At 41.3% G+C, this 144179-nt stretch overlaps 1 protein-coding gene across 1 annotated transcript; it reads right to left on the reverse strand.

Moving 5' to 3' along the window:
* Positions 1 to 11078: 11078 nt before the first annotated feature.
* LDLRAD3 (low density lipoprotein receptor class A domain containing 3) lies at positions 11079 to 119255 on the reverse strand. Its single transcript, XM_053980926.1, has 6 exons — positions 119171 to 119255; positions 85123 to 85269; positions 66340 to 66465; positions 63737 to 63871; positions 15652 to 15988; positions 11079 to 14027 (listed from the first exon to the last, which is right to left on the reverse strand). Exons 1-6 carry the CDS (start codon positions 119202 to 119204, stop codon positions 13766 to 13768), a joined length of 1041 nt encoding a protein of 346 aa, XP_053836901.1. The 5' UTR covers positions 119205 to 119255; the 3' UTR covers positions 11079 to 13765.
* Positions 119256 to 144179: the final 24924 nt, after the last annotated feature.

Below are 144179 nucleotides of genomic sequence, written 5' to 3' on the forward strand. Positions count from 1 at the left end.
TATTCTAACAGGAGCCAATGGGGATAACAGAACAACTGAACTTTCTGGAACTGGGGAGAGTACCAAGCATTGATGAACAGCTCAACTGGGGTGGAGGGCAGCAGTTGATTGGCAACCTTTTCTAGACTGTTGCTGCCTCCCAAGGGAGAGCGGGAACCCCTCCCACAGGACATCATAATTTCTTCCCACTGGGTTCCCCTGCATTTTACAATATGTCTGCATGAGAGGAATCTGCTCTTGCTTAAGTTACATATTTACTATTCACTAAATCTAGTAAAAGGCACAAAGTGATGCTAAAGTTTGTCTCTGAGACTGAGCAGCTACCACTGTTGTTTTGGAGTAGCAGCAAGTCAGGCCATCAGGGTACCCACAGCTCCTTCTTGTTTCTCCTGAGGGATATGATTGTCACAATTTTAATAATCAGACAGAAGGAAGCTAGAGGGAATCAGAGAACTTGCCATACAGCAAGGGAAGTTGCGAGATGATGCTCAAAGACTGCAAAACTGCTGTTTGATGATTATGGAGAGACTGAAGGCTGTTTTCTCTTCCTCCTCCTCTCAGGGTGCAACTGCAGGTACAGGAGAAACAAGGAAGCATTTTGTTCACAGCAAAAAAATCACAGCCAAGCAAACAAAACTGATTTCTACTTCCTTCAAGTTGGAAGAGAGAAACTTTTGGCTGTGTGTTAATGAGGCTGCTGTGGAGACTTGGGTCAACAGAAGAGCACAATTAATTTTTACTGAAAGTATTGGAACATCAGACACTGAAATATCAAAGCTTTGGAGATGTGTGCTGCTTGGAAATTGATTTACTCGTCCCCTCCATCTAGTCAGTGCAGATGAGGTAGGGGTTACTCTGCAGTTAAATGTACCCCATTCCTTTTCTCCCAGCTTTGGTAGCTGGGCCCAAAAGAAGGTGCCACCTTCCCTCTTCCCATCCTAAGGGACTTCATCTTAGTTTGAATGAATCACTTCCAACTTCCCTAAGTGTACCATCTAGGTAACTTCTTCCAGTGCCATGGTAAAGACCAACAAAGCAGGCTGCAATGGACTAGGACAAAGAAAACAGGTGTAAAGGGGAGACACTCCATTGCTTCAGAACCAGAAGCCTTTGGGAAGAGCAGAAATAAAAATCAGTTTAGGGTTTTCCCTCAGCCTGCAGTCTTGGGGCAAATTTCATTACCTTTTTTACTTTGAGCTTGAAATAAGTAAATTATTTGGTTCTGTCATTCCCTCTCCTCACAGCAGCTTATAAAGCCTAAGTCATAGTGTTTGCAAAGCAGTCACCAATTCCCAGAGAGAAAGTACCAATGAAAGGCCAGCAAGCAGCCTCAGCCAGTGCTGTCATGAAGCACAAGGAGTTCAGACACAGGGCAGAGGAAGCACAAAGAGGGGAGTGATGAAGCAACCAGCCCAAGGGCCATCTTCCCCAGCCCCTTCCCCGACCGAGGGATGCTCAGCTTGCCATGATACAGTTTAATATTCAGAAGGTCACAGTTTCAACTTTTGCCTCAGGCCTTCCAGGCTCCTTGGCATAGCATTTCAAATTGCATTAGTTTAGGAGAGAGGCAAACAAAAAAAAGTTAGTTTTCTTCCAGGCATTGCTTAAAATAGAAAGCAAACAAATGTCATTGCTGACATGCACAGCCCTGCAGACAGCAGTGAGATGCACAGACACAGACAGATGCCTGTGACTGGCCTCTGTGCTTGATTAAGACTACAATTATTTAACTATCAGCCCAACATTTTTTGCACAGAAAATGTTTTTTCATATCAGATTATGGAAGATAATTAAACAGCTTTCCATTCACATGCTGGGCCATTTGGTGAACTATATGAATACTGTGGTGGTTTGCCCTCAGTTTTCCACCACTTTCTTTTCTATAGTCTCCTACGTAATTTGTTCTGTCTGGCTGTTTCAAAGCACATCCTTATGATGTCCTTTTACTCTATTCAAATCACCATCTGTTTGTTTCATTAGCAGTCTCATTTGGGGGGTGGGGGTGTGTTGAAGAGGTCATTCAACATTTCAAAATTAAAAGCCTAGAACTAATATTCTTCAACTAGAAAATGACAAAGTGCTTCTCTTTGGCATTTTCCAGAAGCTTGTCTAAAAGCAACCCAGTGCCAATTTCTTGATATTTTCCCCTTTTCTTTTACCTTAACTGAGAATCACTGCTTTACTTGCAGACTAAGGACTAAATGCTTCACACAGTTCAAGGAGAGGTTGCTAAATAATCAGGCTAATACTCCACAGGTCCACTTATTTATCTGAGCACACAGCTCTCAGCAAAGAAATGTGATGTTACTGGACACAATCCCAGCCCCCCAGAACCACCAGCTCCTTCTACCCTGCTTTCAGCGGGGTCAAATCCAGCTGGGAGCGCTCTAGGGCTGCAGTTCATGGGCCAGCACCAAGTTTGATTGACGAGAGGGCTGCCACACAGCTTATCTAGAAAAATGCACAACACCGAAACATAAGCAGGCATAAAGAGGGAAGCGTTTGTCACCCACAGTGCCAGTGTCACATGAGAGACAAAGGATCATTTTTCATGTCTCTACCAGGGAGTGCAAGCTTGTTGGGACATGATGGCAACTCATTGATCTTGGCAAAAATATGAGTAATTTCTTGCTGAACCAGAGAGGGTGCAACAAATTCAACTTCATGTCTTCATGCCCGCCTTGTTCCGTAGCACAGGATGAAAAACAAGCCCTGCCAGAGAAGGAAAAGGAGACTATTGCATTGTATTTGATTATATTGCCTTGTGTTTGATTTTTGGGTGATGCAGGTAGGCTTCAGGGGGAAAAGGAAGACCAGGCAGTCTAGAAACATGAAGGGCCACACAGTGATTTGTTTATTCACTGAGTCATTAACACAACAGTAACCATCTAAGATGTTTTATTGGTTTGGAACCTGGTTTTGAAAGGTTCTTCTTTAAGTTGTGACTCCTAGACTCACCAGAGTACAGCTGAAGCTATTAATTTCCTGCTGGAAAAAACAAGACACTTGAAAACCACAAACACATCATAACTAATTCACTGCTCATCTTTCTGAATGCAGAGTACTGCTTACAGAGAAGTACACTACCCCTTGCATGGGCTGCTGGCTGAAAATATGGCTGTATTAGGATGAGTGGTGCATCAGAGGCCAGGCATGTCTTGAATTACCAAACCATCACCAGAGTGCTGCTAGGGAGAGGCTTTCCCAACCTGCCACTTCAGAAGAAGGCTGCTTAGCTGCTTCTTCCCACTGGCTGCCTAAAGACAGTGAGCAGAGACCTAAGAAGTTGGTCAAGCCATAATAGTGCAGCCGGATCTCCCTGCTGGCAAGCTTTGGGACAAAATTATCAGGACTAGTTTCAGCAATAGTGTGACCAGCTAGACTGTCCCCCTGTACTGGGCACTGGTGAGGCCAAACTTCAAGTGCTATGTCCAGTTCTGGGACCCTCACTGCAACAAAGATATTGAGATGGTGGAGTGTGTCCAGAGAAGAGCAACAGGAAAGGGTCTGGAGCACAAGTCCTGTGAGGAGCAGCTGAGGGAGCTGGGATTGTTTAACCTGGGGGAAAGGAGGGTCAAGGGGGACCTTATCACTCTACAACTGCCTGAAAGGAGATTGTAGCCAGGTGGAGGTTGGCCTCCCCTCCCAGCTAACACATGACATGGATGAGAGGAAATGGCCTCAAGTTGAGCCAGGGAGGTTTAGATTGGATATTAGGCAAATGTTGGGCTGTGAAAATATCCCAAAGCTCAGAGGTTACTTTAATTCCTTGAATTCAACAGCAGGGCACTGTAAAGCAGTCATGTAAGCTGAAGAGAAAGCAAGGGCAGAAGGCAGCTTTCAGACAGAGCATGCACAGGAGAACCAGACCTTCACTAAATGGACATGTAATACCAAGCTGACAGAAGAGATGCAATCACAGACACAAATAAAATCCAAAATTCTTCAGGGCATCTTAATAAACTCTCAGACTGAACAGAGATAAAGGTAGACATTCTCTAGCATTTTCCTAACAGTACATGGTGGTGAGGGGAAGCCTCCCCACAGTCTCAGGGATCCTCCATAGGTGACTGATGGTGTGAAGTCAGACACTCACCAAAGAGTACAGCACAAACCTGTTTCCAGATGACAGTTCATCCTCCTATACCCTCTTCCCCTTCGCTTTCAGACCTGTCACAGTCCATGTGGTAAAAATGATCTGTGCTGCTTCTGTTAAAGGAGATAATTGAATCCCATAATGTGCTTTAAGGGCTTTCAGACAGAGTTAGTCCTGGGGCTGCCACAGAGGTTCAGCTACTGTCCTCAGTCACTGTAAGAGGGCTGAAGTCCAAAGCCCTTGTATTGAGCATATCTAGCAATCGAAGATCTCTCCTCACATGGATCCCAGAACCACTGGCTGCAGGTGATTGCAGAATGCCAGATCACACTGCATCCACTGAAATAAGTGCCTGTTACTTCAAAGGAATGTGAAACCCTGGGGTGTGCCTGTGCAGGCATATCCTGTGCACTAAGAGGTAATGAAAGCCCCTGGAGCTGCTGGTGCTACCTGCCCACCATGCAGCAGGATTAACCTCTGCTTACAATGGGGTTATAACGCTCATTACCCAGGAGCTGAAGGGAGGCTCACCCTGACACAGTCGTATTGCCTTCAACTCTCACCTGACCTGGGATTTCACCAGGCATGTGGCATATACGCCCCCAGGGAAAAAACCAAGAGCAGGGGCTGCCCTGTTGGGACTAGCAGGCAGCAATGCTATTAGCACTCCAACTCCCTGTCTGCCTTTTCCTCCCCAGCCAGAACATCATCCTCTTAGGGTTTTGCATTTGGTCCTCTATCTTGGTGTCACATCACACCTTCCCTTTACAGCCCAGAACAGTTCAAAGCCCATCCTGCTGAGTGCAGCAAGTGCTTCCCTAGGCTGCACCTGGCCTGTGCTGGGAACAGCTCCTCTGCTTACTTCATCAGATTAACACAAAACATGCTATCAGCACATTGGCAGGCTTTTAATATCTTTCCTGGCAGGTTTTAATGGCCTCAGGTCTTCTAAGGCATTTCATTCATCTGGTGACTGTCAGGCTGCAAGAGCACCAGGGTGCTCTCCCCCCACACCCCCTTCCTCAAAGCAGAGATAAGAGCACAGCTATTTTAAAAGCAGGAGGTGAGATGAAAGCACTCACTTTAGTTAGGATGCTGCTGGCATTCCATAATTAATTTCACCTAAATTTTCAAAGGAAAAAAAAAACCATCCAAAAATCATTCTGAATCACTCTCGCCCACGTTAGCCATCTTGTTCTCGATATCAGTATCAAGAAAAAAAGCGGGGACTTCTTTTATTTTTTTAATAATATTACCCTTCAAAGCACTATCTTGAGCTAATTTTTCAAATGCCTGCATGAAAGGCAGCCAGGTCACAGTCTTCTCTCTGCAGTTCGTTCTGTCTCTTTGGGCTACCTATAAACTCGGGGTCAAAATTACATTTCTCCCTCCCACCTCCTCCCCCTCCTTTTCCCAGTTCCATAAAGCAGAAAATGTTGGTGCCAGCCACCTGACAAAGTGTTCCTTCAGGGCCTGTACTACCTGTGGCCCTCCCCTCCACACACTGTAATTCCAGTGTGCATCTTTAAACCAGCATTATTTACAGCAACCCATTTCCAGTATATTCCCCAGCTCCCTTCTGGAGTCCACATATTCATTAAGCTACAAGCTTCCTTTGTGGAAACCTACAGAAATATCTACTCTAGGTTAAGACCTAGCCTGGAATCCTGTTCTAGAGCAAAAATCCTCCACCACGTGAAATAGAGTTTCAATAAGTCTACAGAAGTAACAGAGCTAACAAATACCTAGAAGATAGAAGCAAATAAGGAATTCAAACATTTGTTCATGTTTTCTGATGACGTGAATTTTCACAAAGAGAAAAAGAACTTAAAACAGTTACCTGCACATCCAGACTTACCTCTTTTTTTTTTTTTTTTTCTCCATAAATCTGCAAAAAATCTTCTGTTAAATGGAATGGATTTAAAAGATTTCAAATACATGGATAAGACAACACTATCCAGTGGTCAGGAAGCTAGATCTTGGAAGATGCATGTTCTGTTATTTCTGAAACTCATTTTGATGTCTCTCCCTGTCTCAGCTGTCCCTACTTAAACAGTTCAAATCTTCCTCCCATCTCTGCAATGGATAAAAAGGGAGAGAGAGTGGTTAGTTGCTTGAGAAACATGATGTAACCAAAGCAGCCAAACAATTTCCATGCAGCTTCCTGAAGGAAGCTGACAATTGGTCTAGAATGATTTTCACGTGTTTCAGGTATGAGATACTAGAGAGACTAACTCATGCTATCAAACCTGAAACAACCATTGGTTTTTCCTGTGGGTGCTGCACTTGCAGCTTCACTCAGGGTCACAGTGCAGGAATTTCTAACCCTGACCTGCAGCCAGCTCCTAGACTGGCCTTGCTGATGAAGATCTGCTGCATCTCTCAGGTTTGCTGCCTTTTTTTTTTTTTTTTTATCCTGTAGAAGCTCAGGTACGATTTTATTTTATGTAACTCATGTCTTAACCAGCGTATCTAACATGACACCTTGCAAGTGGACATGTAAGCCAGCTCCTTTATTTCTGAAGCAAAGCACTCTCCAAATCCACTTCGGGTAATTCATTGGTTCTGCTAACTCCTCTGCTCTGCACAGATTGCCAAGGGAGAACAATAAACACAGCCAACAGATGCATGGAGAATTTTTGCTCTTGACTATGCATCATATTTGAGTAAACAGAAATTAGCAAAAGAACAGTCAAGTTATCAACTATACTTCCTTAGTCTGCAAATTCACTTATTGTGCAGTACTTAAATATTTCTTATTCAGGTACAAGAGCTGGAACACATAAGAAATCTCCAAAGCATATACATATACAATATATACATATACATATACAATATAATACGTATACATTAAACAGCCAACCTTATTGTCCTCCCTTTGCCCCACATCTCTGTGAGATAGTGCTACTTTGGATGCAGCGTTGGGCAAGAAGCAATTGGAGCATTTTCTGAAATAACTCTGTCAACAACAAATGAGAAGAAAAATCTACTCTGTCAAACACAACATTGTACTTCTTCATCACTGTGCCACCACAGGACCCACCTGCATCTGTCAAGGAAATAGTAGGTGTTGTAAATAAATGTAAGAGGCTCAGATTCATTCAGTCAAAATGATGCTGCCAGGGTGCTCCTGGAGAAGTGAGAGGTTTGGGTAAAGCTGAGATGTTACTCCCATTGCTCCTGCACAGGTGAAGGTTATTGTAATTTTGTGTGCTGAAAGTGGTTTAAATCTGAAGGCATTACAGGCTGTGGTATCAAATAATGAGAGATGAAAGGTTTTACCTCAGGGTAACTGATAGGAATTAACCTTAGGTAAGAACAGAGTAGGAGGAAAAAAAAGAAAACCCACCTTTACAGTGGCTGTTGGGAAGCATATAGGAAGTGATGCTCCCAAATCAATTCTCAGTGAATGGGGGTCTTCTGCATGGTATCCAGCATCAAAGCAACTGCACCTTCTGAAACACTTTGTCCCCATTCCCATAGAAATGCTAAGGGTCAGATCAGCCCCAAAACTGCTCTACGTCTTCTTCTCCAGTGGTCCCCACAATAAGGCGGTAAGGAATACTACTGGGATTTTGGAGAGTAGAGAATCATGTGTCAGTTTATCTATTCACAGTATGTTTGGCAGATAAACAGAAAAGTTAATTCCCTAGAGAGATCCATCCAGTACTTTTCCAAAGTGCTTTATGCAATATGCATACCCTCAACTTTGCTTTGAAAACCAAAGAGCTGTGAATTTACACATGAAGATGTCTTTGCTTCAATTAATAACAATACATCATTTTGGACTACAGCTCCCCAAACAGTGAAAAGCTGCTTAGTTCTCTCTCCAACAGATAATTGAGGCTGACTGAATAACAGACTGCTTGCAAACCAGCAAGAAAAGATGTTGCACTCAGAAATCACTGCTGCCTATTTAATTTTTAAGGTGTAAAAAATAGGATCTTTAAACAAATCAAAGCAGAGAGAATGAAAAAGATTAATTAGGGAGCTTAGCTGGAGACTGTAGTATTTATCATCAACATTTCTCAAGCACAGCTTTTGCTGGGGTGTGACTGATTGAGCCAGCCTTGAGACCGCAGCATTCCCTCTCCTGCAGAGAGCCCACTGTGGCAGCCTCAACAGCTCCATCTCCCTCGTGCTGCTGGTGTGAATTCTGGATCCACAGCTATTTTGGGGCATCTTGCCAGCACCAAACAAATATTTCCATCTGAGAATCTGAGTCAGGGCATGTGATTTAATTAATGAGGATAACAATAAAACCGGCATGCCTCTGTGAAGTTAGCAAGTGGAGAAGAATCATGGAAGTGGAATCTATCAACTTCTGTATACTTACAGAGATTCAACTATTTAGACGTAACATTTGAATTAGTTCTCCTTAGTCTGGGAAAATAACTTTTTAACATCAGGGTACTTCTTACAGTAATCCTTTGAGTGAGAGGACTTTGACAAGAAGTGGGTCTGGACTTTGATGGTTCCCCTGACAGTGGTGATGCCTGCACAAGGCATCTGTCAGGGGCAGAGTCCCGACCCGGGACCACAGCCAGACACGCTGCCTCCCCAGAGCATCTCCACTTGAATGTGCTGGCATGTGGATCACAGACCTGGAGATAAACGGGAACATTGTGCTGGGCACATGAGTGGTGGGGAAGTGGCAGGCAGAAAGAGGGAGGTAGAGGCTAATGCTGACAGCCCCTGAGCTCTGCTGCTAAATCCATATACAGCAGCCAGCACAGAGCACCAACCTCTGCTGCGGCCTCTAGAGCTTTGCAACAAAGCAGACAACAAAACTGGTTCTGATGCCTCATCTTTGATAGCACAAACAGGACAGCAAAATGAGAAATTATGATATTAAGCAATTTTCATTTGTATAAATATGGATCAGTAGATTTTTTTACACACAGGTACATGTGATTTCCAATATCACTTTGTTTAAAAACTATACTTAAAACCCACAAAGGATTAACAAAACTTAACATGGAATGTAAAAGAAATTGTAAGAAGCCTCATGTAGGAGGCTATAAAACTAGAACAACTGAGACTCTATGAGACAGGGGACATGCTCACTTGTGAACACTATTAAAACACCAATTTTATTCAGGAATACAGAATACATTTTTGAAGATTTCCAGTTTACAAAAGTTTAAGACAAGGTTGGTTTTCAACATACAACCTCTTTTAAAGCATTTAGGTAATTTCTCCATTTCAAGTTGACAAAACCCCTCAGATCAGGAAAAAAGACAAATGAAGGCCACAGTCCTGTACTGGGATACATTCAGGCAGGATCCAGCATAGTACTGAAATTCTTCCTGCAGTCCATATTTTAGTCCATGGCTGTAATATAACCTTTTGTTAATAAAAAAAATACTGCAGATCTAGTAAGAACTACAAGAAAAGCCCTTGTCTTACCATTTATGCCATATAATGCCAGTTCCAGGCATTATATGCAAAGTAGCTTCCAATAAGCAACAGTTAAAATCAGTACTTGTCATTTGATCACCGCATTAAAAATACAGCATTAAATTTTTTCTTCATTTATACAATTTTAAATGTTCATTAAAAATCACAATCAGTGTCCCTCCATCCTTTTCATCATTAATAGTTTTCCTTATCTATTAAAACCATTTGTCTTTGCTACGATGTCTAAAAGGAAAGAGCACAAGATTAACAAGCTGCAGCATTAATTAAAGTGAGAGTCATCTCTTTCCTCCACTCAGTTTCTAAATCTATCACAAGGGCCCTATTAGCTGTATCAAAGTGAAGTGGTGTAAATAAAAGTGATTTGGCTTAAAAGTAGAGGAAGAAGGAATGCAGTTATTTATATATTGCACAGTCAGTGTTTTTGTGTATGTCACTGCAGACAAGAGCCAAGAAAATTATTCACAGGCTCTCTTTTAAAAGCATCAGTGCCAGTTTTCCATTTCCAATACCAGAGAGGCAAATGGTAATTTGCCTTACAAGGAACTTCAGATTACTATCAAGTAGAATCACTATTGGCTTCATTTTAAATATACAGCACACTGATTTCAGCAGAGGTTACAGCTGAAGCTCCTGAATTTTATTTATTGTATTTGTTTGTATTTAAATGACCTTCTTTCTGACATGCCTTCACTTACTTCAAGTAGTCATTTCTTCAAACTCTTTTGTTCAAATACATTAATAGCTGCACTGAGAACTACTCAATACAATGGTCACCATTCAGTACAGATGTGGAAACAGAATTTGGCTCTTGAAAAGAACTTTAACTGATTTTACTTTTGTAAAAATAAGTCTTTGAAATAACATCAATTTGTTGAAATATTAAGTAGAAAGGAAAGCTCTTGGATGACTAACATCAAACTAAAAGGTTAAGAACAATTGCGATGATCAATTCCAATTTTACCTGCTACCGTAAAGAAACCCTACCACATGGTATTGGATGAACATTTAACTTCAGCCTTACAAGCTGCAGGATTTTCAATTAAATATTTAATTTCATCAGCACAATTCCCAAAGATTCCACTGAATAATGCAGTGTAATGCTGTATTAACACACAAGAAATTATACATCATAAACAACTTCTGTGTGATACTACAGCAATTTCCAAAGAAATACGTGTAGCAAACCTGTTCTACTACCAGAAAATTAGAGTAAGATGAGCCACCCCAAGTTTTAGCACACCTTTTTGGAAAAAGATACTGAATTGCTGTAGTCCTTAAAGTTCAGTGGTCCCCATAAGTAACAACAAAGAGGAAGACAAGACTTGATGCTCTTTCTGGATTTCTAGACAACCATATGTAACAACACCCAGAAATGCAGGTAATAGCTTTTCCAATTGACATTCAAACAGAAAGGCACAATCTCCTTTTAAGTTGTGTTCTCAAAAACTAGAGGATTCCTATACAAAGATAAATACACCCTTAGCTGGAAGGGAAAACATCACACCATTAAGAATGTTTTTTCTTTTTTTTTTTTTTTTTTTTTTTTTTTTTTTTTTTTTTTTTTTTGTTAAAGTCCAAATGGATTATCTTAATGCAAAAGTTACATGAATATATACATCCTGAAAGAGTATTTAATATATGTATGTACATATATGACAGTGACTGACACAGAAAACAGAAGAAACAGGCTATATTTACTATTTTCCTATATCTTAGTAATGTGAGGCAACATTTTTCAGATGCCATAGGCACACGGTATTTGGGCTGCACACCCTCTGGTGTCTTAGAATACACATGGTGAAATGCAATCCCCCGTGGAAGGCTTGTTTGAGGGGTAGTGGACACAAAGATTTAGTTTCACTAATACAGCTTTAGGTAACTTTAAAATTAAAAAGATACCTAATTACAATGAAACTACTGCAAACTCTTCAATGGTGTGTTTTCAAGACTAATACAAAGTTTCTAAAACTGCAACAGAAAACCAGTAAGGTTAATTCTCATACAGCATAACACAGCTCTTTTACAGAGGCCAAGCAGAACCTTATTGAAAGGCAAGAGAGACAGCAGGGTCCAGTGATCACAGGAGATGTCCCTGCACCCACCTGTACTATTAACTCAGTCACATACCTGAGCCTGATCTACCTGTAAAATAAAGAATAGCTGTCTGCTCTGTGCAAAGACAACAGTCTGCCTATGACCTTGGTCAGTCACTAATAAAGCTAAATCCTGCTTTGTGCAGGACAGCATAATTACATTGCTTGAGTTCTCAGCAAGGATGAAATCTGAGCCACTCCTGTACATTACTTTGCAAGGACCTAGGAGCATCTTGACCAATGCACTTCACCACAGGCTGCCTAAGCCTGTAATGAAAGCTGCCCTTAATCTGCTTCCAAAGTCAGCCTAGCCCATCAGCATTAGAATTCTCCAGGATTCCCCACCATGTCCTCAGTCCTGGAATGACCTGCGCTTGTAAATCTCTCTGATCTGTGCCTCTTGCATATTGTGGCAACAGACTCCAAAGCTGGAAATGGAAAAAAAAAAAACCCAAAAAACAACAACACCCTAACCCCTTCCCTAAAAATTCAGGTGTATTTATGAGAACTGAGACTGATTTTGAGTTGTTGCCTTACTTGCACTCCAAATTCTTGGGCTCTGAGCATGTAACCTTTGGGCAAAAGACTCAACCTTACAAAGATGGGGAGGAAGAAAGCAGAAGGTGTGGGCAGTCAGCTTCCTTCCCTTCCTTTAAACAGAAAGGTCTGTTTAATGACACTCTTCCTTTTCACATAGAAAGAGTGGGAAATGTGGGATAGACAAACATAAATAATTTTTCAAATTTCCCCCCAGACAAGAGGAAGACACTGCACTTTTCTGTATACTGAGCACAAGTACAGCACTGCAGTGGCATTTAAATTCACAGCTTCTTCCCTCTTGCCTCTCTAAATACCTTTAACCTCAGAGGTGCTTTCACATGGTGATTCAACAAGGTGCACTGAAACACATTTGACAGGAGACCATTACAAGACTTATGACAGAACAGACATAAATAATTCTGCTGCAGAAGCTAGAATTTCAACCAAATGAATGTGAATAATACAAACTCTGTGAAAACCAATGAGTTTATCAAAACCAAAACTTTGACATTAGAGTTCTTGTGGTGTAGTAGAACTAAACCCAAGTGATACACTATGTACATACCTACACACAATATTACACGTGTATCCATGCATGTACACACATACGCTGCAGATGGGATGCCAAGCCCACACCTTTCACTGCATGACCTGCTTTCAGGTATTTTATAAATATAACAACTACTCACTGACATTAAAGCTTTCTGTGCTGGGTGTTTGCCTCAGAGCAGTTTTGGTGCTGAAAATTTTGCTGGAACAATTTGGGGGTTTGTTTTGTTGTTTAGTTGTGGGGTTTTTTTTAAAAGGGAATACATGGAGTAATGTTATGCCACACAGGAAAAGTCTTGCTCTGTTGTTTTGAGAAGCTTTGGTGCCTCTGTACTCAGCCTTGACATTTGACAGGTAAGCCAACCTTTGTGGTGTTGCTGAGACAACCCATGCAAATTTGGCCTAGATACTGGCATCTGGGAAAAAAAAAAACCTTGCTTAGTTAAGAGTTGTTGGATCCTCACAAGCTTAAGCCTCCTTCACAGTGAGAATGTTCCAGGCCACACAGAGATGGGTCAAATAGGAGATTTTATGCAATTTGGGCACTGCCAGGAGGTTGGCATTGGCACCAGACCTCCAAGCAGCTTGAGTGCCTCTCATGTGCTTCAGTGACCACCAGTTGGCACCAGACTGAAGAAGAAATAGCTCCCACGTTGAAAGGCAGTCTGCCATGTGGAAGGCAGTCTGAAAACAAGAGTCCTTCTGGCAGAACTCTCGTGTGCAACTTCTGTAAATATTATACACAGACATATATACATTCATATACAGTAAGCAGTCCAATAAATACACCACATGAGTTCTTTTGACAAAGCACTGATGCTTCCCTTACTTGTCTGAACCAGAACTTGCTCACAGAAATACTGTGGAGAGTGGATGTGACTCTAGGTTTATCTCTCCTTGCTCTGCCTTTGATGAGCCCAAAATGCTGAATTCAAATATTAACTCAGTGTGAATTCAAAGTAAGTCATTGTTCAGGCACATGTCCCCCTGAAACCTATTAACCACAGCAGAATAACCCACACAGACACAAGTAAATGCCTTCTGGCCATCCCAACTACTGGAGCAGTTACACTTCTCTTTCAGCAGTGTGGCTGACCAGAGGATCACTCTGATCTACTGTCCTCTCCAGCAGAGTTCTGTGCCCATCCATGCTGCCATGGACATCTCTTGTCCAGCTGTTGGATGTACCCACAGGACTTTCTGCCACAGGGGTGTCTGTGCTGGATAAGCTTCCCGAGCGAGAGCGGTAAGGAGGAAGGTCTGGCTGATTAGGGGATTCCGATTCAGAACAATAAGGTGGTGGAGGAAGGTCAAACCAAGGTGGTCTGCTGTAAGACACACAACAGAGTAAGAAGTTACTGAAAACTCGGACAGAAGATAGTACATAGTATTCCATAGTACATAGTATTCCAATGATGAAAAAAACAAACAGTATTTCTTAGCTTTTCAATTATGATGTATCAAGAGATCTCAGACCTGCTCACATTATTCAGGTAATTTCAAAATATCCACACCACCACTGGGAAGCAAGGTTTCTGGCCAAGGTGCAACATAGTAATTACAACCTGTTTAACAATCCACATGTTGAATTAGATGGCTATGGACTTCCAACAAAGCTGGCTCAAAGACAGCTGTGCAAAAGGTAAAAAACTTTTCTGTTTAACATTTACACCAGAGAAAACACTAAAAGAAGTAATATTAAGTGGTGGATTTACACCTAGAGATGATGATGTGAGCAGAAGAAAACTTCAAGGAAACCTCCACTAAGTGACAGACATTAGTGGCTTACAGTCTAGAAATAAATAAACTGAATTCTCCACACTGTCAGATCAGTTTGGCTGTCATGAGATCACATGCAGAGCAACTGTTAAGTAGGCACAGGCAAGATGAGCACTGCATTCAGGAAAACTGTTCTGATAGCAAGCAAGTAAGGGTTGAGCAGATTGATAACAGGCACTGGGAGCAATTAGCTCCAAAACTGCTGATGGTTTTATCAGCTCAGGTGAGAAGTGATTACAATCTGAACACCTGCTCATTTAGTTGTCCTTAATAATGAAAAGATATCATTATTATGAAAGTCAACATTAAGACAAGGGTCCTGCAGCCAAAAGCAGTAGAGAACAGGAATTCACAATTATTCTTAAATCCCACAATTCGTACTGTAAATATCAACAACGTGATAGTCAACAATCTGAATTGCTGAAGTTTGTACCATATCCTTTTTAGGTACAGGGGATGTCTGCTTACAAGTTTTGTTTGGAAAGACTTTACAGACAGAGGTTAAAATGAAGGTTAATCATCTACAAATAAAACCAGTGTCATAACTACATAACCACAAAAGCATCACATACAAGCCACACCCACACGGAACTTCAAAGCATTTTCAGCTACTTAAATTAGGAAGAGTCCTTTCCATTCCAAAGTTCTGTTCTTTTCTTCTCTTGGTAAAAGGTAAAGCAGTGCAGAGCAGAAGAATGATACAGTGTCTTTATACAAGAATTGAAGAACGCTCTCACCTTTATATACTTATCATAAATGAACAGGGCTGTATTTTTTCACTGCTATGACCTACAATTTACCTGGGCTTTTTTGGTGAAACTCTAAATTCAGTTTTCACATTTTGATTCCAAACTGGCACAGGTTATCATTACTAGACAAGTGATACATTCTCCTGCTATTCTTAAAATCTTACTACCAATATGTGCTAAGAGATTTGAGTTTGCCTCAAATCCCTTTTAATACCAGTAACAGTAAACAGACCTGAGAACCATGAATTTTTCATACACAGAATGAGCTCAGATTTACTGAAATTTGATCCTGTGCAGGCAACTGAAGTGCAGCACTGGACTTCTGTCAAAAGCAGCAGAAAGTGCGGAGCAGCAGCACAGACTACCAGAGCTGCATCCAGCAGAGGGATGCTTTGGTGAGCCCAGAATCAGCTCCTGTACATACCTTTGGTCGAGCACGGCCTCTGAATAGGATGGCGGGGAGTCCAGCTCCACTGGCCACTGGCTGGCCATGTACTGGATGCCGTTGTTGACGTTGTAGGTGATGCTGCAGTGGTGCGGGTGGTCAAGCACCACCAGGCGAGACAGCAGCACGGGGTGCTGCAGGCGATGCACTGGCAGCGTCATCAGATTGTTGCGCTTGCGCTGGTGGTGCAGCACCAAGGCAAGGAAGGCCACCACAAGGACAAAAATGACAGAGCTGCCAATGATGGCGTAGGTAATACTCGGGTAGTAAAGCAGCTGATTTTCGGAGGTCACGTAATCTTGGCCGCTGCCTGCCTCTGCAAGACAAAAGGAAAAGGAAGCCTCAGATGGGTTTCAATACAAAACTGCTTTTGGCCTATGCTGTGTTTTCTGCTAACACGCTGTGTGACAAAAGAAAGTTTCCCTTTTTCCTTCAGATTCTGAAAAATTAGCTTATTAAAAGCACATGCATGCAAACTGGAGATTGGCAGGTATCCCTCAGTCCATTCCCATCCACAGCAGTGCCAGAAAGTAAACTATAGGGAAAGACAAGCTGAGAAAGAGGAAAATACACACTGTAGTAGCATGAGCATTATCATGGGAGTATCTCCCCACCCTTACCTAACAGTCACAGCTTTTGTTTCCAGAGGCGAGATATCCAGTTCCAAGCCATAACCACAATATCTCAGCTGCATCTGGCAAAGCTCACTAGAATCAGAGATGTAGAAGGCACAACACTTTTTTTTTTTTTTGACTATATATTCCACTGACACCATTTAAGCCCCATGTCCACAAGGTCTTGCAGCCATTGAGCAATTTATTTTTGGACAGGAATTTCTCTTTCTGTGCAGCCTGTAATTCCTTATAGCCTCAAACAGGCTATTCTGACATCCATCCACCTCAAGAAAAATATGAGGCTCAGTAAAAAACAAACCAAACCAAACAAACAGAACCTCAAATCCACACAATTAAAAGAGCATGATCCATCCAAATTCTTTATTTCCTACTACAGAAGGCTGGCACGGTAAGTCTTGGCATACGATTTTCCTTTCTTTTCCTCATCAAGCAAAACTGTTTTTCAGTCATTCAGAACTGCAACAGAGCCACCAACATATTTCTCTAACAACAGATAATGAAATATACACTGACTGTGCCCAGCATAATGGAAGACCTTTACTCAAGCACCCATTGTTTTAATCCAAGATGCTTTAGGTATCTCTCTCAATATTTGATTTTGGTAGTTCACTTCCATGGTTAAACACCAAACCACAATTTCTAGCATCACTAAAAATAGTTTCTGCATTTGTCAGTCAGATAAAATGGCTAATCCTTTAAACATCTCCATTTTAAAGCATAGATACTTTCATAAGAAGAGATGAGATGGGAAAAAAAAGACTCTAACAGAACAAAGAAAACATTATTTCTTCATTATGAGAGTAGTGAGGCACTGAAACAGGTTGCTCAGAGAAGCTGTAGATGCCCCATCTCTGCCCTAGAAGTGTTCAAGGCCAGGCTGGATGGGGCTTTGAGCATCCTGGTCTAGTGGAAAGTGTCCCTGCTCACAGCAGGGAGGTTGGAATGAGATGATCTTTATGGTTCATTCCAACCCAAGCCATTCTGTGACTATTGGTCCTGCCACCAGCTATGAAAACTACCACTCAGAGCTGCTTCACTGATGATGCCTCTACAACCACAGACCAGAGCTTTGCAAGCCAGCTGCAAGCCAGACTTTTCCTGATACTTAGCGTAACACCTCAGGTAGGATCTTTGCTAACTTTATTTCCCTGTGCAACTGTGCTAGAGAAAGCAGAAATCACTGTTTCCAGTCAACATTTGGTCTCTGGCTCACTCAGCAAAGTGAACCAAGTCTGCATGAGGAATGTAAATGAGAACAGAAGGAAGGAAAGGAACTGACATGCATTAGTAATTTTAATTACAGCTCATCACATATTACTCTGGCTCCTTTAATACACTCCCTAAATTCAACAACTGAGAAATGAATTCATGTCATGCATCACAAACAAGGGCCAGCACAGGGAATATAATGACAAGCAGATCACTTTTATGCAAGCATCAAGAAGTTTATTTGCAAGGACTGACCTGTGGATGAACACTAATACCTACAACAGGTGGAAGGAAGGTAAATCTATTATGACAGCCCAGTAAAATACCACAAGACTCTCATTCAACTTGGGTCACTGGTTACACTGCATTGGCATAAGGCTGAAAACCAGATGCCTTTGCAGACCTGATGAGACCTAATTAGTTACCATGGAGTCATTCTGCAGCAGCACAGTCTCTTCTCTGTATAATCTCCATTTTACTAAAAGGGGAGAAAAATGAGAAGTGAATTATCCATCAACTCTTTCCCCAAACTTTTAAAGTTATCCACCTGTTTAGGATAACATCTAGGTCCTACAAGAGCCAGTTCCACAAATACAAACAAGTTAACTATACTGCTGAAGAAAAACTCCTTTGTCAAAAGTCAGATGGGATCTGATAACCTTCAGAATAGTGTGAAACAAAACATCTCTTACCTAGTTTTACAATCCTTTTCATACGACAACCATAGACATATTTTGCAGAGATTTGGGATAACTTTGCAGTTAACATGCTGTTTTGAAGATTTGTGATTACTGTGGCATCATTTATTTACCAGTAACTCTATTCCTTTTCAAGTGTTTAGATCTGTTTCTCATATTCCTATTTAGTTCATTGTCTTTCTGAAGCCCAGAGCAATCTAAGGGCATGCCTAGGGATCTGTGTAGAGGTGTCTGAACCAGAAGCAGAGCTACTAGGGTGCTGTTTTGAACAGTCTTGTCTGGTACAACCCTTGAACCAGCCAACACAGCAATATTGCATTTAAAATTGGAATGAGCATCTCTGTCATTTCAGCTAATTCTAGCCCATGTGTCTCTAACATGAAGCAGCACACAGGAGTACAGATATATCCTGTGAAGAGGAAAGAATCGGGTTCATTTGTCAAGTGCTCTTTCTTTCACCCCAGGCAGTGTTGAGGATTTGCATAGAGGCACCCTCCCCATACAAAGAATCCAGCTCCCTAAACATGCAGAGTCTTTATGTCTATCAAGGAAAAGACTGTACCTGAGATGGAGTTCTAACTAGGAAGCTTCAGCTACCATTGAAACTAAGTCTTTTTTCACCACAATAACATTATTCTTGCCTTATAGGTGGGTTTTCTGGGCCAAGAAGATATAATCTTAAGGTCTCTTAGCAATCCACACTCAAAAGTGAAGTCCAGTGGCATTTCACTTTGGCTGTGATATAATTTATTCCACAAAAGACCAACCTGTACCTAATCTCTCTTGCTATCAAGGCAAATTAATCCAAGTCTGCAAAAGATGGAACCTGAGCTTCTCAACACTGCATGGCTCGCAGTCCTAGAGAGGTGAACTGCCCTTAATGGTCTTCCAAAGTAATGCTTTGACAAGAAAATTGCTCTATGGCACAGCTAAAACAAAACATAGTAGAGAACTATGAGACAGTTTTGCATATAGGAGACTTTTAAATCAAGTTTTTGCTTTGTCTTCCTATACAGCTGATCATGTTGAAATAAGCAACTTTTTAGAATGCCTTGATAACATTCTGGTTTTTTTGTAGAGCCTGGTGAATATTCAGAGGTTTGGAAGGGAATGAGGGGTACTGAGCTGAGACTGCCTGATGAATCTCTATCCATTTTGCACTCAATGTAAAAGGGAGAAAGTGAGATATAGAGAACACCTGAAAACTGTCTCTTGGACATGCACGACTACTTACGGAAACAAAATCCATGACTCTTTAGCTCTGCTCTAATAACTTTCAGCAAATGTTTACACATCACAAAAGTCATTTAACTGAATTTCTTGGTAATTCAGTTATCTCCCAGGAGAAGCAGGCACTATATCCAGGTAGGTTTAAAAAGTTGTCTGCTCTGCTACTAAGTGCAAATGCATGAAAAAGAGTGAGTAGGCAAACAAATTTCATTTAGATTCATGGAGTATTTACTATTTCATGTCTTTTTTTTTTCCCCTTAAGAAGATCAGTTTTCTATCATGCCACATACAAACAGTTTATCAATGCCACTTATGCCTATTAAACCCCGGTATCTGGGAAATACCGAATTCACAGATTAGAGATTTTTGGAGTGTAAAAAGCCTTGTGAATAATTTAGGAAAATACTGATAAAGGAAACTTAGCAGGTTGTGCTTAGAGGTCTATTTTACTGACTGTGAACAAATTTGCTGTCTCAAAGTTTAAAAAAAATCTGAGAGTAACTGCATTAAGTCTGCCAGACATAGGGATGAGAGGCTATTATTTTATCTTTCACAATCCTCTGCTCAAGCCTGGCTTTTCACAGTTCATTGGAGAAAAAGCTTTTGAAATACATAATCTGAGCAGACATCTGTAGCCTTAATGAGCACGAGTCACCGACCATCTCCAACAAAGATGCTACTGTAACAACACATTTAAATTCCAACTGGTTAAAGTGCAGAGCTGCAGCTTGGAAGGTTAAAGACAACAAAAATCAAATGCAGGCAGAGCCTCTGCACATTATTTATTTTCTGTGTTTGGAGTTCTTACGGCATCCAGCTAAGTCTCCCAAAACTCTTATTAAATTTTTCATTCTTGATGATTTTATGTGCCACTAAAACAAGTCTTTCATAGATCTTGTGCACTGAACTCAGAGTGTTCTTTATTCTAGTGATGTTTTTCTAATTGACTTATCTTTTTTCCCTGTTGCCCTTCTCAGTGTTACAAACAAGATCTCCCTCAGACAACACAGCACCTTGACCTCATGAAGCCTCCTGCTAGGTTACCACTGTTCCCCTCCTGAACAGCTTTACAGTTCCCATAGACACCAGAGACAAGGATTTGTTTTCAACTGCATTCAAAGCATGTTTTTGCCTTGCTATGGCTTTCTCTGTTTCAGGCACAGAAGAGAGACTCACTAATGGAGGTGTTGCACATACTAAGCAGGCCTTATCTATGGGAATTGGCCAGAGGAATACAATATGATTACATTTTTGCTCAACAGCTACTCGGTAAATAGCTAAGATTGCTGGGAAGGCACCAGGATGAAGCTCCTTCCAGGTATGTCTATAACAGTAATGGCTTCACAGACAAAGACAGACAATGGGCATCTGCACAGATGTTGTGGCTTCAAATGGCACCAAGGTTTAACTCCCTGCTAATCACAAGTGTCCCTAATGCCCACAGACCAGAACCACAGCAAACAGAATAGCCTTTGATCTAAGAAGCTGGAACAAAGGGTGGATCTATTCCCAGCTCTTGAAGTTGCCCATGAGGTGATTTTCACCACCTCTGCCTGGCTCCTTGCCCAGCTAGCCTCACCTGGAAACTGGATAGCGATGTTCCCACATTCCCAGGACATTCTCCAAAGCTCTTTCATACTGACAAGAACTACATTTTCCTGAAAAGTCCAAGTGTTTCAAACATCAATCAGAAGCCTTAAATACCACTGGATGCTCCGTCTTTACCTATTCTTTCAGATGACTGGAAAAACAGTCATGACCTTGCCTGCACAAACACAGTAGGATCTCTTGATATGAAGAACTTGTTAGCTGTACACAGACATATATTATATTTACATCACTACTGGCATTAATGTAACAACTTGAGCTCTGAGCAATGAAACAAAATTTCTCTGTATAATGCACTTTAGAGGCTCTGAGCAAAACAACAGTTATTGGTCCCAAGAATGTAAAACTAAGTGTAAGATTTGGAACTATATATAGTTATAAAAGTAGCTAGCAAGACACAGATAAACCTAAGGAGAGTAGCAGTCAGCAGAATTAGAAGCAGTGCCAGCATGTCTCATTCAGTGCACCAGAATGGGTGCATTACCAGTGCCTTCCTCCCCAGACTTAAATTCTCATCCTGACCACGCTCTACAAGAGCTGTGCTTTCAAGTCTTTGCAGCTGCTCTAAATGAGCCGCTGAGTCAGCCTGAAGATCAAGAGCCTCAGCTCTCACATGCCATCCTTTTTTATCTTCTGCAGGGCAGGATAATTACTCCATGAACTTCACACACACATAGATAAAAGAAAAGCAGCAAACTGAGCAAATAAGTGGAGAACTAAGAAATACTTAACAGTAGTCATAGCAACCAAAGTTCTAAAATAACTTGGCAGCAATGTAAAAACCTGCAAAGCCAAAACTTGCCATAAAGCACAGAAACAAAAGGTCCAGACTTGGCAGCTGGAGGGAGACCAAGGAGGAAATTAAAGTGTTACTCAAAAGTAATTTAGGATTACTCCAGCATTGATCTATGCAGCAGTTCCTGGACACATGATAGGATAGTGGTGTACTTTGATTAAATCATAGCCACTACAAAAAACAGGTCCAAATCACAGGTAAAACATAAAAAGGAAGAACTTTGTCCTGTTAGTCTCCTCCTTCTAGTTTGTAAATGTAGGGTCACTATCAAGAAGGATACCACAAAAGTAGTTACTATGGAGTTCTTATAACATTTTATGAGAGGAAGAGTCTGCAGCACTGAAAGCTTTAGGGGCTTGTGCTACTATTGGCCCCTCCCAAGCACTAAATTAAACATGTTCTGCAGAAGGAAAATCTCTAACTGCACCCACCAGAAGGCTCTTTGGTGGACCAAGTTTATAAAATAAATCAATAATCTGCTTCCAAGAAAGAAAAACAGTATTATCTTCATAGCAAAAACATGCTCTGGTGCTCTTGCTGAGACACATGACAACTACACACCACCCAAGCTCTAGTGCCATTACAAGAAAGGTGCCTAAGTTGGAGATAATAGCCACTGATCCTAAAGCATAGCCTGTTCCTTCCTCCAATCTCCCAAGAGATATTCCAGTCTCACACAGTATTCCCCAACTGCATAAATGTCCAGGTTTGGGGTCTTCGGTTGCTGTGTAATCTCTTGTGTACCATTAGTGAGTAGTACAGGATAGTCTTGAAAGTTAAAACAGTATAATGTTTTAATGGAGAAGTTAACAGAACTTTGAAATTCAACCAGCAAGACCCAAGCATACTCATTCTCCAATATCTAAGGAATAATGGACATACACTAAAACAGAATAAGTTCCACCTCATCATGAGAAATAATTCCTTTACATTGAGGGCAGCAGAGCACTGGAACTGGCTGTCTGAGGAAATCATGGCATCTCCCTCTCTGGAGACATTCAAGAGGTCCCTTCCAAGCCTAGTGATTCTTTGATTCTGTAACATCAGCTTCATCTTCACTTCTTTAACTATTTATACTATTTTCTACCAAATAACCTTGGCATCACTGGCAAATGTATGTGCAAATGCACTGTCCTGTCTTCTGCAAAGGTTAATTGGAGCTCTGAGCCAGGTAAGAGACTGGACATTGTATCAGCTTCCTGCCAGTGCAAAGGCATGCCCTACCTTGATTAATTTTGAAAGGTCATCAGTACAATTCCAAGTCAAAAGTATGACGGAAAACAGGTTTGGCAAAGGCCATGGGTGGCTTTGCTTTTCCTATTCCCTAAGTGTTTAGAATCCAAATTGCCAGGACATACTCCACTAGCATTCCTTGGAATCATGTGAATATCTAGGAGGCAGAAAAACCCCAACAAATAAAAACAAAAAGTAAACTAATTAAAATCTGTCGATTAAATGCTTGTGTTTTTATCATCTGTCAACTCTGAAAAGAAATTACACCCATTGCAAAACTGTTACAAATTTATCTTGAGTGATCTACATGCCTGAAAAAAAAGCATGTTGTTTCAAGAGAATGTCTGGAAAAAGCTGAATGTGGGATGCTGTGCAGGACAGCTGAATTGCATTTTTATAGTGTTTATTCTGGAGGCTGGCAAGAAGAGACACACAGTGCTCAGCTAGAATGTGCCCATTAACTTTTTCCTGGGTGCTGATTAGCGCTATGAACAGCTGGAGCATAAGAAGGATAATAAGGCTTGAAGAAATGCAGTGCAGGATTTATGGAGCCTGCAGTCAGGTATACATGGCAAGAAATACTACTTAAATGTGATTTAAATCTATTGTAGAGTAAGTTTATAATCAGTCTATAAATTTAGTCTAATCATTCACGAACTGTATTTTAATGGCTCTGATTTTTGGAAAAGCGTCAGTACAACATGCATGTCCTGCTTTACATATTAATATTGTCAATCCTACTTATTTCCCAGAATCATGAAGAATAGATGTTGCCAGATACACAGTACACATAGCTTCACTTGTTCAAGAAGCTACTAACAATCTAGAAACCATGAGCAGGTTGTGATCCTGAGTAAAAAAAGAAACAAATCCGCAGAGACAAACAGTACCTTCCAGGTCACCTAATCCCTTTCTATCACCCATTCATTCATACCTACTCAATGCCCCTTCAATGACTGCCTCCAGGATGCCACAGAAGAAACCAGCAGCAAATCCACTCCAGCAAGAGCCCGTAGGACACCCTCTGGCTCTAGGAATCAAGAGGAGACTGGAGAGGAAAGCAAGACTACAGCAACTGAGCAATGTGGGTAGACACTCAGTCCAAACCAAGATAAGCTCAGTGCTTGGTTCTGACAAACAATGCACCTGTATGAAGTTACATTATGAGATGCTTTCCCTGTTAAAATTATCCTGACTTTGCATTACATTTGTTTGACATACAAACTAATGTTTCCTTTCAGCCACAAGCTTTTGAAACTCAAGGAACTCTTGCCAAACAGTGGCCTCGGTACCTTCACTGTGTTCAGGTTCCACCTTCAGGAAGGTCTTAACAAACATTGTACCTGGCTGCAAATCAAATTCTAAATATTTCCTTAAATATTATCTGTTACATACAACAGGAAAAAAAAAAAGAGGAGCAAAATACAAAAGCAGAGAAGACAGCAATTGGCTGTGAAAGTAGCTATTGCACAGCCCTTTTTGGCCTTTCTGATCACAAGACTCAGACTGTCAAATGCCAGAGAAAGAGAGAGGGAGGAAGAAAGAACAGAGAAGCAAATGAGGCAAAGAGAAGAAAAAGAAAAAAGCTGCATTTGAAAGCTAGTGTACACAAATGGGACACTAACAAGCAACTGGAAGGCATTAACACCAGGAAGAAGATAAACATGTGCTTTTCACCCTCTGATAAAAATCTCACTTGATCAGAGAAGATGACACTGAAAATAGGGAGTGGGAGGGAAACATTCAAAGGCTGTGGCTCATTAGAAAATTGAAAGCTTTTCAGGGGGGTCCAAAAGGCTTTGCTCTGAACCTGAAACTATTCAGTAATTACCTGAATGACAGAGGATGCTTATTCAGCTTGCTGTTAAGCAACAGCAACCCTGCTAGATGAGATGAAAATTAAAAATTATTTTAAAATAAAACAAAGGTGAATCAGAGCCTGATGGAGAAAAACATGAAGTATCAGTTGCCTACATAGACACTACCAAGAAGGGATTGTTTAGGCTGAGGAAAATATTGCAGAGAAGCTTTTAATATTTTTAAATACAGAAGTTTGAAATTAATGACAATCAAAACCATGTCTGCTCTAACAGTGTAAGTGCAGGGTTTTCAAACACTGCAGGGAAGTGTCCCAAATGACTAATGTGAGAAATCACAGCTTTATTTCACACATCTAATTGATTAGAGCTGTCACCTCTGCCAGTGAATAAACAGTAGCAGCACCATGTGCCTCCATGCCTATAGATTTCCAGTTACACTGACCACTCTGATGGTTTTACCATGGGATCATCATTCGTGTATGTCCTCAGGAGAGTTTCTCAAAGTTTTCCTGACTTACATAAAAAAAAATCCTATAAATTTTAAGTATGGGCAGTCCAAGTTGAATTTGAACCACTTACCTCCAAAGGCAAAGCACCACAGTAACTTACTACCTACAAGTGTAGCTCTGGTGTGAGGTGCAACTTGGAAAAGTGGCAAGGAGAATGCAGCACTGGAACAGATCCCCTCGAGCTAGCAATGGTCTAGCTGTGCTTTGGGAATATCCTGAGAACTCCAATAGTCCTTCATGTATACACTGGCCTGCAGTCAGAAATAACAACAGTTTAACCCTGCCAATCAAATAACCCAAAACACCCCATAAAACCTAAATTTGGGTTATTTCTCCTGAGCGGACAAACCTGTGTTTGTTTCACCAAACCTGTCTTCAGATAAACAGAAAATAGACAAAAATCAGCTCCTAACAATGAGGATGGAGGTCCTCTTGTAAAGAATTTTATATCACTTGTTAAATGATCCCATTATTTTCCCAAGTTCAGTGGGAGTTCATACTTCATTGACAAATCAATAAATTCTTTAAGCCTTAGAAGCTAACCATGCATTCAGAAGGGAAGAAGGAGCTCATCTCCTCCTCTGGAGTGCAGAGGACACTTGGATACCTTTACCCCATGGATGGACTTAGCGTAACATTTCAGACAGTAAATCAAGACATTACAGTACCTGGGACTTAACCCAGAATTGTTTTTTTAAATATGCATTATAAAAATTTTGGTCTCACTTCAGCAAGTTTTCATATAAATAAATTAAGCAAAAAATATCTTTAATTACAGAACAGAGAAAATTGCTGCACTTGATGAAAGGCTGTTTATTCAGCACTGACAAATGCAGCCTAATGAATGTGAGAGTGCCAGATTTTATTCTTGCTGAAGATGTAGTCTTGCTTTTTGTTTCCAGAGGGATTGTGGAAACATTTATTTTCCCTTTGACCCTGGCTGACTGACTAAACTAGTCATACTGAATTGTACAATTCTTGATATGAAAAGCATGTGTACAATGCAAGAAAGAAAAATGTATTTTAAAATTTGTATTAAGAGGCAAGAATCATAATTATTAATCACTTTGTCAAGATAATTACTGTATGCAAGGGCAAATAAAGAGATTTTTGGTGGCATACTTATAGTTCTTGTTCTCCTTGAAAAGACTGGAGGCAAATAATAATGATTAGTACAGCTTAGCATAGTTTAAAAGGCACTGAATTAGCTAATGTGTCACATGAGAACGAACCTTTATTGACAGAAACTTCAGCTAATGCATAGCTGTGGTAAAGAAGGTTAATAGAAAACTGGCTTATCACAAGGAAAGGATATTAACTGTATTATGGCATGATTCTGCAAAACCCCAATGAAACCATGTTTGAACACTGGCAGTCTATTTTGGCCAGCTTAGTTGAAGACAGAATTAGGTTGATGGAGAGTGCAGCATGAGAAACAAAGATGATGAATGGGGGAAACAGAGCTTAAATATTAAGAGAGAAAAAAAGCATGCTTTATTTAGTATTGAGAAAATATTATTAAGAGGAGATATGACTGAGGTATTTATAATAGCCACTGGTTATAAAAAATAAGCTCAGTGACTAATTCTTAGATTACTGGACAGATCAGAACTAAAGGTGAAGAAGGGTAAAATGGAAAAGATGAAAGACAAATTTAATGAAACACTTCTCAGAAAGAAGAGAAAATAGGTAAAATTATGCTTCATGACTAAATTTAAACAAACGCTGGGGGACTGTGTGGGCTGGGTAAAAGCTTGTAGGGAGCATAATTTGTAATAGCTGAGACATGTTTCCATTTACACACACACAAAAGCATCTGCTGCAATTTTAAAAATCATTCTTAACAAAGGTTAAGAGTTTATCTAATTTGAAAGAGGAAGAAACAAAACCATTTGCTACTACTCCTTTATAGTACAGATGCAAATGGCCAAATATAGTATTTTTATAGTACTATTTCTTTAAGTATTTAAAGACAAATCACATAAATGTTACAGCAATCCAACAAGATAGGTAAACCTATTCCTTACCTAAAAAGCAAGACTTAAATTAATAAAACTATTCGCTTCAAGTTGCAGAGCTAAAGATTGTCAGCCAGGATCAGAAACTGGGAGTTCTCAGCTTCCATCAGCCATACCCTCCTCTCCAAACACAAAGAGACTTTAATGAATTATTTACTTTTTCTTTACTATCAAAGAGGAGGCAGCTTTATTGCTTTACTCCTAAGGTGCACTTAATTATCCTTGAGCAACCCAGTCCTGTCCTCCCCAGCACTCTGTGGTATTTTAACAAGCTGTCTACATACAGTGTTCACACCTTAAAGATGGAGGCTGATTTAATATGCTTGTATCTCAGCTTAAAAACTTGTCTAAACACAAATTAGGAAAGAAAATTAAAAAAACCCCAACCAAATCACACTGGATTCTGGTCTAAGTGGAACATACCAAGTACCTAAAAAATACTGAATAAAAATGCAAAACAAACCACAGACACACACTGGTCTGCACGACTCATTGCTCCCTTTACAAATAGCTTCAATTTTTCAGCTAATTTTGTTCCTGTAGATAAGCACTCCATAGACAAAGACCTCTGGATGCTGAAGGCCTGACTGATCCTAACATTACTCTGTTTAGCAGTCACTCTTACCTTGTGCTTGATGGTTCCTCTTTATCATGCTCACCTGTGCAATTCTACATCCTTCTCTTTGAACATTTTAAATACACAAACAACAAATTGTGCAATTTGCTTTCATTGGGCTTTTCACAAAAGTTTCAAGAGCTGTAGAATTGGAACATAGTGGTTACCTGTGATTGATAAAGTGACAGATGACCTGGGGTACCTCTACCTAGGAAATGTAAATCCTAAAATGCAATTTTCACACTCTGGGGTGTAACTACCCATCCTTGGGAGTGTCACTGCAGCTTTGAAGGGATTAAAACAAAGAGCAGTCTCCATAACTAAGCCAGCTAAAAGTTTAATTAAATACAATTGCTTGCTGTGCTTCCCTTCCCCAAACAGCCTCATACATATTTATCACTGTAATTACAGCAGTAAAAAACCTCCACAACTAATTATGCCATGCTTCTCATCTTCTATATGCCTGGAATTTTTTACATAATTACTACTGAAATTAATTGCAAGTTAGTTAATTTTGCACTTTGTCCTTTCAACCTTAATTGAAAATTAAAATTTTTCAAACCAGTCATTCTTGAAAGCGTGGTGCTTTTACCTCAGATGGTACCATAGCCAAAATGTTATTTTAATGGCTTTTAGTAATACAGCATAGGGGAGTAGTGTAAATGTTATCATTTAAAATAAGAGAGTGTTGCTCTAATGCATATATACCATATGCTTGCTAGTGCTACACTTTCCAGAGAATATTGCCCAGTGCCACTTGGCCTCTCATGCAGTGCTTTAGCATGCCACCCCTTGAGACAGAGACTGCTATCAGCCACAGTCAGCTTAGATCAAGCTCAAACCTGTAATTTTATTTGACTATGGTTTAAGCATTGTGCCTAATATTTCAAGGGTGACTAATGATTTTGCATGCCCAGTTCTACAATTGATTTTGAAAAAGTAATGAACATTTCCTCCCTTAAGAGGTAGGGGAAGAGGGGAAGAGCCAACATTTGACTTGCTCTAGAAAAATAATTGCCTGAAAAATTTTGACTTAGCCCAGGAATCACACCGTGTCCTCATTTTCTAGGGTAGTCTCTGTAATCAATTGTGACCTATTGATTTGGGAGTGCTTTTAAGAAAGGACACTATACAATACAAAATCTTCCTATCACCTAAAGAAGTATCCAAATGCCATGCTGTGACAACAGACAGAAGATGCAGAACCCCTGGATGGGGATCCCAGCAATTTCCAAAACACAACTGGTACTCAAAGAGGACCAGTGACACATCTCAGCAAACCAGAGGACATTTCAGGGGTCCATACCATATAGCCCCATGTAACTCATTCTACTGTTTTTATTATTTCACTATTATTTTCATTTAAACCTATGTCCTTAGGATCTTATAATGGTGGCAATTTTAGTGGGTTTTGCCCATTAAAATAATTAATTATTGTTTTAAACAAAACAAAGTCTATATTTAAATCACCTTTTCAATCTTAACTTCAAAGCTTCAATCTTGCTGTGATTATTTTTTCCATCTGTCAAGAAATCTTGCAAATTTCTAATAAGATAGAAGATTTTCAAAAGCACAAGACAACTTTGCTAGGAGAGCACTTGTTCCTTACTCCTTCACTATAGTTTCCATAAGCCAATGACTCAATAGGTAATTTTTCTCTTAAAATCTTGTTTTCAATTTCTGTAGATTAGTTCAGTATCTTGTTGCAACAAAAATCAGGGTGGTTGGTGAGTAATTAAGAAGGTAATTAATAAGAAAAAGCATTAACAGTCAAGAGCCCAAGAATGCCAAGAAAGCTCTTTCAGCAATGTCATAAAGACCATGACAAGTGATTCCTTACCAGTAAAGCAAATGAATGCAGTATTTGTTCTGTCTTGAAAGACTAAGAGCTGCCTGTGAGTAGCTGTGAACCTGTGAGCCACATGTGTATTATTAACTCGGAAGTTCTGAACAAACTAGACTGGTACAGTGTCAGAAAGCAATAATTTCTGTTTTATAGATAATTTGCAATTTAATGAGGAAAAATCCCTGCTTGTTTCCTATGTCCAGCAAAACAAAAATTCACTTGTGCATTTTCATAGACTGACTATAATTAAATGCTTCTACCCATATAAAATTGCAAAGCTCTTTGTAAACCAGTCTCGCATTTTCTTAACCAAAGAAACTTCATTGTGCTAATGGCTACCAAGTGTTACACAGATGTATACACAAAAATACAACAAATGATTTGGTGTGAAATTAATGATTTTTTCTACTCTGCACCTTTATCTGATGAAAGTCTTCTATGCCCTTATTTGAACCTCAGAAAACACAGTTCAAAAATTTCATGCTAGTTCAGATGTTCTAAGGATTTCTCAGTGCATACCTACATGCTACACTAAGAAGCATTTTTAAAACCCAAAAAGAACAAGAAAAAAAAAAGATCCCGTCAGCATTACAAATGTTGACAGTCATTTATTTCAACTACCCCACCACAATACTTCTGCTTTAATTAAACATTAAATCAGTCAAGTAGGCATGAAGATTTAATTATTGCTGTGGTTTAAAATGTGCTTATTTTCCCTTGAAGCCAGTGAAGGTTAGCAGGATGACCTCAGTATAATGGAAAATCCTCAGTCTGGCAGGATGCTGGACACAAATTTGTCCCTTATGGCACAGTTTAAATATCTTTCTCAGTAATACAATGCTCACAAAGAAGTACTGGTTTTACAAGTTTAATCCAAACATACCTGAGGTCTACGGCAACTGAATATTTGATGGAAATAAATCAACCCATTTTAGGGAAACAGCCTATTCAGCATTAACTTTGTCAGCTCAGTAAGAGTGGACCTGATGCAGAAGTCCCCAAACATCTTCATGTTTGATTGATACTTTTCTCCTCTGACTCATCACTGTGACCATTTCACTCAGCCCCCTTGGTACAGGAGTCAGGGTCAGGTCACTTCAAGTGACATGGTCAGAGCTCTCATAGGGGACAATGGGTAGTACAGGAAAGGGGAAAGAAAAGAGGTGTCTTTCAGGCCACATGGTATCAGTTCAAAGCATTTCCCATCAGACATGAGAGTGAGGATTGTCACTTTGAGCAGAGCCTCTTCCTCTTCACACCGGGGCTTGTAAGAGACCAAGAACACACCCACCATGATGATGGTAAGAATTCTGCTCTCTCCTGAGATATGTCCTACAGGGACTTCTGGGATAGCTGTCAGCAATCTGAAACCCACCCACTGACTTCCAGACCTCTATGAAGGAAAATTTGTGTATGTCTTCATCCTTTTTCTGCATTAAGATTTTTGACCAAGAATCTCAAAGGCTCTATGACAGATACAGAGAATGATTCTGGTTCTGGGCAAAACCCAAGCAATGAAAGCAATTACCTGCTTAGTGATAGACCTGAGTAGCTGAAAACAGGGCAAAGCTGTTTAGTAGGAAGCAGCTACAGATGTTTGTATTTATTAAAAAAACCAAATATGCAGTGAAAAGCAACTGGCAGCTGAGAAGGTACATTGTAATACAGTCATCTTGCATTTAAAAATTGCAGATGTTCCTGAGTATCTCTGCAACCCTACTCTAATACCCTGTCTAGACAAAAACACCACAGAATGTATAACATATGACACTTTCTATATCCTCTGAGGGGATTAAGCAATAAATCAGGTTTTCAGATTCAGAAAAATTGCATTCTTTGGAAAGTGACTTGCCAAATTTCAGTAAAGGAAAAGTTTTCTGCCCTTGGGAATAAACCCATGATGCTGTAAGGATGAGTACCAAGAGATCACGTCCAGGAAAATAACTGAACCAGTTTTGAAGTAATAGGACCTGTAGAGATCAAGGAGAAAACAATGACATTCTATGCTGCACACCCTCTTTTTAACGCTGCATCTTACACAAACACTCCAAACTTGACACTCATTGTACAGAACAAATATTATGCATGTTCTTCATTGCATGCTAATTCTGCAACAAAACTGCAGCATTATGACATTCAACACAAAATCAGTATTCTTCTATTCTCCTTCTTCACTAGCATCTGATAACAAAGGCAACTGGTGCTGTGTGATTCTTTCATCTCGCCCAAGTTACTGAACCTAGCCTTTAGGTTGTGGCCTAACAATTACAGAGTTCACCCAGGAAACAGGAGATGCCAAGTCCATCTCTTCTGCAAGGACTGGTTTTGCTTTTCTACACAGTGCAACACATAAATACATGAACCCTACTTATGGAGCATGGAACACAGAGCTGCCTCCTCCCACGCCTCTTTTGGATCATCCTTCCTCTTTCTCTCCCTTACCCATCCAAGGACTCTCCAATTCTCTCCTACAAAGCAATAAAATGTCATAAAAAGAGTGTTTCCATCCATATACCCTGAAGCTATAGAGTTCAAGGTTCTCTCTTAAGGTGTTTTGCTCATAAATTTTTTAGGATGGGGGCAGTAAGGTGTTCCATTCTCCAACAAAGATTTAACTAACTATGATAGGGGATGAAAGGGAAAATCAGCTTATCCTGGGTATTTCTGAGGTAAGTGAATGCAAATGCTATATTTCTGGTGGAAATTAATCCTATTTGTGCATGTGAGCCCTCCACCTTGGAAGTCTTTGATAAATGAACTCCATCTGAGAGCATCTCAGTCAGATACAAGTGTGAAACAAAAGCCAAACTGCTTTGCTCCACCCAAATGGAAGCAGATACAAAACACTCCAGCTGCATTAATCTAGGTCCCTCTTAGGACTAACTTCTTGCTAAACAGTGGCACAGATCTTTCAAAACCACATCCTTCTCATGCCATTTTCTCCACCATTACCATCAGCGTACAGCAGACAGATTAGCAACAAACTTTCTATGTCTTTGGCATAGTTTCTTTATTGAAACTCTAATGTAATTATTCTTTTGTTTACTAGTTGCTTGTTGTTTCACTGCTAACAGGATATAGAGCATTTCACTCAATTAACTGTACATCCTTATTTAACAATCCTTTATACTGCATTGCTTTTAAATAAGGGACCGAGTGAAAAATCTGCTGCATTACATCATACAAGGCAAACACTTTCTTAAATAAAGAAAAATTCCTTTCATTTGAAGCCTACAGACCAATTTCATTGGTGCTATTTACTTATACTTGGTGAATGCATGCCACAAAGCATAAGCATTTGCATGGCAATACATACTCTGTGATAAACATCTTAAATACTTAAAGCAAATTCCTTCTTTTCCAGCACAGGAAAGCTCCTATCCATCCTATACCTGTATTTTTAACACTTCAAGGGGTAACTTAAATAAATCCTAACTCAGACTGAATTGTATGGAAATAGCCCAAGGCTCTGACTTTCTCCTGTAACTAACGACACCTTATGAAACACATAGTACATGCTCTTAACTATTTTTCTTGATACCCTATAGTAAACCAAGTATCCTGGAATTTTCCTTTCACCCCTTCATGCTGACAAACTCCTGATCATTAAAATATCAGAAAAAGATGCAAGCAAGTGCTTTCATCTGTCTAGAAGAATAGATTGAACTAGGTTGAAAATCAAGAAACAAATAGTGTATCAAGAAGATACAGACCTCCACTATTCAAGCCAAAACATGTTCATGGATGAAGTCTGCTGTTCATTACCAAAAGCTTTTTGGCAGGAAGAAAGCATGCCAGGAACCTGTTCTCCAGTAATAGCTGTACATGTATATGAAAAAAGAACACATCTGTTAAGACTGCATTAATGTTCACTTTTGATTGTTCTGGACAAACACTTAACAATTAACCTGCACTGCTGACTAAAAAAAATTAACTTTCTACCCCTTCTAGTTTATATAGATGCTTTCTCCTCAGGAAGAAAACCACATTATTCTGTAGTACCCCAAAATGTGAGTGCCAGTTTACTGTTCTGCCTCATGGTTATACTGTGCATTTAAATCATACACCATTTAAGATAAGATAATATGAAATTTATGACCCTGTCAGTTTTTAAAAGCTAATGATATGTGCTACTTAAAGCAAACAGCAAGCCCAGTGGGAGGCATTACAATTAATACAGTTTGTTCAAAGAAAAACAAATGCAATTCAGCCAGCTGCACTGCAACCTCAATGCAAGGAACAATAAAGCAAGAGTGTGAAAAAATCAGACAGTATTGGGGCTCAACAAAAACCAGTAAGAATATAAGTCAACTGCATCAATATCAGGCAGAAAGATTTGAGTTTGTAACATCTATTTAATAACTATAAAATTTCACCATCTGTTCCGATTTCAGGTTTATCCTTCCTAGCAGGGATTACAAGGCAATTTTGAAATGCTCTCTCCTAAGGGGAACTCTTCAATTGTACTTATAAATTATGAGAGCTTGCAAATTCAAGCACAGAGAAAAAGCACAGTAGAAAACAGGGGAAAGAACAAAGAAAAGTTTGCACAGCAGAATAGGCCATAGGAATTTCTCCCCAGTCCCTGAAATCACACCCACACCAATCAGTGGCATCCCATTAGCCACCAATCTGATATTGATTTTAATCTCATTTACACCAGATTAATTGCTACAATACCAGATGACTTACTACTCATTTTAAATGGAGTATGTTATACTCAGATTAGGTCCTTAACATTTTGACAATCTTAATATTGATTCCCCCACAGCATCTAGTCTTGCAGAATTCCTCTCAGTAATATCTAGAAAGCCATTACTTAAAAAAAAAAAAAAAAAAAAATTAAAGCAATACCACCAACAAAATTTCAAGACTGGCTATCAAGCACTCACAACAAATTTGATCAGTACTTGGTAACATTTTCATGCCCCAATATTAGTATGGTACTTCCAAGCACTTCCTGAGGCTTGAAACAACAGAGACATTTCATTTTTCACAGTGACGCAAATATAAATTTTTTAATGTGCTGTGCTGCTCAAGTTAGACAGCCTTCATCTGAGTGAGAAACCAGTCTTGTGGGCTGCAGGTTAGCCAACAGCTTCCAGCTAGGACACGTGAACAGGTATCCTTGGTAGAAATCTGCCTAGACAATGGTAGGGACACACCCTCCTCCCCTCCTGCTGAGCCCAAGTGATCCAAGAGCTGTCAGCTGAATGTTGAAGTTGCGGTGTACATAAATGTATGGCTGAGTTTAAATTACCGTGTCAGTAGCACCGTATTGCTGGGCAGGTCTTCATACACATAAACCTGCACAGCTTCATTTTCCTTCATCGCTGGGCTTCATTTATGGCCAACAGCCGTTTCTATCTTTAAATGATTAATACTTCATTTTGAAAGACAAGGAAAATAGTCAACCAGGTATTCTCTACAATACTATAAAATTCACCTGGCCTGTGAAAGGAGTAACTGCAAAAGGGGTAACACCAAGAACCTTCCTCTTAGCACATTTCCCCTTAAAGCACAAGGTATGCATTTCTTTTAATTGCATTAGAAGGACATGGGTGGATAATGACATGCACTGCAGATCTACTTAGAAAGAAAATTACTCAAAATTTGATATTAATGAACTTTTAAATAAATGAATTTTTTCTTGTGCTGATTTTTCTCCTTCCCCTCCCCCAAACCTCTACAGATGTAAAAAAAAAAACCTACATCTAATTTATACAAGTCCCAGCATTTATCTTGGTATAAAACTTGTAATAATATACTGTTTTTCAAGCAAAAGGGCAATTCTGAGACCACACAATCCAGAGGAACTCAGGATGGCATCCCTCAGCACCCAACTAGGTAAAGTGAAAAAACACTGTCACCACCAGCATCCGATCTCCTCCTCAGAGCTGATTATTGCATTGCTCTAATTTTTGCTTAGCTCAGTATCAGAGATGTGCATGTGATATATGCATCATACTTGTTTGGAAAACAGAAAACTGTTTTATTGCTCATTGATTACTATAGATTTTAATAACTGTTCCAGCCTCTGTTCTTCTTACTGCTTTCATACTCTTTAAGGGAACGATGTTTTTGTCTCACACAACATACTGACCCCATTTGCTGGTTTTCAGTTTGACTGGTCATTTCTTTGAACTGATGATTTAAAGTGCTAGACACTGTATTTCTACCATATTTATTTGTGAAAGAATTAATGATATCTTTTAAATTTGGGTAACCTGAGGACTGTTTCACTTAGCTATGCAGAGAAACTGAACCGAAGCAGCTGAATGAGCAGCACTGAACACAGAATTCACATCAATGAACTGCATAACCCACATAGTATTTTACGTGATGTGGGGTTTACATTAATTCTCTTCAGGATGTACAGAATCATATAAAATCCACAACTGTCTTCAGAATGGTAAATGATTTTAAATTTTAATGGCTTACAAGGATCCTTTCAGACTCCATTTCTGAAGATGCCAAAACAAAACAGTGTCTTCTCACATACCGATTATAAGCAATTCACAAACAAGAGCTGTTCCTTGTCAAGCTGAGGGGGCACAGGAGTGTGCCAGGTTTGGACTGTCAATAAATTAAGAAGCAATGAGTCTCTCCCTAGCACCTGCACAGCACTTGTGTCACCCCCCAAACTCCATGGGTCTTGTATGTTGTAATTTCAGGGGAATGGAGGCCACTATATACACAGACTGTGTGAGCATGATTATTATGAAGATGCCAACAAAAACTACTTTCCAAGTAGAACACCAGATACTTCTTCCTGCGGTTAATTAGTAACAGCAAAAATTCTCCCCCACCTCTGCAATAGAAAAAAAGGCCTCAGTGCCTTCCCCGTCCTCATATTTATTTCATGTTTGGGCCTTCATCACTGATCTGCAACAAAAATCCCTTTCTCTATTTCCTTGAAGAGCAGATCTGAATGAGCATAAACTTATCTTTTGAGGAAGCACACTCTGGAAACACTTTTAATTGCATTGTTTTAGTGAGAAGGTATTAACCTCTTCCTGATAATTAGTGGATTTAATTAATAAGGACTGTCTTTCAAAGAACTAAAATCTGACTTTCTAATGCACACCAAGCCTAATGGAAAAAAAAGTGACAAAATCAGAAGCAGGAATAACATACCTGGACTCATTAAAAATATATGTCAAGACTACAAAAAGGCTATCCAAGCCCTTTATTTTCTCAAGAGACAAAAATTACCTGTGTAAGCAAAAACAACCCCAATAAAAAACCCCAAAACAAAACAGATAATAAGAGACAAATTACAAACTTTGATTTATCATTATTTACTTACACAGACAAAGCAAAAGACTGACTTAATCATATTCTGATGTTCTGATACTTCCATTTAATCACTGGACTAAGTTCAAATGGAAATGTAAAAATATGAAAAGGGATAAAAACATTTGATAGAGAGATTTAGAGGCCAGAGTATTTTGAGATCATAATGTAAATGCTTATTTTGCAAAAAGCTTCTTGTCACCACATCATTTTTTATACAACTCTAAAGTGTTCTAATAGGAATTCCTAGGTGAAATGGATCTTCAGTATTAAACTCTTCTTGCTGCCTAAGAGGATTAACAAGGCATAAAGGAGTCACGCTAAAAAACAAAGACTAATGTCTACAATCAGACTGTATTGACCCGAAGGGGAACTACATTTTTCCTGTTGCACTTCAAATTGCTGATTGATACAAGCATTTTCCACATTGAAAAACACCCATTTCAGCCATGCAGAGGTAACACAGCAGTTCTGCTGGCAGTCAGCGTAATGAAGTATTAAAAGCTTTTTTGGGAAACTCCACATACAGGAGCTCCACATTGCCTGAAGTGAAATAATCTACTGGGAGAAATGTGATTTGAATTGAACTGCAAACATACAGCAGGATCCAATCAAGATCACCCTATTCCAAAAAACCTTGTTGGAGGTGCCCTGGGAAACTGCATGAATTAAGTCCCAACCTTTCCAAGGGCATGTCCAAAGGAGAAATGGATTCCCATCTTCTTCCTGAACAAGTGAAGTTGTGAACTTGTGACAGTATGTTTCTGTCCTGCTGGATATAAAAGACAAGATACTAATGGTTACTGTCTTTTTACAAGGGCATGTAGTGACAGGACAAAGGGGTGGCTCTAAACTGAGAGCAGATTCAGATTACGTATTAGGTAGAAATTCTTTATATAGTGAGGGAGGTGAGGCACTGGAAGAGGTTGCCCAGACAAGTCATGGATGCACCATCCTGTCCTTTCCAATATTTTTCCAATAGAAAGTGTCCCTACGCCTGGCAGAGAGCTTGAAACTAGATGATCTTTAAAGTCCCAACCCAAACTGGTGTTAATGATTCTATGATTAAGTAAGCAATCAACAGATAGTTTACATAAATCTCTAACTATACCCTTTGAAGATAAAGGAAGTGCTATTGCTATCTTAAAAATTTGGGGAAAAAATTATCACAACAGAAACTTGCTGTAAGTCACATAGTAGGATCACAGATGATCAAGGAACTAAATTCATTCTCTCAATTCTTTGATTAGATGGCCCAATTGTCATGGATGCCTTGTTTCATCTTTATGATCTCTGGTGATGATTACAGTGGGTCAGGAAGCCTTTAGATCATTCCTATATTTCTCCTCTAGCTAAAAGCAGAGTAGGAATAGAAAGAAAGTATTTTTTAAAATAAAAACTATATCTTCCTTGATTTGCAAAACCAGTGGCCAACAATGCAAATCCTCTTAATAAGACTGAGAAGGATCAAGAGCAAGGAATACCTTCACATATTCAGCAAGTAAGCATTATGAATTGCACTGTCAAATGCGTGATTAAATGTCCAACTCCCTCCAGCAGCTCTCTTCCTTCTCTAGAGGTTGCATTCAAAAAGCTAAGCTCCACAAATATACCTAGAAAATCCTTCCCTAGGAATATGCTCTGTTATAGAGGAATCATTAGAATCATTACAATATCAATAAAACAGCAGATTAAGTCCACAAGACTTATCAGCAATACCCTGCTCCCGAGTCTGTCATTGCAGCCACGGCTACACCAGCACAAGTAGCTGGGATGTTCTCATTTTTGGTCTGGAGTACAAATAACAATAAATCCTGAAGCCACAATGGACTTGAAGATTCAGGATAAAGAAATGACATTAAAACATCCTTCTTTACATCTCTGAAGATTAAGACAGCTCCTGCTTTTAGGTGAAATCTATTCAGCATAAGATGGCAGTAAATGAAGCACGTAGTATCTGCTCACAGATGGGGCTTCAGTACCTTTCCTAGATTAGCAACTTTCTGCTGAGCCACTGCATCCCCAGCACAAGCCTGAAATCAAAAACACCTGGGCCATAATACAAAGTGCTACTTTGAGTTAAGAAATTTCTTAAAAACAAGTGCCTGCATCTGAAAACATTGTGCTGGACAGGCATCATCATCAGTCTTTCTTCAGCTGACCTAAACTCAATGCTAGAGTTAACAACAGAAATATTGGCCAAATTTGTACCTCTGAGTGACAGAACAGCAAACATTCCCAGGATTAACAATTCTGGAAGCATGGTCTCAAACCAATCCTATCCTCTGATACAAGGCAGTTTGAAGGAAGACAATATTGATCATCAATGCCTTATCCATGGGCATACATTTTAATTCTTTGGGGTTGAAAAATAGGGTGTGTGTTTGTATGAGTGATTTAGGTTTGTTCAATTTTACAGTTACTGGCTACATTTAGAAATTCTGCTGTAGTTCAGGGGCAACATTATTCCCATGGATCAGGGAACAAAAGAAATGGAGGGCAGAGAAACAGAGTTATAAGGTTTGCATAGACAGTTACAACAAAGAAGGCAAAGCATTTATAGTACAAAAGGATGCAAACACAAAAAGCTTAATGTTAACCTGATATGATGCCAAAGAAATAAAACAGAGTGAAAAGAAAATATTTGACAGTACATTCTCTGGATCATTAACTATGTCTAAAAATATCCTTGGTCAGCAGCTTTCCTTGACACAAGCAATCTGTTCAGAAAGGCAAGTCAGCCTCCCGCTATCAATAAAAAATAATTGATCAATAAAAAAATCCACAGGATACAGTAAGATCTTCTCTTGGCAAGTTAAATAACCAGTGCTTTGAACATCTGACTAAGCATGGTAGTGAGGAACTAACAATTAAAGCAGCAGAAAGCTGTGGAAGTACATGAGGGAGAAGTGCAGAGGACAGAAGTTGGAAATACCAGTGCTCAAGCTGCACATCAAAATGCCACTCATAAGCACTTGATTTACACAGCTGATCTGAAAACTCATGTAAATAAATATTTCCTTTGGAAAAAATATCTGTGGGAGGGGTTCCTGCTCTCCCTTGGGAGGCAGCAACAGTTTAGAAATCAGCTGCTGCTCTCCACCCCAGAAGAGCTGTCCATCAATGTTTAGCATACTCCCCAGTTCCAGAAAGTTCAGTTATTCTGTTACCCCCATTGGCTCCTGTTAGAATACCACTCCTCCTCTGTACCCTGATTAGTTCTCTGTATGTCACCCCACTCTGTCTCCCCCCTTTACCCGTTGCCCGTTGGCTGTTCTGTACCCTAACCACTCCTACTCCTTTGCCGTTAATGCCCAGCCCCGCCTTTCCTCGGGGCTTCCGGAGTTCGCTCCCTTCTGGAGAGTTTGTGCCCCCCATTTCACCCTCCTGTTCCTGCGACGCTCCTGAAATAAAGCCTCTAGGAATAAAGCCACTTCGGAGCCCTCTCGTCCTTACAGTGGAGCTATCCAGGTCCCGCCACATCCTCCCCGCGGACCAGTCCTCTGAGGGTTTTCCCCCGGACAGGCTGGGCACCCGGGTGAAGCCCGGAGGACTTGTATTTTAATACAATATCTACTTGGCATACAAAAATCAATCACATGATTACATGTTAATAGACAGAAAGAGAATGCTCTGAATGCATTTAATTATAGTAATGGGAACCAGAGGGAAAACATTACCCACTGGAGTGACAGAGGCTATGGCAAGCTATTCTGATAGAAAATCAAACATGCTATTCCAGAGTTTTCTATGTGTAGCCCAGAGAAAAATTATCTTATCTTTGCTCTAACAATTTTAAACACAAAACAAACTCAGCACGTGCATGATACTATTAACAGCAAAACAGAAACTAAAATATAACTAGCATAACCCTGGCATGGCACAATTATATGAAAGGTTGATAATCCCTGTAGAGTGACTGTAACACACCAGAAAAGCTCAGCCACAACACAACCTAGAGCTGACTTCTTTATCTGTGCCACAGAGGCACAGCAGCTCTTGAAACAGGCACAAACTTACTTAGCAAAAGCTCAAGACATTTCACTTATCTATGACAGTGGCAATGTAGCTGTCAACACAGGAAATTATACACAACTCTGACATTCAAGTGTGAAGGTTCTAATTTTAAAGGTTCATCTTGAGAAAGATCTAGCTTAATTTTTGTACAGGAAAGTGTTTGAAGTGGCCTATTTTCAAGTCTTAAAAATGTGATGAAACAGGAATATCCACAACAAAATATGTGGGACAAAATATGGGAAGCACGCCAACATTATTTCAGCTTTCAAATCAATCTCTTTATTGGACAAGGAGCAAAACAAAAGCTTTGACTGTTAAAGCCCACGGTGATGAGTTGAATATTGTCGTGGTTTGACATGGAAGTGAATTTTTTCCAGGAAGTTGGGTCAAACCAATCAGTGGTCAGGTTTGGATATTGGCACCTGGAGTGACCACTGAAAGTATAGACACGCCTCTGAGAACACAGGGGGTTAAAAGCAAGAACTCCCAGGAGAACTCTCTCTTTTGGTTCCGGTCGTCAGAGAGTGCAGACTCTCCCCTGCCCAGCTTTAGGCTGGGTGGGGGAGGGGAAGCCACGCGGCCTTGTCCAGGTAGGCCGAGGGGGGCTGAGGGTCTGGAACCCAGCCAGCTCCTGGACGGAAGGGTGGAGAGGAGCGGAGATGCCTTTGTTCCCCCCCCCCACAGAGGGAAAGAGACAGAGAGCCTGGTGGCACCTGGAAATTTGCCAGCAGAGGAGAAGGAGAAGGGGGGGAATGCCCAGCGTGGGAGGCGGAACACCGGACCAAGATATCAGCCGTCCAGGGAGTCTGAACGTTTAACCCTTTCCAGGAAATGAGGGCTTTTTAAAAGTATTACTCCTCCTTGATTTGTAGTGGAAGAGAGATAGTCCAGGAACTGAGATGTTAGAAGAAGAAATATTTAGGTGGGAAGAGATGATGAAGTAGCTTTTGGCTGGACTTCTCTTGTTAGCCGTGGACTGAACCAAAATCTCCTGCAATGGAGACTGCATTTTAGGGGGATGCAGTGGTGACCCAGAGAGACCTGTTTCAGCTTCTAACAGCACAAGAATGGCGAGAAACGAAGAAAGCTGAAGAGGGAATGGTGATACCCTCTGTCTTCGGGAAGAAGATGAGTCCTGTTTGGACCCCTCGGCCCCAGGGGAAAATGGGGGGGACTGTAGTCCCAGGATGAGAAACTGAACTGTTGTATTTTTGGGTCCGTGGCAAAGCATCCTTAAAGGAGCCCTATGAGCAGTCTGTCCATGCACGGTGGTGAGAGCACTGTGACATGGAATGGAGAGTGTCACACTGGCAGATTTTTTTTTCCGGGCGGTTGCCATGTGTGACAGGGAAACACAGGGTGTGGCAACTGTGTTTCCTGGGGGGTCTGTGGTGCAAGAGAGACTTCTCTCTCCCTTGATAGTTTAAGTATAGATTACCTGAAGGGTGGTAATTTGATCAAGAATCCCGGGTTATGTTTCATGGCTGGGTGTTTTTGGAATTGGGAGGAGGAGGGGTGGTTTAAAAGGTCTTCATCCTGGATTTAGTTTATGTGTTTTCTGTATTAGTAGTAGTTTAATAAAGTTTTTTTCCTTTGTTATTAAGCTTGGGCCTGCTCTGCTCTGTTCCTGATAACATCTCACAGCATTTATTTAGAAAAGGTGCATAAGGTTCTAATTTTAAAGGTTCATCTTGAGAAAGATCTAGCTTAATTTTTGTACAGGAAAGTGTTTGAAGTGGCCTATTTTCAAGTCTTAAAAATGTGATGAAACAGGAATATCCACAACAAAATATGTGGGACAAAATATGGGAAGCACACCAACATTATTTCAGCTTTCAAATCAATCTCTGTATTGGACAAGGAGCAAAACAAAAGCTTTGACTGTTAAAGCCCACGGTGATGAGTTGAATATGCATGAACTAGATAATGGAAAATGAGCCCACTAATAGCAAAGATGCTCTGGGTCTGCTGCTCTCTGGAAGCCAAGACCATGCTCATTGAAGAAGGTGGCAGGTTTCACCACTGAACACTCACACTGCAGTTCACAAGCCTCCCCTGACACCGAGACAGCACTTGGGGTGTGACAGAACCTGTGATGGTTCACTGCTTCAGAATGAAGCCCCATCTGGCTGCAGATGCCAGGAGAACAAAAAAATGCAACTGATTTACCTTACTGGTGTGAGGATGAAGAGCAGTGTTCAAACCAGACTGTGCTGTAAAGATATTACAGAGATTATGTTGAGTAATTATCAAGTTACTGCTTTTCACTCTAAGCTTAAAACCACATGGAAGTCATCAGATTTCATAGTTTAAAAAACTGACCCTCACCTCTAGCTATATATATAATTTATTAAATATTGTGCAACAATCAAACTACAAGTTTAGTAGTGCTAAGAAGCTGTATTGTCCATGCTCTCCACATAACACAGAGCTGTGGAGGAAAATTCTTTGCCAAACATAAAACTCTCAATTTAACAGGTGAAATTCACTTCCATCCTGAACAGCAATCCCAACTTCATCCATTGCAAGCTTCAAAGTCAGAATTCATGGACTGACAACCTTTAAAGGTTAAAGACATGTTAACTAATGTGCCTTGAAGTATGGTCTTGAACTATCTGCCTATTGAATCCCCTTCCCAGCCGTGAAAAGCTAGAAGGAATTTGTTTTCACAGAAGGATGGGACAATTTGTGAATGTTATTTCCAATAGCACTTGACAGCACTCACAAAAAGTAATTTTGGTACTACACATTGTACCTTCACAGAAGAACACTATTCTCCCAGTGTAAATAAATCCTCCCATGCACATCACCTGTCCCTATCAGTTCCTACCTGTACATGATTAACACCCACAACTAGACTCTAATGAACCTTCTAATTCTACTTTTTTGGTAGGTGAACTACCTGACATGGGAACTCCCAGAGCTGCCCTCCAGCCAGGAAAGTTCCATGGGATGTTCTCATTCCCCTCATGTTGGATCAGACATACAATCAAAAACAAATACATCAGGTCTCCCGACAGAAGAGGAAGAAGGCTTTATCAAACCTCACTCCCCTGGTGAACACTTCCTGTATTGTACTAGAAAAAAATTAGGGACACAACACTATTTTTTTTTTAACCAAATAGCCAGAACTTTTTGTTCTATGTATTTCCACACAGCCTTACAACACATCCCTTTCCTTAAAGAAAGCAGTAACCCCCCAAAGCCTTAGTGGGATGCACACAATGCTATGCAGGACACTGTCTCATTTGGCAAACACCACCATTATACTGTTAGATTTGTTTGGTTTATATTGTCAGGATGCTTTAAACTTTTAAAGATTAGTTATAAATCAAAGCAACATGACTCTTTTTCAACAGAACAGAGAGTCCTACCCAGCTTTTGCGAATGCATCTCATGCAGCTCTATAGACAGACACTAATTCTCCTGGCAACTGCACAAGTTAACAAAACCACATTTACATAACAGGATTGTGTAATAAACTCCTGGAAACCAAGAATCTCAAAGTTAACAGTCGGCTCTTTGTCAATGTTAATGACATGCATACTTGTGTGCATGTGACTGGGCAACAATCATCTGCAAAATTAAAAAACTGCATTAGCATTAAATTTTGAATTTTCTGTCTTGCTTGGGTTGCAGATTTAATTACTTTTAATACAGGCTTCTTGTCCATTTTCTGAAAAGGGAAATAAATAGAGGGCTGTGAAAAATGAAATGCATCCACAGAATGTTATTGCTTTAGCCAAGTGATTATTTTAAACTGTTTTAATGTTTTGAAAGCTTTGTCTCAAGTAATCAAACACCACTTTAAGGAGGCTGCTCATGATATTTACAAATGCAATTGCTACAGTAATTTATTCTCAAGCTATTAGCTTGAGATATTGGGTCTCATGAGTCAAACACAGGATTAGGGTAAATGAGTTCCCTGAGATGCCTGTGACAGTGCAAGACAGAAAGAAAGGGAATCAAAAAGCTACTGCCAACAGTAGAAACAGGAATTCAGCAAGTTAAACGCTCACTTTCATCACGAACACTGCCACACCACCATGCTAAAAGATTCACAATATTCAAGGCTTTGTCTCAGATGAAAGCACAAGATCCTCATTGAAATATAGTCCTGTATTTAAAGTGTCCATACCTGATTTGCAGTTTATTGGCACTTTTCACAGGACCCAGATTACAACTTCCCTTATTCTGTGCCCCATCACCCTCAATGCAATTCCTCTGGAAAGCAAAAAAAAAAAAAAAAAAAACAAACCCACAAAAAAAAACCCACAAAAAACCAAAAAAAAACCAAAAAACCAAAAACCAAAAAACCCAGAACTGCCATTACCACAGCACCAAGTGTTCACAGAGAGCAAGGCACTTCTGTGCAAGCTCTCAGGACTCCCAATTTGCCTTCTGGACTTCTATGAACATGTCTCTTCCAAACAAGCTCTTGTAATGAATTCAGCTACTGGTAGTTTGCAAGGAAAAACTGACAGGATGTACCCAAAAGAAGACAGATTGAAAAACTTGAGCTTTGGAAGCATTTTAAAGATGTAGTGGTAAGTTGTAAGAAATGATGGTGAGTCTGTAGAGTGGGAAATTGTTGGGGAAGATGAAACAGGAAAGCCTTACAAATATGATTGCCTGGCAAAAGATTTTGAGAATATAGAAACTATAAGCGAGATTGAAATGAAAGCAAGCTTTGAGATACCAAGCCTTAGTTACTGAACAACTGAAAAACAATGGTATGGCCAGCTGCAGGTAATCCCCTTTTGATGAAACAATACGCTCTGCTTGCAGACAGGTCCAAGGGTCAGAGCAGATCCTACTGGCTTGGCAGAAGGGGTCCAAAGAGCAGTTTTTAGGGTTTAAAATGGAACACAGTATGGTAATGTCATGATTCTTATAGGCTGTATGTAAATGCTATGGGATTTGTATCTTGTATTAGATTGGTTAGTGAAAATTAGAATATTCAGCACAGAAGATTTATTGTATTGTAACGGGAACTTACCTCTTTTACTCTCTCTCGCACTTTCGGGCCTGCTCCGAGCTGCAGCTCACAGTTCTAAGCACGGCCCCTGCACCCACGCCCTTTGTAATAAGCTGCATGTTCCAAGACCTGACTTCAGAGATCGCTCATCTCTGTTCGTCGCGACTGTCCTACCCACCGACACTCTGACAGGAAATTCCCTCTCTCCTGTAGGAATGAGAGCTACACCAACACTATGGACTCCTGCTGCAGTGACAGCTGTACCGCGATGAACTAAACATGTGCTTCATTTAAAGCCCACTTGGGCAGAACATAGGTGGCATCATAATTCATAATAGTAAATGCTTTTAAATGACAACAGACAGGAGTTTTGTCCTTGCAAGGAATGAACCCTCACAACCTTGGTTAAGCAAGAGAAACCAGGGAAAGCAGCAGCTTTCTCCAGGGCTGACAGAACAGATGGCTAAGGTGCAGCATGAAATCAAGAGGGAAAAGATGGGTTGATAATCTCTTCTGAAAATGCTCCCACCCACACGTTGCTGCCAGAGAACAGACCTCACCTTCTCCTTTCTTAGACTGCATAGTGGTAAAGGACCTTGTCTCCCCCTTACATCTACTTTTGCACTTTTCCAATTACTTCTCCACCAACAGAACAAAAACCACATCAGCCAAACAGCAGCCATACCACACACCATTTATCACCAGAGGGGGAAAACTGTCCAGGGGAAGGGTGACACCAAACTGCCAAGCCCACAAAGCCCAGCAGAAAAACCTAGAACTTCTCATGTCACTAAGAGACATTGTGCATCAGTCAGCACCCCTTTCAGATTCATCAGAAAATTACAAATAAGCTGGTGTAGAGGACACCAGAGGATTTTTCCCAGTTAAGAGAGAGAAGAGAGTCAAGCCCTCAGAATAACCATCACAAGCAATAGCTGCTCCTTTTTGTGTTCCGCACTGGGTGACATACTCCCTCACTTCAGCAGAGCACCCCTGTCTCAGCAAATGAATATCACTGAACATCCACCTGCATTTCCAGACACTCTGCCCAAAGGGCAAAGGAAAGGCTTTTCACCAGCAGTGGTGAGACAGGGGCTGGTACAGTACCGCCAGTGAATGAATGTGAGATGGAGCAAGGAATGACAGAAGGAAAACCTTTTAACAAGCAGCAGCAACAATTACAAGTTTTAAGAGTGGGACAGAAGAAAGGAAAAGTAGGACTCACAGATTTCACTATTATGGCCAAAGAGATCTCCCTTTCTACCTCACTGAATTCCCTCTCAAAGTTTCTATTATTTTCTTCCTCTTCTCCTTCTACCTTCCCATGGAAGGTCTCCTGACCAGATCTGCTTTGTGGATGTTTCATGCAATACTTGGCTAGTACAAATGCTTTTCTGCGGCCTGAAATAATTTTCATGCAGCCTGAAAGTGTCTAAGAAACAGATGCTGTTGAGCACTTGCTGAGGCTGCAGCCACAGCAAGTGGACACCAGGCAGAGCTCCCTCCCTGCAACAAACCCTGGCCATTTTCCTGGGCCAGGCAGCGGACAAGGGCCTGGAACTGGATCTTGCCCAAGGAACCAGCTAAATAGGGAGGAGGAAACACCCAAGCATTTACCCCTAGACTCACAAGATACACTTTCAGTCTGGAACACTAAATGTAAACTGTGTAGGGCAAAAGTAAGGTTTAGAAATTGAGATCCAACAAAAAAACATAAATAGGTAATAAATTCAGCTAGACTGAGGATGGATTCATGTGATTTACCAGTCACTGAATGTGAAAATCAACCTCAGTTACTTCCATCCATGGAGAGAGAAACTAGTCCAAGAAAAATGAAAGAGAAGCCTTGTTTGATCATTGTTTTGAGTTCCAGAGATCAAAAAAAGCCCAAACAGTATAATAAATAATAAAAAATGAGGTCATAACATCTGTATCCATCCTGTACTCCTCTGAAATGAAGCACCTATGCAAACATGAGACTTGCAGGGAAAAAAATCTTGTAGCAGATAGAATGCAGAGGACAGAATGAGATCAGGCCAGGTTGAACCATGCACAAAATGTGAACAGAAAGGTCAGTGTTTGAAGATGAAGCCATAGGGCAGCAATTTAATAACTTCCTAATGACAAAATGGGCCTAAATGCAGCTGATCTAACCACTGGAAAAGTAACAAGCTAAAAGACAAGCTCAGCGCTACACGATCCTAACTCTGGACAATGAGAATCTTCTTGCAGGAGTGTCATGGTTTGACACTGGCGCAATGCCAGCGCCCACATGAAAATGCACCTTCCCTAAATAAATGCTGTGAGATGTTATCAGGAACAGAGCAGAGCAGGCCCAAGCTTAATAACAAAGAGGAAAAAAACTTTATTAAACTACTACTAACACAAAAAACACATAAACTAAATCCAGGATGAAGACCTTTTAAAACACCCCTCCTCCTCCCAATTTCCAAAAACACCCACCATGAAACATCACCCGGGATTCCTGATCAAATTACCACTCTTCAGATAATCAATACTCAAACTATCAAGGGAGAGAGAAGTCTCTCTTGCACCACAGACCCTCCAGGAAACACAGTTGCCACACCCTGTGTTTCCCTGTCACACATGGCAACCGCCCGGAGAAAATCTGCCAGTGTGACACTCTCCTTTCCATGTCACAGTGCTCTCACCACCGTGCATGGACAGACTGCTCATAGGGCTCCTTTAAGGATGCTTTTCCACGGACCCAAAGAGACAACAGTTCAGCTTCTCATCTTGGGACTACAGTCCCCCCCATTTTCCCCTGGGGCCAAGCGTCCAAGAACAGAACTCATCTTCTTTCCCGAAGACAGAGGGCATCACCATTCCCTCCTCAGCTTTCTTCTGTTCTTGCCATTCCTGTGTGGTTAGAAGCTGAAACAGGTCTCCCTGGGTCACCACTGCATCCCCCTAAAATGCAGTCTCTATTGCAGGAGATTTTGGTTCAGTCCGTGGCTAACAAGAAAAGTCCAGCCAAAAGCTACTTCATCATCTCCTCCCACCTAAATATTTCTTCTTCTAACATCTCAGGTCCCGGACTGTCTCTCTTCCACTACAAATCAAGGAGGAGTAATATTTTACAAAGCCCTCATTTCCTGGAAAGGGTTAAAAGTTCAGACTCCCTGGACGGCTGATATCTCGGTCCAGCGTTCCGTCTCCCACGCTGGACATCATCCCCCCCTTCTCCTTCTCCTCTGTCGGCAAATTTCCAGGTGCCACCAGGCTGTCACCTTCCCTCTGTGGCGGGGGGAACAAAGGCATCTCTGCTTCTCTCCACCCTTCCGTCCAGGAGCTGGCTGGGTTCCAGACCCTCAACCCCTCGGCCTACCTGGACAAGGCCGCGTGGCTTCCCCTCCCCCACCCAGCCTAAGGCTGGGCAGGGGAGAGTCTGCACTCTCTGACGACCGGAACCAAAAGAGAGAGTTCTCCTGGGAGTTCTTGCTTTTAACCCCCTGTGTTCTCAGAGGCGTGTCCATACTTTCAGTGGTCACTCCAGGTGCCAATATCCAAACCTGACCACTGATTGGTTTGACCCAACTTCCTGGAAAAAATTCACTTCCATGTCAAACCACGACAAAGAGTAATTCAGCAAGACTTAGCAAGAACTGGTCCACAAGACCTTAATAAAAAAAATGCAGCTGGGATGGAGTGTTCATTAAAAGCAGGAAGCACATTTAATGTACAGCTCACAGAAAGAGTGGAAGCAGCCCAGTGAAGGGCAAACCTCACTTATCTCAGCAGTTTTCACCCAAAACAACTGAGATAAATCAATTATCCTATTCAGGATAAATCAAAGACCTAGAGAGTTTGTTCTGGATGCAAAAGACAAAGGAAAGGTAAAAATTAAGAGTCATTCTGCACTACAGGCTTGTAGAGGCCCTGAAACCACATAGGATATGCAACACTTGAGTTTTCCTTGGCTTTAGAGCAGAGGTGAAGTTAGAACAGGAAAACATGTGAGAGCTGCAGTTACAATAATCCCCCAGAAACAGTAATTAAATCCTCACAGCCTGAGGCCTTGAAACTTAGACTGAACAAAGCATAGCAGAGTGGTACAGGACAGGGCAAACTGAATTGTCAAGATATGGTGATCCTTTTTGAAGCCTTTAACAAGGAACTAAGTGGAAATAAAGACTCTGTGATATCTGCTCCAGTCAGCATACTTTCAAGCAGGGAGAAGCCTTGCTTGTATTAAGTTGTATTTGGTGCTTCATTATTTACCTCCTTTAAAGAAAACCCCCACTGACATTATATAAAGGGTAATCTTTTCAAATTTGCCTAAGAGTACAGAACCTACTAGAAGTTGACCTTACTTGTGCATCTAAACATATGTTTTGGAAAAAAAAATCCACTTCATTATTTTTGGCTTTCTTGTTGGAACAGAGCCATAGCACACATAAAAGAGACACATTCCTTTCTCAGTGTGAAAAGGGCAGAGGTGTGCAGCAACCTCTTCATTTCCTTGGCTTTATCACTGCATAGTAAAAGTAGAAGGGAAAAGGGTATGGAAAACAAGAGAAAGAAAATGCAAAAAGCTAAAGAAGTCTGTCCTAACTATCAGGAGAAGAGACAGAATATGATGTGATTGCAATTCCAGAGACAACTGCAATAAGAGTAAAGTAATGGTTTTGAAGAGTCCTGCAGCCCCTGGAAAGGAAAAAAATTGAAGAAGTCTGATTAGTTTTTTTCCCCTCCCCTACCTCCCACAACTGAAAAACTTGAGGAAGAGCACAGCAAAGACCTCCACCCTGTTACAGAGGACAAAGACTTGTGGTTGAAAAAAGCCAAGGGAGATTTTTCTCTGAAGCATCACTCACAGAATTCACGAGGAACGCTTCTGGAAAACTGCTGGCAGCAGCCTGCACTCAACCCAGCTGCAAAGGCTTCCTCCTCCTCCCTTTTAATGTATGAGTGGGCAACAGTTCTTTCTCTGCACCCCAACCTCTGCAAAGCCACACTTGCTGCTGTGTGCTGCACATGGCTGGGGTTGGCCAAAGGCTTGCCCCAAGCTTACACTCCAGAAGAGGACTATTAACCCAGCACTTGTGGAAACTTCCTCCTCTAGCAGATGTTTAATGCACTAACTTCTTTCAAGACACTCCCCCCACCACCTCCTTCCACTGCAGGGGTTTGGTTCTGGTGTCCAATGGGAAGGTACTGCAGCCAACAAACACACCTCATGTCAAAAGCATCAGGACACTGCCCCCACCTAGCAAACCACAGGCACAGAACTGCTAGCAGCATCAGAGAAACTCATGACATATGCTCTAGATCATGGCCATAAAACATTAGCAGTACAAATAATATGGTTAAAAAGGTAGAAAGGAAATTCCTGCTCTAACAGCTATAGCACAGCCAGAGCAGAAACCAACTCCTTTTCTCACCTGATTGTGAACTGCAGACACCACTAAACTTACATTAAATCTCTGCTGCAAGAAACACACAACTGCTATGAATACTGCCATCTGGTAATGCTCTTGTAGCGGGCCAGGGCATCTGGCAAGCACATTGGATAGAAGAGATGTGGTGCAGAGATGGAAGAGAAAAAAACTTATACCCAGTCTTCTCAGGGAGATGTGTGATTGATCCTGCCTGTGGGTTTTGAAGGTTTTCTTATATTTATGTTTTAAGCCTGGATGATCTCCTGCCCCTCCAAGGTGACACTAAAATAGGAGAATAATGATTGTGTAGGAGAGATTTACCTGAACAGGGCAACAAAACTTTGTGATGTTTTAACTAGAGGTAGTAGAGTTAAGTCTGGATATGGCTTAGTGCAGAGTTCCCCTTGTCTAACACATTCAGAAAAGGCAAAAAACAAACATGTGACAGAAGAGCAAGATGCAAAATCTGAAGACAGAAAGAAACCAAAGCAAACAAACAGAAACAAGTGAGCCCCTGATGTGTTACAGGAAAGAATGCAATTTAAAATAAGGTCGGGGGGAAGCAGCATAAGTTTGGCTTAATTTCTTTACTTGAAGAGTTTTTCCAACAAAAGAAAGTAGAGAATATGGTGAGGGTGAAATAATGAATGAAAGAGCACAGAAACAGGAGAAACAGGTTCAGTACATTTCCTCTACTCTGTATTTATACCAGGCTTTCTGGAAAGATTGACCATAATGGTGATGTACAGGTAAGAAAGACACAAACCAAAAGCATTCCAGTACCTTGCTGGGAAATTCATTATTCAAAGTTTAACTCATTGCACAGTGCTTTTCCATGTGCTTGGTTTCCACCTCAGACAGGCCATACAGTTTGCAGAGGCATCTGCTGGGATCTGTCTCCAAAACGTTTCCTCAGGCACTTCCAGCCAGCGCTCCTTCACATACAGAGTTTTGAATTACATCCACCTTGGCCAGGAAGGCACTCCTTGAATATTTTCTTGCAATTATCAGTCATGGCTAGAACCTGATCTCATATGGCTGCCAACTAACCATCAACTGGGATTTACATATCAAGAGGTGCAAAAGGTAGTCTGGAAAACAAGGGAAAGGCCAGCAGTGGCTTCCACAGACAGTGATTCAATCACACGTGCTGTATACACAATGAAAAAAGCAAGAATTTGGGCTCAGGACTGTAAACCTTGACTGCTAATTCATCACAAAACTGATTGTGTGTGCATATGAACAGCACGTTACTACCACCTCAGTCTTGATTATATGAGCTGGCTCCCACACAATAGCAATTGACAATACTATGGGCAACTGACCCTTTCATAAAATGCAATAAAATAAAAAAGTAGGAGCATGGCTTAAGCCTCTACCTGCGATGTGCAGCTGTTACTTGCACAGTAAGCTCTGCTCACTGGACCAGGCCTCATCTTTTATCACAACATCTAATTCCACCCTCTCATTCCTGCTGTCACCTCCCTGCTGTCTGAGCCTATCTCTGAAAAACCTCTCTATCAAACCTATCCCAAACATACCTGTTCCAAACTGGTCAGACAAATTCTGCTTTAATAGCAAATAAAAACAACAAAGAAAATCAACCTGGAATTTGTTCCGTTTTTAATGGAACATATGGTCTTCTCAACCCCCTTTTTGTGGTTGATCAGTTTCTAAGCAAAGACACAACTTCCTTCACAGCATTGCATTCCTGAAGTCACATACTTATTGTTTTCTAATTCTAGAGTATGAAAAAAAAATTAAATTTGATGGCCACTTACTGTAAGGACCCATACAATAGTCCCTTGCAGTATTCCCACAACTATTGTTTTTTACAAGTATCAGCACAAGATACCTTGCAGAGCTTCCATTTTAATTGCACATAATGTTCCTTTTCCCTCTAACTCCAAACCACATATTCACAAACCAGTCAGCCAGGCTCCAGCCACCATGGACTTTGAAGTTGACTGCAGAACGGTTCAAGTTTTAGTTCAGAAAACCTCTGAGGTCTAGAACTTGTGCTGCAGCACAGTCCTTAAGTCTTCTGTAGAGAACCATAAACAATATTTGCCATGGAAAAACCGCCCCAAAAAGTTTTGAAGTCTTTTCCTGACAGCCATCACTAAATCAAGGCTGGTGTTTGCTTGCTATTCAGTGTAAAAGAGGCAGAGGGAAATGACAATCTACAAAAAAATACTTGAACAAATGCAACAATTTAGTTTTTAATTCCCACAGGTTTTAGTGCAGTGTAAAACATTTCCTACCTCTTAACAAAACCACCAGATCCTCAAAATTATGTCCACTTCAGAGCATGATAATAATTGCAATAATGCTGTTAGAAGCTTTGAAAGCTTCTGCTTTGAAGCCTCAGAGGATGTACTTCAGCACCAATAACTAGACCAAACAGTGACTGGCTGGTGCACTGCAGCTGACTGAAAATATTCAGAAATTATTAATAATTTATTTTCTTCAAATGACTTAATAATATTGTACACACCTTTTAAAAGTTAAAAGTTTGGTATTTTTCCCATGCAAAATAGAGATGAGACACACAACCCAAACTGCTCAAGGTTATTTACCACACAAGTAGCAGTGATCATCAGACAACTCCAGCTGCTGCCACCTCTGTGCTCAGGACATGGTAACAGGCACTCCCAAGAGCCCCTGCCTTCAGGCACATTAATGGAAACACTGTTTAATCATAGGGTGTTGCAGCATATGTCGCAGTTGAGATGACCACAATACAGAGTATCACCATACAATTTCAGAAAGCTTCAACCCATACAGAGTAACACCTTACCACTTCAGAAGGCTTCAGGCATCTACCCATACAGAGTAGCATCACTTCAGAAGGCTGCAATCGTCTGCTCCTCTTTGTTCTTTAGCCCAATATTTCATACCCCTCATTGTTCATGCATTGCACCCGTGTGCCCTCTGTTCCCCTTGGTGGTTGGTCAGTGCACCTGGGCACTCCATGGCTCATTGCTGTCAATGCTGCTCACCTGCTTCTCACAGCTGTGCCCACTGGGGATGAGGCTCGGCTGCAGTCCCATTCCCAGTTACCACAAACTTTGTGCCTACAACAGGGCATACAAATCAGCAGGAGTTCTGAACCCAATGCTTCCCACTCACCAGGGTGTGACCTCCCTTAATAGCCCATACCTGTTTTGACATCTGAACTGAACAGAGATGCTAAAAGCCCTTTATGGCACCATGCCCTTCACACTTCTCCCCCTGCTTGTTCTCCAGGTTTTACTGTTTGCATAGACTCTATATTACAAATAAACAGAAAATTAATTATTCAGCTTCTAATTTGCATTGCATGTTGATGTTTATGTAATTGAAAACCATATAATTACTTTATGTTTTAACATCCTCATAAATATGGATTTTTAAACATAATGCTTTATAGCAAATTATCACCAAAAATCTGGTAACATGAGATGGGAGCATGACTTACTTTGGCAATCTCAGGGAACAGCATGAACACTAAATACTGGTGACATATCTCTCATCACTTCACAATTTTCAGCAGGCAGAAGAAAATCCGCTGTAGTTCCCAGCTTTGCTAGGAAGCCTGATCAGACTCTGGGACACAAGTTTGAATGCAAGAGCAGCAAAGAAGGAAAATCTAGAATTCAACAGCCTTATCCTTCACACATTTACAGGTACTGAAATGCTTGGCTGAGGACAAATCTCAGCTTAATCTAAAGCCTGGCAAGAAACTTCCTCTTTCATGATAATCCACTTACTCATCAAGTTTCGTTTGCTAGTTTTAGATTAGGCAGTATGAAATACCTTTCTTTGGAACCCTGGCTGGCAACTGGCTTGGGCTTCAAAGTCATTCTCAAGGAATGTGTGCTTCACAGTCTGTGAATACAGGAAACTGGCATAGCAAGTTCAGTGTGATCTACAATAAAGAAACAAATGCCTCTGCAGCTATGCTAGCACGCAGAAGTGAAACCACTTAGGGAAAAACAAGAACCACCCTAAACAAGGATTTCTCAAAGTAAATGACACAAACTGCTAAGGCATGTTGAGGTCCTGCACTCATGGGATCACCTGCACTTCTGGGGACAATTCTGCATTTCTACCTGTTCTCCTTCCTACAAACCAAGTGCATTGCAGCGGCACAGATTCTAGCTAAAGGGACATCTGGCTAACCTTGAGTTACTGAACTTGTTGTTGTTGAGCAAATGTCAGTAAAACTTCTCAGCAGAGGTTGGTAACCCTGCTCTAGGGGACTCTCTACACTGAAAACACAATCACATAGTTGACTATGTACTAAACTGCTACACAATCTGAATGGAGACCCTTTTACATCTGGCTATGTTGGCTCTGCTTGTGGCTTTAGCTTTGTGTAAGAACACATATATGAGCTCTGACAGAGCTCACATGCCACAAATTATTCCCAGATATAACTGAAGTAGTGAAAAGATACAGATTTTAACCACATGCAAAACTAGTTACAGCTGGGGACAGAGTTGCAGCCTGACATTTTAGGATTCACATCTTTCAACTTTACTGTTAGCAGATGCAGGCAGAAAAAACTAAACCAAAATTAAAAATCTACCCCAAAGTCTGATACTCAAGTAGCTGAGATCTGTTTTTCCCCCCACACACAAGTATATGCAACAAAACTGGTCTTCTTGCCAATTCCACTGCTGCACAAAAAACCAGTCCAACTCCTAAAAAGAAAGAAAGGGACAGTGGTACTCTCTGTCCAAGTCCCAGTGCAAACTGCTGAATGCAGCCACCTTCCTCAATAGTTCATCTTGGGAAATCACTTCTAACCAGTGGTTACAGACATGACAATGCCAGACCAAGATTAACAAAGGCACTGAAGCATAAATTAACCTCACACCTTTTTCTGATCTGGTTAATGCACACAGGTCTCAAAGCTAGATTTAGGCTAAAGCATTATTACTTACTGGAGATTAATGCCAATAATCAGGCTAAACAGCAAAGTTTAACTTTTGTATAGGGTTGATAGGGCCAGACCTGGTGGGAGAGCCATGCAGACCAGCTCCCAGCTGGGCATGAAAGTAGAATTACAGGTTGGGGAGGGCCAGTCTGATGAATGAGGGTTAGAATGTGAAACAGAAGACACAGCCAAGCTAACTCCCACTCTGCTAGTGAGAGTGTCTCTTCAGTACTTAACCCAGGAAACCTTTGTTGAGGCTCTTGCATGACATGTGTTTGCTATAACTCCCATTTTCCAACAAGAAACAGGTTATCCCTGTACTGAAACTGCACTAACAGAAGGTTTCATTTTAAATACAAATGCTATAATAATTTTCTACAGTAACTGTAGAAAATACACTTTGTCACCTTACCTGGAACTGATTTTGTTTCACAGCAAGTCAAAGATTAACATCTGTGCCTTTTATTTGGATTCCCCCAGTGACAGCAAAAAGATTTGGGTCTGGCACTTACAGTCCAGCAACAGGAGCTTCTTGCACAATTAAATCACACTGACATAATGAAAAGTTAATGCAATTCAGTAGCCAGGGCATGGCATGACAGTGTATTTCGAACACCAAAATGATGTCATAAACTTGTGGAAAATAAATTTCACAGGAATTTTTTTTTTTACTAATGAGAGCTCAAGAGATAATTTAATGAGCCTCAAGATCAATGGGGGAAAAGAATATCCTTTATTTCACATTAGTCTTCCTCAAGTGTAACATTTTATAAACTGTTTTTGAAGTTTTGAAGCACAGGCAATGAAACTGGATATCCATGTCATCACCTCTTTCTGGAACTTTTAATTAGACATAAATGCCACAAAGTGAAGGTAAGAATATCTGGACACAAGCATTCAGAGCTCACATTTCATCTCTGCACAGGTGAGAAGACCCCATGCCTTTTCAGGCTCAGTTCCCAGCTTTTCTCATCAGCCACTTGATGAAAGAAAAGTATCCCTGCACCTCCTGTTTTTCTAAGTAGCCTGAGAATCACAATTTCAATTCCAGCAACAAAAAAAAAAAACCCAAGCAATCAACCAAAATTAAAAATCATGGTATTACAATAAAAGTCCAGTAAGGCACTCCAGTGAGACCAGCGCTTCCATGATGGGGTAAGCTGTGCCTTAAGGAAAGGCATTTTGAAGTACATCTGTCTACAGAACATACTTAACACAAGCTGGAGGCACAATGGCAGTTCTCCATCCTTACTATCTTCAAGGAATTGCTTTCAGGTCAAGGTGATTGTTGCCAGATCCTATTTTTCTTCCCTATCATCCCTGATAAAGCTGTTGGTAAACATGGTGACTCCTGGTGACACAACACCACATTCAAGATTTGACCTAGATCATAAAACTGACTTTTACAGTAGTCATCATCTGCTGCTAACTCGGAGCTTCAAGTCATCAAAGGTGAGCTGAGCAGGAGATTAGGTAAAGAGTCTGGACACCTCCCAGATCTAGAAACACCTTTTAAAGTAAATTTGTTGTCCATTTGAAGACTTGAAGTCATTGCTTGTCTATTGCCACATCACAGTTGCTCTTAGTAGAACATCTGCACTCCAAGCAGGGGCAGCGTAACATTTTGGCAGCATGTCTTTTATTATTCTGCCAAAATGAGAGGCCTGTAGAAGCAACATGCTGGTCTACAAGAAGACTATTTCTCATCTACATTTGCCTGTTCTGCAACAAAACCTTGTTACACTCACAAGCTGACGGAGCTGAGAGACACAGCAACTCAATCCACTTGCACCACCTGTCTGGACCTCTCCCTGAGATCCCCACATCTCTTTAAAACTGCTTTAATTCCAAAGCCTCCATGCACAGTGAATAAGAGTTCCTCTCTCAATCGCACTCAGAAGATGTTTCTGCATGAGTCTGGGCCTATCTACATAATGGCTGGGTTATTATCAGCTGTTCTTATCAAATGATCAACAATCCATTTTACAAATGATGGCCTGCCCTGGGAGGCAGCACAGACCACAGAGTCTACGTGTTTATTAAATAACAATTTGACAAATTAACACAGAGATGAACTCGCCTGTCACCTGAAAGGTGAGTACCAGCCACATCAACACCTGCCTCCTATAGTTCACCTTACCTGTTAGACCCCATGTTAGTCCCCAATGGATGGATGCATTTTTTTCTTGACAAGAACCCTTTCAAAAAAATAAACTTTTGAGGAGAAAAAAGGGAAAGAAGAGGAAGCATGGATTCAGTGAATAGAGAAACATAGTAAAGAAAAAATTCACAGCTAACAAAACCATTTCTATTAGTAAGTATTACGAAAGAAGGATATTAGAGACCTAAATATGGTCAGGCAAAGCCTTCATTTAATAAAACATTCAGTGACATTTTATTTGTGTCCTTCTTTATGTTTCTGTTTCTATTGAGTCTGCCTCGAGTATTAAATTCCTGCTGCAGGCTGAATCTGGGCTAAGATTATGCACAATAATTGCAAATTGAGCTTCAGTTTACAGACTGAGACAATAATGAGTCAGAGAGACTCACTAAAACCCTGTATACAGACAGGATCAGACTACAAAGCCTTGGGATGTCTAAGTGATACCACAGTATTTGGGAATTTCAGAATTTCAATTTATCAAGTGCAAAGGGCTGGTTACAAGCTCCATACAGAGCGGGATGTTCTGGGAGCTATTTGTGTTTCATAAACTAGGTTTTGTGGTATTTCATTGAAATTTAGAGTATGTGTGTTCCACTTAGCTGTCAGTTCTAAAACCCACTTTGCATTGCAACTCAATCATGCAAACATTAGCAATGGCCTTGGTGCTTACCTCTACAGCCAGCCCACTTCCAGCTTTGCCTATAACTTAATCCACAGAAATTATCATCACAGAATTTATATTATCACGTGAATATTAATTTTAGGAACTCAACATTTTGAATTATTTTCCTTTTATTCAGTACAGGTTCAGATTTTTTATTTTTTACTATGCTGACAAGTTTTATATAAGCAATTTATAAATGCCCCAGAGAAAAGAACAGAGACTTCTAAAACTGTGTATACTTCTAAATCTGTTTTAGAATACTGGGGTATATAAAAATCATAATGCAAATTCAGTGAAAAAATACACAAAAAATAAAAGGAGGAGGAGGTATCCACACGGACAGCAGTGGATATTACCAAATACACAGGACAAGAATTAACTTCTGAACACTTGCAAAACATTTGGTTTTTAACTTGACCACAATGGTACTGTTTACAAACAACTGCATAGCTAGAATTTCAGGAATATTACTAAAGCCAAGAGCCTCTTTTTACAGCAGCAGACAGAGTGAATACAGACTAGCAGCAATAAAACTCCCTTTCCCAGGCAACGGGGTTAAAGCTAGTAAGGTATTTAGCAACTTAGATGGAGAAAAAAAGAAGGGCTGTGAAAGAAAAACAGGTTTGAATTAAACTACCCGGTACGCTTTTGTTAGCATTGAAGTCTTCTAAACTTAAAGTAGAAAATGGAGGAAAAGAAGAACTGTGAGGACACATTTAGATCAAAAAAAACCCAAACCAATTAAGAGAATAAATTAAACACAGTCCTAGAGCTGAACAAATATATATGGTTGTTGGAAGATACTGAGAAGGAGTAATTCCTTCTGAACTGAGTGGATGCCTGTTATAGAACGGAAATCCCCCCAGCAACAGACAGGCCTGAGGAGTACATCCAGAGTAGATGCTATGAATGATTAACACTGTCAGCTAAACAGAGGCATAGGAGAGAAGTCTGTGGGGGAGAGAAACTTTCCTCTAAACTGAGATCAATTAAACACAGAACAGGAGCAGAAGTTTCTAATTGCTGCTGGTATTGTTAAACCTGGAGTAACACCCTAGAAAGAACAGTTCTTAAGTAATTCATGTATTTGACTGGGGTAAATAATCCAAGCAATTATATCCTCCATCCAATCCCAAGACTCAAGCACAAACTTTGATGAATACATCACATTCCAAATTAAGGGAAATATTTTGCTGTGCTACTTCACTGCTGGAAAACTTGGAGATGACCAAAGTATAGCTGGGGTGGGATTAAAAGAATTGATCTGAAGTTTATCATGGCAGTGACAGGAGCTACAGATAACGTCTGTGAGGAATTAGAGAAGAATTCTTTGACTTGCTGTTAAATTGGCACTTTTTAATCTGACACTTTTGTCATGACATACAAACCTTTATAAAATACACAACACTCAGTTACAAGTGTTAACGAGAAAGGAGGGCAGGAACTTCCTCCGAAATCTGATCTTCTCATTTTCACAACTAAATCATGGGGCCCTCCCTCCTGTCAAATGAATCTGCTCTTATTTGTGACTAAAATTAATCTTTCTAAATGCACATCTTAAGGTTCATCTCAAATTGCAGCATGCTAGCAAAGCTGTTATTCATCGAGGATGGCACATTTTGAAGTGTTCCATGTTAAAGCTGGGTCAGTATGTTTTTCAGTAGGAGGCCACATTCCTGTTTTCCTTGTCTGCAGAGTGACCCTTCTTGACTGAAAGGATCCTTATGCATGGAGGAGTATCTGACACAAACCAAACTGATATACTACTGGAGCTTCGCAGTAATGACAGCAGGATAAAGGAGTCCTTTGAAGTTCATGGAAGAGCAGGAAGAGGTGATAATTTAAAAAGCTTGTCAGTATACCCAAGAGCAGAAAGAGAGCAAAGTAGCAATTAATAATTCACACTTCTATTTCCCATGTTGTCCTAGTATCTCAAAACAGTTTGCAAACAATGATTAAGTCTAATGGCATACCCCTGAAGCAGACAAGCACGGCTGAAGCTGTATTCCTACCAGCCAGGATGGCACTCTGGGAGCATTTCCTTTAGCTGATCTATGCCCTCTTTTTCCCATCTGTTAAATGGCAATAACAACACTATCTTGTAGTGGTTCAGAAGCTTAGTGACTTCTAAATCAACACATTTACAGACAGAAAAACAGCACACAAGGACAATCTTGTATGTCAGATTACACTCAATTACACTGAACTAAAGCTACCACATTTGACATTACATAGCCAGTGGGAAGAAACCCCTCTATCTTCATTTTATAACACCCTACAGATTTGCCTTGCTCTGTCCCTAAGTACCCAGAGCACTTGAGTTCTAGTTAATGACCAGGATTCTTGGGTACTGTGTGAACGCAAACACATCGTAATTACAATAATTACATCTGCTGTGGAAAGAATTGTGGGAAATTAAAGACTGTCCACAGCAGTGTCTAATTCCCAATTAACACAAAGTAGTTGCTGTGTTTGCAAGCCAGGACAGACAAACCCATAGCTGCAAGCTCCAGAGGAAATTGTAATTTATATTCAGATGGGAAGTTGAACACATCACACTGTTTTAATCCTAGCTTTGAAAGACAGGTACCCACACACTGTCCACTTACAGATGGTGACACAGCAATTCAGGGAGGCTGTGAGCTGCCAAAGGGAACAGCCAATTACACAGGTTCCCCACAACCAGCATTTCACTTTAGGAACTCCTCATTCCCAACCCCATACTTGGACTATTTGTTTTTTAAATAAGCCCACAACCATGGCTGTTCTTGTCCTAATGGAGAGAGTTTCTTCTTCCGTGTTTGGGCCTCCTTCACACATATAATCAGAAAGAATTACTTTGCTTGCCCTCTTACTAATCTAACATTTCCAGAAGGACCAAATGCAAAGACAAAAGTAACAGCTTCATGAAATACAGCTCTTTTCTTCTCTTGAGCCTGACAGTCAGTTCCAAAAGCAGATTGTCATGACAACAAACAACCTGGAGGCAATCCAGCCAATTAATCTGCAGAGGAAGCAGTCATCCCAATCTAAGAGAATAGCACTGCTGCTTTAAGCCTCAGAAGCCAAAAAAAAAAAAAAAAGAGAGAAAGCAAAAGAAACCTTACCACCCACATTAATGTGATTAGGCTGCCTTAGAGCCGCAGTGAAGAACAGTCCAGCCCTGGGCACACGTTAGCCCTCAGCAGCCTTTTCGTCCCACTCCCAACAGAGAGCAGGGGCAGGCCAGACCCTCTCCAAGGCTCTGATCTGAGCACAGCTACATTCCCAGGCTGTGATGTAGTTTAGCACACAGAAGAGTTAGCAAGACGATTCCTCCAACTTTTACATGTGGAGCCAAGGAAAGAGCTCATAGGTTAGGCAGAGGTATGACAGAGGTATGAAGAGACTGTCACACACCACTGCTATAAACCCTTGTTTTGTTAGCATTGCTTTTGTGCGTTCCTCCTCTTCCGCTGTGAGTTGTCAAGAATATTTATCAGCATCCTAAGTTCAGGATTATTTTATTTTCCACAAAGGACTAATTAATCAGAGCAGGTAGATAGTAATCTAGAAATCTTTCAATTTCACTAATTACATCTTCCTTCATATGCTGCTTTATCTCGCTTCATCTGTCCTGCTTTCTACAGGATGAAGCACACTACATCTCCCCTGAAAATATCCACCATTTCCCATATTTTTTCTGCTTTGGTAGGAACTCAGACATTAAAATGTCTGACAGCAGATGCCCAATACATACTGTTCGTTAACCTTGAGTCATTCATATATACTTCTTGTTTTATAAAATACTGTGGTATTAAGTTACAGAAAACAAAACTGAAAAACACTACCTGTAGATGTATATGATAGGTTAAAAAGAATAAAAATGTCATTGTGTTTTGAGATTCTCCCAAGACTCAATACACAAGAATTTTCAAATAAAAATTTTCTTCCCTGCCTTCAGGGGAAGGGTAGGAATAAATGTTTTCATTGTAGACCTGTCCTGCAGCTAAACATGTCTTTGAGAAGGTAACTGAGAAATGAACATCTAAAGCTTTAAGCATACACAAGATTTACTCATCTGGTAAACAGACAAATTCACTTCCAACTCAGGTTTTACTATCAATCCCCCAGGTCCAATCCATCTCACAGAAGTACTAAATGGATTCCCAGCAACTTCAGTGAGTACTGGATCACAGATTACAAGCGCTTCCTGCAAAAGTGTGTTTTTACTAACCTGAAAAAGATACCACTCTTCTGAGAATGCAATGTATGCATGTGCACACTCTCTACACATTTCACTCTCACTATCTGCAGTGCTAGCCAACACAGAGCAAGCCAACAGAATAATATTTTCTGCTGAGCCTATTCTGTGTTGACTTGGCAGAATATTGCAGAAGAGAATAAAACCCCTGTGCCTACCTTGAGGGCTTTCGCAGCTTTCTTCATCACTGTTGTCCTGGCAGTTATTTTGACTGTCGCACACAAAGCTTTTATCAATGCAAAGACCATTTTTACAGTGGAATCGGGCAGTAGAGCAAAGCAAGGGATTTGCTGCTGCAAAAAGAGAAATTGAGACCTTTCATTAGGAATTCTTCTTGCTCAGGCGGCAAAATAGCTGATAAGCATCAACCACAGGTCACAACTCAACAGCTGGTCAATTCCTTGGTATGTGGGAGTAACTTGGCAATCAAACCAGTCCTGGCTCTCTAATCAGGGAGAGCTGAAACTTCTAATTTATGCAAGATTCATTACAATTAGCAGAGATTTAGCCCACCCACATTTGTGATAAGCCTTCTGTTCATTTTCATGAGAGCCCAGTCATGATCACTGTTCCACATTTGCTCACACTGAAGACATATGGAGGGTAGAAGTGCCTACCATAAACACTGCCTGTTGATTCCCATTACAGAAGACTCAGTTTAGTTGAAGTTCCATATTATAAGACAACAATTTTGGCTGAGAACTGCCAGGCAGTGGTTTCTCTTCCCCATTTTCCTCACTATTTTAAATTGATATAACAGCAGTGTTAAAATCTCTCAGCCACTCACTGTTTGAATTTCAACCCCTTTTTAAGCAACAGTGTTTGCACCCTTCATATGCATCATATATAACCATATCCTTCAACAAAGTCATCACTTAGCTGAGACATGCACAATTTAGCTGGTTTTAATATCTACTCATAAATCAAACTCTGTCCTTTAATACTTTTTGGCACTCTTCTCAGAACTCCAAACAGTTTTTGGTAATGGGGTAACAGAAACAGAATGCAACTTACCAACTGAAAATCTTAAAAAGGCTGCTTAGATGCCCTGTCTACTTCAAACTGCTTCTCTACCACAATAACAAGGGGGATTAGTTTCCAAATACTAACTGGCTTCCATTTTTTTTTTTGTCTTTAAAGTCAGAGCTAATTTAGAGTATAAATAAATAAATAAATAAATAAAACTTTAAAGTCTTCCCTGCATATATCCTGCAGGACAAAAACAAACACTCCCAATTTCTCCAGCTCTCCAAGAGCTTGTTTAGCACAAACATGCTAAAACTCCTTTGGTTTGAAACTGCTGCACACTTACATAGCACATTGATTTTTGAGGTCACCTCAGAACCTAAATGGTTCTTCCTCTTCATAAGCAGTAACTAGACATTTAGACATGCTAAAAAACACCAAGCGCCTCACTGGCATAGAATAATGGGGAGATCAGTAGCATGTTATCATCAGCTGTAAGGTCCCATTAGAGCTACACACTACAAGCTCACAGGAAATTGTGTCATTCCTAATGAACTCCATAAGCTGGTGCACATTCAGTTGAGACCTGCCACTTGTCAGTCCACCACCTTAAAGATATTCAAAGCCCTTTTGTCAAATCTTATTTTTAGTCCACTTGTTCAAGCATAACCCAGAGTAATTCCCTTAGCCTTCAACGTTTCTCTGGCTTCACTTTCTCCACAGAAGTGCTGACTCCCTGCCACAGCCACATAGTCCTTGCATGGCCCAAACCAGACTCTCCAGGACAACAACAGATGCCAGCTTAAGAGAGATTCATGCTGTGGAACTGCACCAGCCACCAACAAGCACCAAGCATCAACAAGAAAGGCAAGTCCTCCATGAAGCAGACAGTGACAGATCACTCTAAAGATTGCCCCTTTTGTTATCTTTGAAAGCAGCTGTGTGTTGTCCTCCTCCTGACCTTTAAAAGTCATTGAAAACAAAATCTCAGCATGCCTCTGACAGGAGAATGAACAAGTATTTTGCTGCAAGCTTTCACCTAGAGACCCATGCTTTTACCAGCTCTTGATAGTAACAACAGAGCTGCTCCATTCAACATAATGTTTCCCAATTGCTATGATATATCCCTGGTAGACTTACAGATACAAACGGATCTGTGTAGCCACATGCAGAGAGTTTAGCACAAAACAAGCAGTACTTCAGATCATCTCTCTGCTACAAGTTCCCTGCTGCTGTGCACTGGGAGGCGTGTCTGGCTTCAAGAATCTGCCTCTCCTTCCAAGAACCTCTTTCACTAAATATACCATTATTTGCTTTTCACTAAATATACCATTTTGTTTCACTAAATATACCATTATTTGCTTTTTTGTTGTTTAAAAACATGTATAAACAGAGAAACTCAGATGTGCTGATGACCAAATACATCATATTCTTCAGTGACAAAAAACAGGCAAATAAAAAAGGAACAATTCAAATTATATTTAATATCTGTCCAATCTGAGTTACATCTGAGTATAGAGAACATGTTCAAAGCAAACATGCAGCTTAAAACTAATTTCAGGAGCTTAGAGTACCACACAGGCATTATATACAAAGCAAGACTGAGATGGACCTTAAAAAAAAAAAAGGCAGACTCATTTTCATGAAGTGAAAAGCCAAGGATCATCTGGGTCCTAAACGACATGGAGAACATTTGACTCAGAAACAGAAGGCTACCAAATGTTTCTTTTCTAAGTAGCAACAATTAGTTGAAATAAGCAGCAGTGCCCTCACTTGCAAGCAGGCTCCCACTTACTGCAGTTCTCCTCATCGCTGCCGTCGGGACAATCCTCGAAGCCGTTGCACCAGAAGCGGCCAATGATGCAGTGGATCCCACTGGCACAGGGGAAGAACGTGGCACCACATTTGGATTTGGCTTTTGCTGTGAGAAGAGACAGAAGTGGGCGGAGGTCAGCGAAACAATTTACAAGGGTTAGGGATCCTGTTGTAGCAGTACAGTTAAGAGTGCTCTATGCAGTGCTTTTGGCACTGATGTTAGGTGCCTTCCAAGCAAATTAGTGTCTTTGTGAGACTAAGAAACACAAGAGATCCTCATAAAAATATTTTTCAGGCTGCAGACACAAATAAGACTGCCTTTATTCAACATGATTTATATAAAACTGGGTGCAAAAGGACCACTGTATCTCCTGTTGCACAGCACAGCTATTCATAAAACATTAAATACTAACAATAGCATCAAAATGTGTTTAACACATGATTACAGAATCTCATTATGATCTCAAGTACTACACATTTTTACATTACTGCACAACTACTCTTCATAACAAGAGAACGCTGCCCTCAGCCATAGTAATGCAGATGGTTCCACCATGATGCTCAAGGCAAGCACCAGTTATGTACTGTTATCATATCACCAGCCTAGAACAAAACAACTCCCAACAAAAAAAAAAAAAAAACAACAACAAAAAAAAAAACCAAAAAAAAAAACCAACACCCAAAAAAACCAAACAATTTTACAAGACAAATGGTTACATTTTTGCTTTTTCAAATTATCTCATGACTTGATGGACCACACCACAGGACACCGAAGACTTCAGACAATCCACTCTAAAGCAAAGGCAGTCTCTGCAGGAGGAGTATGCTGGTAACTGTAGGAAGGTGTGTATGGTGCAATGTGGTAAGGCCACTGATGGGAGAACATCAGGAAAAAAGCCAGATCCAGAGCTTGCTGGCCTTTTAAGCAGATGTTTCCTACTCCTACACCAAATCTACCAAATCTAAGATGTGCTTACAACTCACAGGTTTTGAACTATGACAGGCTGGGTTCCACAGCAAGAGCCAAGTTTTTTAATGTGGTCCTATGGCACATCAATACACCAACCTGCACAGTTTTACAAGGCCAGGACAAGGTCAGGGACTATCAGTGTACAGACAAAAAAAAAAAAAAAAAAGTATATCTAATAGGGATAAACAGTATTAATTTGGAAGGAATCCTCTCTTCCAGGATTAACTAAGTACAGCTGTAGCAAAGCCTTCTTCCATCACTCAACAGAGTGCATATAAATTGTTTTAAACCGTAACTACAGTAATTCTCACTTGCTTTAGTGTCCTCCAAAATCAAATTCTTGCAGTTCCTTTCTTACATGTTTTTCTTCATTTTGTAACTACTTTTCAATTAGAATTATGAAATACAAAGTAAGAGGTATCACTAAATTTCGTATATTCAACTACCACTTTTTCTGAAGAGTATCCAAGGGCCACTTGGGGAAAAGACAGTGAGCCATTACTTTGCAGAAAAAGATTATAAATTACCCTGAAGTAGGCACTGTTGTTTCAGACCTTTGGCAATAGAAAACCATCAGCAGAGACATTTGAAACATGCAATTCTTCACACAACTTCAAAGAGCAGCTTCTGTGTTAGAGTTCTGAGACAGACAGATCTCAGCTAAATAATTCCGTAACCACGAGGTGTGAGGCACCATCATACCCCCAAAGTCTTTAAACAAAGGCAGCAAAATAACCTCAGCAACAGATTCAGTGTCATCAAGGCAAACAGTCTGTATTAATGCACTAACAAGCCAGTCAAGATGCTGCTGGAAGAGAGTGATAATAGCACATGTATGTGAAGTGGTGCCCAATGTTTCACAAGTTGTGCTTTTGTTTTTGTTTTCCTTTCTATAGGAGCTAACGTCTTTCTGCAACCCTACAGTGAACACTCCCCAAGTGCTTCTGGACAACTTATTTTAGAGATGTATTTTGAGCCAGAATGGTTCCAGAGGGCACAAAAAGAAGAAGTTCCAAGAGTTTCAAGGAGAAGAAATAAGAAAAGGGGGAAGCAACTGTACTTTTGCCTCTGTTAACATTTACTGGATCCCATTTCTCCAAGCAGGTTTACTTTTGTCACTTGGGGTCTGAATTCAGAAGCTATCAATTTTCTGGCAAATCATACTCAATGATGCTCTTTGTCCTCTCTGAAAATCTTGACAAATTAAGGCTTCAAAATTATTTACTTCTAACATTTCTAGCATGGACCATTCTCTTACTCTTGTAGCCTGTTCTTCCTGACAGATTTCAGACTGAGTCATCAAAACCAGAGCCTCTGGCCCTCTGAAGAGGTCATGTGGCTTCATGCTCCTAAGCAGAATGAATGTGCAGCCAGAAGTGGCAATGAGCACTGCAAGGGCCCCGCTCCAGCTATGACAAGCACAGGTCACAGCATCCTGGGCTGCTCTGGCCCCAAAGGGTACAAAGCACATCTGGGACATTGCCTTGAGCTACCACAGTAAAGCCATAAGTAATATTTAATGTTTGGCCACACCTGGAAGAAAACCATGCTGGAATGACCAGGAACAAAGTCAAGAACTCTTTCTTCTGTATAAAGCATACAGATACCCCATCAAAAAAAGAGGGAGAAACCATTCAGAACAATTATCTAATAGAAGTATTACTTAGTTATATAATGTTTAATTAAAGATTTTATCCCCAGACATCCTTCCATCTTCTCCTCCTCCTCCGGAGACAGCAGACAGAGAACAAGAAAATTCTGTTTTAGAAAAACTGTTCATTAAAAAACGCACACTAGCAACCACAGACCAAAAAAAACAAGGAACTAAACACCTTCAAATTATCTCTAAGTTTTCCTTTTCTATAGTCCACTGATTTTATTTTTTTTTTATCTGGAGAGAAGGAAAAAATAACAAAGAAAATTCAAATTCAATTCTCTATATTTGCGACACACGTGATATATAAACCAATCCCAATTCAAACTCACACTTACATTAGAGACCCTAGGAATATAAAAGAGCATTTCAACCACCAAGGTGATTCACAAGTCAGTCAGTTGCTTACTAGACACAAGTCTTGCTCCCAAACAAAACTTAGTTTTCCAAGTTCCAATTCCAGACACAAAATGCGTTTTTCATATGCTGTACACAAATGCAGGAAAAATTAGAAACCAGTAAAGGCTTAGTCCAAGTCACATCCCCTGACTCTGGAGAACTCCACTGAAGAAATTCAGCTTCATTTTCAATTTGACATCCTTCTTGTCCCCTGGCATAGTTTTCCCAAGGTTTTCAAGTAAGTGTTTTTTGGTCATTGCTCATAAAGTTCCTATGGAAATGACAATCATTTCTTCCAGAGCAGAAACCTACCTTCCCATTCCACAGGATCTCTGGAAATACTCTAACCATGAAGGGCTATAATTTTCTTCAGGTCTTTGGCACCCTAACAAGTAGCAGATACATATACCAGGATCATGACAGCCTACAGAACATTCAAGTCATGCGCTGCACTATCCCAGCATTCCTCTGCAATTCCAACTCCCATTACATGACTGTTACAAAAAGTTTTCTTCTCCTTTGCCCATCATTGTGTCTCCTACTGCACAGATTAAGATTTTTCAGGCAAATTTGTATGTGAGAAGCTTTATGTTTATCTAACAGGAGCTATCTATTTGGTTATTTCAGTGATTTCAGCCTCAGTAAGCTTTCAAGGACAGCATTGTCTTTGCAATCTGTATTTTTCTCTGCTACGCTTGGTTGCAACAGGCTCAGGGTAATCAAGAATTACAGGGATATCAGGAAATGACAGAAGAGAAGTGAAAAAATGAACAGGCACATGTGGATTGTTTGACCTTATTTATCCAAGGTGTTACAACCAGCTAAAGGAAAGGGAAGGGAGGAAATTGGTTGTTTTTAAAAGAACTTGCAGGCAAGTCCCCCTGAACCCATGTCTCCAGAAAGGAAGAAACCGAGAGACCACACATTGGACAGGAAGGGGTGAAATACAACAAGAAACCACAGATCAACTTACAAAACTGTCACTAAAAAAGGCTACTCAAATACAGATCCTGTCTGGATTCAATATAGTAAGTACAAAAAATACCCCAAAAAAACTGCCATTCAACCAATTTGTAAGCCTACGGCAGAAAGGATCAATTCACTCCAGTTCCACTTTTCATTACCTACTCATGGCAGAAGCAACCCAGGACTGGAAGATTAATGTGAATCTGTATTGCCGTGGTATTTAAAAAGAGGAGACAGTGAACTACCACGAACTTGAGGAGCCTCCTATGACTCCATTACCCATGGGAATAAATTGTTCTTCACTAAAATATTCTTTTCATCTCTTAAAATTCAAACATGAAGCAAATGGCGAAGATGGTGGCAGAGAGTTGCTGGCCACAGCACAAGTTTGCCAAATGTTCCCTCCAGGTTGCTTTGCTTAAGTTCAAAAAAACTATTTTGGCAGTTGTACGTGCGAGTGCGTGAAGTTGCTCCTTATGCTACACAGAACCTAATCCTCCCACCCTCTACTTTCAAAGCTCTAAAAAATACTAACTTCCCATCAGGACCAGTAGTACACTCCACTAACAATGTGACAGTTTTCAGGCACAGCTCTACAGCAGTAACAGAAAAAACATTTTGCTATCTTTAGGATCCCAAGTGTGAAACTGTTACTATTTTTAAAAAAGTGTAATCCATTTTATTATTTCTCAGCAGAGATTCACAATAGCAGAGGAAAAGAAACTAGATTTGGCAACACTCTGTAAAGCCTTATGCTGTATATAGATAACACTTTTCAATAAAAGCAATTTTGATACTCAAGGCTACAATGACTTGGAACCTGAATTGAAGGTTACAACTGATCTGCAATGGGCAGATGATTTTTCTTTTCATAGATAAAACAGCAAAGATATCAAATGCATTTTATAATTAAAAGTATTAACTATAAGTTTAACAAGACCAAGTGCAAGGTGCTGTACCTGAGTCAAGGAAAACCCTGATGTGAAGACAGGCTAGAGGGTGAATGGACTGAGAGCAGCCCTGCCAAGAAGGATGTGGGGATTCCGGTGGATGAGACTGGACATGACCCAGCAAGGTCCACCTGCAGCCCAAAACATCAAAAGCATCCTGGGTAGCATCCAAAGTAGTGTGGCCGGCAGGGCAATGGAGGGCATTCTGCCTCTTTACTCTGTCCTCGTGAGACTATTGGAGTACTGCATCCAGCTCTGGGGTTCTCAGCAGAGGAGGGACACTGACCTGTTAGAGGGAGGCCAGAGAATGGATCACAGGGCTGGCACCTCTCCTATGAGACCAGGCTGAGAGAGTCAGGGTTGTTCAGCCTGACGAAGAGAAGCCTCTGGGGTGACCTTACTGTGACCCTTCTGTAGCTGAGGGGATCTACAAGAAAGCTGGAGAGGGACTATTTACAGGAGTATGTGGTGATAGGACTTAAGCTGAAAGGAAGTAGTAAATCTAGACTGGATATAAGGAATAAATTCTTTAATGTGAGGGGGGTGAGGCACTGGAACAGGCTGCTCAGGGAAGTTGTAGATGCTTCATCCCTGGAAGTGTTCAAGGCCATGTTGGATGGGGTTCTGAGCAATCTGGTCTAATGAAAGGCATCCCTGCACAGAGCAGGAGGACTGGAACTAGATGGTCTTTAAGATCCTTTCCAACCCAAACCTTTCTGTGAGTCTATGACTGTTACTGTTGAGCCAGCTTATTTACACCTCAAGCATTTCTCAGGTAGTTACAGTGAACTGCGCACTAATTACTGCATACAACATGCAAAGAGTACACAGCAGGAACTGCGCACTAATTACTGCATACAACATGCAAAGAGCACACAGCAGGAACTGCACACTAATTACTGCATACAACATGCAAAGAGCATACAGCAGGCATCCCACACAATGTGGCCAGCAGAGAAGCCTATTTCCTTCTTTTAACTTTACAAACATTTCTGTTTTAAAATGTGTCTCAATTATTTTGTAATCGGAAGTGAGGAAACAGGATGTAACAGATGCAATGTACAGATAGAAGTAAACTGCACAGAACTTGAGCATCTTTGAACTGAATTGTTGCCTTAGAACCTCTCCAAGAGCAATCAAGCAAAGTAACTTTATGCTGCTTCACAGCTACACATCTCAACTCAACAACAGATAACGATTTATTCAGCTAATCAAAACTTGATTACTTGCATGCAACAAGAGCAACTCTCCAGACAGAAACCACTGTATGCAGATGCTGCATTATTGCACAGCCATCAGTATTTTTCTGACTTTGATAATAAGCCACCTTAAACTCCTCTGCTGTGGTTAATTTTGGTAAGGGATGCTACAGCCACATCAGACAGCACTGTAAAACCAGATTCTTTTGATGAATGTGTGGTGAGATGCAGCATTTCAGTAAAGGCTTTACATGAAGGAGATGAAGGTTTCAACTTCAATTTACAAAGAAGGATTGATTTGATAACAATATGTAACACAAGCTACATGGCACCAGGATATGATTCCTTTCACCCCAAGAACTGATATAAACCCTAACACTGTTAACACTTACAGTTATTTTGCATCAGTTAACTGCTGTTTGGACTCTAAAGTATTTTCAGTTCTGTTCCCAACAGGAAAGCCACTGCTACCTGCAGTCACTCAGCTGCCTCAGCACTGAAAGCAAATGCATCATTTATTGGTTCACAGAGCTCTGGAACAGGGCTGTCTTGCAGAACAACACAGAAGTTTCACTTCCTCTGCTTGCTTTTTTCCTATCTAGAAAAAAGCTAGCACTTGAGTAATATTGTCAATATAAAATGTACTCAACAGTCCACTATGCCAGAACTTCTCCAGTTCAAAACTAAACAACAATTTAAGTTACTGAGTTATGATACAAAACACAGCCAACTGCAGAGCATTCATTGTACCTACAAAAAGCCCTTGGGTCACTCTTGCTTTTGCTCCCTGTTAAACAAGGCAGGTGAAAGAGTTGCTATATTTAAACTGCTAATGCAAACACAGAGGAAAAGAGCCTAAAACGTGCTTTATTTTAAAGGAAGCAATTTTATCGGTTTTTAAGTAGTGAAATTAGCCCAGTAGGAAGCCTCAGAGGCTGCCTCCAATATAGTAAACTATCAACCATTTACATGAGTAATATTTATACTGTAGTTAGCAGTAAGACAGAAAGGACAATGCTAAAGCAAAAAAAAAGCCAAGGCCATGAAGAGTAAATGGCTTCCTTCTAAAAGGTGAAAAAAGAAAGCACTTCAGAGCTGAATTACTATGGTTTGGCAGCCTTTAATTCTTGCCAGACAATAAGGCCCTAAAATAATCTTTCATGGTCTAGGAGTCTATGTTTTAGTCCTTCAAAATCGTAACAAAGCAGAGATGTCAGAGGAGAGCACAAACAAAAGCCTTGGTTTTCAGACATTCAGTAAAGCAGTTTCTCACTAAGAGAAGTATTTTAGAAGTTTGTATTCACTAAACAACCCAAACATTAACATCATACTAAAGGACAAAGTAAGCACAATTTCAGAGTTATGTTACTCAGGATGCAAACAGGCAGGACAGAACATCACCCTTAAGGCACTTTAGCAGCAGTACTCCTCAGGAACATCTGTGTGTCTGATGGCCTACAATCCCTCACTCCGTTCTGGGATACTACCTACCTGTTCTTTTTCTTTCAGTTGTGCCACTGATTCCATCCAACTGGTAAACCTGTCCAATTCCAAGCTCTCCAACTGGACTATTTACTGACCTCCACCAAGAGGATTAAATAATTAGCACCACAAACCCTCTTGATCGCCATGTATAAAAAGCTATCAAACATAAGCAGCTATTGCACTTGCCCCTACCCATGTGTAACTGAGCTTCAAATGAAACATTCACCATGGTCACTTAATTACAAATCTTCTTATAACTACTAAGTATTTGGTTGCTTAATCATGAGTAAAAACAAGAGCTAATTCCAGTTTGATAGTCCATGTTTGAGAGCCATCTGAGTAAGTGGCAAAAGGATCAACAGTTGCATTACAGCATCTTCCCAATTAATGCTGATGCTCATTTCATGTGTTGTTTAATATCCAGCTTTGCTTAAGAATTCTGATGTTTTTTACCTACCTGCAAGAAATATTCCAGGTCAACCACAAGATGACAGGAAGCAGCAAGAAACACAGAAGGAGACTTAAAAGCACTCAGTGATTTTGAGATGTGACTAGAAGTCCAGAGGTCTTCCACGTGTGTATATGCGCACCTACTACAAAACATACAACTACCTTTATTGAGAAATTCCTAGCTTTCTGCTATATATTCTAGTTATCTAGAAAAAGAGGAGTTAACTTCATTAGATTTTTACACAAATTATTACTGCATTCTAAGTAAGAATGAGACATCTAAAGATTGGTTTGCTGGAATCCTAGCACATGACAATACTTATTCCATTAAAATTAATACACAAAATCTACTGACAGCAGCTTTTCATTGCCATGATCCTTTCAGGATGCTAATTAGCATCTGGCTTCTCTCTTCCTAAGTTCAGGCCCTGCTGTTCGATTTTCTCCTTCCATATATATTAACACAATCCCCACCAAAAGGTGTCAATATAAAAAATAATCCCTATTTATCATCCTGTTAGGTATCCACCTGTCTAGAAGAGGTATGGGGATCTTTGGCAAAGGGGATCTTTGGCCAACTCAGTGAGCAGGCATTAAACTGAAGGACTCGGGGTGTGAGCTCCAAAGTGTCAACACTCACTACATCACATCCAGCTGGGGAACAAGACAGGCCAACCACAGCAAAAACAAATGTTCCTTATCTGACTACCAAGGTGAGATCCGGAAGAAAAACCACCTCAAGGGTGTCTATGGCTTTGGTGGATTCTTCTGCATCCCTTCCTTCATGAAAACGTGCAGGAACTATTACCTCTCTGAAATGCCTGTACACAAACACACACAGCACTGGGGAAAAGCAGGCAGAATTAGAGATCTGTGTGCACATTCCCACTGCAGTTACAGAGACATGGTGGGATAGCTCACATGACTGGAATGCTGTCATGGATGGCTACATCCTTTCTAGGAAATTAAGTTATTTTCTTCTCACAGACCAGCAACGTGAGGTGGTGGAACTGCTCTTTATGTGAGAGAGCAACTGGTGTGTATCAAGCTCTGCCTCGGGCTGGGTGAAGAACTAGACAAGAGCTCACAGCTAAGAAGTCAACATGTAAGGGACAACGTGGGTGACACCTCTGCGGGTGTTTGCTACAGGCTACCCTGTCAGGAAGGGGAAGTCAATGAGGAATTCTCCAGTCAGCTGGAATGAGCCTCACAGTCACAGACTCTGGTGCTCATGAGGAACTTCTGCCACCCTGATCTCTGCTGGAGAAACAACTCATGTGGACACATGGGAACCCAGGAGGCTCCTGCAGAGCACTGATGGTAATGTTTTGACACAGGTGGTGGAGAAGCCATCAAGGAGAGGTGTACTGACAAACAAGGAAGGACTGGCTGGGGATGTGAAGACGGGGGGCAGTCTTGACTGCAGCGATCATGAGATGGTGGAATTCAAGATCCTGAGCGGAGGAAGCCAGGCAGTAACTGGAATTACAGCCTGGACTACATGAGAGCTAACTTTGGCATCCTCAAGGCCAAAGGAATGTGGAGAAGAATCCTTTGAGTTATGGCCCTAGAAGGTAGGAGGGTCCAAGAGAACTGGTTAATACTCACGTAGCGCTTCCTCCAACCTCCAGATTGTTTAATTTCTTATTCATAGGGATGCACCAAAGGGGGCAGGTACATCCCTATGAGTAAGAAATTGAGTGAAGAGGGCAAAACACCTGCATGAATGAGCAAGGACTTTCTGGCAAATCTCAAGCAAAAAAAAATTAGTTTGGAATGTGGAAAAAGGGACAAGCCACTTGGGAGGAACACAGGAACACTGCCAGAGTAGGCAGAGAAAACGATAAGAAGAGCTAAGGTCCATTTAGAATTAAAGGGCAATGGATGTCAAAGACCTCAAGAAGGGCTTCAAGTACATCACTAGCAAAAGGAAGACCAAGGAAAATTTGGGTCCGCCCATTTGGGAATGAGGTAGGTATCCTGGTGACAAAGAATACATAGAAGGCTGAGATACTGAATGCCTTCTTTGCCTCAGACTTTGCTAAGGGCAACCCTTGGGAATCCTAAACCATGGAGGCAAGAGAGAAAGTCTGGATAAAAGTTGACTTTCCCTTGGCTGAGGAAGAACAGGTTAGAGATCAGGCAAACTTGACACCCACAAATCCATGGGCCCCAATGGGATGCACCGACATGTATCGAGAGATGCTACTGCTAAGCCATTCTCTATAATCTCTGAAAGACCATGGAGAACAAGAGAGGTACCTGAGCACTGGACAAAAGCCAATGCCCCTTTACCTTGCCCTAGAGAGGCTGTGTAGAGCTCTGTCCAGAGCTAGTGCTGCTCAGAGAACTTTCTAGAGTCTCCTCCTCTGGAGATATTAAAAATCCACCTCAACATGATCCTGTGCAATTGGCTCCAGGTGAACCAGCTTTAGCAGGGGGGGTTTGACTACGACCTTCAGAAACCCCTTCCAATTCCAATCATTTCATGACACTGAGACTCTGTGACTCCTTTGTTTCCTTTGGAAGCATTTAAAATGCACTAGATGGAGATGTACCGTAAAGCAGGGCACCACAAAGGTAGACTGTTAGTCCGGTTTACAAGGAAAGTCAAACTCCCAGAACACACTCTCAAAAAAATGCCACAAGTCTCACACTTCCACCTTTCACACAGATGTTAGCACTACTCAGAGCTACAGAGTATTCCATCTGCTGTAATTATACTAGTTACTTTAACACACTGTTTTTATATTAATGTATTTATTATTTACCTTTTTTGTTATGCCTGCATCACCCTTGTTCATGCTCACAGGGGATCTCAGAGCTCTTCAAATCAGTCAGTATTTGACAGCTAGCTCCACTGTTTGTATCAACCATTCGTCTGTCTTGGGACACATCCTTTTGCAGCAGAGGCTTGTCATCACCTCCACAATTACACATAGACAGTGACCAAAGTTCACAGCCATCTAACCCTCTGGTAAGTACTTTGAACCTTATCACAGCCACTCCACACTTTCCAAAGTAGCGGACAGGTTTGATGAACTAAAGACTACAAGTTCAGATGTAATACTTTTTGTGTTACAATCTTAAGGTTGTAACAAAATCCTCATACGTGAAAATGTGATTTCAATGCTGTAGCACCCCTTTTAAGATTTTTTGGGTTTACTTAGTTTTTTTAAGTGCCAGGTCGCTAAATCACCTACTTGTAAATAAGCAACTAATGAATACTTACCTTCTCCAAAATGTAGTGAGCCTTGATACAAGACCATTTCACAGCTATTTAGCTCACACTGCCTGTAAGCTGTTCACTAGCAAGACAGAATACAACTTATCAGCAATGGTAACTTCTCCAAGCTAAAAAATGCACCTGGCTAGCAACTACGGACTGCAGCAGCTGAGATGCCTTCACCTTTATACATGATGGGGCAGTCCAAAAACTTGTTGCAGGTATGCAAGGCTGGATCTTAATCCCAGGAATCTGTAAGCATCTCTTTAAAATATCACCCTGCATCTCATCTTCTCTAGATTTAGTCTACACTTGGCTTTAACTGATGTTTTAAGAAGAATTTTCTGGGGCTACTGAATATTAAATCAAAGTCAGTAATCTTTACTCATGGGTAGGATTAGTCCTGCCCAAGTCCTGGCCCACTGCTGTATTTCTAGATCTCAACTGGTTTAGACAATCCTCTCTGAATGAGGCAGACATTTCTTTTTAACAAAACACCACATCTCTTCAGTGCACTGAGCTCTGCCTAACTGAAAGCCTAGTATTTAAAAGGATAGGAGCCAGAGTTACTTTGTGCCCTTTGTTCCTGTACATGAAAACCATTCATTAGACTGACCCTGCTAAATGGTTAAATCCAAGCAAAGTATCTTCAGCTGTAATAACTATACTATCATAATAAGCACTTATTAAATACCTTATAAAGATTGTAGCACTCATTGTCTCTGCAAGATTTTTTTTCTCTGTCTTTTAAAGTGGCTATTAAAGCTGGTTACTTCTTCTTAGCAGTGTGGAAGTCATGATTTTGACTGCTCTCAGAGCAAACCTTAACAAGGTGAGGACACACATCTAAATTCAGACTGTCGCCAGAATGATTTGAGCTGTTAGTAATGACCATTTAGTACTAAATTTTGCCTTTGCCTCTATAGTAATTTTGGGACTTACAAAGGGAAAAGCACACATAATATGCCTAAGTATATCAACTTATGAACTTCCTGTAGAGCAGACTCAAAGCATGCTCTTAATTGAGGGCAAACTCCATGACTTAACTTTTTTTTTTTTTTAAAGTAGTGAACAGCAACAAATCTAAAGGCCACCTCCTGAAACATATCCTACATCAAAGAGGGCAGGACAAGGCAGCCTGACAGTCCTCATTTGAGGCTTCCAAGCATATGACATGGCTTTGAAGCTGTTGCAGCGACCACCTAAACCACCTTCTTCCTACTGCAGCCCGTGCAAGCAAGTGTAGGAGTTCTTGCACTCAAGAGCTTCTCCAATGACAGACCAACTTCCTCAGACATGACTTTGGCTCCAGTGGGATTTTTTCTTTTTTAAATACTTTCCAGCCCTCAGATCAGTTGTTAAAAAAAATACCTCTTTTGTAGAAACTGAATGCAATTAAGTCAGTCAAATTCACCTGAAGAAACCTAGCTAATCTGCCTTTGTTCTCCAAGAGTTTCAGTTTCCCAAATGAAAGGGTTTAGAGCACAGTAAAATATTCTTCACATGATCTAGGAAACCCGGGCTACTAATTGCAGAGTGCGGGTTTCATTTGGCATTGCTGTGAAAAGACTCTTTCTTCCCCAGGGCTGTGTGTAGCTGATCATTACGAACTCGTGGCCTCGCTGCTTCTCAGCGTAGGGAGCTCCAACACCTGTTGCAAGTGAACACCAGAGGGAGCAGTAAACACTTGTCTGGTAAGAAAGCTTCATATTGGGGGTGGAAAAAAGCCAAGGAAAATAAGGTACAGCAAACCTCGGGGAAACATTAAAATGGTTACTGTGTGCTGTACTTTCAAACTACAGTATACTGCTAATCCAGTTTAAGTCCCCACCAGTGCAGAGACAACGAAGATTTAGAGCAAGCGTGCAGATACAAACACTTTGAATGACGCAGGCTTACTTGTGCCACATCTCCCACCCCGATGACACCAGATCTATAAAATCTTCTGAGACTATAAAGCATTATACAAAACCCTGCGTGCATTTAGATAGATTAAATGGAAATGCAAACATACTCAGCATAGAAAAGATAGACACAGAATGGAATGTGACAAAATAGGTCATGTTTATTATACATAAACACACAGTTCCAACTCTACAGGGTAAAAGCAAGAACATAGTTAAGAGACACACAAGAGAAGATGAAATCAAAGATTAATATGCTAACATCAGCAATGAACAAGTAATTACAGGACTATCTCAAATGTTATTCTACTTACCTGACTAAGTTAAAAATGCTTGCAAAACCAGCAACAGAAGCATGGTCAAAACCATAACAAGAACACATTCCCACCTCATACCTTCATCCTTGAACTATGGTATGCAGCCTACCAGAGTAGGAGTTCCTACGGTGTTTGTCACCAGACCCTGGGTTCAGCAGGGGTCCCAAGGGCTTCAATTTCCTGACACAGAAACAGAAACGTTCTTACCAGATCTACTGGACACTTGGATTAAACTGGTTTCTCAGATTGCCCAAATACAAGTCACAGTGCTCAGGACCTTGAGAGTTAGCCTGCTACTGTGCAACTGCAGAAAAGCTTGGCTCACCACACCATGCTGAGTGCAACCCAGGAAGGTATATACCAGTGCAGGTATTACACAACCTTCAGTTCTGATTGCACTGAGTTCCCTGCAAGCACACGTGTGTCAGGCAAAGAGACAAAACTGACATTTAGCAGAAGCCTGCTTGGCAGGTGGCTTCAATACCTGTCTAGGGAATACTAATTATAATGGACCATTTTCATGCAGCACTTCATTTAATAAAGACATTCTCCCCCATGGAGGAGACTTGCTCTGTCTGAAGGACGATCAGAGACCAAGGTTTGATGACGATGGATTGCTGGTGATGAAATGAGCTTTTTATTACCACAGTTCCGGATGTTCCTACAGACCAGCTCTTGCTAGCCAGCCCAGGAGTGTGTTGGCAGCACATACTTACAAGCATGGATGATGCCCCATCGTTCAGATATCTATATAATCCAGTCACAACTTTTAGCATTGACTCAGAAACCAGCTGCTTTACCTTTATGTTTGTGTTGAATGAGCAACAGCGCCAACTGGAAACAGAAACAAGTGAGACGGAGGTTTCAAACGTGAGAACACGCTGCCCCAAGGCTATCCCTTGCACACAGTTTTCTTCTAGCCCACAGCCAACACTCTTTAGCCCTTGGATTAACACAGATAGTCACTGATTAACTGTGTGCCACTATATGCTAATAGCTAAACATATGAATTTGGCATCTCTCAGAAGAGCGACAAAGGAAATCTAGACTCCTAGGTATTTGGTATGTCTCTAATTCTGGCTGCTGTCATGCCAGGCACTTAGCGTGGATGATGTGCCATGCTCTGAATCCCCACCATCTGCTGCTCGTTAGCTGACAAAGGCAGCACATGCCATCTCCCCACTAGATGCTGCTCATTACTGACAAAAGCCATTCTGTGTTCACAATGTTTTCTCTGTAATAATCTAATACAAAGATGTACAAAGAGCAAAGAAAGAGGAAACAGAGATAACAGAGTAACTTATGAGCTTAACTAAGAATATTAGTGCACTCTTAAATCTCAAGATGAAAGTCCTTCCAAGAGTGAGATACAGGTCTTGGCTCCAAAGGAATAGGTCAGCAGGTAGATATAGAAGTCAGCACCAGAGATAATCCATTTACCTCAAAATGTTTCAAAACATGCAAGCATACATTTCTAGGCTCCTTCCATTCAGGCTCTTGTATTTTGCAAAATTTTGTATCTTCCATACCTGATAACAGAAAGAAGTGAGTGCTGACAGCATGCAGCTCCCAACCTGACCAGGGCAAGTACTAACCCCAGGTATCTGTAAAGCCTGGTATGCAACCAGAAGAGGATTTAGGATCCATGCAATCAGTCCCTCAAAGCTTCACAGGAAAGTCCTGTTGGTAAAGATTCTGCATTTGTTAAGAAGAGCCTCAGCTTCCTTTATAAATCATCTACACAGGTGAAAAGCAGTAGTAATAGCAACACTTCAAAGAAATGTGTGTGATAGATACTAGACAGACTGAGGAGCAATCCAACCGATGAGAACCAGAAGATGGGGATGAACTAAAAAACAGTTCTCCACTGGGAGATACACTGATGATAGCAGTTTACTCAAACTACAGAGAACTGGAAGTACTCACAAAATATTCACATTGATATGGTAAATTAATCTTTTTCAAGCTCAATTAGTTGCTTGGAGGAAAAAACAAAGCAAGGTTGTTTTTCAAGTAGTAGTTCTTATGAACAACAATGAGAAGTCACTGTCTCAGTTTATTCCCTCCCTTCCATGCTCTTCCTCAACTCTCTTCCCCAGATAAAACCAGGTAACATTTTTCAGTCATCACAAAAGGCAACAGTATGAGAAATGTTCTGGGCACTAAACAGCACAAAGAGAGCTGGCATGGGACGTGTTAAGGTGACAGGTAAGGGTAGAGAGGAAGCATGGAAGATGACAGATGGTATATGGGTATGTGGGTTCTGGCAAGTGTGGGAGATGAAGGAAAGGCCATAAGCAAAGTGACATGGTTAACAGAGATGGTCCTGCAGAAGAGGAGACAGAAAAGGGACAAAAGGAAGAGAGGGAAGAGATAAGACATGAATGGACAATGTGCAGGTAATTCTGCTTTGCATCTTATTTCCTCCTCACACCCAGACCATCACTTTTCCACTTGCTGGCCACAAAAATCCAGGACCAGAACTGGAGATCAAAGTTTTCCTGTTTAAAGGAGGACAAACAGGTTGAGATGCTACAGCAACAGAATTGATAAAATATTGTTGGACATCCACATTCAACTGTAAGACAAATCAGAAGAGAAAGACTTTCCACATAACCACATGTGTGGATGACTACTCCCTCATGGTCATGCCACAACACAGCATACTCATCTTCACAACAAATGAACTCTGTAACCAAGCTCCTATTCACACACAGACATGTTTAAGCAAGGTTAACACTTTTCAGTGTGAAATAGTTACTTGATGAGGAATCACAGACAAAGCAGCTTAAAGTACAGCTGTGAGTAGTAACACACTGGGAACTCAGCCATCTCATGCTGCTAATGCAACTCCTATGGCTTTGTGCTCACCATCAACAGCTCAGCTACTGCAAAGCAAAATCACAGCAGAAAACAACTCAAATTTCGCTGCAAGGTAAGTTTTAGGAAATAGAGCCCTGTTCCGATGGAAGGAAAGTAAACTGTAGACTAAAATGATGAAAAAAAATTATATCTATAAGGCTGCTTTTCAGTGCCTTATATCTGAGCTAGGAACAAATCTAACACCAGATTTGGTCTGTATAAGCCCATCCAACTTCTGATTACTTTATAATGTAAAAGACTGGTCGGAAACACTACAAATGTGGAGATTCAAATGAGCACTAGCTCCATTCTGTTTTGGCTTATCTGACCTGTTAACAGTAGGCCAGCATAAGATTCACATCGATTCACATCCCTGCAAGTCTCTTTTCTGTGCTAGTTTTACATTTGTGAGGGTGATCCAATAGATAGATGTATGGCAAGAGGAAAGAACAGTCTAATTATCTCCATCAATTTGTGCAGGATCAAAAGGATGCTCATCCAGGAAACTGTCAGCCAATCAAGCCAGATAAAAGTATTTGAAAAAAACCCAGGAAGGACAGTTCTGCAGCGATTTAAAATTCATAGCTGCAGCATAGCCTACATCACTGAGGTTTATTTGAGTCTGTGGTGACAAGAACAGCTTTTATGAACTGCCATTTTTACAGCTATTTATATTTTATTGTCAGTTACTATGTTTATTACTGTCTGCAATTCACCAGACCCAACTGATTTTGGTAAGGAAATTTTTGAACAGAGAGTCACAAAGCACATTTTCTTTTTACTGATTCCTGAGTAAATACCCAGTCCAGCCTTCATTAAGAAAATCTTCATAAACATCATCTAATTGTATCAAATGAATAAAAAATATGTAAGGCCGACAACAACAACATTCTTAGAGACACAAAAACTCCTGGTGTGCATCCTATAAATACAAAGAAGTACTGTCATTCAGCTTGTTTTAAAAAGTAAAAGCGGCACACCAAAAGTCATGCCAGCAGTCTCTTTACGAGCCAAGTAATGAGGAACCTGAGTCACACAGCTGTTGTTATCAGGAACATCTCACTGAAAGGTACAGGTTGAACTTTAGGTATTTTTATTCTTGCCAAAGCTCCCACTGATATAGCTTCTGCTAGGGTTTAAACACATATGCATGACACTGATCAATACTTGCAGTAGGCCTATCCTTTAATGTTAACATTTAAGTGTGAAAAATATTAAATTAACCTGTCTTCAATGTTACAATACAAGTCTGATGCATTACAAAGACTGCAAAGCATTAGATACTTCATACAGATAGTTTTAATTCTTTAGAAAGTGAGCAAAACTCACTGGCTGAAAGCAAAACTATGTATGGAGATTTACACTGCACAGGTATTAAAGCCCCATTATTTAAAAGGGATGGATTACTGGGGTTAAAGAAGAGGAATTAAGTTTAAAAAAGCACGAGCATTTAACAACTCAAGTATTTCTAGTCAGGTGATTTGAAAGAAGTTATTCTTTTTTCCTTCTGCTCTATCAGCAAAGCTAATGATGTCTTGGAAATGTCCTGGGAAAGGTAAGCTTCTTATAAATTCAGTTTAAGTGTAACGAAAACCTCTGTAAAGTATACACATAGAGAAACTACATTTGCTACATGAAAATCAGTTATATCTCAGAAATTTCTCAGTTGCTCTAAAATCACATGAAATTTGATTTTTTTCACTCTCAAATGGATTTCAAATCACAGCATTATGCTACAGCATAATTTTGCTGTCTGGTTAACACATGTAGGCTAGAAAGTTTCACGTTGTGGCTGAGTAACATCAACTAAATCTTACTTAATGCTAAGAAAAAGATTAAATCACAGACAAGAACCAGATCAGACTTTTTAGCTCTCTAGAACTAAAAGTTCTTTAGGAAGGATTAAAACTTAAAAACACCTATTAGTAAATTAATTTAGCCTATTTTTTATAAAGTTATTGTTAAAGTTCATAGAGTTAAGAATTGCATTTTGATTGGAGAGAACAAAAATCACAGGGTACACTCAATTTTGAAATGGAAGGAACTAGCTTTGATGGTCAACTTACAGCACTACACCAGTGCACTGAAGCAGTACATGCAGGATCCCTAAAAATCACAGAGCATCATATAAGAATTGTAAGTCAAGTCCATCTCAATTTAGCCATCAGTTCAGGTACCTTCCCAAGAGCTGTATTAAAACTGGACACTGAAGAACATTAAAGACCTGAAAGATTAAAGCCTGCATGTTTTTTTCCAATAAGATCTAAATGAGGAAAGTGGCAGCAGCTTTATTCCTTTTCTAACACAGAACACAGCAGTAGCACTGGTTAGCCAAGCCCTGTGATAAAAAGCATGATAAGGTCACAGCAATGGTCACTTACGGCATTCCTTCTCATCACTGTCATCAAAGCAGTCTGGCAGCCCATCACACTGCCAGGCCCCTGGGATACAGCGTCCATTACTGCACATGAAGTTTCCAGGAATGTTGCATTCATTCGTGACATTATTCCCAGGCAACAGTTGGCTGTCTGTGGCAAATGAGAGAGAGGTAAGTTCATTGAGGATTTAACAAAGGCAGCAAAAGGTGTCACTGAGCAAGCTGTTTATCACTGGTTGAATGAAGATGAAACAAATGGACCCTAATCCTGGTTATTTTGTCATTATCCTATCAGTATCCTGCGCCTGCTACTTGGTAGCACTTTCTTTTTCTTAAATTCTCATTTTATCTGTTCTCCATTCTCACACACTATTTTGCAGATTTCCTCTTGCTATTTTCTTTCTAGGAACACATGTGCAGCCTCTATGCTGGTCAAAGCAATGTTTGTTTAAAAATATTCTCTCTTCTTCACAGGGTCAGTCTAAACAGAATTTAAAAAAATGAGGCTTACATGAACTCAGCTCTATCCTCCCATGCTTTTGTCAGATTAGTACTTAGCTTGCAGAATATTTTGTTGTTGCTGTTACTAGCCAAGGGCTACGCACAAGGTAACACACTGACTAATTCGTATTAGATTTTCAATTGAGTTTTAAATATAGTGCTTCTGATCAAAGCTAGAATTGAGCTTCTTGCTGTCAGTACAGTCCCCTGGCACACACTTGTTCACAGGCTAGTAAGGCAGCTGGCACACTGAGTCTGCTAGGTGGAGGGGGCACAGTAGTAGGATACTGGAGATCAAGAGAACAGTGAGAGAAAGAAACCTAGAGATCTGCTGTCGAGAGTCAGCCATTTGAATCTACCATTTTCCTCACTTTGTGCAATTTTTTTTTTGAATGCAGATATCACAGAAACATGAATGAACTTCAGTGAAGGAAGGATAATGACACTCAGTGGCTTAAATAAGTATGAAAATGGCATGACCTGTCACAGAGCTGGGGGAAGCTGAAAGACAAACCAGAAAGAGAAAAAATAATATCCTTCCCCTTGTCTTCCTGTCATATTCCAGACTAGTGCCAGGCAACATACACTTGGAGTAGGTAAAAACCCTAGAAATACAAACGTTCCCAGGTAAGGATGTCACAAAAACATGTCCTCCTTGCCAACCTGCATACCTTCATGGTTCTGAACCAGGAAGAACAAACTAAGCTGACACTAAGCTTAACCACTTACCTGTCATTTTTCTATTTTGAGGATAGCCACATTATTTTTGGAACTCTGGAGGAATGGCAGAGCTGTAGTTGGTTCCCTCCACTGCCTATCCCTACATTATCTTGCTTCCTGTTGCTCTTAGAGTCCAACTCCTTCCTCTCCCAGGAAGGCCTGAACACCAAGGGCAAGGAAAACTATTATGAACATAACATGGTGAGTGCCCCATTCTTCAGTGCTGCACAGGGCACAGAGCAGATCACAACTGCCAGCATAAGAAGATTCAGGCAAGACCTTTTGCCTAGCTCATTCCTGAAGCCCCAGGGAGGAATCTGCTTTGTACAGGCACCTTTGGAGAACACATCTACCAAAATAATAAGTTTTATAGCATGATTAGTTCATGAGGCTTTTCAGAAACTTCTAAATCAGCCAAATGTAGATTGTTCCCTTCCTCCCCCACAACATATCACAATACTCCATCCATGACATAGGCAAAACTGCTAAGTTTCACATCACTATTTCAAATGATACCAGAGGAACGCTTCAGGGAGGCAGTCTCTTTAAGCCTATGTCTGGCTCAAACAGTGTATTTCCTTTCAAATGTTACTTCTTGCAAATAGCTGACTTTCCTGGGGATGTTTCAAGAATCTGCCAGCACATAGCAGATGCCTTAATGGAAGTTTGCCGTGAGCTGTTAAAAGACAATGTAGTTCAGAAAAAAAAGGTGGAAATAAGGTCTCCAGAGCCACCTGTAACTCTCATGCTGTATGTAGCACCTTAAAGAAAGAGAGTGACAGCCACCAAAAAGCATGTCCAGACATGCAGCTGGCAATTAGACATCTTTTAGCAGTGTCATTCAAACCTCAGTTTCATTCCCTGGATCACTGCTCTTCCCATGGAGAAACAGCAGGTTTGCTATCTACACTGTTGCAGCCTGCAGTACACTGGAACAGACTCATCTCCAGCTCAGTCAAGCAGGGCCTTCACTGCTCCCAGCAGCTCCTGGGGAAATGCACCCAACTTTGCCTCATGCCCAAGTCCCTGACTTTAAATCAGCAATGGCAACAGTTTGTCCTTGGCTACCTGCCATGAAACACTGAACAGATACCATGCTGTCAATCAGCACCCCCAGCTAATGCAGCCTTACAGCATCCCTGTTAAATGAGTTCTGCACTTCTGTGTTCAACCAGCAAGGACTATGATGTTGTTTTTGGTGGTTTTTTTCCCCTTGCAACAGTAATCAAACACACTGAGCTCAGTCTTTGTATCACTGACATGTACCTGCTAAGTAATTACTGAATGAAAATCACCACACTCAAAGAGCTGTAGGGTGAAGCTCTCAGCATTTACACAACCTTTTATTAGCAAACCACTCCCAGTGCATGAACACAACCTCTGCCTGCAACTGGAGAAAATCTACCACAGTAATACAAAATTACAGGATGCCATTGTCAGATCAAGATAGGAAAGAGATACCACGGCATTCTTTGCAATGCAGAAGTTCAGTCAACGCACTCAAGCTAGTTATAAAGCAAGTAAGAGCTTCAACAGTAGAATCTAACTCCCTTCTCCACAGTCCCCCTTAAAAGCAGTTTCAGGTCAATATGGTACTACTGGGAGACTTTCCTGGTAATTTTCATAACTTTCATTAGAATTTACAAGTTCTTGGATGTTACAAAACAGAAATGTCCTGGCTAAGAATAAATCTCTGATATAAAACAGAGTTTATTCAAGCTTGACAACAGAACTAGAAATTACCAAGACTTTTGCTCTCTCAGAACCTAAGCAACTAAGGCAGTATATTTAGGCAACATCAAAAAGGTGCCAACCTCATGTCACCTCTCTCCATTGTTCTTCGCTACCTTCTTATCTAACCTCATATATCTCTCATCCAACCTGCTCCCTTTCCACATGGAAGCAGCGCCTATTTAAAATAAGAAGTCCTTCTGTGAATATTTAAGTGAGATTTCTTTGTGACTTGGGCAAGTTGCTAGCTAAGAACCAACAGCAGGTCTCACAGCCACCTGTCCCAGCTACAGAACTGCCTTTGCTCCATGAAGCTTCCTGGTGTTCCCAACAGAAAACATAACTGGATGCATCTCAAGCACTGTAACACCTTCTGTGCAGAATAACCAAACGTCAGCTCCTGTCAGATCTACTGCTGTTATCCTGCTGAAAAGTTTCAGCCATGATCTCCACACTCTTTTAATGAAAAAAAAATTCAACCAAGCTAACTAATTTTAGAGATTTTTAGAGTTTCAAAAAGCAAAAAGCACAAACAAAAACCAACTTTCCTAAAAAAGCATTACCAAGTCCTTGTTTCTTTAACCAACTCCTTTAAATAAATTACATACTTCTACCCTATTAGACTGAAGCAACATTCCAGGAACAGATACCAAATTTTGTACTGAGTAAGTTGTTTACAGGATTTCCTTTGTCATATAACAACCTCATCATCAATATTCTTTTAAAGCAAGGATGTATTACTAACTATTTCACTGAACAAACAAAAGGTAGCGGCAGATGAAGATAGTTGCAGACAGCCCTACTCAAGCTTTGCTGCGGAATGGGAACATGGGAACTCTGACTCGATCCAGTTTCAAAGCCAACCAATACTTCTCTTAAAACATGACCTTCATCAGCTCCTAGGAGAGTTGCATGTTACAGAGAGCAATTTGAGAGTCACAGCCAATGCATCTAGAAGCTTGTATGCATTACTCCATGCCCAAAAAATCCATTGGTGGATAAAAAACTATCAAAACAATGGCACATGTGGAACTGTTTTAAATGGTATTACTCCTTCTGCTTCCCTCACACTTTGCAAGTCTCCCCTTTAAAAAAAAAAAAAACCTCAAAGAAATCCTCAGTGTGGTCCTCAGCTCCCAGCCCTCAGGAATGTGATGCTCCTGCCCACTCAGCACACGGCCCAATGCAGGACTGCACATGCACAAGGAGAAGCAGTGTCACAGACACACTCAGAACACACATAGAAAAGACCAAACTACATCATCATGATCATTTTTCTAACAAGGTCCATAAAGATGTCAGGTTTTGTGTAGCCAACTTGCTGCACTGCTTGTTGGCAGAGGCAGAAACTCCTTCAGTGTGGCAGAGCTGGCATTCTGAAGTTGACATATTTACCCTGCAGCCTCTTTGATTAATTTTTAATTCAACCCAAATAGGAGCTACACGGATGTGTTCAGTTAAGTAAAGGAGGAAGGAAAGAAGGGGAAAGTAGTCCATTTTCACTGTATCACACTGCTCACTTTAAGCAGCATACCATCTGGGCTGAATATAAAAAAACGGACTCGTGTTTCACTCTGAAGGGGACTGAGTAAGGAAAATCAATCTGTTTTAGCAGCCACTTGCAAAAATGTTGGTATCTAAATATTTAATATTCCCCAAAAAAGAATCAGGGAAAACCAAATGAAAGGACAAGTCCTACTGAGCAAGCACTTCACACTGTATTAAGAAAGCAAGTCAAGGATATCCTTCACAAAACCACCTTTACCTGAAAGCACTCCAGAGAATTGTGCACATTACAGAACAATTTACGACTGATCACACAGCTCTGTATCAGTAAGAGCAGGCAATCAGCTTGACCAAGGAGGTTTTGAGGAAGAAATACAGGACACTTATGTGTTCATTGCCCTCATGAACAATGCCAGTAATGACAGCCTCATGGCAAAAGGGATCTCTCACCAAGGATGAAGCATGAACTCTTCACCACCAAAGCTTTAGCATGTCTTTTGTGGGAATCATGGGATATTTTCAATGGATTGCTGCTTAAAGCTTTACGTATGTGAAGAGAATTATTTTGATCAGGATGGTATGTAGCTGTGAGGCTGAGGGTTACTGATGATACTTTCCTGACACACCATGCACACATTATACTCCATACTCATTTTTAATTTCTGCTTAAAATCATGAAGCATGTGACTCACTCCATGTCTACTTTACAGAGATCTACTAATGCAGGTGATGCACTCAAGAGGAGGAATTCAAAAGCTGAGCACGAAGAAAGTGCTTTGCCTGTAAATTTCAGTTTAACATGTGCACGCACAAGCTTCACTGGCAATAGAAGTATGTTGTCAGCAAGGTAACACCAGTGGCATTAAGACAGACTTGGATTAATGCTCACTGCACTGAAACAGAAGGCAGAGACAATTTGTGCTTATGGGAAAAAGTCAGGACTAACACAGTCACCCAGAGAGACTGTGGGACAAACATGCTCAATCTCTTTATTACACTTCACCCCTTGTTAAAATGAAAACAAGGCACTAGTTTTGAAGAGGAAGGCACCCATACTGAATTCAAGCACATAGGGTATAAAAAGATTGCTCATTAACAGCACCAAAAAGGAAAATACATCATGAGTATGAAGTTTATTTTCCATCTCTCAAATAAACACCTTTGGGATTACCTAAAAAGTTGTTTGCAGCTGAATGTTCATAAGTGTATCATGTAAATCAGCAAAAATGCCAGTCTTCAGTTTAATCTGCTTTCCTATGCACTGCTGCAAAGATCCTTGCCAGAACAGAAGAAAAGCATGCCTGTGCACATTCAGGCTGGCATTGGGACGCAAAGAGTAAGACAAGTGCTCTTGCTCTGCAGTGAAACCTCAGACAACACCTAAGCCATCTGCCACAAGTAAAGGACACCTGCCACTAATTATCTGATAACTTAAATCCCCTTGAATAGTTTTAATCCCTATACTCCCCTATCCTCATTTAAACTGCCTGATGATTACAGGGCTTATACTATGTTAGAAGTTATGAGGGTTATTTGTAAAGGCAGATTGACAGTCCCACTGCAATACAAGTGCTCAAAAATGTTTCTTCATTGAAGCAACAGGTAATTACAGATTACTCAAGGAACTCCTCATTGATCAGATTCAACTTCACCTCCTTCATTTTCCATGAGATGTGGTATATTTGGTATCTGGTATTTTCAAGATTTAAAATGGATCAGTCCTAGCCAAAAGATCAGAAACTCCTGTGGTAACTTCAAATTAAACACTAAATATTACTGAGGCAAGTCAAAGACAATGGGAAAACCATCCCTCTCAGAGCACTAAAATGGATAGTTTCTTTTAATTTAGACAGAAAAACTACTGTGGCGAGGAACACTGACTACTATTCAATGCCCATCATTCACCATTCATTCCTCACTGCAAAATCTGACTTTGATGAACTGGAGATCAATTAACCCATCGTGGTCCCCACTATAAATAACACAATATGCATAGAACAGAGTATCTTCTTTTAAATATCTTACAGCATTAGTTGAAGCAACTGATACATTCCCTGTAGTAGCTGGCTGCATTTCAGCACTTAGCCATGGAAGCACCTTAATTAAATATAATCTTCTAAACCATTCCCTATTAAACAAACATTTGCTTTTTCCTTGCAACAACACGCACAGGAAGTGAGCCGAGGTGAACAGGCTTACTTTAATCCTGCACCCTTCATGGCTGGATTCTATATTTGGGGGACTGGGCATTTCACTAAAGCTTCCCCATTCGCTTGTCTCAGCAGCAGCGCAGCTGCTTGAGTACACACCAAAAATACATCCCCCAGGTCTGCGGGCTCTCGGCACACTCAGCGTGGTGGAAGGGAAACAGGCTGTGGGCCATCAACAGTGCAGAGTGAACACAGCTCCAAACTAGTACACATTTAAATAGAAAAAGGAAGCAGAAATAAGTAAGGAGGAAGGAATACTTTAGATTACTGAACTGGGTGTACCTCGAAAGACAAGCATTCTCCAGCAAGAAGGTCAAATGGAGATTTTAAGCTGCTCTTATCCAAGCTAGAGCTACCCACACTGCTCCCTTAAAGAAGTGGCAAAGATAAAAACATTTTATTTTTAATACCTTTGAAGGACACCAACTATGTGAAGTCTAACAAGGGCAAGTGCCGGATTCTGCACCTCAGACAGGGCAACCCTGGTTGTGTGTACAGGTTAGGAAATGAGAGTCTGTAGAGCAGTGCCACAGAAAGGGTCCTGGTCTGTGGGAACTTGGATCTGAGTCTGCAGTGCCCTGGCAGCCAGGAGGGCCAACCCTGTCCTGGGGACATCAGGCACAGCCGGGCAAGGGAGGGGATTGTCCCCTCTGCTCTGCACTGGGGCAGCCTCACCTCGAGTGCTGGGGGCAGTTTTGGGTGCCACAACATAAAAATGACATGAAGCTATCAGAGAGTGTCCAAAGGAGGGCCATGAGGATGGTGAAGGCCATGAGGATGGTGAAGGCCTTGAGGGGAAGCTGTGTGAGGAGCAGCTCAGGTCACTTGGTCTGTTCAGCATGGAGGAGACTGAGGGGAGACCTCATTGCAGTCTGCAGTTTTCTCATGAAGGGAAGAAGAGGCAGGTACAGGTCTCTTCTCTCTGGTGCACAGTGCCAGGACCCAAGAGAATGACCTGAAGCTGTGTTAGAGCAGGTTTAGGTTGGATATTAGAAAAAGATTTTTCACCCAGAGGTGGCTGAGCACTGCAACAGGCTCCCCAGGGAAGTGGGGAGCAGCACCAAAGTGGTCACAGCACCAAACCTGACAGAGCCCAGTAAGTGTTTGGACAATGCTCTCAGGCACAGGGTGGGATTCTTGGGGTGCTCTGTGCTGGGCCACGAGTTGAACTTGATGATCCTGATGTGTCCCTTCCAACTCAGCATGTTCTATGATTCTATGGCATGTTGCTCTAACACCGCCCTGAGGAAAACATTATTTTTGTCTTCACAAAAACAAAAGACTAAAGAAATTATACAGTTATGCAAAAAACCTACAACAGATGTTAGGACAGAATTTAGATTTCATTATTCCTGTCTTTCATTTAACAATACACTTGTAATTACTCAGCATCAGTTTTTGTATCAAACAGATGTACCTACGAGAAATTAAATGGGGAGCAGGGGTAAACAAGAAGATAGTAAGCTCATGTGATCCACCACACTATTCCAATTTCCCATAAATCAGGCAAAGCTCTGCATTCTGCCCAGAAAATACTGAGATCATGCCTGAAATGTGATAGCAGCAAGACTGAGTCTGATTCATTCAGCATCAAATTTAAAGGAGTAACAGAAGAGCAACAGAAGTGATGAAATAAACCCTCCCATTTAACACTCTGGGTATTCTATTGCTTTTCTAATAATTGGGAGGGGCTAGGTTTAAATTTTCTCACATGAAATTCTATGCCAATAAAAAACCTGCCTACCACAACTAAGTTTATGTTTCCCAATCAGAATCAGAACATTAGCTTTGAAAGATCAAAAGCTTATAATTGCCCTTTGAGACTTGTTTCTGCAAGGACTTTTTTTGCGGTGTACAGATGCAAGAGATCATAAAAGGCTGCTGTTAACCATATTTTCTTGCTTAAAAGCATGTATTGAATTACCTGCATTTCAGGACCTTCAGAGAAGATAGTTAGCTGTGCAAATTCTGGAATGTTTACCCTTACTAGCTGGGCAAATTCATCTAGGCCTTACACATGATATAAGAAAAATCCCACAGGTGTTCTGTCTGGAGAAAACAACTGAATTCACTATTAGGTTATTTCCCCACAGGCAAGTGGTACTTCAAGCTGTTCTGTTGTGTCACATGACAATCACTTAAAGCACTGCTCCAATGAGAAGTAATCACAAGGACTGGCAGAAGTTAACTGCGAGGCTGTAAAAGTGTTAATTCTCTGGGGAAAAAAAAATCTCCACAATGTCAGTTGCTCTAGGAGCATTTTACTATAGCAGTGGTTAAAGTATGCTCTAACTTACAGGCATAAAACCCACTGAAGTCCTTTGGAATTGGTAGCTGATACTGGACACACTCCCCCCTCTTTTACATCCCAGCACATGAAAACATCAATGCCCAAATATGCAGCAGTACAAAAACACAGAAGGAGAGAGAGTGCTTCAACAGGATGCTAACAAAGTATCATCGTGCCTCTTCTTCAGTGAGTAGTCACTCAGAACTTTTAACAATATTTAATATTTCTGTAGTCTTATGTCTCACCACATGGATCAGACATAGAATCAACGTTTGCAAGTGAATGCAGTTTAAGCAAGAGCTACATATTACAGGAAAAACAAACAAACTGATATCGCTGACTAGTAGGCAAAAGAATGTTTCAGCCAGAAAGGAAAAAAAAAAAAAAAATTCAACCATACAAAATGACAACCTTTGCACCTACAGAGAGACCATAGAGTCCAAGTCCATGTAATGATGACAGTATGGAATGGTATTGCTGGTCAGGGGCAGAAACACCATGTCAAACTTTTCTATGCTGCTTTCTGTACAAAGCTGATTAGCTAAAGGTGCATATCCTCAACAGTTCAAGCTGATTTAAATCAGAGCAGATAGAGCCATTTTTCTTTAACCCTGGTCATAAATTCCTGTCCTCTTCTTCCTCCACCACAGGTGGAGGAAGCTTTAAAAGTAAGTTAACTTAGTGCCTGTAGTTCTCAGTGCTGCCTGAATCAACCCACCACGAAGTTTCAAGAGCTTACACCATCACAAAAGAGAAAGGAACATGCATGCCCCCTCCAAATTAAGACCACAACAAGGACTGTAGCCTTCTCTCAGGCTAAGTCAGGTAACCTAAAGCAAATACCTCTGCCATTTTCAACTGTACTAGACACCACTTAGTTTTACAAAGTTGCTTGTCTTTACCAACTATGCCACGACTGCTTCTTTAAGCAGCAAAGTTTTCAAGAGCACTAATTTCTTCTTGGTAGCTGTATATCAGTCTTCTCCAGTAAGGAAAGCTGCCTGTCAGAACCAAACATGTCACTCTGTGTCCCAGCAAACGTGTAAATGGTAAAGGCTGGTTTCCCACACTGACATCTTACTGGTGTCACAGGAACTTTCCTGTCCGACTACCCAGGAATCACTCTGGCAGTCACACTCCTACTACCAGACACTGCCACTGCTGGGACTGTAACCCCTACACAGTGGGTGGCTCAGTGATCCAGTGGGTGCACTTGACTCTCTGCACACCCCACACTCACACCATCAGACAAGGTCTCCTTACTGCATTAACCCTGGTTTCCCATAGTGCAGTCTCAAATCTCTGGCTCCTTTAAGTAATTTAACCATGGCGCATAACACAAAACCAGCTCGAGCTGGTGCCTCTGGAGAGGGAGCCTGAACAAAGGAATTCCCGTGCTTTCATACCTCAGTCTGTGCTGCCAGTAGTCTGGGGTCTTCCTACTGAGTCCTTGGCTCCTGCTGTGTCCCAGGGTCTGGTCATCTGGCCAGTGCCACAGGTCCCTGTGCCCTCTGCTGTGCAAAGGGTCAGCACCAGGTCACAGCCCCTTCCTTATCTGGGGCTCCCAACATTTCTCCCACACAGGGCACAACCTGCAGCTCTCACTGCAGCTGCACACCCAGCACCTGCTCCAATTGTATCCCTCAGCACTGGTCACTGACAATTTCAAAGGTGTGCTAGAGTCACAAAGTGCAGGGCTCTGAAAGCAAACTCACTGTAGAATAATGAAGGAGAAGGCAAACCAAGATGAAGTTGTGGTTTATCTAATTTATTTAATGATTATCTTCCTGATGATAGAGAATGGCAGAGGGACCTTCCCCTCTGCAGAGTTTGCATTTAGGATGTGACAGCACATCAGGAGGGGAAGATAAGCTGTGCTACTGGTCATGAGGGGAGAACCTGGGCTCTGACAATGCATAAAAAGGTCACATCTCAAAAAGAGCCTGGAAGAGACAGATGCGTGTGAGGCTCCACAGAGGAACCAAGACCAAGAAAGGCCAGGATGCAGGACAGAGTAACAAAACAAAACATAAACATTGATCTTAACAATAAAGAAAAAACTCATAACCCTTCACTCAACAACACTGAGCTAATTTTCAAGTGTGAGGAGACTGATGACAGATAATCATGATTTTAATCTAGACAAGAGACAGATCTGCAGACTTCCCTACCCTAGGAAGGCAACTCAGCTCCTGCTTTGAAGTTTTACCCTATGAAAAGAAAACAAGGAGACCAGAAACCTCTCTCCTGAGGCTCCTAAAAAAATCTGGAAGAGGGACAAGAATATTTTTCTAAATACACGGAATCAACAGTTAAAATTAGAAGAACTACCAGAAGACAATCAGAGTCAAGGAAAGGCAAGAGTTCAAGAAAAGGGAAAGATTGTAATAGGTAGTAGTGACAGTGAAGATGGGATAGTACTCCTAAACAGAAGCATCAGCTGGAGATAGATGATAACCTCTTCATATACATGCAAATCCAACAAAGAGGTAAGAGTGAGACTGAAAAGAGGGCATTAAATGAAGACCATGTATACTGGGTGACAAAAATTGATGCAAAGTGAACTTAGAACATCCCTGAATCTTTAAAGAGAAAGGCAACTCATTGCTCACCAGCTGCAGAATGCAGACCTGGACCCTGTTAGGAAAAAACAATTTTAACAAAACAGAGCCTTGATTTCAAGCTGGGTTATAATCAGCTGATTTTAAACTACCCTATATATATATGAAACCATGACAAGCCATGGGGCGGCCACAGCAACACCCTTCAGACTGTCTAGGAACTCTCACCGCTCTCACAGTATTTTGGAGACCCCTGCTAACATACTAGTCTAATTTGACCACAGGAGACAAGCCTCTTCAAATGTCATGCTCCAGGTCCACTTGAAGAGATTTTGCCATTACTTTAGAGTTGAGAGGTTTCTTTTTATAGAAGACTGTGTATTTGCCCTTTTCCTCTACCTCTGGTTACATGTCCTCCACTAGGTAAGCCTCAGAGAGAGTTAAGTGGGGGCAGAAGATGGGGCTCAGGAATGACAGATGTATACAAGTAATGGTTATCTGAGATTGGAAATTTTCCATCATCACTACCAGAGACCTAGAAAATAATCATTTCAAGTGAGAAATAACAGCTTTTACGACCACTTAAAGTATGATTTTCTCCCATTCCAACGGAGCTCTTTGATGTGCTTTACACAGCAATAATAAAAATTTATCCAGAAGATAAAGTTCCTTGGTGTTTGCTGCATGGATTAGACTGCTGATGCTTTCTGTAAGCAAATCAAAACCAGAAAAAAAAATGTCATTTGCATTTTGTCAATAGGAAACGTGCTGTTAGGCAGATATATGGCAGGGATTATATTGAAGTGAGGGTCTCACTCTTTTCACTGGAGTTTAGTTTCACCTTATATCTTTCACTTTTTGTACCAGAAGCCATAGCCAAGAGCAATGATGTTACCCTGTAGAGGAATGTAGAGAGCGCCTCCACACAACAGGACATTAACATGGGGAGTACTGTGCAATCTTCCTGCAAGGCACTGGTGACCGATTCTTTCCAGCAAATACTATCACAGCAAGATACCATTCCACATACCACGTACCCCAAACTGCTTTTGAGCTAGCAGTAAAATCAGGGGGTTGAATGCAACATAGATAATCTTGGAGTTTGGCTTTTTCAACAGTTGCTGTATTTAACAGCACAGCAAAGAGTGAAGAATACTGAAATGAAGGTAGACAGAGGAAGATTTAGCAAAAAGCAGAAAAGTTTTTCATGAGAGCATGAGAAAAATGAAATTTCTCCGGGGGCAGTGGATCCAATTGTAGACAAGTGACTCTGTAAAGGGCCACAAAACAAAAAGACCAAGATTCAGTGTGTGTAGTATAATAACTTTCTTCTTTTCCCCACTTTTTGCTTCCTGACAGTCCTGTTTCCTGTATTTCCCAAAATCCTCTGCAAAGTTTCTCAAAAGAAAAAAAAGTGGTACCTGCTTTTTAGATACCTATCCTGGTCTCAGAAGAAAAAAAATATCCTATCTACCCTACTCAAAGTACCCATGAGACAAAAAGTCTCAGAAAAAAAGCTTGCCAGTAGGCTCTAGTTAAGAAAGATCATATATTTCAGCCCCTAATCCAAATATTTAGTGTCTCACTTGAGCCCTCTTGCAGTTTCCAAACCTGGATGTGTTTCATTCAGATGAGTCAATCCAGGGGACAACTCAGCTAACAAAAATGAATACATTTCTGGTTAACTACAAAACCATTCTTGCCTTTTAAGGCTTCATCCAAAAATTTTTGCATCAGGTATTCTCCCCTGAGCCAAATCAAAACTCAGGAGATCTCTTAAACCCAATGCTGTAACTCCACACATCATTTTCCTGGCTAAACAAACTGAAAGGTCCACATTCCTCCTGGCACCCATCATATTTTTGTATGCCACAAAGTGTACATTCTGTAGAAGGGGTGAAGACATGTCCAGACAGATCATGCCAAACTGGCAAACACTGTGAGGGCTGCAGAGCAAACCCATGAGCTGGGGAATCACCTACAGAGCTGCACAGACTGGTGTCAGAAGAAACACACAAGATCTCAGGAACCTCATGAAAATTTTCAACAAAACAACAATCTTAATCCAGAGAACTCAAATTTCAACAAAACAACTATCTTAATCCAGAGAACTCAAAATGCATAGACAAAAGATATGGATTCTACATACTCAGTAATAAATTTTTGATTCTCAAAGTGCATACTACTTGGTTCCAAGGCAGGATACATTTGTTTCCACAAAAAAATCCAAACTGGAACTTAGGGTGTGCTAAGCTCATAAATTTGCCAATCTTTTCTTCAAGCTTCTTGGAAAGTAAGCATTATTGCTGCTGCAGTGGCACCTGAGGCTGGCCAGAACAAAGGTTCTTCAGCACCTTGCTCAACACAGTAATGAACAGCAGTTTCAGCATGCTGCCATAAGGGTTAATTTTAATTTTGATTCTTGTTGGCCTGGTTGGCTCTGTCCATACATACCAACCCAGCAGATATAATTGCAAAGCAGGTATATTTGGTTCTAGTCACTCTGCCAATTTAGTGGCAACTAATGTTTGAAAATTGCAGGGTGTTAATTTAGCACAGTGGGTCTCACATTATGTTTTTACTACTGAAGACTGTATTTGATTAATGAGAATTAAAAGAAAGACACTACACTTTATGAAAGATTTTCTAGTCTTTCCCCAAATCTCTGGAAAGAAAGAAGCAAGAAAAATCAAACTGTATTGACTTGATAATGATGGAAACAGTGCAACTCAAAACTGTGCATTTCTGAGTTTCAGCAGTCATTTTTTTCAAGTTGATGAGCAGAGAATTGCTAGTGCCAAGCAATACCAAGACTTCTGCCAAGCAGCTATCAAATCTTGGTAAGACAAAACAAGCAGCAGGAGATGTCTTTGCAATACAAGGACAACCTGACATATTTTCTCTGTAACAAAAATGTTCAATTTTCTTTCACAGCCCCAAGAAATCAGCAAATGGCTAGCTCTAATTGTGGCTCTCCCAGTACTAATCACACATACATTTGCACCTTCCTGTCCTTCTCACTCACTACAAGAAGTTCAAAAGACTGTAGTGAAACTGTACATAATCGGTAATTTTAAGGACATTTTGTTAAGTAATACACAGTGCCAGACTGACTGCCACTGCCATCAAAAGAGACCATCAGTGTAATGCACACAGGCACTAGCTGAGGTTTCTCCTACTTAAGAGAAGTGTGCAACAGAAGCAACAAAAGCAAAGTAAGAGTCAGCGTGGCAGTGCATCACTGCTGTTATGACAACTGATTCTTCCTTGGCAGAACAATGTCTCAACCCACTCGCAGTCCTTACTTGCTTCTGCTCATTTGGGGTTGAATTTTCTAACCAAATACCTAAGCAGACTTACTCCAGACTTACTGAGATTTTCAGTCTTTCAGCACCAGAGCCTCTGTCACACATATCCTCCCTTTAAAAACATAGGCCTGCATTTAAAAGAACAGGAATCTTGCTGAACATTGAAAACTCACTTTTCTCCTGGGGAAACCTGAATTAAAGACACTTGGGAGCAATGAAGTTCTTAAAAAGGCACCTGAGATTCTTCACAGACTTATTTCTCTAATTTTGATTCCCAGTTACTGCAGTAATTTTCTTAAAGTCAAGGTGACACATTCTGCTCCAATCTTCTGAAGATTTGCAGTCACAGCTCCCTCCTTCACTGCTGGAAAGCCCAGTAAACTCCAACCATCCATACACTGAGGTTTTGCCTATTCTCTGAAGCTACTCCATTAGCATCAGAAAAACAGGCCTCATAGGTGAGGTACAAAGTTTTGAGGTAACAGACCCTGCTATAACTTCGGAAAATTAGTTAAACACTTCAGAAAGGTTTCACACACTTTGCATCAGACAAGATGTAAAGCAAATGAAAAAAAAAGGTTAAAGAGAGCAAAGACTTTCCTCCTACAATAGAAGTAGGAGGGAGCTTTCATTTAACACAATTCATTTAACAAAATTTTCCCTTCAGTTTTACTCCCCAATACTGGCAAATACTGAAGTATGTGGAGATCAGCACCTAAGCAAAAAAAATTACTCTCACAAAAGCAAAAAATATTTGGCCAAGAAGACAAATCCTGTGCTTATATCATAAAGACCATGAACTTGGGACCACTTTCAATATTCTTTTTATTACACACAAAAAGTCACTATCTTTCAAGATGCTTCCAAAAAAAGGGATGCTTTCATTGTTATTATCACTAATGCTCAATTTAACAGGTCAGCTGTGCCATCCTGTTAGCAGGAGACATTACACAACACAAAAAGACAGTAAGTCATACTGTCTAGGACACAGGATAAGCAACATGACAAGAATGGTGATGTCACTGGCTAACCTGTGACCTCATATATTATACAAGACATCAGGCTGCTCTGTTTTCAGAGACCCCCAAGCAAGCATCTCACAGCCTGAATCATTCCAGACACGCCTTTGTTCATCACTCTGTACGAGGATGCTCATCATTCATTGCACCAGAACGTAAACTCCTTGCATTCAGGACCCAGAAGAACTGAGCTTTGTGAATGACACTGACAACTCAGTCACATGCTCTTCAAGTCTGGAAGAAAACCTGTCTGCATCTCATACTGCTCCATGTGGAATGAGACTCCTGTGACCCTGGTGACTAACCCAAACAAAAGAGGATGCTTCAAGTCAGGAGAGGTTTCCTTCAGAATGCCTCATTCATAATTTAACTGTTAACAGCCATGTAACTGGAGTGGCCGCAGGAAAAAGTAACTGTATAGTTGTCTATTATATTGAAAGCACTTCAGTTGTGTTTGCTTTCTACTTAAGCAATAGGGCTTCACTTTATTTCAAGGGTTAGTTCCTTTGGAAAAAAGAAAAAAGGGATGAAGCTCAACTAATAAGTAGAATTAATTTAACTTCGTTTTTAATCATTCAAGAAAGGCTGAATGTGATTACTATAGTCTTTCCCATTTTCCTCATCTCCTAGGCAATTAATTTTCACATATTTAATCACAATATAGTCTATAACATAAGAAATATTTATGCACTTGTTGCTTCACTACAAGTTTTGTGTATGGATATTTCTGATTCAGGGGGTTAACACAAAAATTGCATTACTTTTGACCATGGATACTGACCCACATTCTATGAACAATCTGGAAGTATAAAGGGAAAACTAAAACAGAAAATATAATGGAGTGCTAAGATTCACCCAGGACCAAGAAACTTTGCTCAAGCTGTGTCCTAGATCATATTGTTGTGTTTCACACACAAAGCAGATGATATGGCTCAACCGGAAGCACTTAATATTATCAATTAGCTCTTTGAACTAGAGCTGTGTGTTCACCAGATTATCCAAAAAATAAATTTAGAAGTAATATGCTATGTATTGACTGCATTACAGCTGATTACTACACAAACAAACTGAACTGAAGTGTTACCTCCATCAAACAACATCCGTTCATTCCATGTGTGAACTCAAAAGAGGGTCATGTGAAAATGTCTATGATACAACACCCCAAACACAGGCATCCTTAAGATGAGGATAGAAGTTTTTGCTTCCTTTCACCTTATCTGATCACCAAGTTCATTCATATGATCAGAAATGGTACAGAGTATCCCTTCAGCAGTCTGGAAGCTTCATTCAAAAAGCAGGAAGTTGTTCTCACAGAGACTGCTACCACAAGGTAACTTTGCAGCTTCATCACTGCCATCAGCTGAGTGGCTATTATGAATTTTTCAGTGTATTGCAGATTACCCTCTACCTGGCTGACATTCTTCAGACACAACAGACCATCAATCACAGTGACTGCCAGAGAAGGGTGGTGACACAACTTTTCCAGTATGTCCACGTACCTTCTGTGTTTCAGAAGCATCTTGACAACAAGAAGCACATGCTGACAGAGATGCTTTGTGGTTAAACACTTACAAATTTTTTCAGTGCTGAGTATGGCAAGATCAAAACCACAGTAAAACTTTGAATGTATGACAAAAAAAGTTTCCTTCCCTCATGTATTCCCAAACCAAAAGCACAAAATTCATTGTGCCACTGGAAACCAGAAACTAAGTACTCCTTTCCCAAGTCTTAATTCTTCGTTCTGCTGCACCTTTATATCAGAGCTTCTCCACTGAAGATGTTAAAATCTCACATGAGAAAAGCACCGATTCAAGGATACTTTTGCTTGTGGAAAGTGAAGGTTTAAGCCATTGTACAAACTTAAAAATACTCTTTTCCCGTTCTCAGTTTGGTGCCTAGAAAGGTTAACAAATATTCCTTTTAATACATGGAAGAACAGATTTAGGTACATAAGGCAGACACAATGCTGTGCAAAATTCAAGTACACTGCTGTGCAAAACATCCTAGCTGCAACACATTCAAGTCAAAACTTTCAGTTTGACAACTCCTCCATGTAAAACTATTTACTCAAAGTAGCAGCATCATTTGTGTCCTCTTTCCCTAAAGAGAGGCAAGAGTGCCTACAGACAGAACAAAGTGCAGCAGGCTGAAAAGATTAACTTTTTAGTTTTAATGAAATATCATCATTTGAAATTTCATTTTGAAACCAACACTTTTTAAAGGAAGCTTGGTAAATGGAAACTGAAGCAAGAATGCAGTAAGTCTTTAAGTAATCCCACAAAGCAGCTGATTGACACTGATATTGTTTCCAGCCCAGTCCCTTTAATGAAGTTTAAAGACATCAGAACACATTACAACAAAACCAACAAAGGATGCTCCCCAGGGAAGTGGTCACAGTTCCAAGCCTGAGAGAGTTCAAGAAGCATTTGGACAATGCTCTCAGGCATAGGGTGTGATTCTTCGGGGTGTCCTGTGCAGGGCCAAGATTTGGACGTGGCAATCCTTGTGGTTTCCTTCCAAATAAGGATATTCTGTCATCTCTGAGAACTGAGATGTCAATTCATTTTTATTCCCACAGCAGTTGAAGGCAAAAAGTTAAAGCACTGAAACAAACCCATTGAGGTTCTTTTAAAGAATCATGACGCAAATTCTCAAGAATGTATAAAAATAGTAACAAAATCATTCTTCATGTGTGTTTAAGATAGAACTGAATAATTTTGGAAGCTATGTATGTTTATACAAAAAACCCAAAACCCCACCCCAAAAAACAAACTATATATTTCCCTTTAATGCCTCCTTGGCAAACCTCCTTGGCAAACTCAGATGAAAGACATGCTCCAACAGACTGGTTTTTAGGATGTAGCATGTTCAGCACTGCCAAACCCTGCACAAGTGTTAAACAGTTCAGATTCTGCAAGGTAAGGCAATGTCCCAAATTTTAAGAAAGTGATCAGAAAACATATGAATGAAGTCCAGTTGTAGCTATTTATCTTTGGACCTCCATCCAGGAAAGTAGATGAAAGATGCTTGCAGCATCCTAGGGGATAAGCTATATAGATAAATGAATACTTTTCCCCCATCTCTCATTTCTACATATCGGAGAGTGTGATCCTACCCTGCTTCCTCATTTGTATTTTAGCTCATATCTTACACAGAACAGAGAATACCCTATGCTAATGAAAATAAGCACCACATATTTTTCAGGACATCTATTTTAATGCTCCCCTCTCTAGCATCCAGAAAAGAAATCTGCCATTGCTCCACCCTAGTAGATTGGAGGTGCTAACTTCTTCCTATCAGGAAACACTGGAAGGAGAACCTGCACAATTCCAAATCCTCATCTATGACTCCTCACATAAAAAAACAATACATATACAACTGTTGTCCACTCCCAACCTACATATTCTGATTATAATGAAAAACTATCAGAAATAACTCACATATGATTCAAAGTACGGATATAAAAGGGACAACTGAAATAGCCTCCTCACACAAGCTTAGAGACAACAGCACTAGACAAAAGAAGCAGACCTCTAAGCACTTTGAGCACCAGCAAGAGGAAAAGACAGCAGTCCAGAAGTAGCCTACTTGAACAAAGAAAAGAAGCAAAAGTAACAAACAGTGACAGTGTGTCACACATGCAGGGCTGAGTCCTCCAAGTTCAGCCTGAGTTTCAGCCCTTTGTGGACCTGCTGCTTTGCTGATGCAAAAAGAAATCCACCATCTCATCTGATGCTGTTTGCCACATTCTTTTTGTAAGCTACTCCAACTTTATTGTGGCTCAATGGCAAAGTATTCATGGAGAAGGGAAAAGGCATGTGCGCAACAACCTCGTAAAACTTTGAGAAAAGCAGAGAAGTGGAACTGACAGTGGCAACTACTGCTGCGTCTCACTTAGCAAATCAATCGGAAATCAGCTCCAGCAATTAAGTTATAATGAATTATTGATGACACTCACTTTGGGGAACTGAGCACTTAACCAGCATTTATGAAACTAAAGAAACTGAAGTGGGTAAGCACTATCCCCATTTTGCAGACGGCACAAAGCCAGGCAGACAGCAAACAAGTCCACGACATTACGCCTTGCCGAGGACCACTTATCTCTAGCATGTTATCTCAGTTCTGTTTGTACATGGTCACACATCACCTTGATTTGTAACATATTCCTGCTTCAGAGAGGCACAGTGAATGCTCCAGCTACAAAATTCAATAATTTCAGTAACCATATCCTACTACCTTTTCAGAGGTGGGGAGAAAAAGGCTGCTTAAAGTAAAGGGCAGCAGTCTTGGAGCCAGGGAAAAAACACTTTAAAATGTGATCTACAACATATGTTCAGTGGCAGAATTTGCCCTTGAGAAAGCAAAGAAGGTATTCAAGCCCTACTATTTCAAGATACTTTAAATCTGTGCTTAACATGTGTTTAAGTCAGTCAACTTTCTTTGCCAATGCAAATATATTCAAGTAGAAACTCAGAAGAAAGCCAAGACTTCAGTCTTGGATTAAAACACTCTTGCCAGCCACTCAAGTCTGTCAGTAATGCCATTTCCTATCACTAACACATAAAAGTGATCTAGGAAAGAGAACTCACTCTACTCCTACCATACTTCACACCTGAGCTTTCCAGCTGATGCCATTATCTATTTATACCACTTAAAACCAAACAGACAAAGGAAGATGTGAGCATTCACTGCACAATATCTATCCTACCCCTTCACAATTTTTCATCAGACTTAGCAAGCAGACAGGCTATTGTCTACAGGCACTTAAAGGTAAGTCTCACACTTCTACAGCTTTCACCCTCAACAGCAGCTGCCAGAGCTGAGGCAGACACATATGCAGCTTTACAAATTAGCAGCCACATGCCATCCAACTGGTGTGAAACACCACTATGTCCTTTCTAACACACATGGTTACACACGTGCGAGTGTGCTGACTCACAGTCAGCTCTCTGACAGGAATGCTGGTGACATAAGCTTCAGGAGAAAGATTAATGTCAGTTCCGGCAACATAGCTCAGCCTTGCAGACAGGATGCCTTTCAGGAAGGGCAGCTTTCTGTGTGGAATTTGAGATGACTGGATATCAGGGTTCAGCCCTGCCACAGATGTCTTACATGATCATATTATTCTGCTTTCCTTGGCTTCAGTTTTCCTTATCTGTTAATGACTACTAATGCTCTCCTATCCCATGGGAATACTGCCAGCATCCATAATTTATCATTTCACCCTCCTTGGATGCTGAGAAGATGAGTCCCTGACAATATATGCTGATCAGCTGTTTGCCAAATATATAAACTGTTTTTAAAGAAGTATCATAAAAAATGCAAACTATTAATATTAAAGCCGTTTTGTGTATCATATAATCATTAAGGAGGGAAAAGGCCTCAATAATCACTGAGTCCAAGCATTAACCCAGCAGTACAAGTTCACTACTACACCATATCTCTAAGGATCACATCTACATGTTTTCTGAACACTTCCAGGGCTTGTGATTTCACCATTTGCTGGGCAATCTGTTCCAATGCGTGATCACCCCTTCAGTGAAGGATTTTTTCCTTATTCTTTATTCCCAGGTTTTTACCTGGCCTGGCACAACTTCAGGCCGTTTCCTCTTGTCTATTGCTTGTTACTCTGTCTATCTCACCTCACTACAATGTTCTTTCAGGGTGTCGTAGAGAGCAGTAAGATTTCCCCACAAGTCTCCTTTTCTGCAGGTTAAACAACCCCAGCTCCTTCAGCTGTTCCTCACAAAACTTGTGCTCCAGACCCTTCACCAGCTCTGTTGTCCTACTCTGGACTCATTGCACTACCTCAATGTCTTTCTTGCAGTGAGGGGCCCAAAATGGAACACAGGATTCAAGGTGTGGCCTCACCTGTGCAGAGCACAGGGGACAATCATTGCTCTGGTCCTGCTGGCCACACTATTGCTGATTCAGGCCAGGATGCCATTGGCCTCCTTGGCCATTTGGGCACTGCTGGCTCACATTCAGCTGCTGTCAACCAGCACCCCCAGGTCCTTTTCCACAGGGCATCTTTCCAGCCACTTTCCCCCAAGCCTACAGTATTGCATGGGGTTGTTGTGACCCAAGTGCCTCAGGACCCAGTACCTTGCCCTGCTGAACTTCACACAATTGGCTTTGTCCCATTGATCCAGCCTGCCCAGATCCCCCTGCAGAGCCTTCCTACCTTCACACTGATCAACACTCCCACCCAGCCTCGTGTTGTCTGCAAACTCCATTTATTCCTCAATAGTAAATAGGCATTTTTCTATCTTTATAACCAAAAAACTTTGATGTATGCAGCTGATACACAGTTTGGGATTCTGACTAATAGGTAGGACCACCCTGTAACAGATAGGCAGGGAGGAGATTGAGAAATTGCAGCTTCAACTCCCAACTAGACTCAGTTCACATAGTAACTCTCTAGAGATAAGTGATCCCCTAGACCTAACAAACTCAAATCATTTTAGATACAGAAATCAACTGCCCTGTTATTTACACAACAAGAACACCTGGTATGTTTTAATTTCTGTTTTCCTTTTGCATCTACCCTTTATTTCGTTTAATGCTGGGGTTTGATTAGTGGGAAAAGGGAACAACTTGGGAAGATTGTTTGAAAACAGATGATGAATCTGTATGTTTCAAAGTATACAAAAACCACTCCACCCTGGAAACCTGCAATGGCTAGCTCTTGGTATAGCTGCTTACACCTAGGGTTTAATTTTGACAGTTGCGCTCACTCAAACTGCTCTCTAAAACATTTACTACAGCATTTCAGTAATGCATTTTTTCCAATACAACAGGCCAACACAGTCCTTCTAAACCAAAGCAAACAACACTGGAACAGTAACAAAATCTGTGCCAAGTTAGTTTTCTTGCAGGAATGTGCAAAGTAGCTTGGAAGGCTTGTGTTTGCAAACACCCAACTTATTCCATCTTCAAGGGCCAGACTGGCAAAGGTGTGAAGACCATTCCATTTCCTCAATGTCACTGCTCCTTTGAGACATCCTTTATCAGACATGCTTCCTTTCCAAAATGGAGATAACCACCTGATATTTTAGAAGTCTAAATCATGCACTCTTTACTGGGTTAAAAACTGGCTGGATAGCAAGGCCTTGTGGGGAATGAACATACATCCAGCTGGCAGCCAGTCACAAGTGATGTTCCCCAGAGCTCAGTGTTGGGCCAGTCCTGTTTAATACCTCTATCAATGACCTGAATGAGAGGAACAAGTGTCCTGTCAGCCAGTTTGCAGACAGTGCTAAGCTGGGCAGGAGTGCTGATCTGCTGGACAGGCTGGATCAAAGCCAGCTGGTGCCAAAGCCAGCTGTGTGAGGCTCAACAAGGTGAGGTGATGGGTCCTGAGGGAGCTGGTGTTGATTAGCCTGGAGAAAAGGAGGCTCAGGGGGACCTTTTCATTCTCTACAATTGCCTGAAAAGAGGTTGTAGCCAGGTGGGGTTTGGCCTCTTCTCCCAGACAACCAGCAAGAGGACAAAAGGACACAGCCTCAAGCTGCATCAGGGGACATTCAGGTTGGACATTAGGAAGAATTTTTTCACTGAAAGGGTGAGCACTGGAATGGGATGCCCAGGGAGATGGTGGAGTCACCACTCCTGGAAGTATTCAAGAAGCAACTGGACATGACACTCAGTGCTACAGTTTACTTGACATGGTGGTGTTTGGTCAAAGAGACTCAATCTTTGAGCCTTTGGGAAGGCTTTCCCAACCTTGATGAGTCTATGATTGTATGTGGGCTTAATTTTAACAGGATCTAATGGGCCTTACAGAGGTCTCTTCGATATAGGCCCAAAGAAAGTTAAACTGATTGCTTCTTCAACTGGAAAGTTTGCACACAATAGAGATCTGCCTAATTTTGCAACTACTGATGAGAAAAAGTACCAACACTGCAGGGAAAAATTAGCTAAACCATGGCTGAACAGTTTACCCATGAGACTACTCACAAGGAGCAGTGGCAGTCAGCAGGTCAGCAACTCTGGATTCAACCTCAGTTAGGACACTAATATCCTGCCAATGAGCAGCACTGTTTCTTGTGTTTCCAGATTTTATTTGACTCAGCTAATTGGCCATTAAGCTCCAATGAGGTGGACATTTATCTACAGATAACACAAGGAAACTGGAAAGTAAGCAGCTTGAGGCTACCCTGAAGACTGTTAACCAAATAGCAAGGCAGAGCTCAATTAAAACAATTCATCAAAAAACCTATATAGTCCATTGGCAGATTTTCAAGTATCCCATTAGAAATTTTAAGGATATTCAATCCGATTAGACACTGAATTCTATCTCATATAGAAACCATTCATAAGTAAAGAGCCTTTAACTTTGAAAACCTGAACATTATCAAAGCCACAGCAGGAAGAGACACTGGGCCTTTCCTGTGTAACTAACATGCACAATTTTCCATAAGAATGCCAAACCCTTTCTGTATTATATTGAAAAACGTGAGACTGATGACAAGGTACAGCTGTGCAAACCAATGTCATCAAGTACCCACCACTTTTGGGTGGATTCTGTTGATGTAACTAAGAGACACACTCTTACATGCTACCTCAAAAAAGCCTACATGCAGGACCTCTGAATCAGGAGCATTCCATGAAATGTCTTATACCTCAGTTGTTGAAAAGGGCAGGCATTTCAAGCACTTGAAATTGCAGCGCAAATAGGAAATTACACTGCAAAACATTCTGTCTCTCATTTTATGAGAACTTGAAGAAGAAAAATGGCTATTGTGCTCTTAACCTTAATGGACATATAATTCAAGTACGAAGTAAGGTCACTGAAACTATTCTGCGCTCTTTTTGAAAAAAAGATTGCAATGAAAAACATTTCAAAAAACACAATGCTGTCAGTAATCCCTATAGGGAAAAAAATCTGACAACACTCTACTTCAAACTTGCAGTTTAGAAGCTCACATTCCTAATGGAAGATTTTCAGAGTACAACTGGTACTGCCAACTTGTATTGTTTAAAAATACTCTTAGGAACTCTACTATCAACGTCCTTTTTATCTTCCAAGCACTCTGCTAATGTTCTAGACAGACCACTTTGATCTTTGGACAGAAGTACATTCTTGATTTGTATACTGCACGTGGTAGCTCCATTTTCAGAGGAGATAAAAAGAATAGGTTTCTGAAATTTAAATACTGCTTGCAGATAACAGAGGGAAGTCCTTCATTCGACTGCAAAAGGACAAATACTTGTGGTTTGATTAAGAATGCGTAAGCTGAAAAATATCACAGGGATTCATTTTTCTACTACCTTCACACTTGCTGATATTCAAAGCCAATATATTCATAAGACTGAAAACGCCTAAAAAAAGTAGGTAGATCTCACCTTTTATGATAGGGCTATCAAACACTTCTTAGAGAACATAAAATCAGAATTCCAACAGGACTCAATTCAATTAATGACAAGTTTAATATCTAGAACCTTGGTTACATAGTAAAATGAATGATCTGTTCATTTTAAAGTTCACAATATTTTGGGTTGGCTTTTTTCAAAATTCTACCTGTAACTCCATTTATGCTTTCATTTCACTCACAACTAGGTACTGAAATTCAGCCATATGGATAGTTTTCCTCCCTCTCCACCTTCTTTTTACCTTTCAAAAACTTGCTGAAAGGAAAAAGAAGCCTCTTTTGAGTTTGAAAGACAGCAATCACCACAAACACTGTTGTTCTTCCTTAGCCAATTCTGAATTATGCAACTTAGTTTAATTAGCTGGTCTTTTTAAAAGTGATTGAGCAGTAAGTTCTTCTAGTCTCCAGGATTTCACATGTGCAGTCTGCTTTCTGCCAGACTGAGCAGATCTTAATCTCAGCATCTGTACTGTGCCTTTCCAGTTACACAAACAAGCAAAGATGTTCAGATTTCACACGATGCCAAGGCCTTGAGAAAACACGTTTCTTGCCATTGATCAAACCATTGAATATTTAGTTTGGCATCTGCAAGATCACCCATCCAAGATCACCAGCTTTTAAGACTTCACAGTTTTAGGCCCATCCACAAGAGCAACTCGTGCCATTGGCAGGAGGCTGGCTAACAAGGTTGGACTTATTTGGCCCTTGAAACTCATTTATTGCAGTGTGTTTCCTTTGAAGGTCACACATGCTGACTCTACCAATTTATGTGTTTATGAAAAACTGATGTGCTTTGGCAGACGAAGAAACTCTACAGCATCTTTCTTTTTAAGTACAGAGGCATGATGAGGAAATCCATGGCTAGCTCTATGCATAAATAGGTAAAATTTGGTAAGGTCATGAGGCACAAAGGAAAAAAAAAGAGAAAAGTATACTAAGAGGAGGAAGGAAGTGATGCAAATCATCTATGAAAAGAAGCATGTAAAGACTAAGTCATCAGCATGCAGATTCACAACAAGGGAACAAGGATGTAGGCAAAGAAAGAAAAAGAAAGGAGTTTGAATATGACAAGAAAGGGATTCACAATCTGAGACATAATGGCTATCTTTAAATGCAGGATTTTAGCTGAGCTTATACAAAGAGCAGCAGAAACATTTAATAGCCCTTAACGTAACTTCTTATTGCATTGGAAGACAGCAGCAGAATACCAGCCCTGAGACTGAATTAGCAGCCTCAAAACTCAAAAGTGTAAGCTCAAGTATTCCCTTCTGTAGCCATGTGTGAGCAATGACTGCATTCCCTGTTAAGCAGCCACTATTTGGCAGGTTTGACACGGCCCTGAACCACAGATTACCTGTGCAGAGCACCCCAGACAAGCAACAGTACTTCAGGTTGTCAACTCTTGCCCTGCCTTACAAAAAGGAGAGAAAGTGCAACTTGACAAATACATGGATTTTCCTAAGTATATCAATTTGTGTGTCTCTATCATGCTTCACATCTTTGTACACCTAACACTCCTGTGTTTGAGGACTCTTAATACCTTTACAGTAACAATAAAAAGGAAGAAACTAGGAATACTTGACTAAAAATTATCATATCAAGAAAAATCTACTTACCTCACATCAAATCCATACCAGGCAAGGCAGAACATCTCTTAAAGGCAAAATAACACTATTTTGAACTGTAAAAACATATGCCTGATATTTGTGGCATATAGCTCTTGACTAAAACTAGGGTAGCACTAACAGCACCAGAAAAAGATGGTAAGAGAGCTGGTGTCAAAAAAAAAAAAAAAAAAGTTTAAACAGGTAAAAGGGGAGAGAATACGGTGAGGAAAGAATTTTATCTTGCCCTAAGTCATACTGCTGATCAGTAACACAACCTGGAGTAGATCCTGCAGCACTAAGACCATGAACAGCTTTGCCCAGAAGAATACAAGTCTTCAGCTGACACAGATACACGTGGCTGGCAATGGTGTTCTGTCTGGAGCTATAAGCATCTTCTGACTCATTAACAATTGAAGTGATAAATTCATCCAAAATACATAACGTAAGAGAAATTACTCCAAGGAAGGACAGAATATGAGCACAAAGTGATACTCAGTAGTCAGAATTCACATCTTAATTTTTAATGGAACCACAACCTACTTGCTGCAGTAACATTATTACATTTTATCAAAACAGATAAATTCTCACATGGAAATGTTACCTAAAATCGAACTTTTCATCCAACAAACCAAACAGTTTCAAAACAGACCAACATAGGCCACGTCATGTGATGTAACTGGTTTCCATTTAAAATTTTCAATAAGAGAACCCTGAACGAGGAATCTCCCCCATCACATTCTCTAGGAGCCATCTGGAATCTGTCTAAGCAGATGATAGATAACAACGTAACACCAGAGACCCATAGCAAGGTGTGGCACTTAAGGATTTCTCCTTTAATTTAAAAGGAAAAAAAATAATCAGAATTCATACTTAAAGAACAAAAATAGCACTAAAAACTGAAAAATTGAATTTTTGCCCCTATTGAAACAAGCTATTTTATAACAAAACAGCATACTTCAACCATATTCAACTTATATGCTTCCCAATTTTTAATAAATTAAGTCTCACAGGCTCCTGGAGAGACACCAAAGCCATTTTAAAATGGAAATCTTTTGGCTAAGAAGACATAGTATCAGGACCTTGGAATTCACTCCCAATCCTAAATGATCCCAGATTTTAGCAGAGTTTCACAGCCACATCACCTTGCATTCATTACCTCAGCTACCTGTTCACTCTGACATGTGACACAGCAACTTACTCAACCATTTACACATTGACAAAGAGCAGCTTTGCTTGATATGTTTTAATTGTGACAAGTTCACAGCTGTCCAGCCCATGGCTGGAAGAACGCTTAAGAAACACACAGGAAAAAGTTATCATCAGGCACCCCACATCCCTAAATTGCTTCCATTTTCATTTTGTTCATCTGGGGCCTTTTGATTATCCACCCATATGATTCCCCAGTCCTTCAACACATTTCTCACATTAACAGGAGCTACCTATTATTTCTCTCCAACTTCCAAAGAGTACACATTTCTATAAGCTGCAACTAAAATAAGTATGTGATTCCACAAATTCCTTTGCAACCAAGAAGTGGGTAAGTGGGGATCTGCATAAGCAGCTGAGAACAAGAACAAGGAGAGACCAATGGCTCCATTTAGAAATCTCACTGCCTCAGCATTTCCCATGTGCAAATTAAAACACACCCACACACAAAGCCAGCTACTATTACACCGTCTTCTCCCTTAAAAGGATTTTTCTGTCCTGATAGACAACACTGCATGCAAGGTGAGGTTGGCCTAAAATGCCTTTTAGTCTGACAGTTTCACTAGCACAAGAGGTTGCATGAAAGAAACTAAACATTTGATCAAGTTACTGCAGCTTACAAGATCCTACATGTCAAATAAGCTGGACACACACATAGCCCTCACAAATGCAAAACCCCATTGATCATATAAATCAAAAGTTTCTCTATCAGAGGTAACTAATTTAGAGAAATACTTTCTGCCACGGTGTTTGTTTTGCTTGTTTTTCTTAAGCTATTTGTTTAATTATCGGTCTTTGTTACTGGGTTTTTTTTTGTTTGTTTCTTAATATATAAGAGCTCCTCCTCAAAAATTCTACAGCAGTCAGTAAATGTATGATAAACTGATTATCCTAATGGCCAACTATACAATTACCTCCAGCCCTGATCTATTTACATTTCAATCAAAGGGCAATCTGTCATTCTATGTTTCACTTGAGAGCTACCTTAAAATACACATTTAAAACTGTTTTCACTTGAAATATTCCATTCTGCATCTTAGATATAGCCCATTATGAGGTCCTGCCAGAGTAGAAGAGTTATGTTTTAATACTTGAAAAGACAAAAATGCCAAAACCCTACTATTGAGACCCAAGATGTTTTTCCTTCCTCATCTTTGAAACCTGCTAGCTGATAATGAAGCTGTTCTCAAATTCAGACCCTGAAAATGCCAGTTGAAATAGTTATCACAGAGTGCCTTAGACCAAAGGTAGAATATCCACAGCTCCAGTCTGCAGCAGGCAGGACAACTGAACAGCCTACCAGGCTTTCTAGCAATTCATAAAACTCATCAGCTTTCACAACAGACAAGACATAGAAATGGAGAGCACTGCTACCATCACAGCAGATCTCATGCTACAGATTTTTCAGGCCTACTCCATCCATTATTGCATTTCTGCTTACATTGGCAGAGTAACCACAGAACAGGAGATATGACAGACACTACTCTGATAAAATGTACCAGTTTGGAAAAATTAATTAAAAATTAAAAACCATAAATAAAACAAAAAACAAAACAAATTCTTTCTCCAGGTGACAAATTAATTTTTAATTAGGCCTTCCCACATTGCCCTGAAATACAGAGATGCTTGAATCTCAGCTCATCACTGCTACCTACCAAATCAACATATCCCTGTAACAGTCTAGAGGATTTACAGCAAAGGGAGCCATTTTATTCCTCACCCAGTAGATTATCAGCATAAAAATGAAAGCAGGATGCAGGTTCCTATTGTCATAATAAAAATATTATAGTATCACTTGGAAACTTTTTTCTCTAAAAAAGTATGGAGCTTGCTGGTCTCAGCGTATCAGGCACAACAGACTGACTGCATGCTTGTAACAATTTATTTCACACTTGTACAAAAGGTGTATTTTTACTAACCTATTTTCTTTATAACAATCTCCACTTCCTATCACAACACGTGACTGCAACATTGCAGTCATGCTTCCACCCTCTCAACCTGGCAACTGCAGACTCTTTGCAGCAATTATCCCAGGCAAGATGGCATGGCTGGAAGTCATGGGCCTTACAACTCCCCACATTCAATCAGTAAGAGAAATCTGTTTAACTCTAGCCAAGGACACACTTCCCCCAAATCATCCTCTGCTTATTTCAGTCCCTGCACAAAAAATGTACTTGCAAGAGTAAAGTCTGACAACAGCCTCAAACATCAAATGTCGAATAACCAGAAACTGATTCAAGACAACTTGTGCGTGGGCACAGGCTCCTGTGAAAAATCCCACATTCTCCTCAGCACGGCTGTGGAGCTTTGCATTGGAGTGAGTACTCCTGGCTGCTCTCATTATGACCACTGGCAGACTCACATCTTCAGCAAATATCCAGTGCTTGTTTATTACTGTCCCAAGCTGGAAGTTTCTTGACTTGCCAACTACAGGAATCTTTCTCCATCTCTCCCACACTGATCTGTTACCCACGTTCACAGCTGGCTTGTGTACTAGGAAAGACAAACACTGGTTATGCAGCATTAGACTCAGTTTAAGAGTTTTTAAGAACACTGTTTGAAAAACACAGAACAGACCTACTGAATACACAACATAGACATGAGTCTTCAAGTAGAGAGTGATTTTTTTCTCTCTCTGCTTATCTAACCGTGGAGACCACTACTCAGCAGTGCTGATTACCCCTGCCATGCAGTACATAAGGTTTTCAGCAAAGAAATTCTGCTATTAGCAATACCTCTGAATGTCAGTACAAATGAAGACCCATGTAAGGAAATAATGGCTATTTCCTTAACATCATGTGGAGGTTTTAAGTTAGCAGATATTACACAATACACACTAATGTGGTAACATGACTCTTCAAATAGCACCTACCTCTGCTTGATTTTAGGGATGTTCTGGTTTTTTGCAAGATTTTGAGGTGAAGTTGAAAAATGTAATGAAAGCACATGTGTGGCCCTTCATGTTTATGCTGTTTGTGGAATGGGTCCTGAATCTAGGAATCTTTGACCAAAAGACTGGAGGGAATAAGACACAGAAGCCTCCCCTCAGTACAGAGCAAGCTGAGTATATTTTAAGAGGCATAACATCTACCTTATATACTTGACTAAGGTATCAGAAAGGCCCTAATATTGAACTGTGACACCTGGGGATGATACTTAGAAATCCCAGCTGTGCATTACATTTTGATTCGCCAGTCAGTTGAAGACTAACATTTTAAAACCTTCTTCAGTTAAAACAGAAAGGTCTGTAGTTGTCAGAAAAAAACAGTGTCCCTTTTTCGCTCACTTTGTAATCATACTTCTAAAAGCAGTTAACTTACCTGAATGTTTGTGACTCCTGCCATCGTTTCTCTTCTTAATGGATGATATACAGGTTGAAGAAAAAAATACATAAATCTATGTTCAAAACATGTTCAGTAGATTTAGGTTTCTTTAAATTAAAAAAAATTGTCTTGAATACATAGTACAGTGGCAGTTAGGATTACAGAACTAATTTTTCTGTTACAGATTGTTTACATTTTATTGGTTTTTCAGCTGTAGTGTACTTGCAATTCTCTGAAACAATCCTTTCCAAAACTCACTGCAACTGTGTGTAGATCAGCTTGCATTACTTCATACAAGCAGTAGAAGATAAACATAGATGTCTGTTTTCTACCTAACAGACCACCTTCTATATTAACTTAACCTGATAGTGTTGTTTCAGTCTGAGCTGGAAACAGGAATCCTTGCAGGACCTAACCTACATCCAGGAACTCCTGGGCTGACACTGAGACAAAGTAAAGTGCTGGAAACTGGGTCACACTATGTCATGTACAGGGCAGCAAGAGGGGATTGGAGCCTGACCTGCTTATACTGGCAAGAGCACGAGAGATGAACGAAACTGGGTGCATGGTGTGCGAGCTGCCCAAGAGCTTGATGAGACTTGAAATGAGATGGGGACTAGAAGAAGAAAGGAAGGTAACCAGGAAGTTCCTGTGCAGGGAACAGAGGCTGAAATTTCAGATCCATAGTCTCTTTCTAATCAATTACCAGTTAGCTACCAACTGAAATTAACAAGCCTGGTGTAAGTTCAAACTCGGGTATCATAACAAAGTAAAACCTTTCCCATGCAGATAGGCTCTTTCAGGATGAAAAGGACTATTTGATACAACTACAATATTATTAATAAAGACAAAAATAAAATATCAACTTTGCCTTGCAAATATTCACTGCCAATTCAAGTCAACAGTAACTTCTGTACACTAGCAGAACAACTGTTTAGACAGGGACACTATACACTGTTTATCTTCTTTTAACTGAAATTTATCCCTAGGGTTTCAAGGTTTCCCATCTGTACCCAAAAATGATTAAATAGGAAAATAAGTATTTATATTTTATATCAGGAGTTACCAGAAGTAAAATTCCAAAAAGAGTGAAGGCCAGGCAGAAACAAGCTTATGCTCCCTGTGGGAAGCTTGCAGGGATGCCAAAATATACAGAGGAAGCAACATCTAAAAAACAAATCCCTGAAGACCTTCTACTTTATTTTTCAAAAGAAAAACAGAACACATGAATAAGAAGTTTCAGAAATTTCTTTGAATCTGCCCCAAAGTAAGCCAGAGTATCTGGTTAAGTAACTGCAAGAATGTTGTGCAAGAGTGGCAGCCAGCAGTCAAAAAGCTGAAGTACCAACTTCCACACAAGAAACAGGTCTTTGTCACTGCCCCCAAGCCAAGGTGGAGCAGGAACATGGGGTGTGGGTGGCTGGGAAACCTTCAGATGTATAGATCAGTATCTTGTAGATGGGAACCCTCCGTGTTAATCCAAGGGTGGTACTACAAGCAAATATATTCCAACACATGGAAACATATAACTTGCTGTGAATAATTAGATGAAATTTTGGCAGTAGTAGAATGGAAATTAATAAGGAAGAAGCCACACAATCCAGGTAAACAAAACGGAGCTTCGTCTGAAGCCTCCCAAAAATGGAATGGTGGAAATTGTTTTGCAAAGATACCTAAACCTCCAAAGACTTAAGAATGTCACAGTCAAAGTTTGCAGTTGTCTAATCCCAAACCAGTGCAAGTCCTGTAACTCCACTCTTCGCCTCCTTCCTACCCCTCTACACCAGACTCGAACTTTTACCATAGAAGCCGTGAAACTTACGAGTTCTTCATGACAACAAATACTCTTAAAAGACAAGAAAAGAAAATAATTTGAGCTTGATAATCTGAGTTTTACACACTGTGTGTCACCACTTCATCGCCAAGGCGTGACTCGGAAACAGACCCAGCAGCATGCAGCCAGGCTACTTACACTGTCTGGAAAAGAGCCCGCTAAGATCATGTTGCAGAAATAATTCATACCTGCAGCAAAGCTGCACAAAACATTATCAACTCGCCAATTCTGGCAGGCATATGCCGACCGTGATGGGGAGAAAGAGTTTCTATATAGACGAATATGAACAAGAAGTATGAAATCCCCTTTCCGCACCCCAAGTAAAGCGAGCAGGACCCGAGCGCTTCACTTGGCCATATCCTGCCGCGGGCCCACCGGCGCAGGGTCGCCCGCACCCGCCACGGCCTCCCTCGCCCCGAGGCGGCCTCGCAAAGGAGAAGGGGGCCCGCCCCGGGATGTACCACCGGAGCCGCGGCCCCTTCGGCCCGGCGGCGACTTCGACGCCTGGTTCGGCCCAAGGGCGCCCGACCCCAAAGCCAGCCCGGCCCCGCCGCCCGTTCCATGTGCCTCGCCCCACGCCAGCCCAGCTCACCCCCGCTGGGGCCGGGACCACCCCGAGCACGCCCCGAGGGGCGGAGGGGCCGAAAGGCACACGCCGCATCCCGGCCTGGCCCGCCCGGGGAGGGGAGGGGAGAGCGGCGAGAGCAGCCCGGGGAGGGGCGGCCGGCGGCGCCCCCGGCCCGCCACGAGCCGCCCAGGGAGGCGGGGGTGGCGAGGAGGCCCCGGCGCCCTCCCTCGCCGAGCGGAGCCGCCCCCTCGCTCCCGGGCAGCGCTCCGGGGCACCGCCCCCGCCCGCACTCACCCGCCGAGCCCAGCAGCAGCCACAGCAGCCACATGGCCCCGCACCGGCCGCCCCGCAAACTTCGGGGCTGCTCCGCCAGTCCGACCCGACGGAGCCTGCGGCGGGGAGCGGCGGTGCGTGGGCCGGCCCGGGGGAGGGCCCGGGGGTGGTGCCGCCGCCGCCCCGCCCCGCTGGGCGGTCGTGCCCACCCGCGGCTGCCGCCGCCCCGGCCCGCACGGCTGAAGGGGCGCTTCGTCTTCCTTACCGCTGCTACCCGTCAGACACCTCCGGCCAGTTTTGATGGCCGGGTTGCGGTGGCATTAGCGTGTCTTACAACAAACTCTCCGCTTGCCGTACAGCGGCGGACAGGAGCCCTTTAGGAACACCTGGAAGAGTTTGGGTCAGAGCTGTACCCCTGCGGACGTGCAGGGGCATAAATGTTCTCTCAACACCTTCTGCAACAACAAAGGGATATATTGCTTTCAAAAAGCCTCCCTTTACATCCTCTGATGCATGCTCCTCTAAACTTCATTCCCTAACTAGAAGACGAGGTATTTCCATAGCTAGTCAGAGTCACATTGGAAAGGACTTCTAACATCATCAGCAAGTCCAATTTATGACCAGACACCACCTTGTCAACTAGACCTTGGCACTGAGTGCCATGTACAGTCTTCTCTTAAACACTTCCAGGGACAGTGACTCCACCACCTCCCCGAACAGTTCATTCCAATACCTAATCACCCTTTCTGTGAAGAAATTCCTCCTGCTATCCAACCTAAACCTCACCTGGCTCAGTTGAAGACTACGTCCTCTCAACCTGTTACTGGCTGCCTAGGAGAAGAGGCCAACTGGCTACAGCCTCCTTTCAGGTCTTTGTAGAGAGCGATAAGATCGCCCCTGAGTCTCCTTTTCTCCAGGTTAAACAATCCCAGCTGCCTCAGCTGCTCCTCACAGGACTTGTGCTCCAGACCCTTTCCTGTTGCCCTTCTCTGGACACACTCCAGCACCTCAATGTCCTTCCTGAATTGAGAGGGCCAGAAATGGACACAGTACTCAAAGTTTGGCCTCACCAGTGCCCAGTACATGGGGAAATGCCAAGTACAAAGGGAAATCAGAGCCAGCCTGTGGGGTTTACTATCCTAGTAAAGCTCTGAGACACAGCATTTGGGAAATTTATATTGCATTTTCAATCTAGGGGCCCAATCCTGTCCCTACTTGGCTTTAGTGGGATCAGGAGTGGGCCTTGTTTTAAGGAACAACATTTTTCAGTGTTTGATGACCAGGAAGAACCCCATGTTATTGTGCCCCATTCTGCCTTCATGGAAAAATCATGAATGCTTCATTAAGTGGTACCTTTTGGTTGTAAAGTATGTGTGTCAAGTACATAAGTAGATCTGCATATGTATAGAATAAAGTTTAACTCTCTAAAAAGCTTGCAGCATGCATTTAGGAGCTGAAGAGGAAGGCTTAGTGCCGAAGGTATTTTAGCTAAGAATTAAAGCTAGTTTATAACAGTAAAAAGTTGCCAAATGATTTCTAAAACTGTGCTCAGCTAATCTGTGCAAGAATAATATTTCAAGCAGAATTCTTACAATTCGTGTTTAACATACTCAGAGGAGCTTGTGGAGATTTACTGATAAGGATTTCACAGCATTTGGAAAGATGAATTTAATTTTTTATTTAAAATAAGGCTTTTATTTGAATACTTAGATGTAGCTTCTGTTAGTTTTTCAGTGGTATTTTAACCACTCATAGCTAATTCCCTCATAGAAGTCAGCTTGGGAACTAGTTTCCAGAAGGAGGTCTGAGAAGGAGGAGTGATTTCTGACTCCTGAGGGATGTGGCTGTGGGAATTTCCTCTGCCTGTCAGGACACAGATCTCCAGCTGCTTCCCTTCCTTGCTGGGGTCCGAGTGTGATAGCCCAGTGTGACCATCTCACCACCTGGTGAGCTCCAGCCAACTCACCCTGACTATATGCAGCAATTGGGGTTCAGAGGCAAAGCAAGGGGGATGGGAGCCTCCTCAGCAGTTCCCAAAAAGCAGGATCTTCTAGTTTTATGAGAGATTAAGTGGGAAGCTCTTTGTCTGTAAAAGCATTTTGTACATCTCAGTTTCTTAGCCAGCACAGAATAAAAGGTCCAGTGTGATTCCTCGTTACCTTTTGGATGTTGGGCTATGTGATTAAAAGTGTAATGCCTGTTAACACAAAGATGCAGGGAGAACAAAGACAGGCAGAGAAACCTCAGTAACTTCATCAGGGAAAATGGACCAGGCAACACTGGCTGCTCCCAAGAACATCAGAGAAAACTGATTAAACCTTGGTAGCTGGTGTGAAGTCTGCCAAGAAACTGTCTCCAAGATGCCTTGCAAACTAAAGGTGATTATTGCCTATGGTATAGGACACATGAAGGGATGCAATGGGAACAGCATTTTGGGAACTTGCAAGATTTACTGTGCAATGTTTAGGGCAAAGAACACAGGAAGGGAGAAGGAAATCTATGAGGTGGATCGAAGAGGAAAAAATGTGGGAAAATAAAGGAAAAAGGGATGAAAGGGGCTGGCCATATCTAGCTGAGCCCTGTGTTTGATCACCACAGCCTATCCTATATTCTAATTAAATCCTGTTTCTAGCTATCTTACATGTAGGTGCACTATCACTTCTGAGGGGATATGTGTGAACACTAGTGAACTTCCAACTAGATTAGCCAACAAACAAACAGTCTGAGTATGTGTAAGTGAATAGGACCACAGGCCTCAGGTCAACAATACACACTCTGATTCTCTTTATCCTCACATGAACTGCCTTCTCCGCCCTCACCAGGGGAGATCTCTGGGTTTGTCCCTCAAAGCAAGATGTGATCCCAGCTCTGCTGCAGACTTTGTGTGCCCTCAAGCAAGTCACTCTTGTCAACCCATGCTTTGACTCTCAATGAAACTACCAGCTATCTACACCACAAAGATAAAGGATAAATAAATAATTTCAGGTTGCTCAGAATGTGGCTAGATTCTGAATGGCTACTAGTAATGCAGGATACCAGCCTATAATCAGGACAAACAAGGAATATTCTCTGAAAAAGAGATTAGCTTCATAGTAAATTATGTTGAAGTAATTACAAGTTGCCATGGGATCCATTATGGGAAAGCCACATCTTTTAGCTTTCTGCACTGTGATTAAAGGCTAGAAAGGGAAATTTTCTTCAAACAAGCTTATCACAGAAGACTCAAGATCCTACAAAATCACAGAATTACAGAATCACAACATGGGTAAGGTTCAAAAGGACAGACAATTCTCTGCTCAAGTAGGATTTCCCTAGAAGACATCACTTGGGGTTGTGTCCAGGCAGCTTTTGAGTATCTGGCATGAGAGAGACTCCAAAACTTCTCTGGGAAGTCTGTTCCAGTGCTCAGACACCCACACAGTAAATTTCTTCCATATATTCAGGTGAAACTTGCAGGGCATCAGATTCTGCCTGTTGCCTCCCATCCCAATGCTTGGAGCCAGCAAGGAGAGCCTGGTTCCATTCTTTTGGCGACCCCCTTCAGATATGTAAGTACAGATACATTGATGAAATACCCTCTCAGCTGTCTCCAGCTGAACAGGCCCAGTTCCCTCCTCCAGCCCTTGTAAGAGAGATGCTCCAGTCCCCAGATGATCCTTGTAGCCCTCCACTGGACCTGCTCAAGGAGCTCCATGGCCCTCTTGTACTGTGGAGCCCAGACTGGACTCAATGCTCCAGATGTAGCAGCAGCAAGCCTGAGTATGAAATTGTTCTTTTTCAGGTTTTGAAGGCCATGGAGTGTCTGCAACTCACATTGGTAGACCTGCCAGCTCTTATCTAGGAGGACAAATGATTATTCCTAAGTACATTGCAGAGAATCTGCATCCCCAAGAGAACCTGACCTCTCTAGGAAGTACCAATTCTCAGCATGTTGGAAGTTGAAGCTCAATTTTCTCATTTCTTGTTTCTAATCAGCTCAGTATACAACCCATATTTAATTTCACAATCATTCTTATAAAGTAGAAGTTGATTTTTTAGGGAGCTGACATTGGTTTGAGGCAAAAGAGCAGAATGCAATAATCTCTTTAGCTACAATCTAAATTTTCTGACTTCAATCTGTAAATAGTAATCTAAACAAAATTAATACTAGTGGTTTATATGTGTCATGCTCAGTGACAGGATTGATAATGATGAAAAGTCAGGACTGTTGTAATTAAGGATAAAAATTTGTTATAATGCATTGCAATATTTTGTATGTGACAGAACTGCCACTTAGCAAGCCTGGGAGTTTGGAGCTGTGGTTAGCAACAGTTTTTTGAAGGATTCAATATAATAAAAATAATCAAAATTTTAACACACTGCAGCAAAATGATAAATGTAGATCCAAATATATTTATGAACTTGTCATCAGCATTAACATCTATCAAGTTAAACAGGTATATTAGCATATCAGCCTATATCCATCTATCCATTAGAATTCATCTTCATTATGGCTTTGTAAAGTTCTGATTCTAGTTCTCATGGCTGTTGAAGCAATATTCTCTCTGCAAAACAGAGTTGGAGATCAGTTTTTAAAGGAGGAGTCATACCAGGCATTCAGATTCCCTGAAATTACTCATTTGCTTCTCTCATCTTGACATGTGAAGGGCTAGTAACTGTTTGCATTGGTGTGGTCCTCATCACTGTGCCAGTTTAAAGCATAAGGATCAAACCAAAAGCAAGGGACAATTCTCAGACATGTGCAATTACATTGGCAGAAATGTAATTGAACTCAAAGAAAGCAAATTGAACTAGGATGGAGCTCAAAGAGTGAGGCAAGCCTCTCTTGCCCCCTGCATACCATGGGCTCCAGAGCCTACAGTGACAGGAAGCACCTGAGCAAACTCATGCATCTTTCCTTGAGCTCCAGCAGTACCAGGCTTGGATTCAGGGATCCACCCAACCTCCTTGGCCTGCCTCTGTGCTCCCAGGAGCACACTCCTCACCACTTCCTCAGGCATGCAAATGGTTAATTCTAGGACTGGTCTCTAGAGATGTGAGCTAGTCCATTCTTTGTGTGCACAAAAGGGATTTAATGAGCCTCCAGAAAGAGTATGTTTTGATAGACCAAATCTGTGATGTTCTGCTAGTATGAGTGAAGTTATCTTAAGTGTGGAACCCTCTTCCTTCTCTCCTGCCAGGCTCTGGGCTCAGCAAGTTAGAGACTCGTAGCTCTCAATAGCCACTGGCTTTTCTGCTCTAGTGCTATGAAAAGGGGAGGTCCCAAAGCTTTGGCCCATTCATTTTCATTTCTTTCTTTGCCCAGTCTGCAAAGGGCCCTCTGCTGTGCAGCTCCCGTTTGGCCTGAGCTGCAGCTCTAACAATACTCCCTGTTTGGGACTTGGAAAACAGAGATGAAAAGTCTTGTGAGGTCAGTATGTCCATAACCTGAGCAGTGTAGGGCTGATAGAGCAATGCTTTTGTTCTTGAGCTGTCCCATACTGCCATGGTAGAAGGCTGGAATGCCTTGGCAGTAGCAGCATTTCCTGACAGCAGGCAAGGGGCTTAGCTCACAACTCTGCCTACCATGATGGCAACTTGGGAGTATTACTGGGTGATGTCTCTGTCTTCCCTGATATCACAAAAGGTGCAGGATGCCACCCCTAATTTTTATCACTCAGGTGGCACACAGCTGTTTCTCCTCATCCTTAATTTACTCTGAGCTATGTTAAATTTCAGCTGCATCATTTTCAAAGCAGGTTTCCCTCTTCCAGCCACCCACACACAAACATACACCCCCCCTCATACTTGCCAGCACCTTTCTCATCTTTTCTCTTATAGACCAGTCTGTCTATACTATCCCACATCACTTGCTCAAGCCAAGTAATTCCCAGTTCCAACTACTCTGATACAAAGGACAGCCTTCAAAATCAGAAATGCCAGTGGAAGGTTCTGATGCCTGTTTTATCTTTTAATCCTATTCTGTGGAGTGACAGGGGGCTACACTAACAGAATCAATTGCAAAATAAAAACACTTTCCCAACTATTGCATCCTTTCTATTTTACCTGTTGTGCTAGCTTTGGATGAAGTGGAGGTAATTTTCTTCACAGTGCTAGCATGGGTCTATGTCTCGGATTTGTGCTGAAAACCTTGATAATAGATATTTTTGTTACTTCTGAGCAGTGCTTGCATGGTGTCAAGGTCTTTTCTGCTTAGTGCATCACCCCACCAGCAAGTAGGCTGAGGTTGCTGAGCTGGAAGAGCTGACCCCAGCTGACGCAGGGTAGCCCAGACCATATGACGTAATGCTGAGCATAAAAAGCTGGTGACGATGGAAGGGGGACATTCAGAGTGATGGCATTTGTCTTCCCAAGTCACCCCTGCCAGGAGACCCTGCTTTCCTGGGGATGGCTGAGCTCCTGCCTGCTCTTGGGAAGTGATGAATAAAATCCTTGTTTTGCTTTGCTCATGTGTGTGGCTTTTGCTTTCCCTATTGAACTGTCTTTATTTCAACCCATGAGTTTTCCCTCACTTACTCTTCTGATTCTTTCCCCCATCCCACTGGAGGGAAGGGAGAGAGTGGCTGTGTGGGGCTTGGCTGGTGTCTGTGGTCAAACCAAGACACCTATTTATAAATATGGAGATCAATTAGGAAGGTCAATAGTTACAGTTCTCTAGCTACAAAGCCAGACAGTGTTCTTGTTTACAAGCTCCTCACCTCCCACCTCTCACCCACTCAGGTCACAGTTTTATTATACTTGATCTTCTGAGTACTTGTGTTTTCTGGAGGGACTCATTAAAAATCTATTGTATGTGACAGGGAAATGGGTGGGTTTAATTCAAAATGTGAGTTTTAGTCATTACCTAACATGTCAATATTTTCAACCAATGATTTAGAAAAAAGTAATCATAAACAGCATGTAGAACAGCAAGATGATTATGCTGTTACCAAGTCATCCAATCACCTCTTGGACAATCAGCATATCAATACTTTCCACTGAGGTAATGGGCAGTGTGTGAAATTTCCAGGCTGCTTCCAGAATCTAAAGTAGATGAAGACAAGTAAATAGGGGGCATTATTTGGCAGTAAAGTAGCTAATCAATAAATGAATGGATCAATGCATATCTCCTAGTAGTTTAGCTCCAGCTGTCCCTTAATGGGAATCTAACAAATCAATAATAAAAGTCAAATTGATTTGTCTAGATAATGAAAATTTGCTGTAATTTGCAGCAAAATTACCTAAAACTACATTATGCATGTAAATCCCCAGCTAAAGTAAAATGTTGCACCTTCCATGGTGTCTATGTCACCTGAAGGCCTGGAAGTTTAACTCCTGCATCTGGTTAAATGTCTATTTTAGAAGTAGAGTGCCTGTCTTTGCTCCAATAAAAAAAAATCACATTGTGAAAGCTGCCTTTTAAGTGTTTATGTGGGAATCTTTTTCTAAATATTTTCACAAAATATTTGGTGCTATCTCACACTGATGCCTTTCCTCTGTACAGGGCAGAGGAAATGTAACCAGAAGCAGGCAAGTAATTAAAAACACAAGGTGGGAGGCAATGGAGTGGCCAGGATCCTAAAAACTTCATAGGAAAATAAGCTCTAAGCTAAAACCGAATTTTCTGAGTGCCAGATCTTAAATTAATTCTTTTGGAATTGAACCCTGAGGTTCTAAATCAGTCTTTTAAAGTGGTCTTGACCACAAAATTACTTTGTGATAAGGTAAGAAGTGAAGGAAGGAACACATCTCTTCGAAGCTCTCCTGAAATACAAGGCAACAAGATGTCAGAAGAAGATAACCTACATAGTGTTTGCAGTTCCTAACTGGGAACATGGCTGGTATTTGAAAAACTGTGAATTAAGTAATTCTATGTTTGCTAACAAGGGTAAATTGAATGGGGTTTTTTACATTAAAATGTGTGTTTAAAACATTTTATTTTTAAATGATAATTTGAAATTTGGAGTTTGTCCAATATGCAGTTTTTTCAATGGCTAATGTTCCTCAAGCTGTCCACGGATAAAGTCCTCTTAAGCACTTCTAGGGTTCATCTGGCTTTTTAAATGTCTGCTTCAGGATGAGCTAAATGCCCAGAAATGCCTAGTTCTCTCAATTAAATATGAAAGAAGCCCACAATATCTGGCTCCAGTGGAAACAACTGCATTGGAAATGTCTGGAGCTTATACAGATCCAGAGCCAAGACCCTGTGAGCTGCAGCCCTCCTGGGGCAAGGGGGAGTGCTTAAACTGGGGCTCCGGTCCCTTCTCCCACCCCCGAGGTACAATCATCAGTAGTGAGTACAGAAAGAAGTTTGCACCCTTCGGAAGCACAGGTGGCTCAGCAGAAATTTGTGACCCACACAAGAAATTGTCCTGGTTTCTCTAATTTTCTGAAGGATGAAAAACTCACTGGTTATTGCAAGAACCCCTTAATGAAATATAATTTTGGGTCCATTCCCTTTTTGGGAAAAAGGAAAACTTCAGTATCTGCAGCATTCTCAGTGTGGTGGTTCTAGCAGCCCTGATTTGAGGAAAGTGCATCTTCCATTTCCTTGCCACAGCTTCTGAACACTTGGATGCTTCCTAACGGAGAAATTAATGGCTAAATCATGTTTAATATAAAAGATCACAGCACAGACTTGTATGACCCAAGGTCTGATGCAGGGGCCAGAAACACTGCATCTCTATTTCCTAGAGAGGAATCTTTAGAGGAAGAGAAGCAGCAACTGAATGAATGTGTCCCACCAGCTCAGTCATCTCAGCTTTACTGCACACAGCGTAGACACAGGTATGGTATGGATTTAGACATTTGTTGTGGTTTGACCTCAGCCAGCAGCTCAGCCCCATGCAGCCACTCACTCACTCACTCACTCACTCACTCACTCACTCACTCACTCTCCCTTGGTGGGTGGGGGAGAGAATCAGAAGGGTAAAAGTGAGAAAATTTCTGTGTTGAGATAAAGTTCTGTATGTGAAGCAAAAGCCATGCACACAAACAAAGCAAAACAAGGAATTCATTTACCACTTTCCATGGGCAGCTGTTCAGCTATCCCCAGGAAAGCAGGGCTCTGTCACGCAAAACAGTGACTTGGGAAGACAAACACCATCACCCTTCCTTCTGCTTCCCCAGCTTTATATGCTGAGCGTGAGGTCCTGTGGTCTGGAACATCCCTGTGGTCAGCTGGGGTCAGCTGTTCCAGATGTGTCCCCTCAAGGCTTCTTGTGCCCCCCCCAGACTCCTCACTGGCGGGGTGCATGAGGAGCAGAAAAGGCATGGGCTCCCTGTAAACACTGCTCATCAGCAAGGAAAACATCCCTGTGTTGTCAACACTGTTTCCACCACAAATCCAAGCATAGCCCCATGCCAGCTACTCTGAAGAAAATTAACTCTGTCCCAGCCAAACCCAGGGCAATAAGGAATATGATTCTGTGATATTTTTATTATTGACTCTTTCTTTGTGACCAGTGCAGGGTGTTGGATGGGAATAAGACCCCAAGTTGTAATGGGGATTTGCTCTTATTTTACACAAGAGACCAATGGCATGTTGAAACACTCACTTTGATAGTTTGCCTTGTCTGCAGGGAGTGCTCAGTAAAAGCTTTCTGCTACGTCTGGATTGACATAACTGGGATTGTTGGTCCCACATGAATTGAGCCAGGAAGTACTGCAGTACAGAGATGGTGCAGATAGGAAAACAAATGTCAGTGACAGACAAGATCTAATTTCAGCATTAGGCTAACAATGTGACTGATGCTGAGCCAGTAGGAAATTATTATGGCCTAGATTAGATTAAGCATGCAATGTCAGAAGGGCCCTTCTCTACCCCTGCATGCATCCCTGCCCTCCCCCACAACTCTACAGCAAGCAGTCAACCCCTTGCCTCTCTTCCATCACACTCTTGTTAATACAGGTAGATTAGAAACATGTATAAGCAATTACAAGCTCCATCATAATGTTCTATCACCCACCTTCCCTCACCCTCTCCTGAAATCTCATTAAAGAAAGGAAAAAAAAAAAAAAAAGAAAAAAGAAAACCTGTCTGTATGGAAATCCAAAGTGACCTCTCTTATGCATCCATTGGTATTTGCTTCACCTGCCAGAAGCACAAAAGACTTTTCAGGTCCAGAAGTTATTTGCAACATCAGCAGGGCCAAGAACAAAATTAATGACTTTGCCACAAATTTGCCACAAATGACCCAAACAAATCAGAATGGGAATTTGAGCCCTAGCAACTCCAGTCTCACCTGAAACTCTCCAGTCAGCAATTCCCACTGGCACAGCACTGGCCAGCAGGACTCCCCCAGCAAAAAAAACCTCTCTTCCTCTGTCCAACAAAAAGAGCAGGTTTGAGTTACAGTAAAGGATAGTTATGTTTATGAAATGTTGTTTCCAGCCTCACAGATGAGGAGAGAAGCCATCTTTTCTCATACTCCAGCCAGAATTACCAGAGCACTGTGAAAAGCCACACATCCACATGTGGTAACATGAAGCTCACATTACACAGGGGCATGGCAAGATACCCAGTAAAGGACTGTTCAGCTGACCTCATGGGACAGTGGACAGACTTCATGGAAAGAGCCCCATGGAAACACCACAAAATCACTATCAGGGAAACTGTTTCTATCACGTAGGCTTACCATCAAACCTCAGCACAAAAGCTGGAAGAAATGTACCAGTCTAACAGGAGCTGTAGGAGAGGATGTAGCAGAATACAGGAGAGATCCCTGTTTCTCCACATGTGCCTGCATAACAACAAGGGTTGTGCAGAAAGGAAAGAAACTGTAGGGGAGAAGGTTTGGGTTTCCCCACTCAGCAGCACGTACTTAGATATCTGAGAACCTCCTTGCTTGGACCCAGGTAAACCTGAATCAGCTCTGCTGACCCAAGGGTCTCATAGGTGTGCATCAGACTTAAACTGAAGACAAAATAAAGTTTCAACTGGCTTGAAATTTAATATAAAACCAATGAAAATCTGGATCTGAAAACAAAATTACCCAAAGTCAAATAGGTTCATTTTTTAGAAGCTGTTGCTTGTGCCCATGCAATGCCTTCATTACTCTTTTTGTTACACTTACAGATTTGCATGAGTTGTTACACAAATCCTTAGCATGGGCTTGTCCTACACTTAGATGGCCAGAGGGGTGATTGATTTATTTGGTAGCTGCTGAGTGTTTATTTTGTGTATTGTTAGGAGCCCTTCAAGATTGACTAGAGCACTGTATAGGCATTCCTCTGGGTTAGCTTGTAAAAATTTAGTGATATACACAGGGAGTGCTTCCCTGAGCTTGCAGACATTAGCAGAAGTCAGGCCAAGCAGAACTGTTTGAAATGCTGGTGTCTGAAATAGCTGGGATAGCATGAAAGTGGGATTTGTCTTTATTAACCCTCTATTCAAAACTTTATTTTTGAGTGAATCAATTATTTCCAAGTTTGACATTTTTAATGGCTAAATTGTGACTCAGATTGAGATTTAACAAGTCAGATTAAGCTGGCTTGAAACAAGCTGAGAGGTGTCATTTAAAAGATAACTGTTCATACTCTAATTTCTGCATGGAAAAAAAAAAAGAAAGCTCCATCTTGGAAACACATTTGAGTACAAGTTTTGGTTCTATACAGTTCGCAAAGATTGTAAAGCATTGAAAACGGAGAAGTAACGAAAAATTAATCAGGAAAATCCTATGGCAAGCAGAGTTGGAGACTCTAAAAGAGCAACACAAGTTGCATTTCTTTAAGACTGAGACAGAGCATAGCAATAGCATAAGCCTCTCATGGCAAATTTCCTGTCTTCATCACTAAGTCAGGAGGACACAATTTTTTTCTGTTCTGTGCAGAGGAAGAAGGAGTTAATGAATTGATACCACATCAGGTCAGTTAAGATACTGTAAAGCAAATGGTAAATTAACAGTAAGCCAGGCAACACCAATGCTAAGAAACAGCTATTAACATCAGGCAATCTAACATCTCCAGGTCAAGACAACTTCTGTCTGGCATATTATTACAAATCTTGCATCAATCCTGTCCCAAATAGACGATAAATAGTTTAACCAATGTTTAGAGTCTGCCTGTTGCATCCCGGGTTTGGGTTTAGATTAGGGGTTCTAATCTATGTTAGTTAGCTGAGTCCTGTGTACCCCCATGCATCCCTTGTGTTTCCCCCCCCACGGTGGCTCGCTCCGGGCTGCCTGCCATTGGAGCCTCCCCCGTCACTCCTGTGACCACTCCCCTGTCCAGTCCTGGGAGTTCGGTGTCTGTCACCCCCATCCCGCAACCCCCTTCGCCCCGGGGCCCTGTGTCCGCCCCTGCTGTGTTCCAGTTGGTCACTGTCTCCACGTCATTGCCACGGCGCCCATCCCAATTGGGCAGGAGGATGTCTTCCCTCCCTGTTGCACCCCCTGTATCATCCTGCTCTCCCTGGTCCCAGCCACCTTTTCCCCGGCGCGGGCGCTGGAAGCGCGGGTCGCGGTCTCCCCGCCGCAGCTCTCCGTGACCAATAAAACTTTCCCGCCTTCCTCGTGGGTGATTTGGACAATTCCTTCCCTCTTTGCCTCGGACCCTCGCGCGGGCGACAGAACCTGGCAAGCCCCAACCAGCGTGCCGCCGCAGCGGCATGTGGGAGAGAAGCGGCAAGCCCGAGCTCCAGAGGGAGGCGGTGCTGAAAGGCGCCAGAGCTGCCCGGAGCCGGGAGAAACAACACACCATCGCATCTGCCCTATTGTTCTGAAGCAGGAGATAGAGTTCCCAGTTCATCTATGTCAGAATTGTATGGCCTAAATGCAATGCAAAGACTCTTAAGGCACTTAAGAGCTTCCAAGAAATCCTTTCAGGAAAGAGATACTCTTAAAAGACTGCAAAATGACATTTAAAATAATCTTTCTTGCAACATGTAGAATTCAAACAAACTTTTTGCCATTAACTCTTACCTCCTCCAGCTCTCTTTTGGCAGTGATATTGGGGAATTCTTCATGGCATCTGCGATTCCTATTTAACAGTGAGTCTTCATGAGTGTCATTGTAGGGAATCACTGAGAAATGCAAGAGCAGGCACCTGGGGAAAAAAAAAGGGGGGGGAGTATTAAAAACAGACGATAAATCTTTGAATTTAATCTGCATTCAGAAGAGAGAATGGGGATTTATATCAAGAATGGAAAAATAATTTCACTGTAAAACTAGCCCAGAAAGTCTTTGCCTTGGTGGCGTACTGGTGTGCTATTACCCATTTCCAGTGTGAGTTGTGTGAGCTGACCGAGAGGATATCCTGTTCCATCCATGTTCCCTTTTGGGATACAGCAGTGTTTCATTGTGGTCGTTTCTCTGCTGCTCTTTACCTGTTTGGATGACAGTTTCCCAGGGTGCTGCCCCTGTGCTCAGCCCAAGGAAGACACCACCCATGACTGTGATCTCTGTACAAGGCTGCTATAAAAACATTCTTGCAAGTGTGGTGCAGCACCTGGCTATTTGCCTTAGGTGATGAGACAACCTTCCTGTTTTGGGGGAGGCAGGCAGCTGCCTTCCTGCTGCACTCAGGCAGTGTTCAGCTTGAGGTCTCAGGTGGCCAAAGCCTACCAGCATGGCAGAGACCAGTCCTTCACTAGGGGAAGAAAGGGACCATGGGGCACAGGCTCTGGGAAGCCCCCACGCTCTGGTTTTTCTAGCCAGGGCTAAGTACCTGTCAAGGCTTCTTCCCCTACAGCCTTTCCAGAAGAGAAGCTTAAACTGGTTCCTGGTGTTAGCTTGCCAGGGATTCATGCCCCACTGAGGGACCATCAGATGGGACTGGATTTTACAGATTAGAGGCTCCATCCTTGTCTTCCAGGCCACCCCATCCATGCTGTGGTTGGCAGTGCATAGCAGCCTGGCACACATCAGCTGGACGCCCTACTGTGCTTATACATTACGAGTGCCATAATGTGGGGTGCCTGCTGCCAGGCAAAACAGCCTTGTGGCCTGCTGCCTGCTCCCTGCACTACCACAGCCCACTAATAACGTGTCATGGGAGCAATGAAGTGACCCTGGCCATGCTTGGGCCATCTGAGGCTTTATCTTTTGAGGCAGCATTCACTGGGAGAGGGGAAGGGTGCAAGGAGGGAAAGCAAGGGCTGGGGTGGCCCCCCAAGTCCTGCTGGGCCCATGGCAGTGTCATCCCAGGCAGTGGGCAGGGAGGAGAAGCTGGCAGCAGGCATGAGACCTGCCTGCACTTTGTCTCAGAGGACTTATTACCCTTAGTCCCCTTTTCCACCTGATGTGTCTACATACCAAGCACTGCCAGTTCTCCTCTAACAGGCATTATATTATTATAGGCATTTATTCAAAGCACCCAGGACCTAGACACTGTAATTAGAGAGCAGTTAAGGTCAGGCAAGTGATAAGTTAACAGTAGTCTCTGACTCAGCTTACATGCCTTGTTCATCTTTACTCAAAACCATTTCGTTTGTTGACAGTCGTATAATTTTCTGCTAGGTAATCCTGAACTTGTGAGTGTTTGGCCTGAAATCTTTCACAAAATTACCAAAGTTGAAGAATGAGTTACTGTCTTCCCAGACAGCATTTCCCCTGGCCTGCCAGCATCAAGCTCTCCCTTGTGTGTTTAGTCATCTCCTATGATGTCTTGTGCCTGCATGCACATGGATTAGCAAAAATAAATGGCCATGGCAGGGAGGAAAATACTTTAATTGATTTCATTTCTCATCTGTGGCAATTATTTTCTTTTCAACTTAGTGCTCCTCTTTGTATCTCCTTCCTTTTTCGCTATCAGCCTTTTCCAGTAAACAAGAGAGCTTGCAAGGTTAGCTGAGATTTTTATATTTTTTACTATATGAAGGGCACATCAGCACATTAACTTACTGGACATGTAGCATCTGTAGCTGCTCAGAACACTGCATCAACAGCACCAACAGCAGGCAACCCAGTATGCTCTTCAGCAAAGACACTGTCCTCCAATGCCCAGGGGAGACAATCCAAAACATTATGCAGAGGATCAGGATGACTGTAAAAGTTGTTTTGCCCTTTATTAAACAGTAAAGTATGCAAGGCTTCACATAAGGGAAATGATCCTTTTGGAGCAGAAAGCCTACCCCCTAAATGCAGCTCAAGCCATTGGAAAACAACCTAATACAGAGTACTTGGATTATTACATGACTAATATTTTCAGTTTTAAACTATCTGTCCAAAAACTACCCCAAAAACATGTTAAAATATAGTTTGAATACCAAATATATTCCTAGAGCTGTGTTTGCTTTTTGTCTCTCTCCCATTGCACTATCCCACTTTTCTCTCATCTGCTAAGTTCATCATCTGCCTGTTGTATCAGATATGTACCAAACCCACCCCTGCTCTGCAGACATGCTTCTGGGAAACGAGATGGGCCCTGCAGAGATCTAAAGGGAGCCACCATGGAAAAGTTGCCATGTCCTCACTGAACTGCATGTGCTTGGAGAGGACAGCCATCCCTCCAGCCAGAACAGAGCAATCATAATCATGGGACTTCATGGGACTTCAAAGCTTTCACTGCTTTGTAAATCCTCAGCGCAGCAGCTGATGGGTATTGTCATGGTGAGCAAAACTGATCAGTCTCATTTAATCATGTCACACTTCATTTGTGCCACAAGTGTCAGGAAGCTGGTCAAAACAAGGTTAACGGGCTACGGTGCGTCACAGGCCAGTAATCAGATTAAGCGGGCAGTTGCCCAGTTACTGGCCATGATTATATTCACCCCATGGTAGTGCTTTTAACTGTTTGTGATTGGGTTGCCTATCTGGTATTAGAGGCAGGAAGGACAAGGCTAAGAACCCAGGGGAAATTAGTTCTTGCTAGAGATTAAATGAAGCTTCCACAAGGTGCAAAATAAAAACTGACAAGAAAGATATAGAAGTATTTGCATTTTCATACATAATCTATTACTCTTTTTTTTGTATTGTGAGGGACCATTTGTATGGACACAATAACTTTTAAGCTATCATTATACACACGTGTATTTACCTCAGCACAACCCATCAAGCAATCTATTAAAAACTGAGAAAAATGCACAGGGCCTTTTCCTACTGTTTTATAGGTCATGATAAAACAGAACCTTTCCTTTGACACCTGCTTGATTATTCAATTTGGGATGCATTTTTCTTAGCTGTCAGATTTCATTGCTACATCATCAGTTCAATGGGGACAGATCACAAACTGTATGGTGTCAGTGCAGCTCTAGGTCATGTTACAAATCCGTGGGGTCCTGCAGACTAAGTATGCAAAGAGAGTGATGTCATTTGAAAGGAGACACAGGTCAGTCATGCTAATGTCCCTGGCTGCCTGGCATCAGCCTAAATGCTGGGCCTTGATGTAGAGCTGCTGTGGGAAATAAAAATGTAATAAATTCAAATATTTAAAAACCACTGTGTTTTAAAGCCAGTGTGATAAATAAAGATATAAAGTCTCCTCCTTCCTCTTCCTTCAGTTTTTAGAGGATAAGTCAGAGATTTTGCAGAAGAGGGCAAGCATGGGCAGGAGGGTTCTGGAATGGTGGTGCCTCCTGATGGCAGTCAGAACAGCTGCTGTGCTCTTCCCTTGCTGTTTTTTAGGCAGATAAAACAGAGAGGCAGTGAATCAGAGCTGGCCACCCACCTCACACCATGAAGTACTTTCCCTTTGCCAAGATGTTAATTTAAGGGAGAGTAAAACTGTTCCCAAGTTTGCACCGAAATACATAATTAATGAAAATATAATTAAATTGGTTTATTATTTTGGGAGTCTGACCTTTTCTTCACTGAGATTCATGTTCTCTGCCTTGGCATGTGTTCCTGTGAAAAGTTAGACATCTGTTTCTCTTCTGTGACTCTGGTTTTACTGTCTGTAAAGTGTATTTGATCCTATTATGATATGAAACCTTACTATGCAATCAAAGCAACTTAAAGATTCGCAAACAAAGCCCTGATTTTTCTTCAAGTACAGCTTTGCCAACAGGTAGAGCTCCTCCTATTCAGGGTCTCTGCCTCAAGAAGTTAAAGTATTTAACACAAACAGGAAGAAGTATTCATCTATGCACTTTACTCAGCCAGTAGAACACAGACCCAGAGAAAAGAACAGAGCCAAGCTAAGAACGATGCTGAAATGATAGGAGATAACAGCACCATGGAGCTTGCACCCTGCACCCTGGCCAGCAAGAGGCAGGTTTGCATCTAGCCTTGCCTTAAGTGAGGGCTATTTAACCAGTGAGGCAAAAAGCACTGCTGGAAATCATCTTAACAGCAGAAGAATCAAGGAAACTCCTGAACCCAGGCTTATCCAAAACAGCTGCAGCTGCTGGAGCATACGCTCCTGGGTGAAGTCAGGCCATAGGCACTTTACATTTCAAGGCTGTCAGCACAACTTTCGCTGTCACATCCCCTCAGATCTCCATCTGGCATACACCTGTGTCTTGCTCCTGGCTCTTGGTAGTGCAGATATCTGAATACAGGAGAAGCCTTTCCTTCAGCTGGTTCAGAGAGGGTGAAAAATTGATTTCTGCCCTGACTTCCCAGTCAGAGCACCCCTTAATCCATTTCAGGCAAAATGACCTGGATTAATTTAAAAAATGTAAAAGGTTAGTGTGAGTTATTCTGGTTGGTTTTGCCTGGAACAGGACCAGAAGTGCTCACAAAACCAGTTTGCCAGGTGAGCTGGTGAACAGTGGTGGCTATAGGCAGAGGAGGAGGTACTGGCACACCAGTTGAATTGACAACGGGATTTGTGGCCTTAGCCCTCCACCTGGCAGAAGAAAACTTGCTCCTTTCCCCTTTCTAATTCAGGACATAGGTTTTATCCTTGAGGGGGTGGGGGAGGGGCCAGGTAAATCTGCACAGTGAAGGACAGTTTCAGTGCAATGGTTTCTTTAATGTGGAGTTGGAGCAAAAGGAAATACAGCTGAATGAGAGACACTCCCCAGAATTCCAGTGTTGTCTAGGGAGGGTGGTACAGGCCTGTGGGGACTGTCTGGGGAGAAAGCCGATAATGGGAAATCTTGCAAAATCCAAACTTAATCTCTTGCAATGTAGAGAACTAATCCTCATGCTTGACATTAATCTCTTCAATGGAGATATAACACCCTTATCTTCCATGTTGCTGACTGAGCCAGAAATAGGTCCTATGGTCTTTATAGACTGGATATAGAACTGCAGAAATCCTTACACTGACATTGTCTTTCTCTGGGTCTTTTTAAGATTTCAGAATGGACTGGGCTCCCTTTGGTGGCAGCCTGCTTTTGCTCTTTTTAAAGAAACATTCCCATGTGTAGTCCTGATACAGCCCCTTCTCTTGACATAAAAAGTATCTCTTGACCCAGCAAGGAAGAGGCCATTGGCAAGTAGGACTGTAACAGCCTGAGACTCACAGCATCCCACTGGATGATCTCCAGAGCTGGAGCTGGCTGGTAGTGGATATGGCTCTGGTTTCTTCCATAGTGTTCCATTTGGCATCACCTGAAGGGTCCTCATAGTTTGGGTTTGCTGCCACAAAATCAGTAGCTGTGTGGCAAATGAGGGCAGCCAAATTAGCTTGAGACAAATTCTTCTTTCCTCACTGGAGCAGAGGCCAAATAGTTTGCCCTACATATAGCATTCGAGCCAAAATCCACTGAGTTTTCTGGTCTTCCGGACTACAGCTATAGGTTCCTCCTCCTCCTCTACCTCTTTGTGACCCACCAGCCCTTCTGGAGATTTTATTTCTCTTTTTTATTCCTGCTTCTTGATTTTGCTGTTCTTAGTTTTGTTTCTTTAAAGAGAAAGGCTCTATCCAGGGCCTTGAGGCAGGGATATTTAGATGCTCACCAGTATCTCTATAAACTGCAAGATAACAAATAGGTTTCTATGGAATCAGGAAATATTGAACTTCATGGTGTGAGATAAAACTCAGAGGATATAATCCTTCATTTACCAGCAGACATGTTGTGGCAGAGCAGTACAGACTTTCCAGTATTTAAAAGCAAAATGGTGAAACAAATCTGAATGTATGAGTCTTAATATGCATTAATTAGACTAGAATCAGACTTCACTGGAGTGCCAAAATTATAAACACAGTCAAAATCTTAAGTGTTTCTAGATAACTAGGATTTGTGAATAACAGAGAAACAGGCAGTAGCAAGGGAAGTAATTAAGTTCCTATATATCATATTGATTAAAACACAAGGACTGCCCTTCAAGGAGGAACTTTGCATCAGGAGGGAGATATATTGGCTGCTCTCCTAAGCTGCTTCTGGCTCTGCCAGAGGCAATTCAGGACATACGACTACATTGTCATAGATAAAAACAAACCTGTGTTTTCAGTCTCTCTACAGTAAAAATATAGCCCAGGAAGGATACATGTCTTAATTAACCCCTTGGGAACAGAAGACAAAAGCAAATAACAAACAGAATACTGCACACATGGAAAGCTTTTTGACAGTGAATCCATTGAAGTCAGGAAGAAAAAAAATTAAAAAAAGAAAAAAAAATCACCTCTGTCTGGCAACCTAGCAAAAGGTCACACAACACCAGAATCTTGTTAAGAGTCCAAGCTCAAAGACCCAAATGAGGCACTGTGTGGATTTCACCTACCTGCTGTTGCTTTTTTGTTGGCAAGGATTCCAGCTGTGCGTAGGTTGTTGCTTCACTACACAGGATGCAGGAGCAGGAGTGAATTATGACAAGCTGACACCACTATTTCCTTTGAGAAACAGATGCCCACATTTGACATCCCTTGAATCTCTTGCTTAAAAAATGAGAGCAAATGGGTCTATTTGAAGTTTGTACAAGCAGGTGCATGTTGCCCTTCGGCTATACACAAACACTCGGAAAGCACAATTAAAGCAAGACCAAAACAAAACCAGTTTTTCCTTTGCAGCTCAAGAACAGGACACCTGTGCAGCAGGGAAAGAGCAGAGGGGGAGAAACAAAGAACAGTTTGTTCTGGGCTGACAGAGATGAAAGATGTTCTGCTTTTCCCCCAGCCACTTTTCATCAGTGTAAGAACCCTGATCAAATCCTAGCAGACTCCAAAACGGCAATAGTTTGTCCCAAGTGTTTCATGGAAACTGAATTTTCTTCTGAGATATCTTCTAGTTGATTTTCTACAGAACAGAAAGAAAAGCCCTCTTTTTGGTGAAAGAATTACTTGTCCTCATGGACATTCATCTGGTGGCAGTGCTACTCACATCACGTCAGGGCCTTACCTGCTGAAACCTGGGTAGCACTCAAGGGGCCAAGCAAGCTGCCAGGGAGGCTGCAGGAAAATCAGAAAGGTGATTTGCTCAAGTAAACCATTGGCAGGCCGATGCTCCAGCTCTTTTCTTCTCCCACCAGGGACAGCAGCAGTGCCTGCACAGGGAAGCCACCACAGTGAGTCTTCCTCACAGTAAGAGTTGAGTTTTACAGTGACTATCTGCCATGAGAGCAACTGTTTCCCAAGTAAGGTATAAAACAGGAACATTTTCTCCATTATATTGCTGCCGCAGACTATTAGGAAGATGCTTCCCTTTCTGCCCCAAAGCTCCACCTCCTTGGTACACCAAATAACTGTCTATATACATGTTGAGGAATCTTGTATCTGCTGGAAAAGAATCAAATCCTTTGAATCATACAACAGAAAAAAGAATTTTCTTGAAAGGAAAATTCTAATTCACGCAACTAGGAAGCAAACTGCAGCTCTGTGTTAGTTATCTTGAACTCCTTGGACAGTGGAGAGAACTGCCAGGGTCACCTCAGTAAACAGCACTAGCAGCCTGGGAGGGAGCGGCCTCGAAGTAGGTAGCAATTGCCTTGGGACTGCCTACAGGCTGAAGACTCTGCTGCCACTTAGTCCGGCTTCTCTGCATCACTGAAGCATCACTACAGCTAATTAACAGCAAACACAGTGGTGAAATGCCCTCTGCATATCAACATATGGTCAACCACAAGCAATCCAGAGCCCTGAGCTCACTGACAGTGTTGTGAAGTAGGAGCAAGAGCCAGGATCGATGCCAATCTTCGTTTAACTCAATGTAGCAATGTACTTTCCGTCAAAGTTACCATGAGTTGTCTTCTCATCTAAACTTCATTCCTTTATCCTGCCACTGCATGAAGCACTTGTAGCCAACAGAGTCTCAGAATCTGGGCAATCCTCTCCTAGTGCAAATAACAGCAGCCTCTTTTGGTAAAGTGCTGTCAGCCCATCTCTTCAGCAAGCAATACTGGCAGGTGGGGTCTTAGCCTATCTGCACAGGAAATGAAATTGCACTCAAAGTCTCTCCCTCAGCCCAGAAAAAGCCTGGAGGAGTATCTTATGCCATGTGACTTGCCTTCATTAAATTTTCTCTCCTGCTTTGCACTGCACAGTCTGTAAGGTAGGTCGACCATGCAAGACTGAAGCTAGCAATAAATATGTCACATTGAACAAATAGGACATGCAAATTGGAAGGAGTAAGAAACCTCTGTGGCACTAGGACTGCTGAAGGGCCTCTGCAAGACTGTTCTTCATTGTGACAGCAAGAGCCTAGAAACTACACAAGCAGTACAACAGTGGATATACAGCATCTAAAATGCCATGTTTCTTAATTTCCTGAGAAATCTTAAATCCTTGAGCTCGAGCTCTCTCACACACAGAGGGCAGTTCTGATCACCTGAATGAGAAAAGAAACATTCTGTATAGACAGCTAATATAATTTTCAGTGGGGAAGTAGGTATTACCATAGCAAGCTGCTGTTAGGCCAGTAAGAATTTAACTGAGGATGTATGAATAACACTGTATGAATGTTGTATTCACACGGCTTATCTTTGCTTTTAGAAACATAGCTACTTTCTTTAGCTTAATAACTATGAGATGTCTCATTATATCCCCACACCAAACACTTTAAGTCAAACTGCAGCATGTATGCCAATTATGTTTTCAGGGCTTCAGCCCTCTTTTCCTGGCTTTTTTGTGGGTATCATCTTGACTTGTGCTGTCTCTCCTTCACCACCTAGGAGCAGTTCAGGGGTTGTACCTAGGCCAAGGCAGAAGTTATGTCAGCTGGTTGCGGTCAGGACCTTCTCTAAGCTCTCAGGAAGCAGAGACAGAACGTTTCCCTTGGTTTCTTTTCCTGCTTCTCCAAACAACTCTGATCGTCCATCTTGTGAAATAGGCTTATCTAATAAAACTATCATATATAATAACAAGAAGCAACTCCAACTACTCTAAGTATTTCCTCAGCTGGTGTCACACCAAATAAATCCACCATCAACAGGTGATGCTTGCTGACTTAAAATGAACAAAGTTACTTTATTCAGCTACTTCCAAGGGAAAAAACCCAAAGATTTTAAGGAAGGCAAAGAGAAAGAAAGTATGTGTGGGCAAATGTTAAGTGTAACTGAAGTAAGGAGAAGCAGTCCTTATTGTTTCATAAAATTCACCATATGTTGTGTAGCTTCATTTCTCCAACCTTGTATGTGCTTATTTGATGGTTTGATCAACTGTTGACTTCATTTCATGCTGCTGCCAATCCACGACTTGGTTGATTTGATTTGAGCTGTATCCCTAACCAAGGATTGCATGTTGTTCATTTTCAGTCACTTTAGTTATGAAGGGGGAAAAATGTAGTCTGCTTTAGAAGTAGTTGTGATTTGTGTGCACGCAGTTATTTCATTTGCAGTAAAGACTAACAAGAAAACACAATCCAGAGCCTTATAGCCAAGGCCCTGGAAGAGCCACCCACCCACTGACTACAGAGATGGGCAACTATAATGTTCTGCTTCTCCATCATTCACAAGCTGCTGGGACATTTACTGGCTACAAGGTAAGTTTCTTGAAGATTAGTACACTATTACTAGGAGTCTAAGGAAGGGACTTGATGGACCACCAAGGCCAGCTTCCTGCAACTACAGTTAAACATATTTTGTAATCCTCCCTTATACACTTCCCATGTAAACTTACTAATGTGTAGCTTTCAAAATTGCCAGTATTCTCTCTTGGGAGTTATGTACTGTTACCTATAATCCATAGAGTAAGATAATTGCTTTTCTGTAAGTGCTTTAGAAAATTTACATTAATAGATGACACCTCAAGTTGTTGCTCAAATGTAGGCATTTTTCTTCAACAGCCTTGATGTCAGACAAAAACTAACTAGCATCAGTTGCACTTTTGCCCTTGCTCCCCATGACAGCCTGTGCCTATGGACAGAGACATCCATGGTCTGAGCAATGCTCACCATATGAGCACAGGTAGGGCTGCACTTCAACAGAGGGAGTAGAAGAAGTGTGTGATTGTGAATATCAGATTGCTACATGAGTCCATACATTTTAGTGTGATATGTGGACATGCTCCTACAAGGTGCTGAAAATGATAATGCACCCTCTGTTAATCTGGGCCATTCAACATTTGTGTGCTCAAACCTTGACTATGAAGAAGAAACCTTGACAGTTCTTTTTTTTGTTTTCCAGAGAGCAAAGCAGGCTACAAAGCTTATGGAGAAATTATATATTTTCTTCTCTGTATCAAAATCAACTGCCATGTTGCAGATGTTACCAATGTCAAAAAATATTAGCTATTAATGAGAAATAGTTCCATCCTTAATGTGGTGCCCTTTTGCAAGAGCACAGAGCAGTGCAGTACTGATGTAAGATGGCAGAACAAAGTGACAGGGAAAAGCTGGTGAAGAAAAGCTGTATCTGGACAAGCTGCAATATACACCAAGGGAGCATTTACTCTCAAGATTTTTGTTTTCTGAATTTCAGATCAAGATGCAGAAAAGGCATGAAACACTACTGTCTTTCATTTGAGAGTGTATGTCTGTGCACACATGGCACACCTGGAAGTAGAGAACATGCAAATAAGAAATTCTCCCATGGTGCACAGAAGAGCAGGCAAGAAACAGAGGTACAGCGCCGGCAGCCCAGTGCTGTTGTGCTCTTTGCTCACCATCTGCTTTTGAACAAACGCAGGAGGCTGTAAGGGCTACATACCAAACAGACCACACACGGCTCAGGGAACAGTGCACGAGGCATGGCCATGGTTACTCATGGTTACTTAGCTGTGGGGAGAAAGAAGTCAGGGGAAAGGCCTCTGCCTGGGAGGTGTTGACAGACAAAGATGAAGGAGCAAAGCAATGCAGAATGTGCTGTAGATTACACACACACATACAGGGGAAGAAAAAGAGGAAAAAGAGAGAAAAAGAAAGATATGACTATGGATGTGAAATGTTGGGAAAATTTCCATCTAGGTTCACAAAGTGAAAATATATCTCATTTCACTTGCTGTCTCCTCTCTCCACATTTATTCACAGGACCTGTTTTAGCAGCAGTAGTGATGTGGACCTGATACAGTCACACAGCCAGCTCACCTGAAATACCACTTGCCAACAAAGGGGAGCTGCAGCAGCACAGAGTTCAACGAGGCTCACAACTTGCAAAATTAATTTCAAAAACAGATTAAGTTTTTTCCTTAAGGCAACAGGGATACAGTCTGTTCCAGATTTCTGATCATACCATTCACCTGAAGGACAAAAGGATCTGAGCAAAAGAACCTTAAAATGTATTAATGACAATTAATTTCTAGATCCCAGAAACAATAGAAGGCAGAGTTTTTTAATTAAAAAGTTTGAAGATGACACTGGTAGAGGCAGGGAGATTTATGACCTGGTTTCTTTCTTCCAGAGGACCCAAGCATCTGCACCACCTGCTAAAGCCAGTGAGATTCTTGGGTGCCCAGCACCTGTGAAAACTAGGTCATATTTGTCTTGTCTGCTCTGCAGATGGGGAAGAAGCCACAGAAATACACTTTTTACTGAAAGTTCTTTTTTTCTTTTTTCTTTTTTCTTTTTTCTTTTTTCTTTTTTCTTTTTTCTTTTTTCTTTTTTTTGTGGAAGGTGTCAGTTGACTGAGGTATTATTTCTCCCTCTGCTGATAATCCCACAAGATCCAGAACAGAGAGGCATGGGAAGGGTTTACTCTGTGCTCTTTAGGGTTGCCAATAACCTCTCCTGCCCTCTTGGAAGCTGACAGCTGTCCATGTGACAGGATGTACCACAGAGCTCTTGGGCCTCCAGGAAGCAGGGTTTATCTTGGCAGGACCCTCTTTTCACCCCTGAAAAGAGGTGAACTCCCACCCA

This window comes from Vidua macroura, chromosome 6 (genome assembly GCF_024509145.1).
Source record: "Vidua macroura isolate BioBank_ID:100142 chromosome 6, ASM2450914v1, whole genome shotgun sequence".
NCBI classification, from domain to species: Eukaryota; Metazoa; Chordata; class Aves; order Passeriformes; family Viduidae; genus Vidua; species Vidua macroura.

Bases quoted from the DNA above. Each gene is read 5' to 3' on its own strand.
- LDLRAD3 (XM_053980926.1), bottom strand. From the start codon at position 119,204: ATGTGGCTGCTGTGGCTGCTGCTGGGCTCGGCGG. The intron at 66,466-85,122 runs GTAAGTGACCAT...CTCTTCTCACAG, and splicing joins CAGTGATGAGAAGGAATGCC to CAAAAGCCAAATCCAAATGT. The intron at 14,028-15,651 runs GTATGTACAGGA...TGTGTCTTACAG, and splicing joins GAGGCCGTGCTCGACCAAAG to CAGACCACCTTGGTTTGACC.